At 45.0% G+C, this 116,848-nt stretch overlaps 2 protein-coding genes across 4 annotated transcripts; one reads left to right on the forward strand and one right to left on the reverse strand.

The window, feature by feature from the left end:
• Positions 1 to 31,083: 31,083 nt before the first annotated feature.
• Positions 31,084 to 49,801, forward strand: dtnbp1b (dystrobrevin binding protein 1b). 3 transcript variants are annotated; one of them, XM_028966194.1, is made up of 4 exons: positions 31,084 to 31,367; positions 46,926 to 47,081; positions 48,553 to 48,696; positions 49,307 to 49,801. In XM_028966194.1, the coding sequence occupies exons 1-4, from the start codon at positions 31,325 to 31,327 to the stop codon at positions 49,600 to 49,602; spliced, it is 639 nt and encodes a 212-aa protein (XP_028822027.1). In that variant the 5' UTR covers positions 31,084 to 31,324; the 3' UTR covers positions 49,603 to 49,801. The 3 variants fall into 3 exon arrangements, with proteins under 3 accessions (XP_028822027.1, XP_028822028.1, XP_028822029.1); XM_028966195.1 differs by having other exon boundaries at positions 48,562 to 48,696; XM_028966196.1 differs by lacking the exon at positions 31,084 to 31,367 and adding an exon at positions 45,627 to 46,827.
• A 1,660-nt stretch (positions 49,802 to 51,461) lies between these two features.
• On the reverse strand, positions 51,462 to 90,852 carry jarid2b (jumonji and AT-rich interaction domain containing 2b). The gene is given in 19 exon segments (XM_028966212.1): positions 51,462 to 52,146; positions 52,298 to 52,405; positions 52,789 to 52,972; positions 53,279 to 53,409; positions 53,646 to 53,828; positions 53,968 to 54,073; positions 54,363 to 54,477; positions 55,016 to 55,086; positions 55,192 to 55,310; positions 55,731 to 55,823; positions 57,650 to 58,173; positions 60,199 to 61,453; positions 65,442 to 65,626; positions 68,744 to 68,914; positions 74,474 to 74,643; positions 86,393 to 86,478; positions 86,480 to 86,517; positions 90,458 to 90,593; positions 90,832 to 90,852. Coding segments are annotated over 19 exon segments (3,891 nt in total). The 3' UTR covers positions 51,462 to 51,951.
• Between the last annotated feature and the right edge of the window lie 25,996 nt (positions 90,853 to 116,848).

Here is a 116,848-nt window from a genome sequence, read left to right on the forward strand (position 1 = left end):
TCCTGTACGATCTAGTACGATTGAGGTGAAATCTACAATAACATTGTAAATATATGCAGGGATTGTTCACTTCTCATTAGCGCTCAATTTCTAGTGTTTCAAATGATATTAAATAAACGCCTATGGCCCATTTGTCACTTTTTCACACATGGACGCAACCTCCTGTTTACATGGCTAAATACAGATTTAAGCAATCATTAAGTAGATTTCCTGCCTCACTGCTTCAGTGAGATGTTAAATGGAAAAGACTTTGTCTTGTCCACTTGGAAGGAGGTTAAAAATTTTCCATATTTTTTTTTGATCATCAGTAGCCTATTGAAAAAAGGCTACTGACTGCAGGAGCTTCTCAATTTACATGTTCTACCTAAAATCACAATGACAAGGATTAGAACATTTTTCTAATTATAGAAGCCAAAGCTGCTTGCTGCATTGTTGTCCTAAACGAGGCTGAGTGTGTCGCAGCGCGTGGGAATTGTGCCCAAGCACGCCTCGCCCTGCCCGGGAAACCGACGCGACCTGCCCCTGCGACCGGCCCAGAGTGTGCCGGGACTTGCCTGAAGCCGTTGCAACCTGCCTGATCCTGTTACCTGCAGCCCAAACCTGCCCTTTATCCGCGTAGGCTTGTCTGTGCACGTACACCGGATACGCAGGTGTCTTCTGCTACCTGCGGCGTTCCGTCCCTCCTGAGTCCAGCAGCATCCTCTGGGCTTCTGTTTTTACAACAACAGCCCGAAACGAATGACTGTGTGCCATATTTATGCCATAATTATGCATTACAAGCTTGCATTGAACTGGCAGTCAGCACTTGATTCAGCTCCATTTTCATAAGGCACAGGCGCCTGAATGGCTTCAGTTTTTAATGGGGAAGTTTGCAGTATTTAGTGGTGGAAGGACCAGGCAGGGATTATGGTGTAACAGCCACAAGGATAAAAATAGCACCGGGGTCAAAGGCATCTGCCCTCCAAGCATTACGTAAGACGTGACAAATGAGATCACTGGCAGCGTTGCAATTTGATGTGAACATTGTCCGAAATGCCAGGCATATTTCAGAACCTGTTATGCAACACTTGTTTGGAATTAAAATGGCAGATTAATAAAAAAAAAACGGATCAGAACTGATGAGGTTCGAGCGACATTAGCAGCCATCTCGCCGGCTGGCTGGTGAATGTAGCAGCGCTGTGCTTTTTTCCCCCCTCGAGGCCGACGCGCTCCGAAGTGTCACTCCACATGGATCAGAGTCAATAACGCCGCAATCTGTTGATGCAACGATGAGACCGTGGCTACAGCCAGAGTGACTCAGCCCACAGTGTCACAGTTTCATTAATCACGCCGTATATTTGTGACTCAGGAGTCAAAATGTATGGCAGGATGCAACATAAGATAGCATACTGTACATTGCCATACAAATGAAATTCACCAGTAAATCTCATTAAAACATTTATTAACTTTAAATATACTATATATTGATAATATTTTGCCAATGCTCACTTACTGCAATTCTACAATTTCTAAAAATCAAAGCTATTCAAAATCGGACTTTAAGATTCACTGATTAATTTCCTTGGGATCCAACAAATGTAAATAAATAGGATATCACCAGCTCTCAGTCCTTGAGATCTATTGGTATTTACTGTCATGTGGTTGAAGAAATCAATAATGAAATGCAATTCCATATGTTGCTTTTCATTGTAGCGTATTATAATGTAATACTGTACATGATCATTATTAAGTCACCAGGTTAGTTCAGTGCCTTTACACAAATGTTAGCTTATCTTAGCAAATCAAAATCCATCAGAGCGGTTATTACTGGCCTGTGGTAACAAGACGCCTGATTGCATTGTTGATGAAGCCATAATGATGATTCGCGGGCTGTTCTGGCTTCGGGCCCAGTGCTTCCTCAGCTTCGTTCAGCCACTCTGCCTTCCTCGGGCCCTGCAGAAATCATCTTCACCTCCTTCTGCAGCAAAATTCCCTCAGGCAATCTGATGAGCTCAGCTCTTTGTGTGTGTATTGTTTCAAAAGGAAATGGCTGGATAATTGGAACGGAACTTTTGAATGAACATGTTTTTGCTGTGTCTTTGATACAGCAAGTTCAGAACAACAAAATGAATGAGATTTAATGCAGGCATCAATATGGCATTATTACATTATTATTTATGGGTTTTGTTCAACAACACATTTCAGTCCAGGTGTTCATCTTCTATCAGGTAGCTTCCTCCCACAAAATGCTGACTGCTGTCTACTTAGCATGCTATATTTTCTATAAATAAAAAAATGCCCACTCAGGCAGGATTCTATTGCAGGAAGACATCAATCTGTGTCCCAATCAGAGTTTTCATAAGATGCTGCCTGCTGAGGCAATTCCATCTGGCCAGTTTTGGAAGGGAGAATAGATGTAACCTCAATTTCCCACGATGTCCCAATGCTTCAACTGCATGGCGCGCGACTGAATTCAAATGTCAAACTTGGTTCTTTTTAATTGTCATGCCTGAGGCCAGAGGGAGGGGAAAAACGAAGGACGCCAAGGATGCAGCAAAAAGGAACAGAGGTCATTTGTACAAAGGACAGGGGAATAAGCAAGTAGAACTCATCCACCACGAAAAAAGGGGAAGGGTTCCTTCTCTGTCCTCAGTCTGTGAAGGGTGAATGACCGCTGCCCGCGGCTCACTGTCCAACCCGTCCTGTGCCATGGGAGGCTGTCCTGACAGGCTCAGGGTTTCCATGGGCCTACAAATGCTCACACACAGAGGACGTTAGGATTTGTGTTGGAAATCTGCTCTGTAGACTCCGGATCACACGTGTCTTAAATAGCGGAGCAGATAATACAGAACAAGGAGCACCTGACGCTCGTTTCAGAGGGGAGGGTCACTATTCATGCCAATGGGACCTGGGGAGGGAATTTGCCCAAAGTGTGAACCTGGAAGTGTCAGAGAGGTAACACCCAGTGCACACAACAGGTTTGGGACGTACCAGGGAGCATGGCATGATGGTCATGACAGTGATGAAATGCATGATTGGCCAAGAAATTTAACTGGTTCATGGAAACATAGGAGCACATGACCCTGTACAAATTATATAGGATGCCTTTCCTGCTATTTACCACATCTGTGCTTTATTTATAGATAGTGACCAGATTTTTGTTTGTGAAAATGGAATGCTTTGGTTTGCACAAGTCGAACAGAAACCAATCCACTTGATTCTGGAGGTGAATAGGCATGTAGGATGATGTTTAATCCATGTTCCCTGATCGTGTTCACCTGGTGTCTATTTATATAATTGTATAAAACTATCCTGTTCGTGTCTGTTTGCCGTCGGGTCATTGTGCGTGTTCATGCTCCCTTGTCTCGTGCAGTTTGTATTAAACCCCTGTCGCGTGAAACCGTGCGAATGCGTCCTCCTTCATCGCCATGTCCCGCCCACCCGTGACAACATGTCAATTCATAATACTGATCAGAATGGCATACACTTGGGTAATGTGGATTCATCGTCCGTGTTTCGGTCGCAACTATCATTCTATCTTACCACCGAATAAAAAAAAATAGTAAAAAATTGATCTGAACATCGTTCTTGAACTGTTTTCGCCAAGTCGCTTCTCTTACTCTGTGTCAGTAACACAGTGTTCCATGGATCAAACACTTCTAAGCAATTCTCAGCGAGTAACGCATGCATCGGGCACCCTACATTGAAGTGTTTGAAGTGAAAATGAAGTGAAAAAGTTAAGTGATTGTTGTTGTGAAACACTGTAGCACAGCACACAGTGACACAATGAAATGTGTCCTCTGTATTTATCCATCACCCTTGGTGAGCAGTGGGCAGCCATGACAGGCATCCGGGGAGCAGTGTGTGGGGACGGTGCTTTGCTCAGTGGCACCTCAGTGGCACCATGGCGGTGACAGACACTCGTAGTGAAACACATGAATGCAGACAGCAAGAACAAATGTGTAAGAGTGTGGGTGATGAGAGAGGCCATTGTCCAGAACAGACAATGTATCAACGAGACAGGACAGCCAAAAAAGCTTTAAAATGGTAGGTTATAATTATTCATTTTACAGATACAGGCTTGTTTTCTCTCCTCATCATTTTTTCTTTTTTTTCAGTGTAGAGATAATCATTTTCTGACTTAATTCAGTTTAGTCCTCCCGAGAATGTTCACGCTTCATGCACGGCTTGCACTCAGACTGTTCTGTATGCATGGGGAGGCCTGTGCTAAATTAGTTCAATTAAGATTACAATTACAACGAGATTCACAAACAGCGGCCTAAAGACAACCCCATTTGCCGTATCTGAGCGGAACGGCACTATGAAATCTAGAAATGGCGGTGGAGTGAGAGGGTAATTGTTTGGAACTTCATCATACAGGAAATTACATGTGCTATTTCTGAATATGCTGTACACATCATTGTGGCTTTACAAAATTATATGCCACAATTTGTGTCACCAAATATTAATCGAAATAACTGAAGTAATTGCATGCATGCATTTTATCTTGCTGCAGCCAAATAATTAAACAGAAAACAGTTGCATATTTATAGTTAAATGACAATTTCAAATTAGTATCCAGTGAACTTATTTTTTTTCTGTCTTCTTTATATCATTATTTCTGCAATTCAATTTCAAAAATGCATCATACCATCAGATTCTTGCCAACACACAGCTCTAAAATCTCCTAAACTTGATACAGAACATGGTAGCACCCAAGGACAGTGGCTTCATTAAACTTGAATGAGAAAAAATCTTTTAATCTGCCAGAAGTATGATTCGTTAGGGGAGAATGGGACATAAATGTGTCCGCCTGTGTTTAATGTCATGTGATGAAACTGACTTAGGCCCATAACAAGTGATTGCATCAGCAGTGCGGGCCTATTCTGAAAAATTCCAGCTTGTGTCATTCTTTGTCAAAAAGTTCAGACAGAACTTCTTTTATCTTGTCCATAAACTAGCCTTCATATTATAAATATGTTATATCTAACATATTTAGAAACAGTAGTCCCTGTCACAAAATTGCATGTCATGGAGGAGTCAACTGGCCTTGGTCTACCAAGTTTAGTTTCATTTTTTCTGTGCATAAACAGGACATAAGTTCTGAAAAAAAAAAAAAAACATAAAAAAGCATAAACATATTTTTTATATGTTGTATCATTTGCATAGGAAATCTCAGTTTCCTATGCTCAGTTTTTTGTTAATTATTCTTCAAGCCATTTTTTGTTTTATTTCCCTCCCTAAACGTCTCAAATAAGCAAGTTATTGCAGAGCAAGGCTAGCGTGATATAGAGCCGTGTCCTCTACAATGTCTCATGTACTGGATCATTCCGGCACAGGTAATATGAACTAGAGGTTCAGCTCTTACGTAAGTCACTTTTTAGAGGGACTCGAATGCTGGCAACCACTCCGTGATTTGATAACACCCTGACTTCTCAGCTACAGCCACTTTCAGCTCCAACACAAAAATTATTCACTTTTCCTTAAACGGCCAGAGGCGTGAAAAAATATGAATCTTGGGGAAAACACAGGCACAGATTTAATCAGGCCATTCCACTACCCCTTCATCTATTTTTTGCCGATATTTTTAACTGCTTGGCATCGTGCTGCTCATTTTGAAAATGGGATTTCACAAGAAGGGGCCAGTATAAAAGGGCAGAAATTACTTTAACAACCCTTTCCTTCAATAAGAGCGGGACATTGACACCCGCACGCACTAATGCGTTTTCTGGCTCTTTGTGTTTCGCTCATATACGTCTCAGTTTTGTGAGTAGCTCAGTGAAAGACGAAGAGCTTAAAATGGCCTCCTGCATGTCTTATTGATAGCAAGGGAAAGTCAACGCTTTCCACTCATTTACTTTTAATGATCTGCGTTGATGCCGTCCCCGAGAACAGAGTAGGGCTGCGTTCTGTGCGTCCCGATTTAACAGAGCTCATTTCTATCATCGCTCCATGCCGCAAGTGGCCGGCACTGTCTCCACTGTTAAATTATTTTCCACACCTTCAGCACTCTTGGTTGAGCAAAATATTTGGAAAAAAATAGTGCATTTCTTAATGCACTCCATAACAATGCACAAGAAAATAGGGCTGTCAAAATAAATGCATTAATAACAGATAAGATAAGATTCATAAGATCCTGATTCATTCAGAAATATTTAACATGTAAAAAGAAATTAATGCAGCTGTGTTTACTTCTTGTGTTGGAATTCCAGCACTCCAACATTATACACATGAATTTGGGTTCTTCAGATTTTTAATGTGTCCTCTGCTTTTAACCATCACCTTTGGTGAGCAGTGGGCAGCCATGACAGGCGCCCGGGGAGCAGTGTGTGGTGACGGGGCTTTGCTCAGTGGCCCCTCAGAGACTCGAACTGGTAACCTTCCGATTACGGGTCCGTTTCCTTAACCACCAGGCCACCACTGCACCGTGGTGGGGAGATCATATCATAACTCATAACTCTACCATCTGTAATTCTGGAGATATTGTGGGTTGATTTTACCCTGGCTGACTTAGTAAACAGGTCACTGATGATCATTACTGAGTTTTATGTACATGTAGACATTGCTGAACACCGTGAACACCGCTAACGTGCATGGTGGGTAGAACACTACCAAGAGTCTCCCCGTTACTCACTACTGATAGATTATGGCTAGAAAGTATGAACATCAAAGCACTTCTGGAAATAAATCCTCAAGATGAGACACTGAAAGATGAGCCTCTGAAAGTGGTCGTATCCCCCATGCAGCACACATCTGTGATAATCCCCCTCTGAGCGCCTGAAGTGATTCATAAATTAATTTCCATGGATCTTAAGAGAGCACGATCAGAGAGCACGGACCCTTCTGGAACAGAAAAGGGTTCTGCAGCAGCTTCCTATCTGGCTGTGATACACAGATTCACTAAATGCATATAAATGAGGCAAAGGCTCTCATTAGAACCTCTAGAATGAGCATTATAAAAGTTATAGAACTGATTTACCGGCGTCCTTTAAAAGCTGCGTAAAGCAAATTCACATATTTGTTTCTAAACGTTATTATGTATAATAAATTTCTGATATTATTCCAGAGAACTTGCGTGAACTGAGAACTCTAAAGTACTGGAATCAAGCAGTGGTGTCACCTTTTATCATGACCCTGCCTCTAACACTTTATCTCAATAAAAGCAAGACCGCATTAGCATCAGACCCACTCCATCGTGATTTATTATACATGTGATTTATTTCCCTGTATGCCAGAACAGCTCAGTGTCCTGATTCAATCTTACATTTCAGTAAACTGCATGAATGGCAGAAAAGAATTACCATTCTGTACCAGACCAATGTGAGTTGGGGCTTTAACCTTCAACTAGCAGCTGGCAATATTTTCAGGTTGACCCGACTATACAGCGAACAAAGTGAAAACATGTTTTGTTATAGCCAGCTGCATTTTGCTAAGTTGCTGGAAAATGGGAGTAAGTAATGACCACTTCACCACCAACTGACAGGAAGGAGGTTGACTGTCAGGTAGATTTAAATGAATTGCATTGGTCAGACGCCCTTATCCAGAGCGACTTACAGGGACAGCTACGGGGACAGTCCCCCCCAGGAGACACTCAGGGTTGTCACGACGGCGAGCTGAGGGGGAAAGGAAGCGCAGAGGCGGGGCATGCTGGGAAATAAGGATGTATTTATAAAGAATAAAGGAAAACGGCGCGGTGGCCTAAAACAGTGAAACTTAAACGGGGAACAACTTAAACTAGCCTGCAGGCGTGTGGCGGTTGCCAGAACTCAAAAAGGTTGCCAGGTACAAAAGCAAACAGTTGCACGGTCCACAAGAGTTCATCAGAATGTCGCAGCTGTAGAAGGCAAGCAATGATAGTAAGTGGGGTTCGAACCTGTGACTTTGTAGTCTTCTGGTTGAGAGGCGAGCGTGTTATACACTAGATTTATACACTACCGCACTAGATAGATCATTGTCCTCTGGCCCAGGTCAGTCAAACCTGGCTTTACTGGTGAAATAATGTAGAAAACATTCATTTTTCACTTCTTAGTTTAAACTGTCATATAACGAAGGGGCGTGGCTTGCAGGTTTCAGCAGACACGCCCCCAGGATCTTAGAGCAAATGTTTCATGATTTAAAAAAACATATATGCATTTAACTAAATGGTTTTTGCTTTTTACTGCTCTATACAAAGTTGGAGTTGAGTCTTTTTAAACAGGATATTTGCTGGAGGGGCAAAGAATGTGTGTGTGAGAGAGAGAGAGAGAGGGAACCATTAAAACACCATTTGCTCTTCATGCACGGACGATTGTCAAGTGAAATTCTGTGTAGCTTTGTGCATTTTGAGTCCCTCAATGTATTTTTAAAAATCCCTCACTCGGCTCGGCTCGCTGTTACCCCCTATAATTACAGATGGTGCCACCGAATGTGCGAGGAGAGAGAGGATGGGTGGTGCGGCCATCATGCCTCGCCATAAACGGCAACTGTTATTAATTACAGAAGAAAAGATGCTTCTATAATGGCCCACGGTGTTCTTCCTGTACATCTGCAAACACTGATTATTCACAACACAGCGCACCTCCAGATAACTTCAAAAATAGATACTCATAAATATTCATATTACATCCACAATTAACTGATTTAGAAAGTCTAAATTGTGATTTGACTGTTGTAATAAATTGCAAATAAAATGCTGTAATTATTTTCTTATTTAAAGCATTTTATAATTATTACATTTATAATGCCAACATCTAGATTCATTCACTAATGCATCTAGACAAATCATATTATTTACATTAATTTATTTGAAATGACTTACAGACAAGACGGGACTTTCAAGCTTCAAGACGTGAAATTGTACTCATTTTAAAAATGAATTAATGCTATGATGGTTCCTTGAGCAATTACTTATTGATCTTATTGTAATCACAAATTTATTTTATTTGTGCAGCCATGCTATCCATCCATCATTAGATGGATTCGTGCATGCTTATCAGGGTTCGTTAGAAAGTTGGGGGTCAAACTGAAAAGATAGCCAGGATGCAAGATCATCACAGGATGAGAAAACCCACCATAACATGCTGAAGAGCAACAAGGAGAACATCACCTCCTTGCTGTACAGGACCCTGCAAAAAAACAATCAGCCAAAAAAAAAAAATTAAAGGTTTAATGGTTGTACTTTAATGTCTAATTCTGAACTCTCACCTAATTCTTATTTCAACGGCCATCTTGAGGTGACAGGATGTATTCGACCTGGCCGGCTGTCCATTCCGGCAGGAGAGGAGGGCCGCGTCTCGTGTGGTGACACTGTGACGGATGTGTTTCTCTTCACCTTGACTGGCACAGAGTGTCGCAGGCAATCACGGAGAGAGCCGTCGCCATGCCAAACCTGACACGGGACTTTGGACCGGGTTCAAGTGGCCACTGTCCCCAGCGCGACCCGTATTATCGCCTGTTATCTCCCTAATTCTACATTTTAATTAATGCTCAAAATTTATTTCCCTACATTTACTATATTTGTGTTTTTTTTTTTTTTTCAAACCTCCAAATAGTTCATTATTTCTATTCAATAAAAAATAAAAAGTGTTTGATATACATTCCAGCACATTCCGCTGTGGTTAATGGAAAACCGTGCCCTGAATAACACAACGTCATGCTGCTTAGGGACAGAGTCTTCGCTCATTAGCTTCAGCGGGGACTGGACGACTTGAGGCATGTCTTCAGCTCAGTGGAAGCCCACAAGCGGTGCGCCGCCACTGGGACACTAAGCTTCTGGATCTCGCTTTTCCCTTCCCTGCTGCTGCGCCAGATGTCCTCCAGACGCGAGGTAGACAGCTGTGACACGTCTTCTCGGGCAGGGATGCTATTCATAGCATCTTCTCTGGGAAACATTGTCTTATTTTGCCAACATCTCGTCTCTGGCCCCCATGGCGGGGAGTACAGTCACGTTCCAGATAAGAGTCCACGTGTCGTGAACATTCCATAAAGTAGATGTTTACACACCTGGCCCTGGACTCTGTTTGCCATTTGCCACCTAAACCTCACTGGAATTTCTGGACAAGTATTTATTTACGGGGAAACCGCAAGAGGATGGACAACGTTTCAACCTGCATGCTTCTGAGCGCTGTGAGCCCACCATCATGGCAGGTTGCTGAGATCTGCTTCAAACGCAGTTCTGCCTGATAAGAGATCTCCATTTTTTGGGGGGGGGACTCGACGACCCAACAGATGCATGTGTGTTTCCAGACGAATAAATTTGACCCCAAGTGTGTAATGTTTTAACACACCAAATATAAAAGCAGTCATGTGATTCTCTTTATTAAATAAAGGACAGTGGGGGCAGTGGGTGGCCTGGCGGGTAAGGAAGCAGACCAATAATCGAAAGGTTGCCGGACCAGTAAACCACCAAGGTGCCACACGAGGTGTTCCCCGGCCGCCTTTTAACCCATTTTGTGGTGTGCTGTTGTGTGTTTCACAATGACTGATCACTTCACTTCCACTTTGACACAGTGACATTACAAATTAGCAAAAATCTTCACTACTGAACACAACATTGAAGTCCTGATTTCTGCCCAGTATGACCTCTGCCTGTGCACATTTCTGGGAAATCAAAACGTGTCTTGCATTAATTGAGAAGCTTTAATCCCACTTACCACCATTATAACCAGTAAATACTGATTGTAAATCTGGTAGGATTGTAAATGTAACGCATCGTCTTTTCGTTTTTTTTATAAAACGTCTATACTGCCCCCTTCTGGCAGATTCGTTTCAATGCATGAAAGAAGACTTGCTGAAGACCAAACAGATTATTAGTTGAGATTTATCACTTTTTATAAGTCATTGACCGAATCATTTACTCATAAGACCCTTTCAGAAGTTCCCTTTCACAGATCTCCAAACAGATCTACATGTGTCAGACTCTAAAACCCAGACTAATAAAAAACATTAACATTGCAAATCTAAAGCATGAGCTAATAATACGACAGGGAGCTTAATTAAAGTCCTGCTTTTGTGAGGACCTGTAGGGTCTGTCCCCTCTCATCTCATTGGAGCGAAGATCCATTATGATAAGGCCCCAGTGAACAGTGTCTACTCAGCAGATATGAAACGTCCTGCAGTCTTTAAAGCAGACTTTTGTCTCCCCCCCCCCCCCCCCATAGAACTGTGTGTAGCGAATGTTCTCTGATTATTCTTGTAGTCCCTGTCAGAACGAGGGCTGCGGGCCAAAAAAACGCTCAGCTTTATTTTCTGGAGCAAAATAAGCTCCGAACGTTTCGTTTTCCCTCGGCGCATGTAGGCCCCGTGGTGGACAGAGGCATGTATGGCCACACGTGCCTGGATTCATTGCTCAAATTAATTTATCAGACGGCCTTATCCAGAGCGACTTACAATCAGTAGTTACAGGGACAGTTCCCCTGGAGACACTCAGGGTTAAGAGTCTTGCTCAGGGACACAATGGTAGTAAGCAGGATTTGAACCTTCTGGTTCATAGACGAGTGTGTTACCCACTAGGCTACTACCACCCTTAATTAGAACATTTAATTAACTTTTGACATTTAATTTAATCCAACCTCCACAAACGTGCTGCAGAAGTGTAAGTCTTTCCGACTAGTTCTCCCATCTAGAGACAACAACAAAAACAGCAACAACTGGGTAATAACCATAAATGCACCCGGCCAAGCCGTCCTTAATCACAAAAGGCAATTTTGGTGCCTGTGGCCTCATACATTTCATGCATACTGTCCGGATTATCTAACAAATGTAACAATTACAAATATTCCGTTTATAATTATGTAGCATGATAATATTTCTGTATGGCTATTGCTCACCTTGCAGAGAGGCAGTGTACGTGGAGGCTCCTCCCCATTTTGACAAAATAAAAAAAAAATCTCTGTTTTATTATATTTAACAGCATAAGTTCTTTCATTGTGCGTTTTTCTGGCTTCTTTAAATTTTTCCTGAACAACCACTTGGTGATTCCTGATTGTGCTTCTGATCTATGTTACAATAAATACTGTCCATGTGTCCAGTCTTCGTGCCACCATCGTTCCTGTTTCATGTATTGACATTAAGTCTCTGCATACTCACCGTCCTGCGCCACTGTTACAAAAAAACAGTCCCTTTTATTACATATACTGATTGTCCAAATTGTTTAGTCCATACGCATATCTGTTTAAATAAATAGAACCTAGAACTGCTTATGCACTCCAGAAATTACATTCAATAAAACAGCCAACTGCATCTCTAATTAATTTTTCAATCTACAGTAATTATCCGGCACGACTGCATTAAACTTTAATTTTCATTTGAACATTTAGTTTCCAACACGCTCCACTAGATGCCAGTAACAGCCCAGCAGCCACTACACCCTGCCCCACCCGCCATACCAGTAATCTACAGTCTGTGGGCCTTGACGTGTTTGCCAGAGTGGGTGAAGATTTGGTGTTTATTTAGCCTTGTCGAAGGCGCATCCTCATAAAGTTACCACAGCAGATGGATATATGACATACTGACCAATGCTGCTTGTCTGCTGTAACTCTCTGCTCTGACCTTGTCCTCTCCTGTGGTTCAAAGCAGTCAAAAGCATCTCAGATCCGAACCGTTTCACAATTTCACGACAGCAGAGCCGTTCTCCCATTTCCATGTGAGCTTTTAATGCAACCAGAAGCTCACAAAGTCACAGGTTCAAGCCCCACTTACTACCATTGTGTCCCTGAGAAAGACACTTAACCCTGAGTGTCTCCAGGGGGACTGTCCCTGTCACTATTGATCCAACCAACAACGGCTGTTCATTAACACTGACATTTTGAAATAACAGGTATGCTCTGTGGCCGAAACACAAAAGACGACTCAGAAGATGCATATAGGCAGTAACATTAATACATTAACAACCAAAATGCACACAGTGTGTCATATCTTCAACCTGAACTTTAACCTTCCCATGATCTTCAACCTTCCCAAATTCTCCCATACCACCCCTCTGCTACGCTCCCTCCACTGGCTCCCAGTAGCTGCACGCATCAGGTTCAAAATACTGATGCTAGCCTACAAAGCCAAACATGGAGTAGCACCATCCTACCTCACAGCCCTTATTACACCTCACACTGCACCTCGTATACTCCGAGCCTCCAGTACTGCTCGCCTGGTCCCTCCATCTCTGAAGGTAAAAGGAAGACGCTCATCTAGACTCTTCTCCGTCTTGGCCTCTCAGTGGTGGAATGAACTTCCCCACGAGGTCAGAACAGCTCAGTCACTGAGTATTTTCAAGACCTTCCTCTTTAAAGAATATTTAGATTAACTTGTAACCTTCATATTGTCGGACTTATTTATAGAAACTACAACATAGTGAATAAAAATATTGTATTCATAGTTGGGAACTGATCACTTCATCGATGGCAACTTGAAAGAACGTTGTAAGTCACTTTGGAAATGCCTTAAATGTAAATGTAAATATGAAGGGTTCTAATCACCCACACCAAATGAGTGGCAGATCTGGGTGACTAGAGCCCTTTCACACCTGTGATTTGGTGCCTAGGCATCACCTTAAAAATAGTTATGAACAGTCAAGCTGGCCTAAGATGGGACCCCTTCTCTTGCAAATCCTTGAGCTCCTCAGCATGGCACTTAATCCTATGCTGCTGCAGGGGGACCGGAGTAATTAGCCGGTGATTGTTCTGGATAAGGAGGTCTGATTTACTTAAATGAAAGTAAATGATGGCAGGTTCCAAAAACAGATCCCTACCATGACTTAATACATGCCCATAATGGGTAATATGCTCTCCACATCTGATCACGCTATTACAGTGTTTGCTTAAAGCAGGATCTGATGTGTTTTTGGCAGAAGAGCAGATATGGGTTAACTGAACATGACTGATGTTTTACTTGTTGGACTGGAATAAAGAGAAATAGTTGGGATGAATGCAATGTAAGATGTTCGTGGTTTTGCTTATAAAATCAAAGAGCGGGGAACCGACCAGTGGAATATTTACCACAGAGAATGCCATGTGCTGGGATCTTAGTCCACTTTACATGCTCAAAGCAACTTTTTTTTTTCAAAGACTAGGTAGCACGCCAAGCATAGAAAGGCCATTGTAATGTATGCCAGACTCTGCTGTGGTGGGAAGCCAGCTATAAAGACCCTAATCAACCCCAGGCGAATACCTACAATTTTACTTTATGCAGCATATATAGTCAATCCGATACACAGCAGAGCACAGCACAACCTCTACATTTAACCTCATGCTCTTTTTGTGAGTAGTTGGCCTCCATGAAAGCCATGGCCGTGTGTGGGGACAGTACCTTGCTCAAAAGGACCTCTGTGGCACCTTGATGATTTGGGATTCAAACCTGCAACTTTCCAGTTGTGAGTATGCTTTCTTAACCGCAAGAATGTTTTAACGCAAAATGTATTTATTTCTGGTCTTATGGCTGTGATCTGGTCTCTGGAATAACATGCTTACTTGTAACGGTATGTGTCCTGTGTATTAAAATAATACATATTTTAGCGGAGCAGTGTTTGTGCTAAATCTTAAGAATTCTAAAAAATCTTTGTGGAATGGGATTTGTTCAAACATTTCATATTTGGAAGGGCTTTTCTTTGCATTGATCTGTGTTGGGAATTGATCTGTTGTAATTTGTTACAAATACAAGTTAGCCTATTTAAAATGTACTATTACTGTAACTATTTCAATTACTATATGAAAGTAATGCAACTAATGACATTTGTTTACTTTTGTAAATTAATAATACATTTCTTAACTGTTAACATTCTGAGATGTTTCTAGCCACTGAGCGCTGATTGGCTGACAAATACCACTCTTACGATTCTCACTAGACCACGATTATTAAATATATCGGCAAAGTTTTGTACCCCAACAATGGTGATGAGCATCAGACTTTACGCTGATTCTGGAGGAGACAAAGACAAGTGACAGAATGTTGGCTCATTTATAATAGTTATCCTTCAAATCACCCTCAGAAACTTCAAGTCACTTCTAATCAAGTAATCCTAAAAAGAGGATTAATTTAAAACCTTTATTTAATTATATGCAGATAAAAACGTTTAGCCATTTTTGATGTGCTGAGCTTAAACCATCTCCATTCAAATCATGGGAAGTCACATTTAATGGAGCGAGTTTGTAAGATAAGGACCAAACGGTGGTACAGCAGAGCAGGGAAAAAGAAGTAAAGTGCGATGTTCCTGGACAGTGTGCTCTACGGCTGATAAAGTGCCTCGGTGGCGGCTGGCCTAATCTCCCCATAATCCCCAAAGAGAGAGTTCACACAGTTGCCTGTCGCCGGCCTCAAGTCGCCTGCACTGGAACATGTGACTGTGAAATCTCTTTCATTCTCTGACAAATCTTCAGCTGAGCAACGTTTAATTTGTTTCAGACTGGGAAAGTTTTCCAATGGAATTGATGGAATTCAATGGAATTATGATGGAATTTAAAGCAGTTAATATTAGACTGCAAATGGACAACATGTGTTGTAGTCTGCCATTAACCATTTGTTTTATCTGCTTTGTTTTAAGCAGTGTTGTATAGTAGCTGCACCATGAAATTGCAACTTAAATCTTTCATGACAAACCATAAATTGTGATTTCACCCTTTATTGAGAATGTGCTGAATTATTATATGCTTGCGATTCAGAGATGTTGTAAAGCAGAAAAGGGAAATAGGGTCTGTTTAAAAAGGGAGGAATATAAGATAAGATAAGCTCAACCTTTATTAGTCCCACAAGTGGAAAATTGAATTTGTCACAGCAGAAAGTGGATAGAAACAGAGGTAATAGCAGCAAAACAGAGGTAAGAGCAGCAAAAAATAAATATGTATATGTATATATCTACAAATGTACAATTGAAATCTACACATATACAATGGGTATAACTGGGTATAATTACCGTGATGTATTTGAAGTGTGTGTTTGTTTGTCTGTGTGTGTGGTCAACTGTGAGGTCTTTGTTATAGAATCTGACAGCGGTTGGAAGAAAAGACCTTCTGAACTTCTCCTTCCCACATGGTGGGTGCAGTAGCCCGCCACTGAAGGAGCTGCTGCATGGGGTGGGAGATGTTGTCCAACAGGGATGACAGCTAAGCCACCATTCTCCTGTCACTCACCACCTCCACTGGGTCCAGAGGGCATCCTAGAACAGAGCTGGCCCTCCGGATCAGCCTGTTCAGCCTCTTCCTGTCCCCAGAAGAGATGCTGTGGCCCCAGCAGACCATGAAATGAGAAAAGGTCATAAAAGCTTTTCTCTGTGTTTCTAATTCGGCTCCCACTGGCCTGTAGTTATTAAGGAGCTGCATCATTGATAGAGACAAGATAATTGGACAATTTTTGTCACTTGAAGGCATGACTGCGCTACAGTATTTTTCCTAATAGGTGTTTCAATTATTTTTGCCAGTTAAGCAAACAAAGATTATGATAACCAGCTATAGGCTTAAACTAAAACTGCATAAAGTATGACATAAGATGTTAAACAAAGACATCATAAAGTCTACACAGTGCACCCAGAGCACAAGGCTGTTCCCTAAAATATTCATTTGCTGCAAGAGCAATGAACAGTAATAAAAACAAACAAACATTGATTTGTTATACCCCAAGAAATTAAGACTGTGGACACAATTTTTGAGTTCCCCAGTGGAAAGGCAAACACAACACTGAATTATGTTTAAATATAAATTTAAAATATTGTGTTTCCTTTATCTATTTATTACGTAAATCCTGAAGACACTTTGACATTACCCCAGCGAACAAGTCCCATGTTTAGTGCGTAACCTTTAATGTCTGAACATTTTTAAGTATAATTCCACCCCATATACCCCGGTTTAACAATAAAATGCATATTTGCTATCTGCCTGACTGTTGACTGTAAAAATGGTCATTACTAATGTAACTCAACTTTTTTTGTAAGTGTACAGTTCAATTTGAATGTATATTTGAAGTTTTATACAAAGAGTGCTTGTATAAAATATCTGGGATTGAACTGAACTGATGGATTTAAGTGCAGAGGACTTTGATCTCGGTTGACTCTTGGGTATCAGTGCCTTTCAGAGCAGTCAAATATTCAGGCAGAAAATGGGGTGACAGGCTGCATCTATTAGTGACAATCTCATGAGTTTGAGCTCTATGAACAATGGACGGTGCCTACCCACACTCTGTAAAGATAAATGCATGAAACGTCAGGTCTTCCCACACAACTAAAAGAAATACAGGTAGTCATGAAGTCCACCCCTGCCTCCACAGTAAGGCCTGTTGCCATGGCCACTATACTGACAGTCATGACTTCAAAATTCATAGTGAAACAGGTCAGGCTTTCATGTCTGTGAACCATGTAGGACCCCAGGCTGTACGAGTCACAAAGTGCATGTCTGCTTTCATACATTAAGCCACAATGAAGACGTTTTGCTAAGGGACCTGGAAAAGGGCCTGGAAGAACAGATTTGCACAAGGCTAACTGAAGCGGGAAGCAAGTGGCCGCCACTGTAACAATGGTGGTTTCAATAGAGTTGAAAGCCATGAATGTGTTTAATATTTCAGTCGTACGGTAACGCTGGGCACAGTCAATCAGGCGTGTAATTCTGCATCTCTTCAGAGCGCTTTCAGATGCAGACTTGATGAGTTTTTTTATCCAGGCCGCGTGTCACTGTTTGATCAGTCTCATGTATGCCACCGGCCTAATGTGGAGCCTTTGCACGCTCTGAGAATGCAGATTAAAACCACAAACTTCACTGAGCCTGCATAATACTACCACGTTCAGGCCACATGGGAATTCTATGATGCAGCCCTGGGCTGGATGAAATAAGATTTGTAATAATGCAAAGTAATGAGGAGGTGTTTGTCACAACACACAGAGCGTAGTTGTCTGTAATGATTCAGAAGACAAATAAGCCACAATTGCCATAAAGGATAAATCAAACTTTTAGATACTTAAGCAAGTACATGATGGAGGGCAACATAATAAGCTTGTCTTATGCACTGTCAGATCTTCAGCTGATGAGTGAAAACCTCCTGGTTGCACAACAAATAAACAAAAATAAACTACACTATAAATTGTGACCTTCTATGTTAAATGCTTAAATACCTTGAGCGTCCATGCTTTTCTGATGCCCACTGCTTCTTGTTCAGATTTGAATGTGCATGCAGTTTGTTTGGGCAATCTGATTGGACCTTGTGCTCTCTTGCTACTAATAGGTTTTATCCCTTTTAACCTATTCACTCACAAGATAATTATTGACCCCAAAGGGGTCAGGTGTATAACTAATTGAATTTCACAAAACCATGGCTAATATGTGTATAATGTATACCACTTGTATAGTGGTGCTGGTAAAGATACTTGTCACAACTTACTGATTTGTCCTGTCAGACTGTAATGTATATATATATTCCCTGTCGCTCTTCTGTTGTGCATGCTACTACCTGTACACTTCTGTTCTGTTGGCATGAGGGATCTCCTCAGTTGTGTTTTTGGCCGCCATACCTGTTTTCAGTTCGTTAATGAATACACAATGTTGTGCGATTGTGTTGAGACCGGGCACATGGATTCCAGAGCCTGCATTCCTCCTGGTCATTGTGATATACATCTATCATGTCTGAGTGAAGGCATGAGGCACAATCGCACAACAGTGTGTATTCATTACTGGTGTATTCATTCATTATTCATTACATAAACTTAGCATAAATATAATCAGGGTAATCGAAAAGAAACACATGAGCTAATAATTGAGACAATCTTTCTATATATTATTTTGTTTGCTTTATTTTAATGTAACTAAATACATCATTGTAAAATATGTACTGAATATGGACTCCATCATTTTTATTTTCTGAATACACATTACAGTTACAAGTATTCTGTCACATCCCAAGGCTGTGTGTCCCTGCTGTTAATGTAACATACCGAAGTCAAATCTTTTAGCCAAATACAGAGCCTTCTAGCATAGGATGTCAAGGCCGATGATACTCAGCAGACCCCCTGACATATGGCTGCATCCAGCCTGAATTTAGATGACAGGGACAGTATAAAGCAAAACTGAGGGTGGGCGAGCAAAACACATTCGCTACTCACTAAAGGCTGCAGGTGAGACCCTGCTCGGTCCCCCCACCTACTCATTTAAAATTGAAATCCTGAGGTGCGGTGAGAAATGTGGGCGCCATGTCGCATTGTAATGAGCCTCTGTTAGTGTCACTTCAAGAGGGCTGATCTGAGAACAGATGGTGCGAGCAATACAGAGCGGTGGGTATCAAGTCAAGAGCACACCTGCCCATGTGCCAAATCTCCACCTGCTAGTGGTACGGTTCCTGTTACCAAACTCGGCACAGCCCGGCTTTGGCAGAATTTTTTTTGTTTGTTTAAGGCCGATGATTTCGGCAGAGGAGATAAGAGAGCCGTATCACCACCCGCCGAACATCTGCCACTTGTCATTTCTGTTTTCATCCATTTTTCCTTCTTTCTCCCCCTCCAGAAGACAACACACACACAAACCACTCCCAATGCCTCCTGATTCATTTTTTATTCACCCCCCACACCTTTTTCCTTCACTTTTCTCCTTCCCCAGTTCAGTGTCCCCAATCCCCTTTACAGCCACTGAGATCATTCCAAACCACTGCAGGTTTAATGTTCTTTACTGTTGTAGATCTGTGATTCTGTGCTTGTGTTGAAATGTGGACGAATAAAAATCACCATGCGCATTGCGTTGCTTAGCAACAGCCTCCCACCCTCTCCAACATTATTCTTTAGAGGGACTCTGGAGAAGTTAAGCATCAGATAGGAAGCTTGCTGAATCTGCTGGGAGGTTTTGTCTGTTGTGATCCTCTTGGCCTTCAGCTCCTGATCAGTATTGCAGTTGTGCTCTCTGCCTCCCTTTCCTTTCAGGGGGAAGTTAAAGGCAGACGGATAGGCTTTTTATTAAGCATGATATTAGACTTGGCCCCGCCGTGGCTCGTGTTTTGGCCTGGACCGCATTAATCACAGTCGGAACTGAGGAAATGAGTCATTACTGGATCCTTGTTAGAGAGGTCTGGAGTCTTGTTTTTGCATTCAGACTAATCCCCTCAATGTAAATACATGAATACCCATTCATATTTTTGACCAAAATGCTTTATCATCATCTAAGGATAACAGTGATAATTGGGTAAAAACAACTGTTAAAGGCTTGGGGATCAGACAGTTCTGATTTATGTGTTAGAAGCAGGAAAAATTGTTTAAAGATGAGGACAATTTAGCAGCGGAGTCTTGTGTGATGTTTGCTGTAGTTAGTGCCAACCAAAAGTTGTCCAAGGAAGAGCATTCAGTGAACCAGTGACCGGTTTCTTGGCTCATTAGTGCATCTGTTCCCATCCCACTGTTGGAATCTGTCAGAACACACATCGCATCACAGTTTGTTGTGTATGGGTGCCCACGCTGACCCATGTCCACCAGTAAACACACCTAAACTATGAGCATCAGAATCATAGCAGGGAGCAACGGAAGATTCTCCTGGTCTGATGATATAGTCCTAATTTTGGTGAATGCCTAACGTGATCTTGGGATGAGAGAAGCAAACTCAGTGTACTACTGTTAGGCTTGCAAGGCAGGGAAGATGTCACGCCCAAGAGGGGACAGAAGGGAAGGATGGACTTTGAGGGATGAAGGGAAAATGAACAGAGTTTATTTTGCACAACAGAAATAGAATCAGCAGAACAATCCACCACACCTTGCACTGTAAAGGGTTCTCTCTGAACGTGTGTCTCTTTGGGCTGCAATACACCGCTGCCCACTTAATCAAAAAGTTCTACACCTTGACAGAGTTTAGGAGGATGTCCTGGTTCACTGGTAACAATGGCCCAGGAGACTCACATGACTATGCACAATCCTGTATGGCACAGACAGAGACACACTATACAAACCAGCATGGGGGGACACGAGGTACACCTCAGGATTCGTGTTGGAGAACAGCTCTGTAGATCACACAGGGTTAAATAGCGGAGCGGATTAGATTTAACAGGCCACAGCTGACACTTGTTACATTGTGAGGATTATTGTCCATGCCGAAGGGCCCAAGGAAGGGAATGTGCTGGGAACACACAACCCAGAAGTGAGAGACATGTAACGCCAAGTGTACACTATGGGATTGGGATTTACCAGGAAGTGCAGGGAACACAAAACAAGGCAACAATGAAACACCGGAGTGCCAGGAAATGTCTGGATTGTGACATCTGTGCACACATTGGTTCATTGTAACGTTCTTTTTTAAGATTTTTTAAATTCTGTGTCAGCAACTGGTCAGACAATGATAATTACACATAATTATTGATTTCCTTTAATCTGCCCTCTTTGCACACAGCCAATTGCGCACAGGGCTAAGGTCCACCAAAGATCTCAAGTTAAGTTCTTCAATTAGGCTCATCAGCCACTCCTCTCAAATGCCTGTTGGTAATAACATATGTGTACATTTTATATATTCATGAATATTTGAAGAGATTATAGGAGGGGGTTTCAAGCATTGAAATAAACATTTACAGCATTGACTAGACCAGCGTTTCCCAACCATTGTCTGGAGGAACGTCTGCCAACATCACACAATTAGTCTCAGGTCTTATTTAATGGCCTAATACTGAGTGAGATTGTGAAGATATGTGGGTTGGAACAAAAACTTCCTGGCAGATGTTCCTTCAGGACCAGGGTGGGGAAACGCTGTATTAGATGCACCTCGCTCCAGTGCAAGTTGAGTGGTGGGGTGGTGGTAGCCTAGTGAATAACAACCTCACCCTACAAAATGGAAGACCCAGGTTCAAACCCCACTTAATACCATTGTGTCCCTGAGCAAGACACTTAACCCTGAGTGTCTCCTGGGTCTCTGGATGATAAATTAAGTAGTTAAAGTCAACAGAATTCAGATGTCATGCACTGCTGAATTTAATTGTGGGTATGTTGCCTTGTGTTTTGTTTGTGGCTGGAATTAAATAATTCTTAAAAAAATTAAGTGAGCAGTAACCTTTCAAATAAATTAAATGCAAATCCATTGCAAATGCAAATCCATTGGCCAGTAATTCAGGTTAATTGTGGTTTAAGTCATGTGTGATGAAAAACTACAATTGGCTGCCTCTTGTGTTGCATAAAGAGTAGATGGGATGCGTATGTGTGTGTGCAAACAGTAAACCAAACCAGACACTAAATATTTAAAACTCTTCACAACAATCAGTGCATTCATTCTGACAGCTGTAAAATAGAAATACATTTATTGCACTGATTGACGGTTACTGTGACATGAGAGGTGAGGGAGGAAAAATGATGGACACAACAGGGGTGCTGGAGAAATACGTTTATTGTGGATGTCACATAAATACTAGAATGACTTCAAATAATCCACCATGCCTTGCGATGACAAATGTCCCCTGTGGTTCCACAGGGCTGTGATCACAGCAGCCTGCTAGTCAACCGTCCCAGTTCACTGAAGGACACACAGTCCAGGACAACACAACAAGTTTGCTCCTGTATGGCATAAACACAGACTCTTTACACACAGAGCACAACCCTGAATGGGGAGACACAGGGAGCACTTCTGGAAACACGATGGAGAACAGCGCTGTAGACTCTGCATCACACGGACTTGAATAGAGGAGCAGATGAGACATAACAGGCCACAGCTAACACTCATTACATTGTGAGGATCGATATCCATGCCAAAGAGCCCTAGGAATGTGAAAAGGAACCCACAACCGGGAAGTGAAATAGAGGGAACGCCACGTGCACACCATGGGACTGGAACTTATCAGGAAGGTGGCAGCCACACATGACACGACACACAAACACAAACAGAAAGCCTAATACTCAGGGAAGTGGGATGTGTCGTGGAGGGGTGGAGCTGGCACGGTTGTGACCGGTAAAAGGTAACAAATGTATAATATACAGTCTTGCAGACTGTAAAAAGTTTACATATTCCTGTTAAATTGCCATTTAAATTGTGACTCATAACTTTTATTAAATGAAAATAACGAATCTGTTAGGGGAAAAACCACAAGGCATCAAAAAAGTTCATTGCTTAAACTAGATTTTGTTGAAGCACATTCTGATTACAGAGTTTGATTAGAGATTGTGCCTGTCAGATTGTGAGGGCATCACAGCCAGAAGAGAACCAGAAGATCTCTACTGGGCCCCTAAATACGGCTGCCGCATGTTTGACCCATACGTATGCCTAAACTGATGAGTTTCAGATCTTAATGGAGACTTGTCATCGCTGGAGTGAGATATGAATAATTCTGTTACATGTCCCTATGTCATCTACTGAGCACCCTCGGAATATAATTTATGCTGGATTTATTTATTTTTTTTACAGTAAAATGCAAACAACCGATTCAAGACGAAGCCCTGAGTGCTACAGGATATAGCCCCCCACCCCTTTCTCTGTTCTGTGTATTTTATTTAAAAGTAGATCAAACGGGAACCCCAGGACATGACGGTGTCTGAGGGCGTTACAGACTAAGAGCTTTTTGATGTAGATTTCAAAGGCTGGCAGAGAGCCTCTGATCGATTTTTTGGAACAGAGAAGGACAGGCACTCTCATTATATCTTGACTGTGTGTGTGTCTCTCTGTGTGTGTGTGTGTGTGTGTCAACTTTCATGACATCCTCTTGTGATTTTGTCAGTAGATTAAGAGCCTCTTAATTAGAGATTGTCCTTGGCAAATGCATGGGTTACTAACGCCTAACTCCAGTAATACAGTGTAATGAATGGAGGCAGCAGGAGGAAAATTACAGCAGGACAATGGGACACAAGACAGAAATACCAGCCTGTTATATGTAAGGCAATCATGTCCTTTTTCCTTCTTTGCCCTAACCTGAAAGGGGAGTGGTGGCCTAGAGGTTAAGGAAGCGGCCCAGTAATCAAAAGGTTGCCGGTTCGAAGCCTGAGGTGCCACTGAGCAAAAGCACCGTCCCCACACACTGCTCCCCGGGGGCCTGTCATGGCTGCCCACTGCTCACTCAGGGTGATGGGTTAAATGCAGAGGACAAATTTCACTGTGTGCACCGTGTTGTGCTGCTGTGTATCACAAGTGACAATCACTTCACTTTAATACATCTTAATACAAATACATCACCAAAGAAAGGATGTGTGGCGGTTCTTTTAGGCCAGTAGTTCTCACACTTTTCTCAGAAAGTATTTGGCTCTCCAAGTACCACCATCTTGACAGTAGTGCAGGTCGGTTTAACACGTTTACATAGGTTGGTAGTAGCCTAGTGGGTAACACACTCGCCTATGAACCAGAAGACCCAGATTCAAATCCCACTTACTACCATTGTGTCCCTGAACAAGACACTTAACCCTGAGTGTCTCCAGGGGGGACTGTCCCTGTAACTACTGATTGTAAGTTGCTCTGGATAAGGGCATCTGATAAATGCTGTAAATGTAAATATAGACAATGTAATTGTTCAGGTCTGTGTGTTGGGAGTGTGTGGATAAGGAGATAAGAGAATAGTTGTAAAAATAGATTTTTGGGCCAGCCAATTGAAAAGAGTACATACGTTAGTAACAGACCAAATCAGGAAAAGGGACATTGTGGATAAAAAAAAATCTTTAGAAAAGACAAAATGAACTCTGGAAACTGACTGTGCTGGTAAACTGACTTTACATGATCTACTGTCATGATCCGGACCGGCAGGGGTTACTCCGGATCCGGAGTTCGGACCGGAGTTTCATGTTCGTCTCATGTAATGTTCCCTGATCGTGTTCACCTGGTGTATATTTATATAATTGTATAAAACTATCCTGTTCGTGTCTGTTCGCCATCAGGTCATTGCGTGTTGATGTTCCCTTGTCGTGTGCAGTCTGTATTAAACCCCTGTCGTGTGAAGTTGTGCGTATGCGTCCTCCTTCCTCGCCATGTCCAGCCCAACGTGACATATACAAATACATAGTAAATATGTGGAAACACATTGGTCAGTGTCACATCCAACCAAATAAGGAGCTGACGACTGCCTGGGAAATAAATGCATGTCATAGTGTGACTTTCTGGGGTGCTGTGGTTTCCGCGTTCAGGGACAGAATTTGATGTTCATTGTGTGTGTTCCTGATGCCCTGATTGTGTGCACCTTTTGTCATCTGTATAAATGTATCTTGATTGTGTCTAGTCATCATCCGGTCATTTTATTTTACTGTGTACTGTGTTCTGACATGAGTGTCCATGAGCTTTTTTCTCCTGCCCTCCTGGCACTTGTGCTCAGTGAATGTTAGGACACACAGGTCAGTGTGCAGAGGGAGTCTATACTATTATACCACATCAATAATGCAGCACTGCAGTGCAGCCCCTGCTCCTCACCTCCCTCTGGTTTTATTGAATTGAGATTTCATTCAACTCTTTTAATCAAATCTGTTTAATCCTGTCATAACTTGCGACATTAAGCCTTCACCGATTGCTTATAAAAGTGTTAAAAGTGTTATGTAATCAAATGGACCTTTTGTGCAGATATTAGTACAAGGTCCTAAACATTGTGGGGAAGAAAAATTGTACTTGAAAACATATAAAAAAAAAAAGCCTGCATGTATGAAAATGTATACATGTATTTTTGTAAATAGAATAAGATGTAAAATGTCATTAAAATTCTAAGATAAAGAGGTTTCTTTTAGAGGTACTTAGAAATTTTGATATGCGCAGATATGAGCGGGCCAGATGGTGTGAACTCAGATGGTGTAAGTCTCTGTGATATATTTTCATCACTCAACTGGGTGATCTGGACTTGCCAATGAGAGGACAAAGGAAAAACATGAGAAATGTGGGATCCCCTGCTGGTTTGATCAATACTTGTGCTGCAGCATTTTGAATCATCTGTAAGCAGTGAAGAGAGCACGGCGGTTACCAAGCCTGCAAGTAATGAATGCATGAATCGGCTTCTCAGTAGCTGCATGGGAAAGGAACACACCTTAGTAAAAAAGCCTTTACAGATGCAAAACGATACACGTTTGAATCAGGGTCCATATAGCACACTCATAAAAATATCAAAGCATTCTGAAAACAGCCACCAAATACCACCAAACATAGAATATCCAATGGTAAGAAAAGGAAAAGAAAAGATTTAAAAGAGTGAAAGTTGTGGGGTCGGGAAAATTTAAATTCATACTGCATATGACACTGTAGTGTGGCTAAGGGAGTAGTCCTGCCTGAAGCAGGGCCTGCTTCGCTGTAGACTGAAGAGCGATGCACTTAAGTGGCCTTTCCAGCCCGTCGCGGGACGCAGGCAGCTTATTGGATGTTGTTAAACATTGTGTTTAATGGGGCCTGCAGGAAAACCGCTTCGGGCTGATTTAACACAGCGTGGCCAACATGGGACGTGACCCGCAACTTTGCTGAACCCTTGCCACTGCATTGTGTGTCAGCTTCTCAAGCTTCTAGTGGATTGCTGTTGTGTTTTTTTGCCCTGCAGACCTCATTAACTTGTAAGTCATGTGGAAAGCAGTTGGAATTTTTTTAGATACAGTCATTCCCGAGTCTGATTATGGTATAAAAAAAAAATCACAAAATGCTTTCAATTCTGTAACAGGGCTTTTTGCAGAAACCAAAAAACCACAAAATAAATAATGCATTGATTCTGCCGCATTCAAAGAGATTCAAGAAGTGGGCAAACGCTTTGGAATAATCATCAACGGGTTAAAGGTCAAAGCCTTAAAGAAGGCGATGAATAGACTCTGGAAAGCATCTGTAGTTCAAGAAAAGCCTGTATGTGGTCCATGAAAGAATCCATATTCCTACTTCAGCATTTTTGAAAAATCATTATGTACAGATTGGAGAGTTGAAAAGGTGCTTGGTGAGCCATTTACATTAATGGTCTTTGGCAATCTCACAATCAGTAGTTACAGGGACAATCCCCCTGGAGCAACTCAGGATTAAGTGTCTTGAAACAGTGGTAGTAATGTAGTAAGTGGGATTTGAACCTGTGTATGTGCCTAGTACAGGGTCACAGTGTACATTGTCGTCATGACACTTAGTGCCATGTGATTTAAGAAAGGTCAGTTTGTCGAAAGGCCTGTTTACATCTGTATTTCCCTGCATGACCATGGATTTGCCTGTCATCTCAAGTCCAGTGCAGCGTCACTGTCATCCATACATGTTGAACGAAAGGTGAAAAGTGAAAGTGAATCGATTGTCACTGCAGCACAGCACACGGTGACACTATGAAATGTGTCCTCTGTGACAAATTAGAATCACATTATTCACATTAGTATTGACATTTGAATAAATAATGTGAAGGTCCTAAAACTACTACTACTACTAAAAATAGAACTAAAAATTAAACTGAATTGATCACTGAATGTAGACAAATTGCAGTAAAAAGGTGATAGAGCAAATGTTGCAGATCTGTTGTGCTCAGACAATTATCCCTAGAGACTGGGCCACATAATTTTTGAAAGAGTGATTGTTATGGGTGATTTTTTAAGGTCATCCAGTCAGTGGTTGGCAGTGGTTGGCCTAGCTGGTAAGGAAGTGGACCCGTAATCGGAAGGTTGCCGGTTTGAGTTCCGAGTTGCCAAGGTGCCACTGACCGTCCCCAGACACTGCTTCCTGGGCGCCTGTCATGGCTGCCCACTGCTCACCAAGGTTGATGGTTAAAGGCAGAGGACACATTTTGTTGTGTGCACCGTATGTTGTGCTTGCTGTTCATCATAATGACAATCACTTCACTTACATTTTCACGTCACCAGAATGCATGAACCACATGACCAACAAAGATGGTGACCGAATGAGATTTTGCTAACTAGCTGTGGTTTTGCTACCAATGTGGATGTGCATAGTAGCATAGTATCTAGAAGCATTTAAATTTGTGATTATTACTGACATAATAATGTGATTATAAAACTTTTTTCAATAGTTTCTCTGACAGCGGCAAATATTTCAGAGTACATCTGTGTGGTGTCTGTCTTCCTGGTTTCACGTTGGTGGCAATGTTGCTCTAAAATATCAGGAAATGTGTGTTGCAATATGAGGCCGATATTCTGAGCTAAAAGCTTTGAAATGACTTCTGCATGCTGCAGATCTCCCCTGAGGCTTCATTTGATTGCTTGTGCGTGTATGTAACGGAATGCACCAGAGGACGGGACGCGTTTGTGAAATTTAAAATTGATGGTACCTGACATTCATGCAAATAGCAGAGGAAGAAGACAACAACTCACTGATTAAATACCACAACCCAAACACGGCAACAGGGGCTAGAATTGTCTGGGAAACAAAAAACCTAAAAAGTTACTGTTTACTTAAAAAATCTCCATCAAAGCCAATTATTTCAGCAGCAAAGTGGATAAACAGGGCACCTCAGTGCCAGGAGGGGTCTGGTTCAACAGACAACAAATCACAACGGGCAGCCTTCTTTTGAGCTGCACTGCTGTGCAGTTACGGGGCTGGCAAGCAAACAATGAAGGGGTCAATTATTAAACACGGGCCTTGTGTACTATGGATCATCACTATTCATTTGAGCCCTGCCGATGTGAGTGTCAGGGGCTTTAAGTGCAGTCCGAGGGCCGCCTGCAACCATCGTGACAAATGATGATGGAGAGTTGTTGGGCTTTGGCTGGTACAGCTGCAGACGCAGCAGGTTTCCTCTGTCGTTTTGCTCTGTGGTGCAAATTCCATCTTCTACATAGATACAGCTTAATGCTAAACTTTTATGCTCAATTTTTTTCCAATGCAATAATTCCTCAAAACAAATAATGCATTTTTTTTTTATTGATTTAGATCCTTGGTTTTCAAGCTGTGGTTTGTGTGCCACTGGAGGCTGCATCTAGAGTTACAGTAGGAAACTGTTCGTTTTTGTTAATATTCATTGTTAACACTGCATTTAAATGTGTATTTAAATGCAGTGTAGTTATTATATTTATATGTATATTATATGTATTTTAATGCATAGTGGTCATAATGGTTTTACTTTGTAGAGCCAAATATGTTCTGGCACCTATATGTGTTATGCTGAAATATGAAATTTAAAAAAAGGCCAAAAGATGGGAAATGACAGTTAACTTAATGATAGTAACTGTAATTTAGACAATAACTGCAATTTAGACTTAGAGGCACAGAATTTGATAGAATTTATTATAGAATCAAACATATGCTGGGCTGTGGCATCCCTACTTGTTGGAGTAGACCAGAATGGTCTATTCTGAATGATCAGCTAATTAGTGGTATTTTTAATTCACTGTGACTCACTATTCAGTCTATTCAGTCCTGTACCTTGTGTATTGGGTCGCTCCACCTCCCCTACGTCAACAAACCAAACTGTCAAGTCAGGTTGTTCTCCTGACCGACACAAAGATGAAACCAAAATGGACGCCTGGGTTTATGGAGCCATCTGGGGATATGGGGTGGGGTGGAATTAGCACGGCATCCAAAAGCAATCACGATCGCTCACTCTGGCAGCCCAGATACAAACGCTCATTAGGATTAATTAACTTAATGGCATTCGGGCATGCGTCGTTATGTTGAGAGTGGATTGACAATTAGCTAATTTGTGTTAATGTAAATAATGTAAACACTTTCTTGTCACTGGCTGAATGAACGCTGCTGATGGATTAAAGCTGTGATTAAAGCAATGGGAGGGGTAATAAATAATGCATGGGAAAACAGAAAGAGCTGTCTAGACATGTTTTTAAAATCATATTATTTTAAAATAACAACAATTTAACATTTTCGTAATAATCCGTGCAAAAATTTAGAGTAATGATTAAACATTAAGAGTAATGATAATATCGGAAATAATAATAAGGATTACAATAATGATAAGAGAGACACAGACCCACCAAGAAACACACCAGGGGATGGTAGGGGAGTCTGTATCATACATGCTCTGCATCATACTAATGAGAAGGTTTCCAACCATCTTACCCCAGGGGCTCAGCGGGGGAAACGTTTCGAGTCTTTCTGCCCCGGGGTCTGGAAGGGAGGGGTGCTGACACAGCACACATGTGTCCAACAGTGACTGTTTTACAGACAAAAAAGAACCGAGAGTTGTACAGTAACTCCAGCTTCATTCAGTTTAACTCAATGTTTTTTCATGAAACTAAGAAATAGAAAAATAAGAGGATGCTTTGGCTTGTTCTTGTGTGATATGGTTCAGTCACAAATAATTGACTACATTATCTTTTACAGGAATTTTTGGCTCAATGTGAAATTAATTTTTTTTTTTTAGATGTGCATGTACACCTAAATTATCTCAGAAGCAGCCACATCACCTGAGGGGCTTAACTTTTTAAAATATTTTAAAAGAAATATCCCTTTATGCATATATCAGCATATATACAACGATCAGCCACAACACACACACACACACACACACACACACACACACACACACACACACACACACACACATATATATATATATATATATATATATATTGGCCAATTACATTTCATATTTTACATATCACATTCAACATGACTAGAATTTATTTTTAACTGTCATCCAGAGACACAAACTTACTTGACATATTGACATGAAGCATTCATTTACGGACAGAGTTAGGACAAGACAAGGAGCAGGTGAACACAGTCTCGGGGTGTAAAGTTGGACTGGGCGTGGCCAGGCTCCCTGTTATTTAGCCGGAGTGCGTGACATCATCAGTGAGGCTCGTGCCCTGCAGATGGGGTCGTCGTCGTTTCTCCTCTCAGGTTTCCATGCTCGTGTAGAACAAACTGTAGTAACCATGAGGTGTCAGAACCTCAGAACATGTGAAAATGCACATGTTTCTTTAAAAAAAAAAAATCAGGTTCAGGTTCAGGTCATTTCATGAGCTGCTTATACTGTGACGCTGCAGAATAAATTGTACCGACGAGCAGCAACAAATGTCATTTAAGTGCATCCTGTTGGTAACACAATAGTGGGTCCGAGTGGGACGCTGTACACAGCAGAGAGGATGTGGAGGCCCACAACACCAGGGCTCCCTGGATGGAATTGGATTATTGTCCGGTGTGATGTGATTATGCCACGAATGAGCAGACACAGAAGAGAATGAGTCTTTCTTTCTTTCTTTCTTTCTTTCTTTCTTCCCTCCCTTTTTTCAAGATAGATTCTGAAGACAGCCTGTACACCCCCCCCCCCCCCCCGCTCCATCATTTGGCTCCCCCTCAGCCGTGGGCAGTGAGTGGTACGTTCCCGGCCACTACTCTCCTCCGCCTCGCTCGTCCTCCCCACAGTCCGCCTGAGACGCCGTCTTCGCCAGCGTGCGTGCGTGCGTGCGTGCGTGCGAGCGGTGGCTGGAAAGCGCGCGTTTCCACCCCACCCCACCCCACGAGGAGGATGAGTGGCGGGTGGGCTGCGCTGTGAAGCGGACCCTCCACCCCAGCACCGTCCAGGACCCCTCCTGCCCTCTCCAGCGACCGTCGCCCGCCCCGCGCCAGCCTGAGGGATGTCCGCTCCAGGGTCCTCCGACAGCAGCAAGAGGAACTCCTGTAGGTCCCGTCCCCGCTCTCGCTTCTCTGCTTTGTTCCACCGCGCTGCCGGGGTGTGGGGAGGTTTTCACGTGAAGGGAGTGGAGCAGCTGTTGCTTGCGGGGAGGGGTGCGAGTTGTACAGCGAGTTTCATCCCGCATGCTGCATGGCGGAACGGGATGATCTTCTTCTTCCTTTCAGCCACTGCTGGCGGGATGGACGTCATTGATATCGTCTGATTTCACTGTTTCTGCTGGTCATGTTGGTGGAGACGCTGCTTAAGATGTTTAATCCACAGTTTTGAGTGGAGATCTGGTGCCTGACGGTCTCATTATTGGGGTTATGATCATCTGTCATAGCGCAGCCATAAATCGCAGATGCATGTGGCACATCTTCAATAAAAAAGGTGTTTCTAGACCAAACCAAAATGCACTTACCAGCAAACCAATTTCACAGCCGTCCTTCAGCATTCGGAGGTGCGTGACACGAAGCATTTATTTACGGACAGAGTTAGGACAAGACAAGGAGCAGGTGGACACAGTCTCGGGGTGTAAAGTTGGACTGGGCGTGGCCAGGCTCCCTGTTATTTAGCCGGAGTGCGTGGCATCATCAGTGAGGCTCGTGCCCTGCAGATGGGGTCGTCGTCGTTTCTCCACTCAGGTATACCCGGGTTTCCTGGTCCCGGACGGTTGGCACGTTGGCCATAAACCGCTGTTCTAGTTGGGGTGGATGAGAGCTGATTGGCTGGACATGCTCTCGGTATGCAGGGCAGCGTGAGTCCACATCTCGTATTCAGGCGGCGCTCCCGGCTCTGTCACTGAGAGCTCAGCCAGCGAGGTTTCCCCTCGACACACACACACACACACACTCATATACACACACTCATGTACACACACTCAGAGACAAAATGATGCAATATCGTGACTCACTGTGATTGAAAAACACAGCCCTGGACTATCTATTGGCCAAATGAAGCAGTGGGAAGAATCTGAATTTATTTCTCTTCTTCCTCCTGTCTCCTTCCATCTCTCTTCTGCTGCAGGATGTCATTTATCTGACAGTCCTGCTTGGAAATATGTCCTGGAGGAGGAGTATGGTGCACCATGTTCATTTCAGCCTCCTGCACTCTAATCCCTCTTCTTCTTTCTCTCACTAACACACACACACACACACACACGCACACAGACGCTCAAGTATGCATCAGCCAATTACCTACTGAAACGAGTGTTTTGGCTGCTTCCTGAAAGCTGCTGGACCAGAACCACTTGACGTTAAAACCTCCCTGGACCAATTTCTACTCCAGATGTAATTTGAGGCAGATAGAAGATGGAAGAAACGTAAAAAAAAAAGTCAAATCAAAGATATGATGTTTCTTGTACACAGTTCAGTGTGATCCCAACACGAACCAGCGTACGCTGTTTAGTAAAGGATGCGAGGATTCCCATCTCTCCAGCCTCTTCATGCCTTCGTCTCTCGCAGGTCAGGCTGAAGTGTGTATTAAATATTAATGAGTATTTAAATCGGCGCACAACAGTTGAGATAAGTCTGATCTCTGCCGTATTCCTTACAGCCCCGTCCCGTTCACTGCTCTCAACATGGCCTTTTCACCAGTTTTATTTATGATGCCTGCAGCACTGGACACTTTGATGCAATGCGAGCACTGGAGGTGTGTAGGAGTGGGAAGGCAAAAGCTATCACAAGACCCGTTTGCTTATAAAAAATAAAGAAATGTGTTATTAGAATGATTATAAAATCAGGAAGTATACAAAATTGCATTTAAAATTTTCATGTAAAATTTTGCAGTATTCTTAACCTGAAATGCCCTGTCCACTGAGTGTCTATATCAAATGTAAGATGAAAAATGTATGCCTTGTCTAGAGGCTTTATTGGATCCAGAATTCCGTTCGGGACAAGAAGACAATGATCTACCTGATCATCAGAATGGTCATTATTTTCTCCCATTTTTGTGAGGTAGGATCTGTAAAATTGGGAAGGAAATGTTCACTGAAGAGGCAAGTGTTGGTGGTGATCACCATCGGTGTGACTGTGGACCACCGCTCCTTCTTGTCATCGTCCATGAGAACTTTTGTTCTGTAAATTCTGGCATCCAGGGAAGATGAACTGTCCAATGTTCTCGCAATGCTAAAATGATCTAGCTGTTATAGTCTTAGGGGCGGAGTCATGCCAATCTGCTCCAGTGCATCATCCATTTACATTTACATTTACAGCATTTATCAGACGCCCTTATCCAGAGCGACTTACAATCAGTATTAACAGGGACAGTCCCCCTGGAGCAATTTAGGGTTAAGTGTCTTGCTCAGGGACACATTGGTAGTAAGTGGGATTCGAACCCGGGTCTTCTGGTTCATAGGCTACTACCACCCAAGCATCCAGCCATGATTTATAACCCTTCCATGAAAAGTGATGGAGTAAGTTTTCAGCAACTTTTTTTTCATAATGTGTTCTTCTTCATATTTAATCATTGCGACACTTTGTTCGCTGCAGTGGGTTGACTTTCCACCCAACTGATTGTCTTTCGGAATTACAGCACAATTATAAAGTTCAATTATTTGTTTCCCTCAGCAATCTACCTAATGAGCAATTCTAATAAAACTGGGCCGGGCCGCAGCTCCTCTGCACGGCCGCCGTTATTCATCTGAAACGCTGAGACAGCGCAGGTGGGGGACGACTTTAATTGGCTGGAAAGTGGCCCTTTTGTTCTTCTCCTCTAATTAAAATGAAATAACGGGACGAAGGGACAGACAGACAGACAAGTTGTGGAGGGAGGACAGACCTGCTCAGAACGTGGCTGGGAGGCGCGTGTGGCACTTTTTTTTTGTCCGCGCTCTACCTGGTAGGAACAGCTGCTCTGGCAGACGGTGAGCGGGTTCGCGGCCCGCGACGCAACAAAACGGGAGTCGCAAGCACCACAAAATAGTCATAAACGGACAGAACTGATGCAAATGTACAGTGTGGAACGGCTGTACGCTACCACGACCCGTCTTTAACCTGAGATTTCCTCCATGAGCAGTGTGTGACCATTATTGTTTGTGACGGTGTATGTGTACAGCGCTGACGGTGTAATTGTTATCTAGGAGAGATTGGGAGGTAGGTGCTTGGCAGGATATTTGCAGACTGCACACAGCTATAATTCGGATAAGTTATTTTGAGTTTTCCACATGCTTTACATGCATGATGAGCGCAGACCAAGTCTCACAATTCTGGTAGGATTTTCGAAAGTGGACGGATTGAAGGAGCCTGTGCGCAGGACGAAGCAAGGACAGGAGAGGACATGGCAACGGCGTGGCTTTGAGAGGAAGAGAGGAGGGTGAAAACAGGCGAGGGAAGAAAGATAGCTGGGGAGAGCAGAGGGTTTATCTGGTGCTGCTAATTGGCAGTAGATGGGAGAACAAACACATTAGTGGCTGCCTGTGTGTGTGTGTGTGTGTGTGTGTGTGTGTGTGTGTTTCTGTCCAAAGACACAGCAGGAGACGAGATTAATTCGTATTTGTGCTGAAGTCACGTTGCTTTGCACTGGAGCCTTTGGAGGACCGGCATTCATTGCATTTGTCTCATGGACGCCGGGGTGGGCAGGCCGCCGCTGGATAAGATTGAATGCGTCTGCTCCGGATGCAGACATGGGCCCGTTCAGCCTCATCGCCGGTACCAAGCTCGGCTTTGAACTCCACTGTCCTATTGTGCCGTCTGGAGCCCCCCCGGCATTTCCATAATTCTCCCTTCTGTTTCATCAGAATTTGTTTTGCGCTCCTGCTCCATGGTTGTACTTTTTAAAGCGATTTGACGGCGACCTTTTGATGTTCTTGGTTTCTCTGGAAAGCGGGAGATGGCAGCCCAGCGTAAACACTTCACGCTCGGAGGAGACGACTCGTTTGATTTGGCTCTGCAGCAGACGAGCGCCGGATTGAAGACCAGCTCAGGGTAGAAGGACGATTATGTAACACCGTCTCACTGGCTGTAGCTGAGCGATCCCGTCTTTTCCAGGGGTGTCCAGTCTCGTCCATAAATAACAAGAATGTGCCGGTATGCAGGTTTACGTTACAACCCTGTAAAAACATGAATAATTATGGAGCATAATTAGGGTCCTCAAAGTATTTTCACAGGGAACCCTAGCATGCTGTTATATGACCAGCGATTAAAAATGGTTCAAAGAACAAGAACAGCAAACAAATTACATTTGGAATGAAATGGAATCATGAACCAGATCATAACATCTGTCTAAACGTGTATAAATGTTTCTCCAATTAAGATCCAGACCAGAACTGTCTTGAATAGGATGGTTGCGTGTACAGAATGAGCATGTTCTCCCTCTATTTGCGTGGGTTTCCTCCATGTCCTCCGGTTTCCTGCCGTAACCTGGGGGCATACACACTAGGTGAAGTGGCGACTCCAAAGTGTGTCCCCACCTCGCACCCAGTGGTCTCAGAATGGGCTTCAGCAGCCACGACCCTGATTAGGAATAAGAAGCAAAGTGCAAAACCAAACATATGGGCTTGAAAGGTCAAAAAAATATAACTATGTACAGTGTTTCATGTGTGATATATAACATGGACATTGAAAAAGTAGTTGTTTAGGTAATATTGCTGGCTTGTTATGAATATGACCTTTGAAAAATTTTTGAGCAGTCTGTTTTTGCAGCATTCGTGAAATACAGTAGCCTCGCGGAAACTTTAGATGCTGTGCATGCTGTTGTGTGGCAAAATGAAAAAGTTCCATGTGTCCCCCAACTGATACACCACAGCCCTAGTGGTCCAGGATGCACTAGAAGTTAAAAAAAAAAAACTCAATTTGTAATTTTTCTACTATACGGTAATATATGGTTATTAAGTATCAGAGGCTTTTTTGAAACACTGGAACGGAACAGAAGCTTTATGCATTGTTTTCACTGAAAGAAACGTTTCACTTTTTAAGGATTTTTTTTAAACCCACGGCCAACCACAACGTCATTCATCCAAAGTGCTGCCATGGGCCAAATCTGCAGTGAAAAAGACGCAGCAGTGGCAGTTTCGCTCCTGCGCTGAGAGAACGCAGCTGCGGGTGCATCGCTCCCCATTTATTCCAACCGAGCTCAGCTAGAAAAGATGGGATCCTCGGCCATGCAACATCCGCAAGTAAAGTTAAGAAAGTCTCTACTTTTGGCAAATGTGGAGTGAATGCTGTAAGTGCATTGTAATACACAGCGGGTCGTTTTATGACAATCCCGCCATGTATTTTTAACAAATAGAGTCAGTGAGGTGGCTGCTGTTTGACGAGTGCTGGGAATGAGTAAGCACGGAAGGACAGTTTTGTGGCCCCATGGGGAACATTCATCGTAGCCATTGCCAGCCGGGAGGATGACCCCCTTCTTCATATTCCGCCCACCCTCTCCACATACACCCTGATGGCTTTCGCGCTCAACAGTCGAGTCATGATGATTACTCATGGCTGCGATATTGGCAGCCCCGACATTGCAAATGAACCGGGACGCCCGGGCCCCCGCTGTGGTGCTGAGGTAGCTGAAGACGGAGACGTGAAAGGCGAGGCGTGGGGCTGATCATCTGCGACTCAGGACGCTCAAGATGATCCAAGGAGACAATGACGTTTCACCCAATAGTGCAGATCCCCATTTAGCCTCAGACCTCAATAAGTCCCAAGCTGAGCAGCACGGTGGGGAAACGAGACGGGTTACCACGATGATGGGAGAACAGAAACGATGGATAGGATGCAGATGGCGGGGGAAAGGTTTTCGAGCAGAGCTGTGCACCTCTTCACCATGTCAATTGCTTTTAATAATTCAGCCGTGGTTGGCTTCAGGACCGAGGCGTGGTGCTACTGCCTGAGAGGAGACGTAAATAAAGAGAACAGTAGGAAAGAATGAGCTAAAGTGTAAGGAATAAGGGCGGCTTCAAGGCCTCAATAACTGAACAGGAAAGTGGCTCGATGGCCATGACATGACAGGGTCCGGACAAAAGCTTGGTCTCAAATGTTCTTGCACAATCAAGATTGACATCATAAGGACATAATAAAGACACAATATCCTTTAAAAGGTTTACCTTGTCGGAATCAATTGTGGGTTTGTAATTGTAAAATATAAATCAATGTTCATTACTGGTTAGCCTGGTTGGCTCTAACTGGGGATTCCATTCTGGAATCGTTGCCATGTATCGAATTCAAAAAGACATGCAGGGATCCCAAACCCCAGAGAGTCTGCCTGAATTTGATTTAAACGTTCTTCATGCTATCACACATCCTTCCTGAAATGCATCACGTTAAAGGGACGAGGACCTCACAAAAAAAAAGGATCCATCCATTTGCGGTCAGAGCCATTACTCATTTTTTAATGGGCCAAATCCACTCTTATGCTGTAAATATTCAGCTCACAGCCTCATAAACTAGCCTCAGGTCTGCAGGAGTCATGAGAAAAGATTTATCTAATGTGCCAGCATCTCATTTGACAGATTATCTTAATGATTCATGACAAACGAGTCATTTCACAGTGAACATGAAAGCAGCTCAAAAAGTACAAGTTACGTATTTGTAGTATAAAGACTTTCCTTGCAGGACTGGAGCTATTTTAATTATTATATCATTTTAAAAACAAGGACCTGCTCTGTGTGCATCAATGTAGAACCAGCAAATACAGAACTGACAAAGTGATGTGGAATTAAAAGTCAATCAGTTTGTCCGAGACCACCATTGCGTGTGGAGAGCTCAGCCACTTGCAGTGACAGCCTGTTCTGCATTAGTGCTGTGTCATTAGCCCGGACCCTGATTTACACTGAGCTCCAGCTTCTGTGCACAACCATACGGCAATCACAGGAGCGTCATTTTAGATTTGGACAATGTGCCCGCCCACAGTAATAGGATAAAGTGGCTCCCGTCGGGCCGACAATTAACTGGGTGAATTATGCATGTCAGTCCCTCTCTTAGGCTGGTTGAGTTTGGTGGGGGTGGCTCACATGCATATGGGGCCAATGAGGCGCTTAATCAGCCACAGTATCCTCTCATTGGCTGGTTACATTAGATTTATCTCCAGGTGAGTTTTTTAGTAATTGGCATAAGACTACATGTAACTGCACACAAAGTAGCACACAACCATGAACATAAGAATCAGTGTAGGCTTCACATGCATCCCAATGGGATTATGAAGACCTTATTGGAGGTGCTTTCATCATCCTTAATATTAGAATTAAAAGACCTAGAAAATATACATTATAAATGAGTTGTGACTATACATTGCATATCCCTCATAATGTTGGTGTCCTATTGACTAGTTGAAATTGGATTGCGGCCAAGTGGCATTATTGATAAAGCCATAAATGGAGCATTAACTAAAAAGACGTTGTTGCTCCTGCACAAAGCAGTCTGATGTTGCAGTCATACCACGTCTGGCTGGCTGAAGCAGTCTGATGTGCCCGTGATTAAATAAAAACGCATATTGATAGAGTCAGACCTCTGGTCCATTTAGCTGCCTTGGGCTGTTACATTAGCCCGTGTTACGGCAGAGATATCATGTTTACAGTCATGCATCATCTGAGGTACCTTCTGGAAGGTTTTCTTCATCACTGTCAGACTATAAGAGCTTTTCTAGATGCTAGTCTTGGATTCTTGAATATATTAACATCACCTTGACCAGATGCTGCACGAGCTGTGGCAGTAAGGGTGCACTCATTAGGATTAGGAAAGTCACCACAATGTTTCTCTACTACTTGCAAGAACATCTTGAATGATTGATACTCCATTGAACGCCTGAATCAGGGCAACACCACCCTCCACCGCATCACTGTTAAGATTCGCTGTCCCATGCCCTGTGGATTCTTGGTCAGGAAATCTTGTGGTTCATCCAAAACGGTGAAAAGCTTCCTGGTGTGTTGTGATACAAAACCAAGAAAGTTCATTTTAATGTGGGACTGTGCTGCAACCATGGCTGACTTCAAATCATATGAGACTTCATTGTCAGAAAAGCCAAAGCCATGCACCATTAGTGTGCAAAGAATGTTTTTATTGCTGCTTTAGATTCGTTCACTTACTTGTACCTTTCTGATTCATCTCTTCATCTCGTCTCATCTTGATTCGACTCATCGTCCACTCTTCCTTATAAAGACTCAGTGTATGGACTTGCTTCGTTGACTGTTCTGGCAGGCCCGCCGGGTGTATCGTGCCTAGGAGGGGGGGGTACTATCAGGATCCGGTCCGGAAGGGGTTACTCGGACCGGAGTTTCATGTTTGTCATGTGAAATGTTCCCTAATCGTGTTCACCTGTGTATAATGTATAAAGCTGCCCTGTTCGTTTCTGTCCTCCGTCGGGTCATGTTATATGTTCACCTGTTGCCGGATGTCTCCCTCTCTGTCCTGTTCTTCACCCCAGTTTCGTGATGTCCTTCTTCCTCGTCATCTTGTCATCATATCCGTTCACCTGCCTCGTGATGCCACCATGGTTGTGACAGAACTACATTTTTTTCAATTTGTTGTTCTTCTGCAAAAAGAATCTTTATTTATATAGTGTAAATAAACGAATTAAAATTTGTAATACAATTGTATTAAAAATACAAAATTATATATATAAAAAAAAAAAATAAATAAATCAAATGTAATAAAACAAACAAAAAATGCATCAAAAAAGCTAGATGAAGACAGTAGACAGTTAAAAGCTTTTTAAAACAATGAAAGCCAATTTGCCTTCAGTTCACTCGACTGGTATGAGGCTATAAATTCCATTCATCTTGAAGCCTTGAGTATCCATGTAAGTGGGGGAATCCAGAAAAGTGACTGTTTGCCTGAAGGTGTATCAGGTGCCTCCATTACAAGGCCAAGCATCTAAGAACCCAACAGTCTAGTCAAATAGAAGCCGACAGTAAATACGATGTAAATCAGGAGGACTGCTGTGCAAAAATCCCCGGGCGAAAGAGCTATTTTTGATCCCACCTCTCTCCGCCTTGTCTTTTGAGATCGGATCATGCTTGTGGACAGTTGTGCGTCACGGTGCGCATGACACGTGGCCATTTTCATCAGTATGATACAAAGTGACACAAGAAACAACAACATGGAGTCATTAAGGGTGGAGTGAACCTCTCGTCCAATATGCATGAAAGATTTGCTGTGAGGTTGCAGTGAAAGAGGAAGGCATGACGCTGTACAGAGAATTAAAGACACTTACTGGGAACCGAACTGAATTTCGGCAAACTCACGATTATACACTCCACTATTAATGAGTGGGAGGAAGGGCAGGAGATGTTTTTTTATCGGTTATGAACACTGTCTGTGTTGCTTGGTTACCTTTTGAATTCTGTGCAGTATTCATATCATTTCTTTGCCTCTCAGTTTAATGCATGTTATAATGTCACACCCGAATTGGTTGCCTAGCCACGCCTTGTTGCTCCTGTCCCATTTCAATGTAAGCTTAATGTAAGTTGAAAGCACGCTATTAAGTGCTGCGTTTATAAATTGCTTCTTTATGCTTCTGTATTACTTCTAATGCTTAAGACTAGGGATGATCCTAATTAATTTTGGTGCCCACAGTGAGGTGCATAGAGCGGTTACTGAGTTACCCATCAGTTCTGTATGGATCAAGTTCTCCTTTCATCTCCTGTGGACACATTTGCACAAACGCAGCACAGATTACATGTCCTCTAATAACACCATGTAAACCAAGTTTTAATGGCTGAAAAGAAAGCAGGCGTGTTTAAATATTTACATGCATTCTTCCAAAATGTTCAGTTAGGGCCGGTTAGACGGTGTTTTACCCGAGCCATGAAGATTCAGGCATGTGAAACAGCTTGGCAGAGCCTTCGCCATTTCGTAGCCATCACTGATCTTTTTAAAGTACCAGTTTTGTTGGGGTGTAATTTTGTTTCAATTATTTTTATATAAAAAAAACATTTAAAATGGGAGGAGCCTGATGATTGACAGCTTTCATGCATGCTATTTCTTCATTCTGTATAATTTACCAGAGCTTTTGTTTGGTGTGTATTTTTTATTTATTTTAGCTGTTTGGGATTAGTAAACAAAACGAATTGTATTTTTCTCAAAAAATAATGTCGCTATATAAGGGCTTCTGGACTTTGTTTACAACAAAACACTATAAAATCATAGTTACAATAATGTTACTAAATGGTGTCAAATTCTTATACCTTTTAAAGCTACAGACACTTTAAAGTAAAAATGTAACAGTTTCAATCTCATAACTGAATGAGAATTAGAGGGCAAAGCAAAGGTCCCTGAATGAAAATGGTAAAGGCGGCCATGCACATGCCCATAAATGCACAAGCATCATTAACGATCATGTTTCTTTCCTGTTTATCAGTTTACATATCTGAGTTCTGAGGATGCTTTTGGTTTTATGCCTGCGAACAAACCCAGTCTTCAGCCTCACTGTGACTCTCCATGTTATCAGGCATCAGGCCCTGTGATTTTAGTATTCCTGTGTGCCACACACAGCAGTGGAATGGAATTAGTCAGTCACTGGCTGACTTATATATCATCTTCAGTCTGATCTTGCTGATCTTGAAGCGTGGACTCCATTCTGATGGCAGCACACCACAATGAGAGACCGAGGCACGGAAAATAGGTTTTTCAGAGAGTCCGAGGAGTTGGCACGGGCTTTTATTAGACTCACTCGAACCCTGCCGGACACTGAGCAGTTGGGACAGGAGTGGAGTGACTCAGCGGCCCGGCAGGCCTTCACTCCTACGCACTACACACGAGTGGCCAAGCATGCCGCTGAACATGTTAGTGTAATCAACAAGGCGAATAAGGCTAGAAGGCACTGGGCAGAAGCATCTTTTCTTCTATGAGTACGCAAAGAAGAACAAAGACACGAACATACCTTGCGTGTCCAAATGTGATTCATATGGTTCAAGAACTAATGTAATTTTAGGTTAAAAATAACATAAAATTGACTAGTAGACCTGAGTTCTGGACTCACATTTTCCAATTCTGTGGTGTAGGTTTGTTATATACATAAAAAAAAAAATCTAAATCAGCAGTCGTTGGACTTGAAAAGTCCCCCGATTGCTACAAGTCACTTCCACACGTCCGCATTGAGTATTGGACTTAGTAGTGGTATCGGGTTTTTATTGTCATTTCTATTATGTGGACAAGGTACAATATGAAACGTTTCTCCCTGGCCATGGTGCAACGCAAGAGCTGAACACAAGTGCAAACAGGAACAGTACAACCAACTGAGACAAGACGACGTAATATTTCGACCAGTACTATGCTTCCAGTAGCCGGATGCATCTGCAAAAACCACAATAAATATAAATGTGAAGTTTGTAGCAGCAACATGACAATTAGAAAGTTAATGCCAGTGTTTCCTTGGCAGTGTCATGCTTTAATCTTCCATTTTTTCATTTTAGATTTTCTTGCATGGGTGGCATGCTATAAATTAGCTCGCAACTTAGAAAAAAAAAGCTAATTTGACAAAGTCTGTTTTAACTCTCTTGGTTTCAGCTGCTCTGCTGAAAGTGTCCCTCGTGTGGGGTTGAGAAAGTTGGGAAGCCTCGGCGTGAGATCTGTTTCAGATTGCTGTGGTGATGCCGTTAAATGTGTTATTTTGAGAAAGAGGACGTACGGCAAGGAAGGAGGCAACGCTGGCGGACAAGGCGAGTGTCCCAAAACAGATCACATTAAATTAAAATGAAAATATCAACTTAAAAAACAAAAGAACTGTGATTTCACTCTAACCTGCGAAAGCCAGAAATGTCGTGGAGCCAAGACAGAAGCGGCATTCTTCTAAGGCCGCATTTGAAACCCGAATGCCTCACACCAGAGTGTCCCATTTTGGAAGCTCCTGCAAACATGGCCCAGAAATGACTCCCTCTGTTCCTGTTCCGTGAAGGGTCTATCCGTTCCAATATATCCCAAGATTCAGTGCATGCCAGTGACAGCCGGCGACATAAATAGGAGAGCTATCCGTAGGCTAGGCCATCTCGTCACACAATGCTCGGAGGCTGCATCCTTCCAACAGCACAGCCTACGGAAGCCAAGTCTCTGTAGACGGCGTCCTCCTCTGGGACGCCACAATATACGGCACCACAATATTTGCAAATATGTTTCCACTATAGATCCAGGGCCAGACCATCTCAACCCTCAGAAGACAATCCTCTTTTTTGACTATGACATTTGCATCTCGATTTTCATTTGTCTTAACTGCTTCTGATATTTATTTTCATTCATTCAAATCAGTAGGCAGGTTAAACTAGAATTTTTTTGCGCCGCAAAGTGTGATTTGTATTCACGACAGTGGTGTGACCATGAAATACAGTCATATACTGCAGTCAACCCTGCTTAGGACTGTGGGTATGAGAAGTGAGTGAGTGGTTTTCTATACGTTTACAGCATTTACCAGACGCCCTTATCCAGAGTGACTTCAATCAATCGGTAGTTACAGGGACAGTCCCCCCCTGGAGACACTCAGGGTTATGTATCTTACTCAGGGACACAATGGCAGTAAGTGGCATTTGAACCCGGGTCTTCTGGTTCATAGGCGAGTGTGTTACGCACTAGGCTGCTACTACCCTGGCTAAACATCCCACCCCATCCCATCCCACCCTTCTATACTATAGTACAATGTAATAATACAAATGAAGAAGAACATTTTAAAGAAATTTGTACATTCCGATGTGGAACCACCCTGTAACGTGGAGCATATTGCAAATTCATTTTCGACAAACCATTAAACTCAACAAGCCGGCATATCTGCAGCTGACAGAGTGTATAACAGTGTCTGTTCATTACCCCGTAATAGCTCCCATTAAAAAAAACCCTCCTGCCAGACTGGAATCACTTTGCCGCTCCTGGTTTTCACAGCGGAGAAGGTTTGACGCTCAGGCAGCAGGACCGACACACCGGCACCTGGGCTGCAGAGATGCTGGTGGAGTCGCAGCTTTTTGTACGTCTGGGGTGGAGGTTCAGGCCTAAAAAAATGAGATTGTGCTGCACATGACTTGAAAGCAGCTGTGAAGGGAACTGGGAATATTTCCAAGGTTCTTTATTGCATTCCGGATCAAACAATAAAATTTCATCCCACCACAGGTCTTATTTCTCCCTCTTTTAAGTAATTAGGATTTCCTCCGATTGCACTTGTGCCATGACAAGTGTGAAATATTCCCCACCCCCTTCCTTTTAAAGTCCTTTTTTAAATATTCATCACCCGAGGTAACAAGTTCATATCCTGAGCTAACATTCATCCCTGAAGCGCTCCAGGGAGAGCCGTTCATGTACCCAGTCAGAGTCAAAGAAAGCGTTACTACCATCTGAAGAAAGTACGCTATCGGAAGACGTCTGGAAATGTGGCTCCAGTTTTCACACAGAGAAGACACACAAAACGCACATTTTCCAACAATTTGAATACAGAAGGACAGAAGTAGAGAAACTGAACAAGTGACAATTTTTTATGTGCATATAATGGGGCAAAAGAATAAAGAGCAAAATGAGCATTTAGGAGAGGCTTGGAAGGAGAGGGCCTGGCCCGCCATTGTTCTGTGGATGATCTTATCTGTTGACAGATCTCACCAAACAGGAGACATTTCAGGACCGGAAAGTAAACTTCTGGTGACAGCAACTTAATCATTTCCATAAATGAAATTCTGCCACTGTCACAGGTCCTGAACAATCTGCTGGTTTAGACAGAAAGACCACAGTAAAGGACATGAGGTGTTTCTAGAGTGAAAGAAGACAGCGCACTCGGGCTGAAGGAAGTTCTTTCTGTTCTGCATTTAGCATTTCATACATTAAACAGAGCTCTGCAGCAGCCAAGACAGACAACGTCTTTGATATGATGGAGACGTCCCGATGGATCCAGATGTGACCGGGATGCCCTGGCTGTGTGCCCAGGCACTGGTTCCTTTCAAAGGACTCAGCAGCCAACTCATAAAGACATTGGTTCAGGTCCCACTTGCCACCACTGTGTCCCTGAGTGAGATTTCCTAAAAATCACCATAATATCCCTTTTGGAAGAATGGAAGAATGTCATTATTTCACCATAATATCCTTTTTTTAATTTTAGGTCGAGCTATGGCATATATATCTAAATTGACTGATGTGACATATTATCTCAGTGATCATTTCCAAAATTATGCCGTATCAGTTCAGTCTAGAAATGCAGACAAAACAGGTTATTTGTAATAGATGTTATTCAGGTATTTACCAGACGGCCTTATCCAGAGCGTATTACAATCAGTGGTTACAGGGACAGCCCCCCTCGGGAGACACTCAGGGTAAAGTGTCTTGCTCAGGGACACAATGGTAGTAAGTGGGGTTTGAACTTTGTGGTACGCTGGTTCCAACCCACTGGGCTACTACCACCCGTTCTAATGGTTTCATGGGTGAAATATTACATTATTGTTAATTAAACTGGTATTTTATTTATTTTTCTCTCTCCCATGTGTCATCAAGGCACACAGCCATAAAACTGATGCCATGTTCACACCTATATATATATATATAAAAACACACCAAGAATCCCCACATCCCTTTAACACGCGTGCCATCAGTCACTGATGATAACGCACGGTGAGAAACGCTCCTAACGGGATTTGGAACGGATTTTGCGGTGCTTTGAGGCACTTGTCTGGCCGAACCGTGCATTTATTCTTCAGTAAATGGAGGCTCAGGTATTCTGACTTGCTTTCATCTTCTTCTGGTAGAGGTAAACGCGGTAGTCATGGAGGCAGGGGGTGGAGCTGATGGAACAACACAGAGCGGCGGGGAACAGGACCTCCGAATAATTCCTGCCCAGGAGCCCGTCTACCGTCGTTTGATGTGTTGTCTAATAATAGTGTCTCCTCTCACAGAACAATGTGTGTAAGAGCCAGGGAGGTCTCCAGAGATGATGCATCTGAAGACCGAGCTCTAATGTAATGGTCAGTTACAGCCGAGACCCAGAAGAAGGTGGATATCCTGTACAGGAATGTGAAAGCTCTCAAAATGTCGTTTCAGCTTCATATTTAGCATGCTTAATAAGGAGGACATCATTATTCGTGTGAATATTTGAAAGTGGGTGGAGAAATTTGTCCTTGGGGAACCTCCTCAAGGGGCCTTCAGGCTTTAATGGATTCACAGAACATGAGTGTGATGATGCTGCCCACAGTCCCTGACCTTCTCATAGCCCCTGATCCCTCAGCAAAGAGGAAGGGTGGACGTTGTCAGGGAAATGAAAAGGACGGAGACTTTCAGGCTGTCCTGAGGACATCTGCTGGGGAGGACGGGGGTGACGGATTGCTCTGAAGTCAGTGCGAGGGTATTGTTGGTTTGCTCAGGATCTTTTCATGGCGTTATGTAACAGTTCCCATTAGACAGGAGAGAACAGTGAGGGACGATCACTCTGGACTGGAGTCAGAGGGTCTGGACTTCGTCTCTCAAAATGGATGTTAAACAAAAATCAAATGGTGACAGTTGTTTGTGGGCGTTTTGCTGTTTTCCTGACTGATTTGAGGACGCAGCAGATCTGGCGAGACTAGAGGAATAGAAAATATGGTCTCCTGTGGGTTTCCTACAATGTCTGACGATGTCCCCCGTCCAGCACATGCATTTTAAAGCCAACGTCCTTTTTTTTTGTGGTTCATTCTTGCCGAATTGCAGCGGAGCTGGACTCGGAGCACGCCCAGAGGGTGCCAGAGGCGGATCACCCCCAACCGGTGAAGCTGAAGGACAGGCAGAAGTTCTTCGAGGAGGCATTCCAACAGGACATGGAGCAGTACCTGTCTGCCGGCTACCTGCAAATTGGCGAGAGGAGAGGTGAGGAACGTCCGGGACGTCCGGGACAGCCAGCTCTATACTAATTATTACTATTCTCTTTGCTCACCCAATTGTACTACATAAGATTATCGTGTCTGACGGTTCGAGCTCAGGTCTGCATCTGATTGGAATCGGGGTTGCAGGGGGTCACACTGGGGTCAGGGCCGAGGAAGTAGCATATTGGCCCGATTATAAGACCATCTCTTTTGTTCAATCACTCTGCATCAACTAATCAGTTTTCATTTGTGACCAGACCTCCTCTGCTCAGCCCCAGGAGCCCCGGTTGATTGTGAAGGCTTAGAATAGCGTGAAATGCAGGAATTGCCAGGACAGTGTGGTATTTGTAGTCCGGTATTTCTGCAGAGATTAATTATGACAGTTTAACATCAGTGGCAGATGGTAATGATGTAACTTTAAATGTATGTTTTCACATATGAATGGATGAAAACATGTTCCTGATTTAAAATATGTGCCAATATGCGATCATTACTGGAACATGTCTCTCTTCCTGATTTAAAATAAAAAAAAATCACTAGTCCACATTACAGTAAATCTGATCTTGCCCATTTTTATTTATCTGTAGAGGGACATACAGATGCAGTCTTATAAAGGAAAAGTAATTTGTAAAGATTTGTTTAATCCAAGTTTTATCTTGTTGCTTTTTTCCAACATCCTCTTATCGAGGTACGGGGGTCACACCAATTGAAATTGCCTTCAATGTTTTTGCTCACGATCACTTAAATTTAATTAAATTTGAATCAGACTAAGTAATGACATTGGTCTTTTAATCTAAACGATTTGCTCAACCAAGAGTTCTAGGCAAGAATTAGCCTAGACCCTGAATGTAAGATGATGAATCTTACATAAAACCTTAACTCTGTGTAAGGTTTGGCAGGGTGATCTGTGCAGTAGGACATTAACCCGTTCCCTCTCTCTCTCCTGTCCTCCTCCCCTGCCGCCTTGACCTCGCACTAACTTGGAGGTATGCCATCCCTCCGCTTCGGCGATGCCACCCTGCCACTCTCACTCACTGTGTGTCTGTGCTGCATGCACTGCTGAGCTTGATCACAAAACGTGGCTGAATGAAATAGCTGCAAGGTGACGACTCCAGGATACACGACCTGCCCCCCAAAAAAGCAAATATGTGGGACTAGTGTGTAAATGAAGAGAGTCTGTGAAGGTGTGTGAGGGCCTCAGGCCTTCTGAGGGAAGGTCAGAGCCCAGGGCAGAAGAGGATTAAAATGGCACACAGCTCTGCCTGACAGCTGACATGTTCTGTTGCTGACAGGCCTGTCGAGTCAGTAACATCCCACAACAATGTGGGCCTAACAAATACGTCTAAAGACAGACAGTTGGATGTCCAAAAAACAACTTGCTTGAGAGCCTCCTGGATTCAGATCCTTGCAACATGAGATGATCTGTGTCAAGACAGGAACTAAAGTTTATTTTACATCATTTCTATTGCGAGCAGAACCAATAGGAAGCATGTCCTCCATGGAGGTGAATGTGGACATGCTGGAGCAGATGGACCTGATGGACATGTCTGACCATGAGGCCCTGGACGTCTTCCTGAACTCTGGGGGAGAGGACAACAGTGTTGCCTCCCCAATGCTAGGTAGGTTATACAACGTAAATCTGGGGCTCTAAATCTAAATACACAACCACAACATTAATCCAGTTTAAAGGTCAAGTGAAACGTCTTGTGTAGTTTTCAGGTCCAAGCAGTACAGACAATGTGGCAATAGTGTCCAATCTGCGTATTTATATTTTGTAATGAACAAAATGATATAATACTGAATAGATTACCTTTCTTATTTCTTCATAAAATTGAAATACCGCTTTTCTCACAGCTTATTAATGTCATATTAAAAATTCTGTGTCATGACATTATGTTATAGATCACATTCACAGTTCATATTTAATTTTATTTTCATTTGTAGTTTTTAAGTGTTGGAACATCATATTTCAATGGAACCTTTCAGACTGATAGTGTTGAGTCTTCTCACCATAAACAAAAGGGCAGGAAATAACCACGGACATTTGGTGTAACAGTTGGTTGCCTTCCTCTATTGTGTCCAGACACCAGGTCTGCTCTGTGGTAATGAAACATCCGGCAGGCAGCACAAGCAGCTTCCTCCTCTCTGTTCTGGTCCCACTTTAGTGAAAGATCAGGCTATGACTGCTGTGCCGTAATGACATGGTCTCTGCCTCTCTACCCACGTCAGGGCCGGACGTGGAAACTTTCACCACAGAGATCACGCTGCAGGTGCCCACACAGGCTGAGCTCAGACACAAGCTCTCCTCGCTGTCCTCCACCTGCACTGACTCGGCCAGCCAAGACACGGAGGCCGGGGAGGAGGAAGAAGAGGATGACGAAGATGAGGAGGAAGGGGATGGCAGATGCTCTACAACTCCAACAGCAAGGGAGGAGGCTCTCCGAAGGGGAATTATCCCATCTGGTGGAGGTCCTTCAAATGCTCAGCCAGCAAAGAACAAGGGCAAAAACTCAAAGGCCACATAATGGACACCTGTGGGACTCACCTGAAATGACCCAGTTACGCTTTAAAGATGGACATAAATGGACTTGGAATATGAGAGGTGGATCTTTTTTGCGGTTTACAGATGGCTTCTTTTGTACAGAAATCTTTGTTGCGTTTGTAGTGCAAGTTTCCGGTCACCTACACCAGTCGTCTACATAATAAAGATCTGCTTGTCCAGCCTCAGAATAGCACTCGGGTGATGCTGAGTCCATGCATTTTTTTTCTTTACTTAATTCATTTTGTGCTTGTCATTTTAACATTTTAACTTAAAAGGATCAATCCAAGCTCAACAAATCTCCTTTGCTAGACTACAGATACTTCTAAACCTCAACATATAAATATATGAAATGCAATTTAAGAGTCTGTTCCCAAAGGATAAAAAGATTGGAAAAACTGACAGTGAATTGTCTGTAAGTTTTTATTAAACCTTAAGTACAAACTGGAAAAGTAAAAAACTGGCAATATAACCAACATGAGATCTTTCCAACTGCAAGGAAAGGTTGAGACGCGGTGCTAATAAATTAACTTCGTCAGGCTGTGAGCAAAAGTTCAAACTGTAGAAAAAAATGAACAAATGGCAAAATTAAAAAGAATAAAATACATAGTAAGGCCATAACTTGACAACCTGTTGAAAACATCCAGCTTGGTTTTCATTAAATATTCCTACAGTTCAGTCTTCTTTAAAAGGACAATCAACAACAAACTGGATTATAGGTCTCTCTTGACAGTCACCACTGGCAAGCTCAGTGCAACATGAGTAGCTACTACATTGTAAAATTTTCAGTAATGAAAATGTAAAAACCTTTTTTTTTGTAATCATATTTTTCCCTTTTCTTTAAAAAAGTAAAGCTAAAAAAAAAAAGAAACAAAAACAAACCCAAAAAAATACAAAGCCCAAACAAATCTAAGTTTTTTTTTTTTTTTTTTGGAAGTGGGGGGGGGTCATTGCTACTCCATTTCTTCTCTCTCAAATTATGTAAGCAGCACTTTAAAACTTTATACAATTACACACACACACACACGTTCACCAGAGAAACCCTGTACGCATCAGACTCACACAGATGAAGAAACGGGGAAACATAAGGCTTTTCTTCATTCAGTGTTCACTCCCCCGCGCCCCCTCTCTTCCTTCAGTCAGCCCCTCACCCCCTCCAAAGAAAAAGGCTCAAGTATTTTCAAAAATGTACAGAATTATATACAAAAAGCTGATTCAGATATTTCTTAAAAAATACATCTGGGGAAGAGAGAGAATTCAAAGAGACAAAATGAGAACATGGTAGGAATAAAAAGTGGGGTCATGGGTGATTTTAGAAACTGGAAGAAAAGAACAAAATATTTCACATTTTGCACTCTTTGACTAGTGGTTCTACTTAAGGTAGCACATCAGAATAAAACACAAAATAAAAATAACAATAATATAATAATAATAATAATTAATGTTTTCTGGTAATTATGGAAGAATGGAATGTTCACACGATTGCACATCTAGAGCCAGATGCCCCCCCGGGCCTCCAGCAAGTGTGAGGAGGCCAGCGGCGGCTCTCCTATTTGTTTCATTTATTTTTGTATTGATATACAGTAAAAACTGACAGCACCAAAAGAATGAAAGTGATTGATTCTCTGTGCGAAGCTCCTGCTAAGGAAGGAGAGGCACCTCTCTGAATTGCCAGGCCATATGCTGCTATGGAAACCAGTGACTCCCCTATCTACCAAAGGAAAGAAACCCCACAAAAAAAAAAAAAAAAAAAAAAAAAAAAAAGGACAGTCCTCTTTTTGGATCTAAAACAAACAAAAACAAGACTTATCAAGTTTTACCTCGCCTTGTGTGTACCCCTGAAAGAAAAAGCAAAAAAAAAAACAACTCAAAATATTTTAAAACTGGGGGAAAAAGTGGAGGGGAACTCCTTAAACGGTCCTAAAATCAGATAAAACAGCTTCCCTCTCTCGCTCGCTCGTCACAGAGAGTCCATGCAGTCAGCGGCTCGGCTCGGCTGGGGGGAGAGGGGTCAATTCGCAATGAATAAAGTTTAGTCCTAATTTCTCCATCAATAAGCACACAGTCTAATATCAAGTTTTGGGTCAGGGGTCAAGCGTTGACCAGGTGAATTAATGCTAATATCCCAAAAAAAAAAAAAAAAACACAAGGAAAATACTTTCACACTAGTGCAAAAAAGGCAACTTGCTTTTTACAAAGCAAGACCACCATTCTATCAGGGAGGAGGTTTTTTTTGGGAGGGAAGGCATTGATAAAATAGCAATAGAGAAAAACAATATCTGATTTAAAAAAATAGTCAAATCTTACAAAAAAAGGGAGGACAAAAAATGGCTCTTTATGAGACAGCGGCTGCACTTTTGGACAGATGCGTGGTGGACGAGATGCGGGACAGGGACAGTTCCACGGTGGCTCTCTTACGGGGGCCGCGCTTGCCGACCAGCTTGACGGGGCTGGAGCCATTACAGTTCTCAATGTCATTCTTCAGAGTGGCTTTACCGCAAACCTGGTTCACCAAACTGTTGATTTGCTCCTGGTAAAGAAAAAAAGGCCAAGCAAAGGGGGATGGTGAGAGATGTTGTGTGTGTGTGTGTGTGTGTGTGTGTGTGTGTATGTATATATATATATATATTCGTAATGTACACTGCAATAAAATAAAAGCAAATGTAATGCTCAATACACACCTCATCGTAGCGATACATCATCTTGAGTCCACGGCAAGACTTGTGTTTCTCTACGTAGTGCAGCGCACACTCCAAACAGAAGACCACGTTCTCCGTCTCCTGTACTACCTGAGAAGAGGAAAACAGTCGCCCAACACACGAGTGGCATGTAATTTTGATGCGTAGTTGGCATTTTCACTGAATGACAGTCAGTAATATTATACAAACTGCTGTGCAAAATTGTAATTGACAGATTCTCCACCCAGACAAGGATTATTACAGTTCAGACATTTCACTCTCTTGGTTTCACCACCCAATGGGGACGGATTATGCTGAACATTTTCTTATCATTCACTTATGTGTATGAGAATCTATTTATGATTACAATAGTGAACAAAGCAGCAATGAAGGTAAAACGAGGCGACTCTAAACGGCCCCGTCTTATCTCCATGACAACCACAAAGAAGGCGAGTCCAAACTTTTGACGGGTGGTGTTGACAGGAGTAACTCACCATGGACAGGTAGCAGAGGTGTTGGCAGGTCTGGCAGCGCCGCTCCGATGACTCCAGCGCCAGCCACTTGCGGGGCTTCTTCCGGCCGTCTGCAGTCAGTTGGTTGTGGTCGTGGGCGCCATAGCGGGCCGAGGAAAGGAGTCCGGCCTCATAGAGCTCCTGTCGCTGCCGCATCTCTATGTTCCTGTGGAAGGTGGAGGGCGGGGAATCAGCACCAGCCTTCAAACTCTACAGAGTGACCTTTGCATGATACGTATGCACGGGGCCAAGCTGAAATGCATTCCTGCTCACTCGGCAGCCAGAGTGAATTCAGTCCCAAATGTCAACAAATTATTTAGCATTTTACAAGCGAACAAGTTTGTTGAGAATTAATGTGTTCTAATTCTATCCTGTGGCTCTTCACACACACACATCCAGCATTTCCAGGATGAAAATTAGAGGTGAGTGAGTGAGGAAAACATGCATCTCTGTGCCAAGGACAGATGCTGACCTGAGATCTTTGAGAAGAGAGGAGATGGTACTGAGGAGAAGGCCGTTCTCTCGCTTGGACTCGGCGGTGGCAATCTGGTAGAGCAGCTTCTCCATGGAGAAGGGCTTGGCTATGTGCCGGCATTTCAGATCCTGCCAATCAAAACAGGGAAGGGGTTTAAAATCCGAACACATTAAAATGGTAGAAGCCAAAGCAATTTGCATGCATGCGTTTAATTTCTAGAAATAAGAGATCAACAGCATTTATAAATGATGCTATGAAGTTTAATATTATGGTCAGTAAATAAACTATTACTACAGTTTATAGAAGGAGATGTGGTAAGTGCCGGATTGGCCTTAATGCCACCAGGGGTCAGCAGAGAGCGAACCTTAGCAGCCTCATATCCCAGATTCATCCACTGGGGGGTGGCAAAGTGCACAGTCTCAGACACGCTGTAGCCGCAGCACACTTTCGACACAAACGTGCCAGGGAAGCAAACAACAAACTGTCCACTCTGCTGCACCGTGCGGTGAACTTTGATTCCCTCTCGACACAGCACCTCTGGAGAGATCTGAACACACACACACACAAACACACACAAACACACTGAACATATAGAAGTGTGGAACTGACAGTATTCTAAATTTTCTGTATCTACTTATGAATGCGAGACAGAGTGTGCATGTGTCTTTGGGACCGTGGGATCTCACCATGATGTTCTTCTCCAGCATCTCCAGACCTGGAGTGCCGTTGGCCTGCAGCAGTGTGTGAACCACCTTATCAAGCTTCGTCTTCTCCTCAGCAGGAATAGTATACCTGCAGGGCCACAGAACACCAGCTCAAGGTCCATTCACTTGCAGTACATCTTTACACAGGAATGATTTGCACCATGTGTGTGTGTGTGTGTGTCTGTATTGGGGGGTGGGGTACTAACCCTGTCACCATGGCAACAGCACTTAGCAGTGTTTGTGATGAGTCACTTTCATGGCGGTGTAATCATGCTCTCTCGCTCACTCTCACGTGCATGTAAGCGCGCACGTGCGCACACACACACACACACACACACACACACACACTCAATCATAAAGGTGCTGTGGGAACTCACCAAATGCAGTCAGCACCAGTGTGTAGATAATCAATGTATGGAAGGCGATTTTGGTCCCGGGACCAGCATGAGGTAGAAAAGACCATGCCAATGTTTAGCCAGGGAATGGTCAGTCCTTCAGAGACAGATGGTGAAGAGAACATGTTAAAGATTTATAGACGCCTTCTCCAGTCATAGGTGGATTTAATCAAGTTCAGCTTCCGCTGGGCAACGAGGCAACTTTTCATGCATCAATTACAGGAAATTTTAGTTATTTACTTCACCACCACTTCCACTACTTACCACCTTGGAAATGCACCGTAAATTGTATACAAGTTAATATTGTGTTGTGTCAAGATATGCAATAGCTTAACTTTATACAATTTAATTCAACACTTAATCTGTGAAGTTTGATATGGGCAATAAAAAAAAAAAAAAAAAAAAAAAAAAAAAAACATCTGATTGATGTGCTTGAGATCTAAGACTTTATGGTGTTTGACATCTAGTGCCCAAATGCAGTATTGCAGTTATTTTTGGCAGAAGTTGGGGTACGAAATGGCCTCTAAAATAAACATGTTGCAATGGGGTCAGATGTTATAAAGCTGCAGCTGGTCAGTATAGGGGATTGGAGTCAATTTTGATGTAAATGGGGCTTTAATGGCTGTACAACTGACCTGGTACAGCACCAAGATGCCGCAGAATGGATCCAGAGTTATTGGTGAGGACAGTGAGGTTCCATCCATGCCTAAAGGAAGAAGACATAAATATTTATAAAAAAAACACACAAAAAGAAGCCAGACAAAAGGCCTGAGAGAGTGAGTGGAAAATGTGTCCTCTTTGTACTCCTTACTTAGAGAACGGCTCTGATTTTCCCACAGGGAAGCCACTTCCATGTGTGTTTGTGTCCACTTTCCCATAATGCACTGCCACGTGGCAATCCCTCTGCTCCACTAGTCTCCAGTATTCTTGCTGTGAGGTAAAAAAAACAGAATGAACAGAAAGAATAGAATATATATATTTGATAGCCCCATGATAACCCCATAAAAGTTTACTGCAACACCTGTCTGGCGAAAGTAACCTGAACCTGCGTGTACAAACTTGCCATTCAATAACCTCAGTTCACATATAATGAAGGAGAAGAAACAGTGTGAGTTACAGCAGGGTGTATGCAGCTCTCAGTTCAACAACATTCAACAGCAGGGCCGGACCCACAAGAGTAATAAAAACAAGAGAAACCTTATATGTATGACTTTATTACATTCAGAACATATAGAGTAACCACTCAAAAGCAGAAACTGTAATAAAATCTCTCAAGCTCAAGAGAACAACTGTATAAAGACAGACAAAAGAAATAAAATAAAACTGACTACAGTAAAGATTTGGACCCACCTCGACTTCAGCAGCACTGGGCTCCTTGTTAAAGCACATGTTCATGGTGTTTCTGGCTATTCTGTAGAAGGTGGTCAGGGATACAGACTTCCCCTGAAAAAGGAGGAGCAGAGACAAGAGATTGAAAACACCATGAAAAGTGTGCTGATTTGCATATGACAGCCAGTTACAATAATTACACACCTACAAACTAAGCAGTGTTGATCTGAACAGCTTTTAAGGGTTTTTGTAGAGTAGATGTTTTCACACTGAATGGGGGGGGAGTTGCACCCATAAATCTGAGCCAAGCCCTTGGCTGAAAGACTCCATTTTCAGGCACGTCTCCGCTGCACCCCTGCAGCATGAGGGTTTTAACATGACAGCAGGTGCTCTGAGACTGCTGGGTGCACACACGTACACAGGTCCCAGATCAGTTAAAATTGGGGAATGTCAATCAATTAAGTTGAATAACAAATTATTTTATAAGTAGATTATAATTAATATTAATTATGTATTTTGTAATTAATTATGATTACCTCTTAAAACAAGGCCCACACAATACAGGCAAGTGTGAGGGGGGAAATAGGGATGATAGCGAAATGATTGTCTCTGGCAAGGTTAAATCTTGAATTCACTGAACACGTTAAATGTTCATAAACTAATTGCAATGATTTACATATTAATTGAGACAACCCTAATTAAAACCCACAATGCACTGCAGTCTTTCATCAGTGGGTAAACGAACACTGAGCAAGCATATATAAAAGAGGGCATGACTGAAATGGGAGTGGGAAGGGTCTTAAACAGGAAGACTGCATGCAGCCTGCTCATGAGGATCCAGTCTTATGAGGCCATTTCACCAAGATGACCTAGATTCAGAAAAGGAACCCAGCAAAGAGGACTGAGGCGTGCAGCCACCACCCACCACCTCCACAGACCAGACGCTCACCACCCACTCAGAAAACATGTCTACACTTCTGCAATGGTGCACAATGTGTCTTATAAACACAACAGGGCAGAAGTTTGGGCAACATATTTTTTTTAAATTGTAATAAACAATACGCTATTTACATTTTAAAAAAAAATTTTACAAGGGAAAGATTACACAGGCCCAAAATACACCGGAAAAAGAAGTCATCTTACATTTAGACAAGAACCATATTACCAGGAGGTGGCGCTAAACAAAGCGTGTAACAGAACACGTTCTTATTAGTTTTGAAAAGGGTTTCATATCCAGGCCAATTAATGCAGTACTTACACGAATCAACATTTTATACTCTTCAGTAAATAAGTTATTTAGTCATAAAGACTTAAACCATTGGTTGTTGAACAAGTAGTACCAGGAGTGTCTTCAGTGAACTGAAGTTGTGAACTTATATAATGTCCAAATACTACTGGAAAGAATGTACATATTGAATTGTGTAAGACTATTACACTATTCACTATTATATACTATATAATAATACTATTATTATTATTATTTTTAATGTAACTTCTGCAGATATAAAGAGAGGGGAATCACAAACGTTCAAGTGCCACTGTAGGCGTCATGTTACAGAAGCTCCTCCCATCCAGGGGAAGGTTGTATAGCCGGAGCCTCGATAACGCACTCCGGGAGCGCTGCTCACAATCCAGTTTTCTAATCGCTGGAGTGAAGGAGATTAAATTTCCTGCTTGGCAGGCGCACCGCGGCGCACTTCTCCGAGCCGAGAAAACACTTATCGCCCGAGGGCTCGTTGAGGGCGGGCGCGGCCAAGTCGTTTACAGCCGCTCGCGCTCAATTCCGCTCCCGTGCGAGCGTCCGCACGCCTTACAGCAGCAGGAATTACCGAGGTACATCGGTTTAACTCGCAAAATTAAATCTGTCCCGGCTGCGCGTGGTTCGCTGAAGCCTGAGCCAATGGGACTTGAGCTTTCAAAAAACGCTCAGGTGGACTCACCTTATATATACATTTGTGCTGGTCACTGAGAACCCCCTTATCTTCCTCTTCATGCTCCTCCTCTCCGACCTCCCTTCCCTCCCTGTTTTCCTGAGCGAAAAGCCTCCGGCGGCCGGCCTTGTGTGGCGACTCGGCCTCCTTCGCGCCGCGGCTGCGGAAGCCGTTGCGGTGCGGCGGCTGCAGTCCCCCGGCCAGCCCGTTTTTGGGTTCGTAGCGGGGCAGGCCCAGGACGCGCTGGGCGTGGTCCGAGTGGCCCTCCAGGGGCCCTTTGCGACGCTCCAGGCTCTCCTTCTCGGCCAGCACCTCGCGCTCCAGCCGCCGGTGCTCGTCCGGGGTCAGCGTGTCGTAGGACAGCAGGTACTGCAGGTAGGCCTCCTGCAGCTTGGCCAGCCTGTCCTGCGCCGATTTGGGGATGCGCAGCAGGTCGGCCAGGCGGCTCCACTTCTTCAGGTCCAGCGCCTGCTGCATGCCCCCCATGTCGTTGATCAGCTGGTAGAAGCGGGCCAGGTCGACCTCACAGCCTCCTGAACCGCCATGGAGGAAACACAGACAATCAGTACACGATAGTTGGGCAGCATAGTGACGAAACAACAACGCAAATAGGAACAAACTAGCAGTTTATATACACACCGTGCATCAAAACAAACCAACAGGAACTGTGGGAAAATCCATCCCCGTATTCTATATACTTCAGATGTGAAAATGTCCCTTTGTTCACTACATGATGGGTGTTACTTTATAGTTTTATAGTCAAATCTATATAGACAATTATGATGACTACAGATGAGCATACAGTTGTGGAAATATTGAAAATTAAGCAACCATTCGAAGTGCATAATTCTTGAGAAACCAGAGTGAAATTTATGTATTTCCACTGAGTGACGCTATGTGATGTGGCCTCTCCTCTCACAACACAACTATTTCGCCAGTCTTCAAACCAGACAAAGCTGCTCTGCATGCACACTTGCAAGAAAATGTGCTCATTTGGGGTTGAGAAAGTTGGTAACTCCAAACTTGAGGGATAAGTGGTTGGCCTAGCAAAACAGACCCGTAATCTCTGCCGGATCGAGCTGCCATGGTGCCACTGGACACATTTCGTTGGGTCACCGTGTGCTGTGCTGCACTTCACTGACTAGGAATAAAATTTTTTTTTTAAAAAGTGTGGGCAAAACAGAAGCCCAACACGAGGCTCGACAAAGAGCAGCAGACAGAGTGATCGCGGACGTTCCTCACGTTCATTCCACAGCTCCATTAAACTTGGAGCGGACGCCCTCATGCTAACAAAAGGAACCAGGCTAACGGCTCCTGTATAATCTCATCAAAGCAGACCTCTTAGCCGTGTCACTTTAATCCTATTCACCCGCTCGCGCTCACACACAGACATCAGGGATAAAGTCTTAACACTTAAGGTTTCAAATAACAAATGCCTGTAGGCAGAGTCTGGCTCTGAACAAACCGCCCAACTCTGCAGAGATTCAAATGGTGACTTTTCCACGAAATATTGATAATAATTTTTTTGCAATGTGCAGAAATGAAAGATACACAAACAGATCAATCATAACTGGGTAACACAAATAATGTTAAGAAATGATGACTAAAATAAAAAATTACAACAAATACACACAAAATACTACAAGTATTTAGCAACGGTTGTGCACATGCAATTCAATATTATGATGAATCAACTGCTTATTTTTTTTTAAATGTCTGTATTACTGATTCAAATATATTTCAAATTATAACAAAACTGTGCAGCCTGACCTACTAACAGACATTAATATAACTTTGCCGGCGATAGCAAGGGTCACGAAGGGTCAGCGGCCACTCGTTTGACACCCTTGAGGACAGTCCCACAGACATTCTCTGGAGCGCAATAAACAGTTATTTCAGTCCTATAACCCGGCCTCATCTTCAGAGAGCAGGAGTGAGACGAGGAGCCTATAAAGTCGCCCATCCTCAAGCTGGAAATCTGGCATGACAGGCAATTTGTGTGAGATATCAGGCCGACAATCGAGTTGTATCTTAACTGGCGCAGCTGTGTGTGGGGTTTCTTATTGCTAAGTGTACGTGTGGAGTCGGTCCAAGTTTCGCACTTCTGATGTCAGCGGTCCTTCAGCTCCCTGTAACTGGAAACAAACCCCAAAAAACATCCTGCCCTGCCTTTATCGGGGGACAGGAGCACATGCATAACGCCACATCAACTACATTTTGCCGCCAGTGCCATTAAGCTGCAGTTTGACCTCCATTATGCTAGCTCATGCTACCTAGCATGCGGGACTTAAGAGGGCCTAGCGGCTAAGGAAGCAGACCCGAAATCAAGTCCACACAGCAAGCATTTAACCATCACCCTTGGTGAGCAGTGGGCAGCCATGACAGGCGCCCTGGGAGCAGTGTGTGGGGACGGTGCTTTGCTCAGCGGCATCTTGGTGGTTGGGGATTCCAATTGGCAACCTTCAACCTTCTTCTTTTATGGATGCCCATGGCTGCCCACCAAGGTGGCAAATTTTACTGTGTGCACCGCGTGACGGTCATCTGATGAAGTGCCTCACCTATTACTGGCGGTTCGTCCATGGCGATGCCCTGAGATTTGAGGTGCTTCTTTATGCAGGCCAGCCGCTGCACGTTGGGTCCCCAGCGCCGGCCCAGCATGTGAATGCGCTGCACTTGCGTGACGAAGCGCATCTCGTCGTTCAGCTTGCACTCGGGCCTCCAGTCCGGCGGCGGCACCACCCTGCACAGGCCGCACTGCTCGGCGCGGTCCCGTACCGAGTCCAGGTACACCAGCGGGTCCTGGAACTCGCGCGCGTTGGGCCTGAACGCCGGCACCTCGCCAAGAGCCGGCCAGCCGGCCCGGCTGCGCTCCCGCTCGGGGTCCAGCCGGGTCTGTGCCGGCTTGTGGGGCTCGCGCGCCGCTGAGGTAGCTGAGCGGGCGTGTGCGGTGGCGAGCGCCCGCTGCTGGGCTTGCCGTATCAACATCAGCTTGCCGGCCGAGGCCCGCTTGGGCCGCTGGCGCTCGGGCTCTGGGTTGGCAGCAGGGGTGGGGGAGGCGGGCGTGGCCGCAGGAGGGGGAGAGGGCGCGGGGCGAGGCGTGGCGGGCTTCTGCGGCTGCATCGTGGACGCCGCCGCCGCGGCTTGCGCGGCAGGGTGGCCGCTGTTCAGGGCGATGGCGGCCGCGGGCATTTTGTCCTGACAGGACGCCTTCTTGCTGCGTGTCTCCAGAGGACTGGGCAGCATTTTAGTCTTCTTGGCTTCCACAACCACAGCCTTGGGGCTCTGACAGTCGTCCTCCTCCTCCTCCTCCTCCTCTTCCTCCACCACGGTCGCGGCGGTCGTTCCCGCGACCGCCTCCAACCTCCGTTTGGAGTGTCGAAGCCCCCTGCGCCCCTGCTGCGCCTCGTCCTTGGCAGGGAGCCGGCCGTTCAGCCTGCCATTGAGCCGGATGATGCCGTTGGTCACTTTGTGCACCCCGTTGGATAATAGCACCTGTTTGCGGGTTCTTGCATTGCTACTTCGGGCTTTTCCTGAGCTGGGAAGGTGGAGCGGCTGGTGGCCGTTGCTGGCTGTGTGGAGGTGGGGGTGGTGGTGATTGTTGGTGTGCGGTCGTTGAGGAGCAGCAGTGGCGTGTTTGCTGTGGTTGAGTCTGGTTTTCTTGACCAGTTCTCGTTTTGCTTTGGTGTACGTGACGTGGCCCTTGGTCACGGTCGCTCTGTACTTCACAGTTTTGGACGGCAGTCGGAGGTCTTTAGTTTTTTTGGCACCGGTCGTGTGTGTGCCCACCCGCGCCACCCCATTTACTTTCGAAACCTGAGGGGAGAAAAGAGAAAGTGTGTCATAAATCCATGAAGCAGATCATTTCTCACATTTAATCATATATATAACTTCTTAATAATAATAAAAATTACAATGCATTTCCTTTTTGTACTGTAACTATAAAAATATATATATATAAATTATATATCCTAGATAGAAATTATAAATCCTTTGTAGACCCGAATAGAAGAATATAAAATAGAAAATATCCCCATTATGCAATTTTAGTATTATTATGCAATGTATATAGTATTTATATAAATTAATACTGACTATCACATCTAACCGGCTGTGTGTCAGTCATAATAATGGAAAAAATGTACAGCAACCCATCATGGTTTATTGCTCTGTAATCTACAATAATTTAATCTGTGTGAGTGAGTTGCTATGAACTACTGACGCTCGAAGGGAAATTAAAACGGCTCCTATAACAAAGATCGTATCAAATTAATAACAGGCAGCGCGGCACTCAACAGAACAAGAACTCTTCATCGCTGAATGGCACTGAAGCAGATTTCCAGCCACTAAAGTGAAGTCAGTCTCGTCCAGACGTCAGACACCCCCAGACCCCAGCGGCTGTCCAAAAACGTCACTTTTTCTGTCCCTCCCCTCCTCTCTGTGTGCCAAGTGTTCCCACAACACTAGAACAGAGTTGATCTTTACTTTCCTTAAGTTGTTCAATTCTGGACCTTATTGCCACCCACTGGACATCAGGGGACGGAAAAGCAAGCTTTGGTTGCAGCCGGGCCGTCGCTTGGTTAGGAGCGGCCGTGGGAATTGGCCTATCCGAGCTCACAATAAGAGGAAACCCGGGCTAACACACTCCGCTTTGTTTTCTTGGCGCCGTTTACCCCCCCCCCCCCTCCTCCCCTGCACTATTTTTATTCGTTTTTCCCCTCCTTACTGCGTGTTGAAAGTATTTCATTTCCCTGGTGCAGAGTGCCGGGTACGACTGGAGCTGTAAAACTTTATGGCGGAGACTTGTGCACGCTGTTAAAACGTAGTGTAAACGTCGACTGACCTCTGGGGATAGTGGTGTCCAGTTACACACACACACACACACACACACACACACACACACACAGCTTAACAGATGGGGTTACCCTGCCTTTCTCACAGTGCCAGTAGACTTGTCGAGTGTGTGTGATGTGAGATGCGTCGACGCGGTGGCACACTGCTGGAGGGGAGGGCGTGGCACGCCCTTTGAAGCAGGACCAGGGCCCTGTATTGTATTCCAATCAGGTGCAAAGCGAAACAAAAGGGAGGCCATTAAAAGATAAGTGGGGAGAAATGTGACCTCCATCAATCGTCAGAGTGAGAGAGGGAACGGGGGTTTAAAAAATGTAGATTTATTAAATTTATAATAATAATAATAATAATAATAATAAGCATGTGCAGACAGCCACCCGCCCCTTCTGCCAGCACCGCCCCACACTCCTGTACTGCCCCCAGGCTTTATAATCACTAAATGAATACAAATGCGGCGGTGGCGGCGGCGCGGTCCGTCACGTTCACTGCTTCTCCGCACCGGGGACGTCTGAGCTCACGGCTGCCGTAAGACGACTTCCTGTTTCCGTCACTAGAGGGCTCACCGCACCGCATCTCACCAATCCGGACGTGGGGTCAATTTGTCTCGTTTCACCGAGGAGGGAGGGAGAGAAAAATAGAAAAGGGGAGTAGCACAATCATCCCTCCGTGGGTGACAGAAAAAGACACTAAGAAAGGCGAGTGTGAGTGTGTGTGTTGGCAGAGGAGATGAGACCGGATGACATCATGTGTTGCTACAGCCCAGCTGCAGGAGAGCAGGAAGATTAACTCCGAACATCTGCAGCTCCACGGTGGAGACACTGAACTTAACCCTCTCAGCGCTCTCACACACACACACACACACACACACACGTACGTACTTTAACCTGCGTTCGCCAACTTGCGTATACACGCCATCATTTCTACAATAGGTTGAAGTAGAACATCAACACAACTGCGCACATAGGAAACTCCCACTTCGACACACACTTAATAAAGCATGTGCTTTTTTAAACAGGCTGGGGCAGATTTCACACAATTGCTACAGCATGCTGATTTAGAATATAATGGCATAACTACAAGCACGCACACACACACACACACACACACACACACACACACACACACACACACACACACACACACACACACATATATAGAGTAAAGCCCCCGGAGAGCAGCCTGATAAATGCTAACCTCATTTCCCGTGTTCTTAGTACAGGAGCAGGGTACATGAATCCCCTCAAGCAAACTGACTTTTCAAATGGGGGGGGAAAGGGTTCACGTCACGCAGAGGGGGCACTTCTTGAGTGCCCCCATAACCATACAAAATACGAGACCTGAACATCTTCTGCCTTTCTTGGTACTCCGTAATTATTTGCATTATTTGCCGCTAACCACCTCTACTCATCTGGCTCTGCCTACTTTATATTCAGCGATAAAAAGCTTCTGCCAGATAAACAAAATGCACACTCGCCTCCTTGAGACGCGGCAAACAATTTCAGCTCCTTTGTTTTCGGTACATAACAGTAGTATATCGGAACATCCCTGTGCAGTAATTTACACTATTCTGCATATCTTCCTGCTTCGCACATCTTGGTGCTGAACTTCTTGTGCCCACAAAATCATTGATGGCACTGATAAAATAACAACGCAAATAACACAGTAAATTTTTTTTATACACATGCGTGCGACTTGAGAAAAGCCACTGTGTAATTTGAACTATGAATAAAAAAAAAAGTCATAAACTTCGTTGTTAGATAATATATGTCTGTTTGCTTTCAATGTAATTTTCCATTCAATAACCTTGTATTAAAGTAACATTCAAATACAATTTTTAATGATCAAATGAACACAAGAACTCTGAACAGGACTATGAGACCTGTATTGATCACCAGTATTTAACAGCAGGTCAAATGGCCACCATCTCACGGCCAAGCAGCTCATCCTTCACAATGACTGGTGGCCTGGTGCCAAGGACAGGCGGACAAACTGAACATATACACGTCCAAAAGCACAAGATTATGAAGAGGGAGATTTAGTTGCATGACACTGAGGGAGTCGGGAGAGGCGATAAGTAGGAGGGTGCAGGAGGGGATGAATGGAGGAACCAGAGTTCGACACCCAGACTAAACAAAGGCCACCGACTCAAGTGAGTTTGTCTTGGCTCGTCCCCTCCGCTCTGCTGCTTTAATTAGGCCGCTTCGGCTCTTTAAGGCGGTGTAAGCGTGGAGGCCAGCGAGGCCGGGTCCGACTGGCGTGCCAGGGAGACAGACGGGTCGTCTGGGAGCTCCGGCTGCCTTCATGTGGCCTCACTGAGGGGGAACCGGGGCCCAGAGCTCTCAATGCTGATTAACTAATGTCATTGTCAGAGCACAATGCTGCATTTCAGGCCGAGTCAGTCCTCCTCCATCACCCTGACTGTCTGCACGCAGCCCAAGCCCGGGATCAGAGGGGCTCGTCCTCCCAGCGTTAAATATAATCCCCCCACACACATATTCCCACCATCAAAACAGGCTTACATAATTTCTGGACAACCACTGAAAGCACAAACCAGCTTTCCACCAGCTGACCCAGTCATCTGTCTAACATCTACCTCCAGTCTAAAATGACCAAATAAATAACATTTTATTACTGTGCAAACACAACAACTGCTTTAAAAAAAAAAAAAAAACATTAATATTAACCCTGATTAATGCTGATTCTAAAGATAAAAGCATCCTATAGTAGAGTAGGATACCTGGTGGGCAAACGTAATATAGCGGTTACTGGCAGAAGTGCAAAATGAAAGCAGCATAGGGCCCCAAAATAAATTAACCAAATTTAACCATGTAAAGATTTCAGCCTGAAGAATCAAATGCAAAGGGACCAGAAGGCTACATAGAAGTGTTGCATATATCAGGCCCAGATCAGGGGGAAGGGAAATGTCGCAGGAGGCAGGCTGGCGTTGAGTCACCTGCTTGCGAAGCTCGTCTCTGCAGAAGATCAGGCCGTTCGCGGTGTTCGTCCGAGCCAGGGCCGCCGTGTGGTGGACGGCCGCCTCCCGCCGCGTCTCCCGCCCCTCATTCAGCAGCATCTCCTTGCCTCGGAGCCTGGAAATGGAGTCCCTGTCCTTCTGCACCTTGGTGTGACCGTTGAACACTGTAAGAGGGATCAAGATAGATTTTTATGACTCATTTAAATATAAAAAGTTCTATATATTAATATTTTTTTCCCCACTTCCACTGGACCCATATTCATTCATCACCAAGAAAATGGCTTGAAGATGAAAAACTAAAAGGCACAAAATGTGCCTAGGATCTCTTAAAAGGTTAAATTTATTACATACACTTACGGTAGACGCACAATGGCCAGTTAACAAATAAAACTTAATACAAACGCCCCACCAGTGTAAACTTGAGAACCGTATTTCATATTTCACCGCTCTCGGGTAATAAAATCAAACAGTAAAAAAAATAAAATAAAATAAAATCTGTGTCGCCAGATGTAATTTAGCCATCTTTCAGTTCAACTTGGTTCAGCCGGCTCCGGTGAAATGCGAGGAGCATCTGAAACGAACTGACAGGATAACTGGCAGACGCGTTTGCTGGTTTTATTTCCAGAGATTGAGGCAAAATGCTTCTGTGTGAGAAGGTGTTTCATTTGGAAAGGAAAACAGAGGGTTGGCTGGCCGGCTGGACCTCTGCCCGTGCCGAGTATTAGAGTGCTATGTGGGAGGGGAGATCACTTCCAGCCCCCTACCCAACCTCAATCATGCCCATGGGGTTACGCTCTGGGACTGGTGACCCCTCCCGATCCTGAACCCCATCCAAAGCCCCGTCACTCAGCCTGAGACCACAATAGCGCTGCTGCACCTGCTCGCTGTAGCCTGGGTATGAGAAGCAGCAGCACCACCACCAGCACTGACGGCGATGTCTGCAGCCACCGTCTGACAGAGGGCCAATTCAGAAACTACATACAGCAGCATTACACCTTTCACTCAATCACAGATGTGATTTCACTCAATCACAGAACACTTTTATGCTGCTGATATACACACACACACACACACACACACACACATATATATATTACACACACACTAACATTAATTACAGATAACTACACAGCAGATAACACTAGATATTTTTATAGGATCATTAGGTTGACATGGACACATTTTAAAGGAACAAATAATCTGTGGAGCAGAGAAATCGTTACAGGAGGGTTGTTCCATTTCACTGATTGGCCAATGACAGAATCTGTGTAATTATGACTGAAAATAGAATTTAAACTTGTGGCACTACCGGAGACATCATGTGTGGAGTCTTCAGACTTTACAGAAGCACATTTAAAACCTTGACTTCCTACCACCCAGCCCTTTTAATTGATGATTGTTTCAAAATCAATATTTAAAACGGAAGGAGCCCGTAGTGACAACTGAGTTCGCATGCACCCTGCTTCCTAGTTATGCATGATATAAAAAAAACCCTTAAACACCCCCCTGTAAATAAGTCACATGCTCAGGTGCTTAAGATCAGTTTAGTCCATTCTCTTTACTCCTAATAGCACTTTGTAACAGCAATTTCTTTTGTGATGTTCGCTCAACAGTCATTAGTTTCATGCTTGAAACTGAGGAATTTTTATGGGTGAATCAGAGAGAATTGTGCACTTTATACGTAAAATACGTTGTTCTTCTCAAGAACATCCCCCCAAACTCAGAACATGAGATTGAGACCACTCAACTGGTCTGTCCCTGACTCTGCTCCGAACTTCAGATCGGGTGTCATCAGGGTAATTCCCTGCTGAGCAAGCCCAAGGACCTTTTGAGCGCCACAGTTTGGCTGGTGCAGGTATTGCGGCTGTCCTCCAGCCTTTTTTTTGGCAGCGAGGTAGGACGCAGTAGACGGCACATCTGCTAACCACTTACAGAATGACAACATGGAAATGAAGCTCTACAATTGTACTGATAGTGTGTGTGTGTGTGTGTGTGTGTGTGTGTGTGTGTGTGTGTGTGTGAGTGTGTGTAAGGAGGGGGGTGGGGGCACATTCATTGCCAATGAAAGCTGTGGAAGCTGCAGCATATGCTACTGATAACACAGCCGCTCACAATTACACCGCCTCAGCGCCTTGTAACTTTCATTACGACTGACAGATTATTTTGTTTTTAACGTGGCATGTTTCATTAACAGACTAACCCCCAAACCCACTCGCAGCCCCCCTTGTAAACACACACACACACACACACACACACACACACACACTCAGGAGTCTTCGTGAATGTTCTGTAAAAGCTGTCTATCTCGTGGTGCAGGGAGCGCATGAGTGGCAGGGCTCAGGGGTGCACACGTGTGTGTGTGAGAGAGCATAAGTGTGTGTGTGTGCGCGCATTGTCTCCCGGCCGCAGCTGTGCGCTGAATTCATAAGCGCCTTGTTACCGCCTCTCCCACTAAGTGATAATTGGAGTAGAAGGATGGAAGCGATCCCACGTGAGCAGCGGCGTCTCCCCCACACACCCCCAACATACGGCTGCGTCACTACACACCCATCCATCACCGGTCCCACAGTGCGCACGTCACCTCCAGTGTTGTACTAATGAACGCTCGCATAAAACACACACACTTAAACAAAATTACCAGAAAATTATTGCTAAAAATAAAGTGTTTGTCTCAGTCATGGTCAATTATTCATAAAAAATAAGCCAGAAATTCTTGAAAATATCTTTTTTTTTTTCCTCCATTATAAGAACAATTGAAGCAACATTGGCAGATTTGACTATTCCAGTACCTCGTTCTTTACATTGTATTTCTTTTCCTTATTTATTGTATGGTTTATTGGAAAAAAAATGTCAAACGCCACAAAACCGCAACAAATGCCGATAATGCGAGCATTTGTGTGTGTGCGTCAAGTAAAGCAGCCTTGATTCCTAGAAGTTTAAGGGGGGGGGGGGGGGGGGGCAGCATTCCGCTCCATTCCACACTTTAAACTTAATGACCTGCTAATTACATCAAATTGGCGGAAAAATGAAAGTTTTGAGAACCACTGTTGTTTGACTGGACCCTCCTATTTTATTAAAAATCCAGTCATATGGTTATGGTCAATAACCTATAAATATATAGGTTCTACATTAGCAAAGCGTTTTAAGAAATGCAACTTAAAAATCAAGTAGCGGGACATTTTGATTGCAAATATGTAAAGCAAGGTCATGAAAGACAGGGTGTAACGGCCACTCGACAAACACGTGCAGCTGTGTAACTCTTATCTGCGGGCGTCCCTCACCGTGACCATTCAGTCTGGTGGACAGTTTGCCTTTTCTGGGCGTGGACTGGCACGATGTGGACGCCACACTGGGGGGCAGCTTCTCTTCCTCGTACTCCTCCTCACTCTCCAGGTCCTCGTCGTCTTGCGAGCTGCCGAAGTATGCGATGTTACTAGGCAACGCTGGCGAGCCTGAGAAAGGAAAGAGGGGAGATAAAGAGGGAACGTTGCTCAATTAATCAGCTCAGAGGACGTCCTCAGATAAAGCACAGGCCAAAAACACTTGAGGAATCTCTCGCCGCTCTAACAGGGACTCAGTAAGCAGTTTCCTCAGAAGGCCCAATCCCCCGCTGAGATCGGACTCTTTGGAACGTCAAAATGGGATTAAAGCCTCAAAAACATTATTAAAAATATATATATATGCCGCACAGTAGGACAGAAGGAGAGTCATCTGATTCTATTCAGCAAACCTGAACCGATCAGCAGCCTGGGTGGAATTTGGCACTATGACAAATGGAGTCACTTCAGTAAAAATACATCGAGTGATAATGCCGGGCCAAGACAGAGCACCGTGAGTGCACGGCTGCCATAAAATCAATCCATAAGAAAAAAAAAAAAAAAAAAAGGAATTTTCACTTCATGGCCTCCATTAAATCCCACTGGTATAAATCACAGGGCCGAAGAAATGACCAACAAGCAAATAGACAAGTGTGGACAAATAACAGACAAGTAAATTAAATAAATACAGTGGGGTAATTGTCATGAGGTCAGAGGTCAACAGAGGTAAATGCAGGCTGGATTGTGACTAATGGAAATCCTTAACATTATTTTTTTTAAATAGGGCTTTCCAAACTATTTAAACACAACTGATTGAGACTGAAGCTAGTTATTGTGCTTATTTAAAACTACGACAGACTTGACAGAAATGTGACCGACATTTACACAAACACTAAACAAAATGGAAAAGAAATTGCACAGTTTAGAACAGCACTTTGCTTGTCCCAAAAGTTCAGTCAAGGAACGTTTTATTTATATAATTTCTGTTGATTCAGACGTGTGTAAGGTCACATTAATATTATTTACATGCATAAAAACGTAAAACTATTGTAATTGCTGTGGTCTATGTTAACACATGACGTCGGACCACAAAATGTCATGGACTAACGGTGGAAAACCAGCTGTTGAGATGAATAGAGGTCAAGGCAACTGCCTTGGTTGATCCTGGGATCAGAGCACATCACTGATTGGAATAAAATAAAGAATGTGACGGGAATCAATGCATTAAGTTTTGCAAATAAACTGGCAATTAATCAGGAAACAATAATGATTAAAGCATTGGCTGCCATTTTTGGTGGGAAAAAAAACAAACCAAAAAAATATTACTTACAATATTACTAAACATCATAAAAGGTATATAGCATATCATTACCTTAAAACACATACTTTGTATACTGCAGGTAGAAATATTTACCAATAAAACGAAAAAACAATAAATCCTGAGAATTTATTATATTAAGAGCTTCAAAACTGTGCCCAGAAATCATTTCCTCCAACCTTCCTCATCAATCACTAACCCGTCCATCACCAAACTCTACATAAAATCCCAGTATCCTAAGCCCCTCCCACCCCCCACTGCTTATTGCTAGAAATCACAATCCCCCCAGTGTCAGCATGGGACCTGGTGTGGTGACCCAGGGTCCCAACCTTCAGCAGGTCATTGGGACCAGGGGGGCAGGTAACAGAGGGCCGATTGTGATGCAGGCTGCCGACGCCCGATATGGGCTGGGGAGTCTGACCCGGAGGCCATGCTGGCCACTGGGAGAGAGTAGGCAGGCGCTGCCAGAGGCACCATAATTATGCCTCTGATTGGCAGAGTCAAGCCCCTTAAATTAATTTAATTACTTTGGCTCAAGTTACAGCTCTGCACTCAAAATCAAAAAGGTCTGGTTAAACAATTTTTTATTTGATTATATGATTACACAAATGATTATTGGGGCATAAAAACACTCTTTTAAAAAAAAAAAAAAAAAAAAAAAAAAAAAAAAAAAAAGTATAAATTTAACAAACCTTCAATTTGCCATGAAGAGTTACCTGAAATTAAAATTAGAAGTAGTTTAACATTGGGCACAAACGCAAACTCTAGTAATGGAGTCAAATGAAAAGAAAGTCTGAAGAAATAAAAGAAAGAAAAAATCCAAAATAGCATGCTGATTTGAGATGTATGGTTAGCGTTTTGAGATGAATGGAGTTATAAAGAGGAACAATGCTATGATGTGTCTGGCGAAATCAGTAATGTCAAGATGAGGATATAAACACACATTAAAAGACGTTGCATGAGAAATTTAAACAAATATGGGCAAACATAACAGAACAAAAACGGCTGCACACAACCTGTTCTAAAACTGCACTTAATTAGGAAAATGGTTACCATTACGTCTCTCTCTGTGTGTGTGTGTGTGTGTGTGTGTGTGTGTGTGTGTGAGAGAGAGAAGCTAACAGGTACTGCGTTATGGGTGGCGTGGGACAAGCAAATGCTGATTCAGTCCAAATAAACACATTTGACAGGAGGATTGGTCACAGGGAGTCTCTCTCTGTGTGTTTGTTTATATAGATCTTAGTAAGAAAACCAGTCCTAAGAATAGGGGAACTTAACTCTGGACCTTAAAAAAAATATATATATATTTATAAGTTTAAATTTTTAATGTTTTGTTAAAATTTATAATGCACACAACCAGTCAAAGGTTGACACACATGCTATTAAAACCAAAATATTTCTAAAAACCATGAAATGGTACACAATAGTTTTTACAAAACAGTGATGATGGCATTTCACCTTCTTGGTGTGTACAAAATTTTGACTGGTAGGGTATATCCTGAGAAGTGTGTGTGCGTCTGTTCCAATTTCAACAATGACTGGGATAAAAGCAGCTTTTTTTTTGCTTCATTACTTGATATCCTTCCTCTTTCTCCTCTCTGTGTTGTGGCTGTGGGTTTGGGTCTGGCAGCTCCCAGATGGGAGGAAAAAAGGCCTTCATACATACACGCGCCTTCATATTCTTCACCAGAAACACAAATCATGACTGAGGGTGAAAGTATCCATTAGACCGGTGGTTCACCAGGGTAATTACAGCCCGGCGCAAAGACGTCCTGAAGTGAACCGCGCTCGCTGAAGATTAAGTGTGCGCGGTGGGGCGGCCTGGGTGTGAACACCGGTTTAAAGGGACACAGAAACATTTCAACTGCGAAGCAGCCAAATCGCTCTGGTCTACTTTACCATATGGGCTGAGAGACCGATGGGCTGGGGGTGCTGGGTGGTGTCAGGCCTTCCTCGATAATGGTCTTGGGGGGCTGACGCGGTGGTGGCAGTGTGCTGAACAGCGACGGCAGGATTACGGATAATATATCTCGACAAATTTACATTCAAAAACGTCTGGAAATCCATTAACCCCGCCCGCCCTGGGCTCAAGGATTCGATGGGTAAATTTAATCAGGACAACGACGGCGTCCCCTCACACCCCCATGTCCTTAGCTACATACTCAGAACAAGCGAGGTCAGCTCCGCGCATAATTGAATTGAGAGGGGCCAGCTTTGCCGCGGGAGCTCTTCTGTATCGTACGGGAGCGAGTGAGTTACTGAGTTTGTGCATGTGTGTGAGCATAAGTCTATTCCAGTGGTTCTCAAACTGTTCCACCTTCAAAACTACAGGGATCTTCAAGTATTACCTTTACGATCCCGCTTACACGAGCGTTAATCTTTTCCTAATATGACTGATTTATTATTATTATTATTATTATATTATTCACCCACTTTTAACACTGCAGCCAAACATGCAGCAAGTGAGGAAATGAACTGAACTAGACACAGGATATTAAGAATATTAACTCCACTGCTCTTAAACACACAGCAGCTGTCAAAATTAAAAAATATTTCAGAAGTTCCTGGCCACTACAACTAGAGGGAGCCTGCGTACCACAGCCTGAGAACCAAGCCTGCATTCAGGTGAATATTCTGCAGTTCAGGGGTTCTGGGACTTTCTCCACGGTCTCATTATTTACTGCAGCTAATTATTCATGTTTAAATAAAAATCATTCCCTTTTCTAACACACACACACACACACACACACACACACACACACACACAGACCTTTCTTATGTAATACATGGTTTATGGTACAGCTATTATCGGTGGGCTGTGCGTACACAGCAGGAACACCTCTGCAAAGCGATAAGGCCGAATGGAGGATAGCGTGTCACAGTCCCTGCACCAGCCGTGACCTCTTGTACAGAAACCCAGGCCCCGCCTCCAGCAGACTGCACCACCCTCAGCACCGCAGACCAGGGATCATCCCGGCATGTTTATCCATGGATATAAACACGCGGCACAAAGCGGATTTGCCTCTTGCGCGGCGTAAACGCCGGAGAGGAGCATTAGAACGCAGTCTCCCCTCTTTGTGTCCGGCACTCGTTACTCCAGGTTGCATCAGAGCTGAATCGTTCCCAAGAGGGATTAAAAGCAGATCTTTTACTACGTGGGCATCATTTAAAAATAAATAAAATAGCTGCTTTTGAAATCCCATTTGAACAAAGAAGGAATGAGGAAAAGGGCGCATATAATTACTGCGTGCCACAATCCTTGCTATATTTCCTCAGATTTTTTTTTTTACTCTTTTGTATCTATCTTTATCTTATCTGAAAAATGCTCAGCTGGAAGCTGTCCATGGCGGCGCTACTGTATGAATGACCGCTTGGCCTTGTTTACGCTCCACTCAGAACCACATCGACCCTTTTCAGAAAAAGAGAATATTTACTCGCTTCTTAGCCTCTCGCTGTCCAGAAAAGACAGACAGACTTGTACTAAGCCTGGTTCTATACTGCTTCCAATACGATGGAAAAAAAATGATGGGGACACAGGGTCATTACTGCCTCAAAAAAAAAAAAAAAAAACGCATGAATATTTAGCACATATGACAACAAAATCTCTTTGTGGAAAGAATTTCAAGCTATATAACATTACTACTTGAATTGGTAACAAAATACAAACCATAAAATGAATATTCAGAATTCTGTGAATGATATATACAGACAAGGTATTAAGCAGGTAGGTGCGGTAAACAGGTTCATATGGTATCATTCCCAAAACCTGAATGGAATTTGCATTATGCATATCTGCCTGACTGGCCTCAAATAAAAGACAAATATAAATCATAATAAAACGCAGCATGCTAGTCACCCTTCCATTAACAAACAACTCTTTCGCAATCATTTATCTAACTAAGCGCCTCAGAGACGACTACGTGCTGTTAACAGAGTCCTACAATCTGCACTGTTACCCAACCAAATCCAGCACTCGCGGTTATCTACTGCCCTTTTACCCAGAATCCAGTGCGCTGTCATGGGCAGGAGGGGACGTTGAGGAGGAGGATGAGCGTCCAACTTCTGTGTTTGCACTGGCAGCTGGGTGTGAAGTGAAGTCTGTGCTGTGCTGGCTACCCTGAAGGGAGTGGCCTTATCTGAATGTGTGTGTGTGTGTGTGTGTGTGTGTGTCCATGCTGGTAACAACCCTGGCTTTACATAACCTACGCTTGTAATGAAACACACGGTTGTTTTTTTACAGATACCACAGCGTGCTGCGATACAGGTGATTAGTACAGGGGTGAGAGGTGAGTGGATGGTCGCCCGGTACCACAGGGTGGTCGTGGCTGGTGATGGGTGGAGTCTGGGATGACGAGGGATCAGGCACGGTACCGTACCTCTCAGGCACAGGAAGGTCAGGAAGTCCTTGGTCTTGGGCTTGCGTCGGGTGAGCTCAGTGACATGAGAGGCGGGTGTGGGCAGCGAGGCATCTGGCACCTTGACAGGCGTGGTGCTGGGGGAGTTGGGCTGTGATTGGGCAAACTTCCTTTGTGCATGTAGTCTAGGCCTGTTCAGAGAAAGAAAAAGATTACATCAGACTCGTATCACATCACATATCGCTCTTTAACATGGCCACTACCAAGACCTCAAAATTAACCTTGGAAAAGAACATTCTATTTCTTAACTCCCTTAACTTTATCTCGTTTTTACCCCTTTTCTGATCTCTATAGGCACTGTTTGTTGCTTTTATTACCCCTTTGCAATATCACAGAGAATGTCTAGATATTTTTCACTTCATCCCTCATGCCTGCTTCAACTAAACATTGGAAATCCCACAAAATCCTGAGAAAATATCAACACAATGTCCACAAATTCATAAGTCATTTCAGTGATTTGCACTAATTAAAAGACATTTCTCAATAATACGATATTGCAAGCATAAATAATAAAATAAAAATTTCAAAGCATAAGATCAAAATTGATCAGCTTGATCTGTTTAATTTCACTGCTGTGGGAAAACTGAAATCAGTTCATTGTGAATGCATTGTGTTCCACTTAAACATTGGTAAATCGATACTGGATACCAAAGTTTGGATAGAACATCTCCTAAGGAAGTATCATGATACATTGCCATATTGATTTTTTTTTTTTTTGTCCTACCCCTAGTTTCAATTGCTTTAAATTTAAACACACAATCCTCAGAAAATAAAATGACCTGAAATACAGGCAGGATGGATAATGGAGGGCAGCATAATCCTTGTCTGTACAGTAGTCTCCTCTCGCTCAGCTAACGCTCGACCACGGCGAGAAGCTCACATGGTGTGCCTGACTGCTGTGGACAAAAAGTTCCTGCTAACAGCCAGTCAAACTTCGGTTTGCTTCAAATTATCATGTTTAGGCCTTCGTTAGTTATAATGCAGCAAATACAGACAGTAAAATTGAATGAAAAAAAAAAAAAAAAAAAGCTTAATTTGAATAAGTGGACATTTACAGTTCCCCTCAGCTGCCCCCAAATACCCCAAAACAACTGATCAACAAACAGTCGGTGCAACAACTGACAGACTGGTGTAAAGGTCAACCATCTGTTTCTGAACATGGACTAAATGAAGGAGATGATTGTTGACTTCAGAGGACCACTCCCCACTGAACATCAACGGCTCTTGTGTGCAGATAGTCAAGAACACAAAAGTTCCACTGTGTTTATTTAGAGGAGAACCTCTCCTGGAATGCTAACACCAGCTCAACCCCAGCAGCATCTCTACTTCCTGCGGAGGCTGAGGAAGGCCCATCTCCCACCACCGATCCTCACCACCTTCTAAAGAGGGACCGTTGAGAGCATTTTACCAGCCGTCTGGTTTGGGAACTGCACCCTACAGTAGATAGTGAGGACCGCTGAGAAGATCATCGGAGTCTTTCTTCACTCCATAATGGGCATTTACCACACACACTGAATCAGGAAAACCATCAGCATAGTGAAGTACTCCACACATCCTTCACATGCACACTTCACCCTCCTACCATGCAGAAAAAAGGCACCGGAGCATCCGGGCCAAAACTGCTTGTGGGATGAAGCTGTTCCAGAGTCTGGCAATCAGACACCTGAACACCCAGGGACTTTCCACTCTGGACTGACACACACTACCTCTGTTATATTGTAATATTATCTATCTGTAATATTACCTATTAATGCAAGGTTCCATTTTGCACAGCAATATTTGCACTATTTTACTTCGCACATTTATTATTCATTTCACCTGCTTAGCGCCGTCTGTCTACATGATTCTCTTGTTAAATGTTCTTCTTGCACCGCCTGTGTCCCCTGTCTGCACCTTATGTAGCCCAGTTTGCCTGTGGTGCACGTGCACTTTATGTCAGTATGTAGCTGTCTAATCGTTCAACGTAACATGTAGCACCAGGTTCCGGAGAAACGTTATTTCATTTCACTATGTACGGTCTTATATGTATATAACTGAATATAACTGAAATAACAAAATTTCAACTTCAACCTCAGACTGGACCTCAAATCACTTACCTATAGGGTATCAGCTTTTTGACTGACTGGAAGTGAAAGTGAAGTGATTGTCATTGTGAAATGACAGCACATGGTGACACAATGAAATGTGTCCTCTGCTTTTAACCATCACCCTTGGTGAGCAGTGGGCAGCCATGACAGGCGCCCGGGGAGCAGTGTGTGGGGACGGTGCTTTGCTCAGTGGCACCTCGGTGAATCGGGATTCGATCACGGGGCGGCTTACTTAACCGCTAGGCCACCACTGCCCCCGGAAAGTAAAAAAGAAAAGAAGCTAAATGCACATGGGATGTACTGCAGAGTAAGAGGTTGCTGAAAAGTTGATGGCGGTTCAGTAAGTCAGCAGTGAAAGGTGTGAGTGACATTTCTAAATGCGTGGGTATCCGTTTCACAGCTTCGTTGTACAGGCATGTGCAGAAACATTGCTACTGCTGCAGAAATGGACGTATACAGGCGTGCTAATTGGTACTGAGCGTGTGTGTGTGTGTATATACACAAACCAAAAGAAAGCAGCTTTTAAACATTCAACCCGGTCAGATTCACTCTGTCTCAGGGGCACAATCTACCACCAATCTTTACTTCTCCAAGGGCTCAGTCCTATTTTATTCATACTAACAAAAGTGCTGAAAAGGTCACAAAACAACAGAGAAGGCAAAAGAGATAAATTGTAAAATGGCCCAAGGACAGAGCAAGAGAGCGATACAATCCACAAATCACTTTTAAAAACTAACATGACTAGGATTGGCCTGCTCCCTACGCCTGTGCATTTTTAAATAGTCCAGTCCCACCAAAACATGGCGGTAAAATAAGTACCAAAAGCTTCCCATCTAGACACTATCTGTAATTAAAAGGTTTTTAAAGCCAAATTAGAAAATGTAAAATAATGCCCTGGCAAAACAGAACAATAGTGGGCAAGACACTTGCCTATGAAATAGAAGACCATAAAGTGCCAGGTTCAAACCCCACTTACTACCATTGTGTCCCTGAGCAGGACACTTAACCCTGAGTGTCTCCAGGGGGGGACTGTCCCTGTAACTACTGATTGCAAGTCACTCTAGATAAGGGCGTCTGGTAAATGCCGTGAAGGTAAATACGATGTTCGGCCCACATAAAATAGAAACGCAGGTCTGGGGTTAAACAATCATACCACAGACTGAAAGTATAATAATGATAGTTTACTTCACAAGCACTTTGTGTTCTTTGTGTGTTTACCTGCTGTTTATATTATATTGGTACAATATACGCGTCAAACACGTTTATAAAAAGCATGGACATAGTGCAGTCACGCAGCTAACAGAAAAACAAATACAATGATAAATCTGTATTATTGCCATAGGTATTAAACTACTGCCACTATAAATATATATTAAGAACAGATGAGGAAAAAAAAAAAAAAAAAAACTCCAAAAGCAACGTTCCCAAATCGAAACCATTTTTTTCTGCCCCAGAGGGACGCGCCACAGTCTCATTTCAGCATTGTGACAAATGAACATGTGGACAATTTGCGATGACAGGTTATTTGTTAAAAAAAAAAATATATATATTTTTTAAACACACTCACTCATCAGCGAAGGTGAAAGGTGAGGCCCCGCGTGTTGATGTGCAGCTTATTTACCCACAGGCCCCTGCTGTGGCTCCAGCCACACGCCGCATACCTCGAAGCCACACTTGAAAGCCAAACTCCGCTAAACCTCCGTCCTTTTCAGTCGCTGAGGACACTGGTATCAATATGGGGCACAATTACAGCACTTTACAGATCATGCTCTCCTCTTTCTTCCGGTCCACCCGCTTTCAAAATAAACCGCAGCGGGTGGGGAGCAGACGCAGGATTGGTCGATGGCACCTCGGAGAAGTCGCTTGCTCATCTATACCGTACGGATGGGGCCGTGCAACACAATAGCCCCATGAAGCTTCCTGGCCCAGTGGGTCTCTTAATGGGCCTGATACGGGCCCCACTCACAATGAAGACCTTTCAGGGGGAAGGAAGAGCCATGCATTATTCAGCCCAGATAAAAACCACAATGGGCTGAGATCATTTCGGGAGGCAGCAGATGAGATGGCGATACGGCGTCGGGGGCGAGCGAAACGAAAAAGAGACCTGAAGTGAAAGACGAGAGAGAGAGAGAGAGAGAGAGAGAGAGAAAGAAAACCAACAGAAACTGAGCAGGCCGCAGTGGTGCGCGATGCCGGAAGAAGTCTGAACGTGAGTGGATGGGCTCTCACTCTCACGTTCGCACCACAGCGACCTACACTACAATATTAAAAACCAACCAGCGTCTTTGTGTCGGTGCTGTCGGTGGGGAGTTCAGGGATCAACAAAGGCCCAGCGGATCTCATGCGGCCTGGAGGATCCAGGGAAACGAGCACCGGTGGAGGAGTAAGGTGGGGTGGAGAAGGATTACCGCAGGATGTCCACATTCATCCCAGCCTAATCCACCCCACCACCCCAGTCTCAGCCTTCAAAGCAGCCCCCTCGTCTGAAGCTGCCGTACGGCGCTGCTAGGCGTCATTGATCATCTTTCAAGCTTCTGCTGGGGAGAACGAGGGGGTTCATCCTGACTAAATGTTCTCGAGGCTAAATGGAAGAAACAGCTGCTGTGCGTTTCCATTACAGTCTTTTTTTTTTTTTTAAATAATATATACGTTTTAAAGGGACACTGTACACAGCGGCTTAGTGCTGGAAACCCCGGATTACGCAGATAAACACATTTTACACACTCGCCCGTGCCAGGAAGTGGCCTGTTCAGTCAACACTCGGAATGCTGAAATAATCTAGGATCAGAACTACGAGCAATTCAGCGAAATGGTACAAAAACGGTAACCTCTATTCCTTTTTACTTTGAATTTAGATGACGCCCTGTGACAAAAAGCATTTCGCAGCATGTCGCATGTTTTTATGACTGAAATCTGACCCCATGAGTACAGCGATACAGAGAAATGATATAATCGAAACACTGATGTTCATTGTGTAACTAAACTGAAAGTGGCCAGGATAACCACCTAGTCAAGACACAATAAAACTCATTACAAAACGTTCTATTGGGCACGACAGACCTGTATAGCATTTTACAGTCTAGATGCATTAATAGCAGTAAACCTAAATTTAATTGAATAATGCATCCCTGCCAAACGTTTATAGTTTATGTATTTTGTATAGTTACTTTTTTGTCTGTATTTGTGATTGTCTTTGGAAAGCTTTTAGCAGAGACCGTGAATAAGACTGGGACAGAAGTCAAAAAGTGAGAGTTTGGAGGGTGGGAACTTCAGACTGCCCTCTACTGGATGCTTCGCTTAACATAAAAAAAAAAGAAGAACAGGGACGCATTGGTTAAAACGTCAGAAACGGACCTCCTTGTTTTTGAATGTAGGGGGAGCGTAAATGAGGCTTTACATGCATCACAGCGAAGTGAAGTGGGACTTGCCAAGAGACGACCATTTAAACGATTCCGCAGAGAAACCCGAAATCCTCATCAACCAGCAATCACGCCATCGGGAGGCTAATCTGTAACAGCGGCCAGCGGCCCTTGCACGGCTCCAGCTGCCAGACTCTGTGGTCGGCACAGGGGTCTGGTGTGAAATCCAGAAACCCGAGCCGACTCCAGAGGCCGTGATTTCACAGCACACGTGCAGGGCAGGTTACGGATGAAGAGGACGTCCCAGCGGCACGGCGGGCCACGAGCGAGCGCGAGCGTGGGCCTGGCCAAGCCATCAAACCCCAGGGGCTCTTGCACGGCTCCAGAAAGGGCAGAGATGGACGAATGAGAATAGGAGGAGGAGGAGGGGGGGTGGGCGTCGGAAAACAAAAAAGCCAAAAACTGGCACCGGGGGCAAACACCGCCATTCCCCCCACCCCCACATGGTGTCAACTCCTCTAGTGCACAATCAAAGCATTCCTCAGCGAATGGAGTCTCTTGTAAGCGGATGAGGAAGAGGGAACCGGCCAGGATCCCGCAGATCCCACGTTTGCACGTTTACTCCGGCACGGCCCGTCTCTCCTTAACAAGCTAAACTGCAGCAGAAATGACAATAACCCTCTGCAGCCCACGTGGCCACGGGTGTAGTCAAACCTAACAGGCGCCTGTGACTAAGTAAAATGAAACCATGCACTTTGGCCACAGTGACTGACGACCCCAGAACCACAACAGCCCAGACAAAACATCTCCACCCAGGACCCAAATCCTACAGCATGCATTATTAGGACCTACTTTAAGGCATTTGTAACATTGAAATTAAGAGGTGATGTTAAATATATAAAGCTCATAAACTTAATCTTTTAAAAAGGCAGTAGATGAGATAAAGATAAAAAAAAAAAACAGAGCTGTAAATACTATAGCATATTACGGATTTAAACCGGGCCCACTTTCTATCCCTTTTATCCCTATATTGATTACCGATGTTTAAAGATATATACAAATTTCCATTTATTTATTCACTGAGACTGCAAAAAAATAAAAATCTAATGCATGACAACTTTCTGAGGTCTGCAGAGCGTTATCACCTTTAAGCCCCCCCCATATCAGTTTGGCCATTGTGGCAGGGTGGACGCGGTCAGTCTGCAGCCCCTCAGAGTCGCTCAGAACTGAATGCCGTATCTGTGCACTGTTCCCCCCGTCTGTCGAACATGACCCGGTGCAGATAAGGCAAGAATCAGACCCCAGTTCCATTATCTGGACTTTCAATGGCTGCTTACAGGTCCGATTCATCCACACAGACCAGGAGCTGACAAAAGGCCCTCCTTGTGTGCACCTACTCCGGGGACGTTTTCCAGAACCGACGAAGGTCTTCCCGGGGGTTAAACTTGTGGTGAAAGTATGTGCTCTTTGTGGCTAAAGGAGACTGCGATTGTGTAAAACCCCGGCGCTGTCCTTGGCATCTGAGGTGAGGGAACCGGTCAGGGAAGAACGGACCGCTCCATCCATGGCAAATTGCGGCCGCTTTTCTCCAGCGCTGGAGCTAAAGCACTCCAGATGGGCCACATGTTCCTGATAAAATATCCCAGCAGTCATTGCCAGCGGCGAGCAGCTGGCTCCGAGCGCGGGAGAGAGGCCAAATGAAGAGAAGGATGGAGGGGGGGTGGAAGGAGGATGACCCTGATGTTGTGGTGGATCGTCTCTGTTACTACACGGACACGACATGAAACTGGGCATAAAAGCTGGGGAAACCCACAATTCATATGAATGGAGTTAATAATAATTATGGAGCAAATGGGGGTGGTAGTAGCTTAGTGGGTAACACACTCGCCTGTGAACCAGAAGACCCGGGTTTGAATTCCCACTTACTCCCATTGTGTCCCTGAGTTAGACACTTAACCCTGAGTGTCTCCAGGGGGGGACTGTCCCTGTAACTACTGACTAAGTCGCTCTGGATAAGGGCGTCTGGTAAATGCTGTAAATGACCGGTATAATAATTATAATCGCAACAGTGTGGCGCAGTTAATATATTTATATATTCAACCCGACCTAGTAAATACTGTAAATATATAAAGCATCACAACACTCTTATCCACAGCAACCTTCAAAACTGCAGCCCTGCTTAAATGTCCTGCTTGGGGACACGATAGCTAATGGGGGATTGAACCTGTGACTTTGTAATCCAATGCGGTACTGTTACAAATGGCCACCGCTAAATAGCTTGTTAAGTAGTGACGTCACAGTCAATGACCATAACGGTTCCGGTTTCATTTAGAGACGGGAAAGGGAGGGAAACAGACGGGAAAGGGAGGGAAAACATGGGCCATGGCAACAAAACACCAGACCACACCTCCCGGACATTCTGAACTCCTCCTCAGCAGAGCGCGGGCATGTTCTGATACGACCAACGCCGACCCGTCTGACAGCTTCATTATTATTATTTACTATTTTTAAATTAAGAGGAACGGGGGTCCCCCCCCTAAAAAGCACTAGCCTAGTCGTAACCGTAGCGGTGTCACCAGGGAGGGCCGTATATATCCATGCGACTCCGGTGCCGTTCGGGGACAGAACCTGATCTGTGGCGCGCCGGGAACGGGTTTGCTCTGCAGGCGTTAACAGCAGCAACTCGCAACACTGGCGGGGCTGGGGTTGGAAGGGGCCAGCATTAATTCATTTTCTCCCGCTCGACCGCGGTAACCCGACGCCGCGGACGCGGGCTGAGCAGTGGTGTCATTACACAGGCTACCTGGCGGCGGCGTTGTACGCAAGCTTAAATGACGCCTACATGACGGCGCTCCGGCCGAATCCAATTTGCGCATGATTTCATTAACGGCAATCTGAGCCGGTCCGTTGCATAATGCAGAGCGAGAGGAGAGGAGAGGAGAGGGGAGCCCGGCACACATCCGCAGTCAATCCGATTCCAGTCTTCCCCGCCGGTTCAGAAACGGATCGGAGCTCCGCCCCCTGCCTCCCGGTGACACACTGACCTACACATTGATCACTCGACCCAGGGGTTCCTGACCGGGCGACATCCTGCTCCTCACCGCAAAAAGAAAACAGACAAAAGGCTGGAACTTGGCCCAGACAGCTGCTTAATATGAACACTTCAAAGTGAACGCGTGATTACGATGAAAAGGAAGAGTCACACCCAAGCGCTGATTAACACACCGAACTTCACACCCGAGCGGTGGTGTCTGCGGCATCATGGATTCATGTTCACCACACACAATTGGGCTTCTCAGCCCTCAACCAATCAGGTCGCTTCTTAAATGCAAACAAAAGGAAGATGAAACGCTGGCTGGTAATTGCATGGTAATAGACAGGGCCTGATTGTTCACGGGCACGGTAAGAGTTTTAATTTCCATGCACAGTTTAGGACTATAGTCACAACTAACAAAAATAAATAACAAACAAACAAATACATACATATCTGGCTCCGCCCCTTTCCAGGTCAAAGCCCACAGTGAGAGAGAGAGAATTGTGGAGCATGTGCAGAGAGTCTAGTCCATGAAGGATTAGCTTGCTGAAGCTCCAACTCATACGATTTCACTCAGACTTCAATGTTTCCATGGATTTAAAAAGTCCCGTTTCGTTCATACGGATTCAGGGCACAAATTCCTACGACAGCAGTAATATAGTTGTTGTAAGTGAAAATTAAAAGCCATACTTTTCTCAGGACTACTACGGACTTGTTGTAGTCATGACTGATCTCATTGTCATATATTAAATTACTGGAATGACAAGACAAGAAAGCCAACGTTCCTACAACATTCCTCTCAAAAGATATCCTACAATGTCCGACTTGGCAGGGACGGAAGGAGCAGCAGACAGGATGAGCGCCATCAAAACTATTTACTGCTCCCCTCCACCGCGTGGCCTGCCGCCAACGTAAGCAGGCATTCCTGTCGGTGTAGTCAGGTGAGTGTTGGCGCTGCCCGCGTCCCTCTTCACACGCTACGCCTGGCCGTCCCAGCGCGCACCAGGCAGGAGGGTTTGGCCCGAGGACGCTTGGTGTGGAGGGGAAACGTGGTGCCAGGACCGAACAAGGGAGCCTGGCACAGCGTGAGCAAACACCGCGGTGGCGGCCGGGTTTAGTAACTTTAGGCGCGGGCTGGGATGGGGTGTGCCTCCAACCGAGGTCACCTTGGGCGACCCGGCGCGTCTCCCTCCTCTCCTGGAAGTTCTCCACTTGGCAGCGTCTGCCTCTCCGCTCACGCGCTCAGCCTCGCCGGGCCTGGGAACGCAAACACCACCGCCCGGCTCTCAGACTCTTTCCCCGCCCCGGCCAGATCTCCCTGACCCCGCCCACAAAGCACCTGGGCCGCTTCAAACGCAGCGGGCGGCCCGGGAACGTCTTCTCCTCTCCTGTTCTGGCAGCAGCAGGTGTAAAGTGCGTCCCGGCGCGCCCTCGGCCGCCCTCCGTGCTGCCTGCTCCGTGCGGGCAGCCAACGCTGTCCCGCCCCCCTACATTCCCCCCCGCCTTGGTCCAAACGCTGCTTTGAAAGCCCAAGCGCACCACCAGGAACAGGCTTTTTTTTTTAATGATGGCGTCTGCAGACAGCCACTCTGATTAGAGGTTACAGTTCAGGGTATTAAATGGCAGGTAGGCTGATGGCAGGTGTTGCATGCTGTTCCTCCTCGCCCACTCAGTCCTGACACACACACACACACACACACACACACACACACGAACAGCAGCTTACTTTCTGGAGAGAATTGAGACAGACAGACAGCTGCTGGAAAGCTGGGCGGCGGTCGAGCGGTGGGCTTCAGATGGGACCCTTTGATATGCAGGTTTCTGGATTTTGTTCCCAGGCAGCCAGCGAGGTACTGATTTAAAACACGGCACCATTTGGCCCAAACACAATACAGAGTATGTGTGCATAACCTTGCCTGGCTCAGTATAGATTACAAAGCTTATGTTGGAAAAATATGCGTAAAACCTGCTTAATGCAGGATTGTCTTACAGGAGCAAAAAAGCAAATATGAGTCTAGAACCCAGATATGGAAAGACATTTCACAGCTGAAATCAAACGCATGTCACAGAGCAACTTCATACCTTCAGGAGCGTCAGTCGACTAGGAGCCGGCCCTAATGACAATCGACAGCAGCATTTCCAAGTCTATCGTATCCCATTTCATGGGATGGAATACAGAGAAAAAGCCTCGGGCAAAGCAAATTGTTTCTAGCGGACTCTAGCAGACTCTCTGCAAGAGGGGGAAAAAAATAAAAATAAAATTTAAGGATAATGTTCACTCATGCTTCATCTCAAGAGTTCAGTTCCACTCCAGGTCCAGTGTGTTCAATCGGCAGCCCCCACATTGGGGGGGGGGGAAACCACATGAAAACCACACACACAAAAAAATGCACATCTCATTTAAGTTTGAGTGAACAATGTACTACATGTGGCCGCAAAAAGTCTTTTTCCACTTTATCTTTGTGCCCCAAAGATAAAGTAAAAAACAAATTGAAATGCCCATTTTCTGCTTCCCGCTGTGCACCAAATAGTGAAAACAGGGCCCAGAGATTCCGCTGCTCCGAACGAAAAGCCCTGCGGACGTTCCGTTTACACTTTACGATCCCACTCTGCCAGAGGGTCACGCAGGACCCCCAACATCCATCTCCTTTGTCACTTTAATGCTACATTATTACAAAGACGTACAATACAGCCTAGTTTGTGCTGGACAATAAAAAGGGGTTTCACGACCTAACAGCAACAGCACAGCAAGCAAAAAAAAAAAAAAAAAAAAAAAAAAAAAAAATGATAAATGAGAACATTTATTACTCTGCCCATCTCTACTGTTTTCGTCTCCCCGTATTTTATTTTCCACGTGGCTTCGCCTCGGGGTCTGGTGATGAGGAGTTTCATCATAAGGCTTCGTAATTCATCAATTACAACTCTATAAATTGCCCCACAAACGACTAATTGCACAGCATACTTGAATTCATTAACGGTTTTCCCCCTTCTAAATTATTAATTGGAAATATTACGTCTTTCAAAAGTCGCTAATTAAAGACGACGAACACGGCAATTCCATTTGAAGCAGTAATGCTTGTTAAACACTTCCTCTTCCTTTTGAAGGAAACTGCTATTTACTCTTCATTGTTGATCCTGTCGCGTCTCATTATGCGGATAATAGGCCTGTACACCAATTCAAAAGATGCTCAGCACGCACAAACAGGCACGTCCCCGAGAAACCAAATTAATTACCGAGGCAGATTTCACCCGGCGGAGAGAACTCCTACTCATGGTACCAAAACTTGAAAATGAGAAATTGGGAGGGGAGAGTGTACATCAGTACATGATGAATACATGACTAACACGCATGCGGCGGTGAGACATGACGCCACCTCTGGAATGGACCCAAAGGACTCACCTCTTCTTGGCCGGCCCGTCCTCAGAGTACTCGCTGCCGCCATCGGCGTTCTGCAAGCGAGAGCTGTCGTCTTTGTGGCCGGCCTTTTAACCCCGACCCGCTGAACTTGCCATTGGCCAGAGAACCTGCAATGGGAAAAATGGAGATTATGGTAAGAAAATTGCACGTAGCAAAGTGTGCCTAACTATGGAAATCCACCAGAGCTAAATAAAAATAATTAACTGGTTAATTTATTCATAACAAAACTGAATAAATAAACAGCACACAGGACCGACCACATTGACAATAGATCAAAGCAGCGTACTTTACAAACGTTGTTCAAACAATATACATAAAAGGGGGTTCAAAGTTTTATTCGAATAGAACATTAAAAACAAATTGTCCAATAAAAAAAAAAAAAAAAAAAAAGGAAATAAATAAAATCATTTAAAACAGACTTTAAAATAAAAATGCAACTGGCAGATGTCCTGGTATTACAGGTCCTGAGATCCGGTCTCTCCTTGCCATGCCTGTGGGCATCACATCGGAACGCCTGGCACACAAGGGTCTGAATCACCGTATTAAAAGGCGCACAGCATTCCTGACGGGCGATATCCAATCACCACCCAGGCAACCAGGGAGCGCAAGTAACAGTAGCGCGGCGGATCTGGTGAAAGATTAAGTGGCGGATCTCGAACAGAGACCTGCTGATGAGGGAAGAAAGAAAAACAAGCCCAGACGAGGAAGTGCTGTGAGAGAGCAGGTTAGAAGAGCCGCAGAGTGTCGAGCATGATCCTCTCGCTCACACACACACCACACACACACCACACACACACACAACACACACTGCGGTAGGTACTGGCACTCAGACAGAGCTCGTCATGTCGCTGCACGGTTCTACAGGAATCAGCTGCTTTTAACTTATTCCCTTTCTGAAACGTTTTAAAAAAAAAGAAACCAGCCTCTGGTACAACGTATGGCAACACAAACTGATCCAGCTCAATCACAAGAAACATTAGAACGCTCTGATGCCTCCTGCCTATCATGAAATGTTAAATGAGATCCAAAAACAGGCAAATAAATAAATCGAAGTGCTAACAATTGTCATAATATTCAGTTTGCAATGAAATAGCTACACATAGATGTCTTAAATATAAAGTCAAACAGCTGTTTCTTTAGAAAAAAAATGTTTCAAACCCTTTTCCAAAGATATTGAACTGTCTTGTGAGTATATTTTTTGGTTTTTATTTATATAATAAAATAGTGTCCAACAATTTGGTCCGGATCTTGCCAGGACAGCAGCAAGTCAGACACACAAGAAGAGAGTCGACCCTGGGCCGGCCCACAATGCAACCGCACCCTGGCAGGATGAGCCATGCTACTGCGTAGTACCAGCCCTGCCTTTACTGTATTTAGAGAATACGAACAGTAAAAAACAGGGCAGAGAGCTGGCCTCCGGAAGGATGAAGAGGGGCAGGTTGCCGCAATTGCACTTCAACGTGAAAGTATGAACCAAGCACGGAAAAAAAGAAAGAAAACAGCAAAGAAGGGGGATAAGAAATTAAATATGAGAGCCAGAGTCGGATATGGAGCAGCCCACCAGCATGCCGAACAGATTTTAATCGCAATGAAACGTCCCAAAGTCATAGCCACGAGACCAATAATATGCAGATCTAACAAACAGACGGGTCCCTCCCCCCCGCTTGGTGTACTCGTCCCCCCGCTCCTGTTTAACATATGTTGGTCTCACATGAGCACTCTGGTGAGAGGCAGGCCTGGCCTCAGCCAAACTACATCTTCTGCATCCCACTGTGGGTTTACCGCCAGGGTAGGAGAGGTAGGAGAAGAAAATCTGCTGCCGGTTTCCCCCACTGGCTGCCCTTTCAGGCCCCTAATCAGATTTATGCGTGTTTAAACTAAGCCCATCGCCACTTCGTGCTCCTCTCCTGCTCTCCATGGAGACCTGGAGGCCGGTGGAGGAGGGGAACGGGGCTGAGTGGTACACTATGCGGCGTAACCCATTAGTTAAGGGCCAGTAATGACCGCGTGCGAGAGGCCACACTGCGGTAATGCATGGCGGCGATATGAACCCCGCTCAAAAAAAAAAAAAAAAAAAACACATTATTTGGGCTCCAATTACCCTGCAACACGCATGAACACGGAAATTACCACAGACGTGTGAATTGCTACTTAGCACCCCTCAACATAAAAAAAAAAAAAAAAAAATCAGAAACACCAGTTGATGACGGCAGCGTCTGGTGGATGACAACTTAAAATCAATTGTAACACCGGCCACTCAACACAGAAGCCAGTCAGAGGTGTAGGCCCTCAGAGAACGCAGAAGAACCCCAGCGGCTAGCAGAAAACTGAGAAGCTTCTTCCAGAAAGACATAATACAATAGTATTATACTGCAGAATATCCCAAAAAGGGATGTGTGTATCTGTGGTTCTTTCTCCCACACACACACACACATTCACAGCAAGGGACCCAACTGAGGAACAGAGCCATGTTTCATAAGTGTGTGGGGGTTGGAGGACTCCCTCAATGGGCTGGATAAGGAAGTCAGGCTATCAGCATACTGTACAACTTCAAAGTGTGTGTGTGTGTGTGTGTGTGTGTGTGTGTGTGTGTGTGTGTGTGTGTGTGTGTGTGTGTGTGTGTGTGTGTGTGTGAGACAGAGAGAAGACTGGTAGTGGGGAAGTGTCTGAGGAACCGGAAGATGGCACTTCCTGTCTGGGCTGGGACCAGGAGACTGGAGGAGGACTGAGGGAGAGCAAACACATGGAAGATGGTGGGGACCATCTTGAAGGACATTGAGGATCTATGGTGGGTGAGAAAGATGTAGATGAGAGGAAGATATGGAAAGAGAGAGGAGCAAAGGCCTCAAGAGAGCAAACCAGGTTTCATTGAGAACATTGACACCAGTCATTAAAACGCACACACACACACACACACACACACACACACACACACACACACACACGTGTGTAACCTGAACCAAATTATGAACATCTCTTCAGCTCTACACTGTAACCCTAAAGCACTGTAACCCTAAATCCCACATCCTGATTTGATGGTCCGATAGCTATAAAACACAAGAGGTTTTTTATTATTATTTTTTAAATAATTAGTCCAGTTCCAGTCCAGCAGTGGCCCTTTCCGCTTCTGAACTTCCCCATTTCCAGAACATACAAATAAACATATTGGGATCAATGACATTATAAAAAGAAACGTTTTAGCAGAATATTGTATCAAATGTAGCATATATATATTTTTTTTTATTCTAATCAAATTTACTTACACAATAACTTACATTAATCTCTAAAGCAAGTATATTTTCCATTATTTCTCTTCTAGCCGTGAGGTCAGAATTTCTCACTGAGACTTCAAAACTTCCCTCAAAGAACATAAGCAGCTCCCACACAGCCCGGGAAGGGGAGGTCTCCACCTGCCTTTGTCTACCCATCTATTAAAAAAAAAAAAGTTCCGGCAGAGACTCCTCTTCTCGCTTCATCCTCCTCCTCCCCAGCGCCTGCTCGTTCTTCAGTGGCGACAGCCAAGGACGTTTGTTCTGGGAGCCGTGTGATGTTCCCTCTCTCGGCTGGCTGCGGTGTGGCGCTCCGCTGTCAGACACTGCAGCATCAGAGGCTGAGGCGGTGTCCCAAAGTGCCACTCGGCTTTCGTGGAACCGTCTGCTGTAAAGTTCTGAACGCGCGCCCACAAACAGACATCTTCACAGCGTATAAATTCCCGTTCATCACCGCAGTAAACATGTTTTCATATGAAGACACGGGGACCTCGTTACATAACGGAGGCCATAAATCAGCATGATGACTACAGAACAATTGACTTAACGTTAAATTGCACAATATAGACCCGGGGCAGTGGTGGCCTAGCGGGTAAGGAATCGGAAAGTTGCGGGTTCAAAACCCCAAACCAACAAGGTGCCACTGAGGTCCCCACACACTGCTCCCCAGGCACCTTTCATGGCTGCCCACCGCTCACCAAGGGTGATGGTTAAAAAGCAGAGGACGTGTGTCAACGGTGTGGACTGCTGTGTATGACAATGACAATCAAAAACTCACCTTTCGAGGTTTTGGTTCGATCCCCAAGGTCGTCGCCGAGCTGCCGTTTCTGTGCACTCTTAAACTCCTTTAAGGAAAGGTACAGCACCTTCCGCACCACCCGCTCTTCCGACCAGGGGATCCCATCACTGTCATCCTGCAGGCACAGCAAATGCCGGTTAGGGTCCGTGGAGAGTTGTACAATAAAACGCAACAACGCATTCAATAAAGCATTGTGGGAGAAGGAGGGGCTAAACAAACAAACAAACAAACAAAACAAGCTCCATTCTAAGGTCACCGTTCAAAAATGCAGGCCTTATTTTCACTTCACCTTGGTATAACCGTAGCACCTGAACATTTATGGCTACGAGTTGAGCTCGTGGCTCTACGCTTACAGACAGTGCAGCACTGGTCATTATCCGGGAGAGTCGCCCCCTGCAGCCTGGTTTTCTAGTCGAAGTTTGGGCAACTTCGTAAAAAGCAATAAAACTTTTTTTTTTTTTTTTTTTTTTTGCATGAAAGTCTTTTGCTCATCGCCTAACCACATCTCAGCAATAGCGAGAGAAATGTGCTCTGAAACCTATAACGCAACCTGGCCAATCAGAAGCAAGAACTTCGCATCTTTACAGCCCAGATCCACGGGCCAAAATAAAGTCGCTCGTAAGGCCCAGGGTCAGGTGACCTGAAATGTAGCAGACATGCCCTACACAGCACAGGGTGACAACACGTTCGTCACAGGAAAACATTTGTCAGGTCGGCCGGAGAGCCCCCCCAACACGTATCCCAGACTTCCCACCCCCCTCCCATCCCTCCGCGGCGAGCAGGATGTTATTGTTGGCCGGGGTCGAGCCAGGCCTCCCTGCACCGCATCCGACTTCCTACCGTTTTCAGGTCCCGGCAATTATTTCATTACAGGCGGCTTTAAACAACTCGTCTGCGGCAAAAGGTGGAAAAGGGAACGAAAAGGCCCCGAACATGAATAAACCTGTTCCACTCTGCTTCCTGCGCGAGCACCGTGGTTCCGTTCCAGCCAGCACCATAACCAGCAAAAGATGATTTTTATAATAAAACAGCACAAGGCCAACAAACGCATATTTAAAAAAAAAAAAAAAAAAAACGTGAAGAAATGGGTGTTATAAAGACTGAGAGGCAGATGGCGTTCCCGAATGAGTGTTAAATGTCATCAGGGATTTCCCTCTGCTTCACCCCGCATGGCACTAACAGCAGCACATGACCCCCGGATTGATTTTAGCATTAAGGCGGTGGGGAGACAACGGCATTAAGGTTGCAAATGGATCAGAAGGGGATTTATCGGCTTCATAAACGGGATTTTTTTCCCCCCCGCATGAAGAAATTACTAGAAGACGTTTTTTTTTTTTCCCCCTCCGTCTGACGCAACCAGTTCTGAGACGCGGTGCAGGGAGGAGGAGGAAGAAGAAAAAAGAAAAAGACGCGGCGGCGTTGAAATTACATTAACCTCTGCGTTTTAAAGGTTGTCACCTGGCGCTGTGAAATAATTACCTCAAGACCACCCGTCACCCCAGTAATACCAGATAACAAGCAGCACCATTTATTAAGTAGACTGGACCTCGTAAAAAAAGTGCACTTGGCACAGGGCGAGGGAGTAAATGCCGTGGAATAAATCCAAAGATGAGCTACACACACAGATGGTTCCGCATGTTCTCTACTCATAGCTAGACATTAGCGGTGTGTATGGACTAGGATCCACGATTAGATCCCGATATATTGTGATATTGTACGTAATTCAGCCTAAACATAACTCTGAACTGAATTTTAACTGTATTGTGTATGCGTTTTAACACCTAAAACGTTGCCCAGTCAGTCATCTAAGGCTGGTGTGGTGCTGTGGAGGACTGAGCAAACACCATATTTTTTAAAAACAAAAATATCGATATTTGATGCCCCCGTATCGATACAATCTCACCACCACCATATTGTTGTGTCGATATTTTCCAACACCACTACTAGACGTAATAATAAGGCATGAGTTGCTTACCTAAAACCTATTGATGTTGCTGCAGGATGAACTTGAAAATAGATATAGGGATCATATTATGACATATACACTACAGGGCAGTTTGGGGGCACAAAAGAGGGGAAAATAATACTATGAAAAATATATTTGGTCCAAACCCTCCCCGCACTTTTTAAAGCATGAAAGTTTAACAAAACAGTTTGAGCCTTTCTGGCTAAATCATGCTGATGATGTAGAAAGACACAAACTGACAGTCAGTCAACACTCAGTGAGTAACAGATTCCGTGAGTAACACAGAAATGTATTCATGTTTTGTTGGAATAATAATAAAAAAATGAATCTCAATTGATTTGTTATAAAAATCTGAGGGTGGGCCACTTCCGAAATGCAGCCAAGGAAAAACAAAAACCAGCTTTTGCAGTTTTCCTGCATTCTGAATTCTCTTTCTTCTGTGCTGGGTCACAGCCGCCATCGTTTGGAGTTCTCGTATAAACGTGCCGCTTGGGAAGCTGCAGCGGCACAATTCCAACTGGTCAGTATCTTCATTCAGTCTCGAACCTGTGGATTCGTTACACACTCGATACCCGCAATTTCCTAAAAAAAAAAAATTTTCGGCAGAACACACACGACGGCAGCGTGAACGGGCCAATTAAAACGCAGAGCCGAGGCAGCACTGTTGTTTGTGAGACGGGCTCTCGGAGGAGCTGGAAGTGTGAGTGTGTGTGAGTGTTGGGGTGTTTCGGAGGGTAGCGCAAGAAAACAAAAGACTGTGATCCTCTGAGTGGCGCTGACACTGACAGGTGAACGTCACATCTGCATAGAAACACACACACACACACACACACACACACACACACACACCACACCACACCACACACACACACACGCACGCACGCACGCACGCACGCACGCACGCACGCACGCACGCACGCACGCACGCACGCACGGTGGGTACAGTATGCTCCGATGCTCATCAGCACCTGATGGCAGCTGGCTGGTTCTGCTCTTTGTTAAGAGGGAGACACACAAAAGACAAGATGAGTGCACATAAGTATAAACTGGGAGAAAAAAACGAGGCGATACGTGCCGGGTTATGTGTGAAGTCTGTTTGGACTGTTCATTTCCGTTGTCTAGTTGTTATTTATGACTTGTTTCAGTTTCCCCTCCATAACTTATCATTTAAATTAAAGCAAAAACCTAATAAATAAATTCATAAAAACCACTACATGGCCAGACTTTATACTGCTTGAGGTTTGAAGAAAAAGAAAAACGCAAAAAGGACAAGAAAAAGGGAAACGTGCTCTTGACCTCCGACATTTCGGATTCGGAATTGACAGGGAAAATGTTTGGAATTGAGCGGCCCGGGGGAGCAGATTAGGAATTTGCCTGATGGTTTGGTGTGAACTCCGCTCCCGCGCGTAACTGGCGGGGCTGCCACGGTTATTTCCTTCTCTTCGCGCGGGAGGAGCTGCATCTCGAACTAAACACACAGCGGCTGCGGACCCTCCGCTCAAACGTCCCGCAAGGCCCCTGACTGGACGTCCCCGCAGCCCTCCTCCCACACTTTAATTCCGCTAAATTGCCGAGTGGCCCGGGCGGGACATATGGCGAACATGCCGCGACATACGGTTCACCTTTCTCCTGAGCGAGCTTCCGCACTCGTAAATCAGGACGAGTTCGTCCCCCGAGCAATCAGATAAGGGTTCAGCGGGACACTCACGAGGACAGTCCGCTTCACGCGCGGCAGATGCTTTATCAAATGACATCGAGGCCCCTGAAACCGGCATCAGTGACGCTGCCAACATCTCCGGAGCCACCGGGAAAAAGAGGCCTCAGATGTGGTGGTGTGCGCGCACACACACACACACACACACACACACACACACACACACACACACACACACACACACACACACACACACACACACAACACACACACCACACACACACACACCACACACACACACACACACACACACACACACACACACACACACCCTCCGGGGGCCCGCAATCAAACTAATGAGCACTGGGGCCTTTTTTGAGTGTGTGGCAGAGCAGAATGAGCCCAGTCATGCTCAACACACAGAGACACAAACAGCTCAGTGTGTTCAGTGTGCGCGCAGAACGAGCTTCAGAACGTCTACATGAACCTCAGAAAACGGCGTTGGGAAAAGCGCGCCTGAGGGTAACACGGTTTGGGTGACATTCCAGGATTTTATTTATTTTTTTTTAAAAATGTGTATTTTGTACAAATGGAAAGTTTCATGACTTAAAACATCTGGTGAAGGAGGAATTCATTAGTTGCACTGACACCCTCCAAGCACGAGGCTTCTTCTCCAGTCCGAGTCCCAGTGAAGTACCCCATAACCACGAGGCTGATTTCGTAGGGCTGCTGTTCCATTCGCACGACGCGCTCCCATCACGGGAGCACCGAGCCAGCCGTAAATGGGGGATTAGAAGAGCGACTCAACGCAGGGTCCTCTCCACAATACGTTTACTTCAGAGCGCTCGCCGAGACTCGGAGCGTAAACCAATAACAAGAGGATGAGGACGAGCAGACTCAAATCCGGTCCCAACAAAGCCTTCTATAATAAAGTGAATTCTGCTTTAGGTAGAGAGCGAACGCACGATGACAGCGAGCTGTTTTGTGTCACTGTACACCCCTTCAGTAATCTATCACAGTTAAGGAACATTATAAAAAAAAAAAAAAAAAAAAAATTCACTGGATGTGTCTTTGGCTCATGCCAGGATCAGGGATAATTTAATAAAACTTAAATTAATATTGCAGTGATCACCAAAACAAACATGGTGACTCTCATAAAGAACAAAAACAAGTTAAACGGTCAGACTCTGGCCTTAAGAATAGTATGATTAACACGAGTATTACATCTTTGGTATAATGGATTTAATTAATGTACTTAGACTACATACAAATTCAATGTGTGATAAAAACAATTAATGTGTGGAGATTCTTGCAGAATTGAAGAACACACACACACACACACACCCTGGCGCAGATCTGCTCCACTTAAAGAAAAAAGGAGCGCATTTCACGTGACGCAGGGTCTAAAAATAGCAGCTGTAGTGAAGGTCTGTATTCAATCAGCAAAAAAAAGGGCCAAGGGCCAAACGATGGCGTATTAGAACATGGGCAGATTTATAACGTGCGCATGAGAGCAAACACCGCCTAATGACGACCTGTCTGTCACCCCCCTCTCTCGATACACACGTGCACACGCGTTCCAGATGTAGAAGTTCCAGGGGTTTCACTCGGAGGGATACACAGCGATGTCATGTGACCAGCAGGGTACTCCACACAGCCGCTACTCCTCTCGACAGCAGCATACAAACCACCGGAGGTTACCCAGCCCGGGGTCACGGGTGATGTTGGAAGTGGGTTGTAACGCACATTTGAACATTTACGGAATAAAAAAAAAAAAAAGTCTTTCAAAAATAAATCGAAACATGCGGCTGTTTTCGGCAGGTTAACCTAACCTGGTCCTCCACCAATACGGAGACCTCGTTCGAGACACCGGCAGCTCCGTCTCCCTCCGGCCTCAGCTGGCCTGGTTGAATGATGCCCCCAGGTCTAATACCTGGCTCGCACCAAACAAACATTAAACAAAAAATGTTTGAAATATGCGATCACCCAAGCAAATATTTACAAAGCATACGCTACGTACAAAGATCGTAAAAACCCCTACACCAAAAACCCTATCGCAATAAATGGTAAGTCCCATCAACCATTCAATTAGTGGATAGATGCATCAGGCGGTTGGTACGAGGGCGCCTGCTTCGGCATGAGGCAGAATCCATGATGCATAAAGAGCTGGAAATCGTTGTCAAAAGGGACAATTGAAATAAAATGTTTGGTCCAGATCTAGACTGCAGATTATCTTGGGTTCAATATATAATAAAGGAAACCATAGTGATTCATTTTTGCCATTTCCCCCCCCCCGACTATAAAAGAAAAGTTTTTTTTTGGCTAATAAGCAAATAACCATGCAAATAACGACCGAATAAACAAATCCAATTGCAGCTAATGAGTAAGAAGAATGAATGTGATTGAGCTCAGTCACGTTCACGATGGTAAAAACCGCAGCTGACAGAGCAATTAAAAACCCAGACACGAAAACCCCAGCGAGGGTAAAAACCCTTCAGACTCATCTGTGTATTGGCAGGGGTGGGTTCCTAGCACTGGGGGGCTGCCGGACACTCGCCGTGCTGCATCTAGTCCCAACGGGTAGGTGGCCTTCCCTGATCAATCAAATAAGGAAGGAAAGAAAAGACGGCCAATCTGAAGAGCAGCGTGTGGATGGTTGTGTTAGTAGTGGGCCATATTGAGGTTACAGCTCAGCGGTATTGTACCAGTCTTCACGTATTTCCCCCCTTTGACCTCAGTTTAATTCCAGTTTAACATTGCACTGGGACCAAGCTAAGGGGAGCAGGCAGCTTACGGGAGGTATAAAATCCACAGAGAATGCTTGGCTTGATTTACAGAACATGAATGAGCTAATGGGCAGAGACAGGTTTTTTTTTTTTTTTTTTTTTTTTGTACTGTACAGTGGCCCTGAAAACTAAACCAGCCTTCCACTGGCACAGGATCACTGATCATTTCTGAGGCTGCTATGAGACCAGGAATACTTTGGCTTAATTTTTTAAAAAGTAAAATGAAAAATTTTTCACAGCTGACAAAAATTCACAAGAATTTCAATAATTTCACACATAGCCACATATTTCATTGCATAGTTATTTATGTTTTATGTGTCAACAGTCTATTTCCACCACTGTGATGGGGACAAATTATATATAGTTCTTAGCATTATGAAATATTGAGGATGACAAAAAAAAAAAAAAAAAAAAAAAAATCTAAATAATGGCTACAACTAGGCTTATAATAATTAGCTAAACCCTGGTAGCATGCAGCTATTTATAAACCAATTTTTACATTCCTTAAAAATTAATGCCTCTCCAATGCATCTAACAAACATGGACCAACAGCAAGTGAAGGTGAGCAGGTTGCTGCGCTCGAACCACCATCCAATGGCCCCGATTTGTGGGACAGACCTTGTCTTAACACTGGGCCCTCCACCTCGAAGTAGCAGGGCTATTTTCTGTGGGCCGCAGGGGAGACTCAATTCTCTGCCCCATGTACTGAACACAGACCGCATGTCAGCGCCCCTGGATAGCCATGGAAATTGGAGTGACAAAGCTTTTCGGCGAATCCGAATGACGCGCACGTACAGCCATTCATCATTTTTTCACGGGCATATATACGGGCGTCCGTCCCTCCCTTGGGAACAAGGACCCAGAGTCGCGTGGTTACGCTGATACACTTGATCCGAATGAATAGCTTATATTCATTAAAGCCACTCAATTAAATCCTCTTTGAAGTACAAAGGAGAGGGAGGTGGGGCGGAGGATGGAAGGGGGTGGTAGAGGGGAGAAACAGGTACATTTGGATGGAAGGGGGGTGGTAGAGGGGTGAAACGGGTACATTTGGATGGAAGGGGGTGGTAGAGGGGTGAAACGGGTACATTTGGATGGAAGGGGGTGTAGGGAGGGTGGGTGGTATGAGGGGGTAGAGTGTGAAACGGGTACATTTGGATGGAAGGGGTGGTAGAGGGGTGAAACGGGTACATTTGATTTTCTGAGCAGACGAGTTCGGGCTTCGTTACACCTGCACACCAGCGGACACCACTACAGCCTTACAAAAAGGCGCGTTAAGAACAGAAAGACTACTGGGGAATCATTTCATTAAAACTCAAAGAGCCACGCCGAATCCCACGTCAATAAACACGGAATCAGCTGCGGTGGGATCAACGCGTCTCGCGCCGTTGACTTGTTTTACGCCGGATCGGCTTCCTGACGCAACCCTGCCCATTTTACCGGCGGCATCAGGACTGGCAAAAAGAAATCACACCCGAGACCTACATACTGATACTGTTAATTATTTTAAAATTATAGGGCAGGGTAACAAATAATACAAAAAAAAAAAACTACTTGACCAAGGTCATCCTACGTACTGAGCAATCACAGGTGCTGGGCTGCAAAAACCGAAAAGCGCCCGGCGGGAGAGTTCCTCTGTTTATAATCACCTTCACGTGGAGAGACTGTGGAGGGGGGCGCCAGGCGGCCGAAGGAAGTGACTTGGGTCGCGGAGGCAGGAAGCTCGTGGCATTTCCTCCATTATTACAGGATGTCCATGGAGGGGAAATTGGCAAGAGTGTCAGCCACCGCCCGTCTTGATAAAGGCGCGGTGGGTACAGTGGTACGGATACGGGAATCATACTGCAAATGTCACACTATTTTGAGAGAATCTTTGGAGGTAAAATTCTGCTTTATTATTGAAACATTAGGTACTTGTCACTTGACCGACAGCTAGGTCATAGATGGATACAAGGAGTGAAAGGAAGGAGTGAAGTGATTGTCATTGAGAAACACTGCAGCACAGCGCACGGTGACACAATGAAATGTGTCCTCTGCATTTAACATCACCCTTGGTGAGCAGTGGGTGGCCATGGGGGCAATGGTGGCCTAGCGGTTAAGGAAGCGGCCTCGTAATCAGAAGGTTGCCGGTTCAAATCCCGATCCGCCAAGGTGCCACTGAGGTGCCACTGAGCAAAGCACCGTCCCCACACACTGCTCCCCGGGCGCTGGTCATGGCTGCCCACTGCTCACTCAGGGTGATGGGTTAAATGCAGAGGACAAATTTCACTGTGTGCACCGTGTGCTGTGCTGCTGTGTATCACATGTGACAATCACTTCACTTTATTATTTATTTATTATTATTATTATTTATGACAGGCGCCCGGGGGAGAGGTGGGTGGGAACTGTGCTTTGCTCAGTGGGACCTCCATGGCCCGGAAACCTTCTGATTATGGGGCCGCTTCCTTAACCGCTAGGCCACCACTGCCCCATATACGTCACTGTCCCTTATACGTCAGAAAGGTCACACACACCAGCCTTAAATGGCAAATAAACTGGTGCAAAATGACAACAATTAGGCAGTCATGCCATAACTTGCTAATCATAACTTTAATATAGTGTATAGAAGTAATACGTTATGCAATAGAGTTGGTTTATTCTGAATTTTTCTGGCTTTTTTTCTGGCTATTGTGGTGTTTTGTGATCATGCTTAGCAACAACAAAAATGAGAAATCCAGAGATAAAACCAACCCGATATGTCCAGCGTAGTGAATACATTGCAGCGCGTTTAACAGACAGCGCAGAAAGGGTTAAACCCGGGGCCATGCATCGAGCTTCTCCACACATACACAGAAAGAAGCTGAGGGGTTAGCACAGTGCACTATGTCTAACATGATTACCCAGACTTCCTCCTGGGGTCAGAGAAGGCTTGTCTCTTTGTGTGTGTGTGTGTGTGTGTGTGTGTGTGTGTGTGTGTGTGTGTGTGTGAAGCCTCAGAGAAACAGCAGCAGCAGAACAGAATACTCAAGGTGCACGCAGGAAAAGGACGATTTCGCTTTGATTCCAGAACTTCACAGCTCCAGCAACCCTGAGTCTCCACCTATGCAACAACTAGTCATCCCACAACGTCTGAAAGAGTCCCTCCAAAAGCCAGCACGAGTTCAAATAAATCAGACATTTTCAAAGCCACAGTGCACAGAAGAGTGAAACAAGGTAAAAACCTAAATGGACCAAAGGCTCAAGAACTTCACCGGCTTGACTCAACATAAAGTGTTGACATGCTTCAAACAATAAAAGAAAATCTTGTATTAAAAACCATTAGACCAAGTCCTGGCTCAAACCACCACAACTCACTCACAAGAGAGATTAAAAAAAAAAAGAAAACCGGTCTCGTCCAAACCCATACACAGACTATAGAAATGCTGATATGCTAAATCCTACACAGTCCTACCATATGTTAATAAACCGTTTATTATCTCTGGTGTCTTCGGTTTCAGTATGGCGATAGAAGGGGAAAAAAAATGTGATAAAAATCGACTGAAAAATCTAATCATTATGGGAAAGTAGATCAGTGATATTTATCCTATGGCTGTACCATATGGCAAAAATGTATGTATATAAAATAACTTAAGACTTATGTTCTTGTGAGTCTTTACTTGGATATTTAGACTTCACCACATTCAGAAAATTACCTTAATTGTACAATGGAATAAACACCCAATTACTTGCTTCAAGGTGGGAAAAGAAAATCTGTAAGAATCAAGTTCAAGTGTAACAAATCCCAGCACTTTTATCGAGGAATCAGTCAGGTGCTTTTTTTATTATATACAATTTTGTTTTTCATATACAATATATCTGAAAAGCATTCTGGGTTATTTAAATACCCAGTAACGTACATACTATTCCTTCATACATAACAAAGCCCAACCATTGGGAAGCCAATACTGGTATTTCAATCACTGCTAGACTAAATGTGAACTTTACTCTGTTCTCGACTGAAGGAATTCCATTTCCTGACTGAGCTCAAATGATTAAAATTTATTATTAATTAATCTAATGAAAATAAGGATTTTTTTTCATACGACAAAACGCTAAAACTGGGTTCCAAATGGATATTTTACAGAACGTCTGGCACATGCTGCACATTACGGTGTAACCAAATGAAATGCTGAAGAACAGCTTACTGGTGTGACGTCATATCAGCTTTCTGACTGTTGGGGTCTCTAGTTGGACACCAGAGTAATAATGCAGCCATGGCTTTGCGGGTAATGGGGAGCAGGCTCAGGGCTGGCGACTGTGGAGGCGGCTCCTCTGGGCACGGCCCCGGACGCAGCTGCCGTCTGGCGCAGAGCCCCAACTGGCTGTAAACCGGCGGCCCGTCGGCGTCTGGAGTGCTCGACTGTGGAGCTGAGTCATGAGCTCGAGAACAAACCACACAGGAGAGCGGCGGAGAGTTCTCTCCGCTGCGCTGGTTTGTTCGTGATGGGGCGGCTCTTTAAATAGCTCCCCGATACCGCGAGCAGGAAATAACCACGGCCGTGTCAGACAGACGCGACCCCCGTAATATCAGCTGCGCGCAGGAAGGGGGGCGCATCGTGCTGCCTGCAGCGCGTACACTTCCTCACATCCTCGCCGCGACCTCTTCCTCTCCACCCCCGTTTTCTCCTTCGCCGTGCCACGCCCCCCCGTAGCGCACCAGCTGGAAGGCAGCCAGGAGGAGGGGGAGGAGCTTCGGACCGAGCCCTGGCGGGTGAACCGGAGGTGAGATCAGCACCTGCCTTACAAGGGCTGGGCAAAATATAAATAATGCTAATAAATCATACGGCGGGAAGAAACCGGAGAGCCGGAGGAATCCCGCACCAACACGGGGAGAGCATGCAACTCCACACACATAATAAGTCCGAGCAGGGATTCAAACTCACAACATCGGTGGTGTAAGGCCACGTCACGAACCGCCGGGCTACATCTGCTACAGTAATTATTATTTAAATGAAAAGACCTATTTGAAATGCTCTTTTTTTTGTTTAATTGCGCCATGTCAGTATAAATGAAAAGTCACTTGTGTTGGGTTAATATTGGACAAGGACAGAGTTTAGGGCCATTGAGTTACACCACTTCAGGGACCTATAGTACAGTTGAGGGCAGTGGCACCCCGGCGGGTAAGGAAGCGGCCCCGTAAATCAGAAGGTTGCCGGTTCAAATCCTGAGCCGCCAACGTGCCACTGAGCAATGGCCGCCCGCTGCTCACTTCACTTTCACGTCCAGGTGCAATACACATACGTATATGGCGTGTGGGTTGTACAGTGGCGGTCGTTAGGAGTCTGCGTTCGGTACCAGCAGCTGCCGGCGGTGCAGGCAGGCAAACAGTCAATGACCTGGGGTGACAGCCCCCCCGAACTCTCCTCTTCACCGCCATCCCGCCCCCTCTGCTGACTAAACCGGCTGCTGTTACTTGCCGCAGGTGGAGAAGAAAGAGAGCGCAGACTGGAATTAAAAGTGACACGCACACCACCCAATAAAGGATTTTAAATCATAATTAAGGCTGGACATCAGCGTGCTTCTGTAAAAGATCACATCGTGGTAAAAAAAAAAAAAAAAAAAAAAAAAAAAAAAAAAAAAAAAAGATCCATCCATCGTTTCTCTGCTGTCCAGTCAATAGAGGCGGCGCCCCCCCCCCAAGTCATCTCTCTCTCTCTCTATGTACGGCCGGGAGGTAAATCAATCCTCCACTGCTCTTCATTGAAATGAATTGGCTCTGAAAGGCCTGATCCTTCGCTCGTTCCCCCGCCTGCCGCTGCTTATTATTCATCTGCTGCTCAGAGGGCGACGTGCAGGACACACTGGGCTGCATGGTGCCGACACACACACACACGCACACACATGCACAAATGCTGACTGATGCACTGTGCACAAACTGCTCACGTAACGTCGTACCCGAGATAGTTACCGCAACATTTAAAAAAAAACGCCACATGAATTATGATGTCAGTCCACAAAGTAAGTGACAGCATGATCCTTTTTCCCCCCTACAGCGTTACACGGCACTTTTGCAAAAAAAAAACCGGACTGCCGTGCTGACAGGATAATGACTTCGCAGACAGAACTCAAGACAAGCGCTTCAGAGCTCGTCCTCCGACGGGAGACACGCGGATTAAAAATAACTACATAAATAAACTGGTCCATCCGACTCTGAAATCGCAGCATTTTAAACAATGGACTCCAGGGCAGGATGTAGGGTTTCGGGAGGCTGGGGGGGCGGAAAGGAGCTTTCAGGCTACAGAGGTTTTCAGAAGAACACACACACACATACACACCACATGCACACACACACACACAGCTGTCCGTGTGTCGGGCTCGGTCCTCGCGGCTCCCCCTTCTCACAGCTGCTGTAGATTTTGTCCCTCACCCACTGGCAGGCAAGCGCCGCGGGGTTACCGCGGCGACGGCGCGGCAGGGTCACAGGGCCTGCTGTCCTGAGATGCCCCCTCACCTGACAAAAGGCTGGAGGGTAAAGAACGGAGCTGCGTGGCCATGTTGGAAGTGCTGCCTGAGATGAGTGACAGCGCGGAACAGACCGGTAAGGAAGCGGAGGCTTCACCGCGCGGGGACGAGACGAGACGCTGTCGCACCGCCCCCCGCCGCCTCTAACAAGCTTTATCAATATACATCAGCCTCTCTCGGCGCCCGGACACCTCGCCCACTCTGTCCAGCAGTAACAGAGCCCAGTCCTCAGCAGCGTCATCATTACTGAGGGGCTCTTGCCGGCGGAGTCGATCGGCGCTCCGGCTCACGTCGCTCTCTTTGTTTCGGTTTCCTACCTTCTCGCAGGTGAGAGGCAGTGAGGAACCAGCTTCCAGGGACAATCGCACGAACTCTACAATAACTACGGAAAGCTGCAGGGGAACACACTGAATGGCATTACTTGTTGGACCTTGGGCTGGGTGATATGGGAAAAAAATATATATATCACACACACAGAAACACACACACACACACACACTTTACCAGTGGTAGGCGAGTGGATAGCACACTCGCCTATGAACCAGAAGACCCGGTTCAAATCCCCACTTACTAGCATTGTGTCCCTGAGCAAGACACTTAACCCTGAGTGTCTCCGGGGGGGGGACTGTCCCTTGTAACTACTGATTGTAAGTCGCTCTGGATAAGAGCGTCTGGTAATGCTGTAAATGTAAAAAAAAAAAAAAAAGTTTCCGTTTTAAAAAATCAAATTTTCCTTAAAAAGTGTATTCATTTACTCAATGTTGCTTTGGCCAACCAAACCATGTCGTGTAACCTTTACCGGTCAATGTCACGTAACACACACAAAAGATGCTTGTTTCTGCCATTTTGTGATTTTTTGTGATCGAAAAGCTGATCACGAGATCGAGATTAATTGATAAATGCATACTAAGTATTTTCATCCTATTATGAACAGTAGTTTACGTTAATTAACATTGATGTAAATTACTGTAATTTTACATTTTTGAGAAATTTTCAATGATCATTGGAATTCTCGATCAAATGTGAACGTGTGCGTTCAAATTGCTGCTGCCGTATTCAGAACACTATTTGCACACCTTCTGGGTGTTTTCTGGGGTGGTCCTTATGCTCCGACGAGGCCACCACCAACATCAACGCACTGCTGCCCGTAATTACTCTATTAAGCACGCAAATAATTACACACAGAGAGTCACACCGGCCACGTCTGATGAATGAGTTTTACACAATAATAATTAAAATTTTTATTTTCTAGAAGAGTGAAAGGTGAATAGAGGAAGGAGAGAGTGTGTTTATGCAACTTGTAAGCTAATAGGAACTCAATGACCTACAGCAATCAACCTTCTCTCTCACACACACGCACACACACTAATTAAATCCACTCTAGCTCTCACCAACACGTCTCAGGTCCACAGTGGCACCATGAAGCAGTCGAACCCCATAGAGTTGCTTCGTACAGAAAGAGCACAGATGTGCAGAACCTCTGCAACACACACACACAGTTTTTCCACCTAGGATGCATATGGACCAGCATTAATTGGAGCAGCAGGGGTGGAGGTGAACATATGTCGGCCATGACACTTCCCACGCGCACACACACACACACACACACACACACACCACACACCACACCCACACACACCACACACACGCGCGCAAAATAAAATAAATAAATAAATAAAGCCGCACACACTCACTCACACATCTCTAAATATCTGGCAGCACACACTATTCCAGCACCAGCTTCACATCTGAAACCCTCAGATGGGGTTTAATACAGACCCGGTGTTGCACTGAGGATGCCACTCTGGATCAGTAAATCAGATAAGCGAATAAAATATTTACACCATAACATGGGCTCCGAAAGTAACACAATATCGGGCCGTTACAAATGCATAAGAACACACACACACCACACACACACACACACACACACACTCTTTAAATCTCCCCTCTACTTTAGCAAATTGCATGGGTCCAAGCTGCCAGTTGTATGACACAGTTTCACGCGTACGAATAAATCACCCGGCAAACTTGGACGGCCGAAGCGGCCATAAAAAAACGCAGCTTTTACATAAAGGGGGTGAAAGACTGCGTTCATAATCATTTGCAGTTTATTCGGCACGGCGGCCCGCCCCCATTTACAGAGGAGGTGGAGATTAAATGCACCTTGTGAATTGTTTGCCTTTTCCATTTTTTTTTACGAGCATCTATTAATTGTCACAGTGAGTGGCCGGTGACAGGAGGAGACAAATTCGCTCCAACCTACGAAGATGAAGTCCAGCAAAAAGAAAGGCCGCAGAGCAACCGAAACCGATATTGAAGGTCATGGGCCGGAATTGTGGTATCCAGGGGTCAGGCAGGTGGCCACTGCGAGGGCAGGAGGGTCAAAGGTCAGTCCTGGCAGACACCTCCGAAGAGATTGCTAAACCGTGGTTTTCAAAGAGGCTGTCAATCAAGTCTGATTATCTGGAGTTGCCGTATTTCAGCGTTCCCCTGGGCCGTGCTTTTTCTGTGGCCTTCCATTCTTCCCCTCTTTTTTTTCCAGCCCCTTTTCTCTCTCCATCGCTCTTCAGCACACAAAAAAATAAAGGGCTCTTTACATGACAAAGTGGTATGGAACCCTTATTCAAAGAAAAGGAGAAGGGGGTTTAAAAAAAAAAAAAAAAAAAAAAAAAATTATAAAAATAAGAATAGCAAAATCCCCAGGGTCCAACTCAACCCCCATCCTACCTACCCCTCCTGGCCAGAAATATCAAAAACAAAAGGTCTCAGGCCACGCCCCCAGTCCCCATGCAGAGCACTTCCCTCATGGAATACGCTGATCTCACCACAACAGGGGGTGTGCAGCATTCAGAAGAAGCAGATGAAGAATCTGTGGTGAAGTTCACCTGAACGTCCTCACGAAAGGAAATAAGAATACGTGCACACCACTGTCCAAAGGGATATTTTGCTAATTAAATTAAAATGACAAATAACAAACAAACATTGATTTATTCGGACAAATAAAATAAATAAATAATAAATAATATTAATAAGAGAAAAAAAAAAAAAAAAGTCACTTCACAATGGGGTCAATCATGACAATGACCAATGACTAGACCCTTTAGATTAACCCTGCATAAGTGGACCTTTTCATTCTGCTCTAAAAACAAAAAAGCAGTAGAGACTGATTTATATAATTGCTGAGATTCGCCTCCTTTCCACCTCCAGAAGCAAGAAAGTCTCCATCAATCAGCAGCAACGCAGCAAATAACAATCACTGCCTGTTTAATGCAACACGAGGCTGCCATTTACAGATTCCTCACAGGCCACACGCCCACCTCAAATCTTATATCTCACATCGGAGGGGGAGCTTCTGAGACATATACAGATGTTAATATAGGAATTATTTGGGTATAGCATGTTGTATAGGACTCAAATGTGATCCACAGTATGTAAATATAAGATACATGGGGATGCGGGAACGTCCCAGAATCCAGATGGTGGAGGCGAGCGGCAGGCTCAGTGTCTGGAATTCACGGGGGGTCTGCAGCAACACTTCAAAGTCAAGTCACTTCAGGACCCCACTGACATGGTGCTGAGTGTTTAAAGCAGCTGCGGTTTCCAAGGCCTCCTCCAGTTAAATAAAGCAAAGACAGGGAGCCACCTCAGCAGTGCGCGTGCACACACGCCTAAAAAACAAGCCACTTATTTCCATATAGACCACATCCATCACTGCACAAACCGACGGAGCCATAACCCAGAAATCAGTGGGGGAGTTTCGGCTCAGCCTGTGGATCCAGTCTGTGGATCAGACCTGTGGCTGAGCAGTCATGTCCCAGCAGGCCTTACACACACACACACACAACCACACACACACGCACGCACGCACGCACGCACGCACGCACGCACGCACGCACGCACGCACGCACGCACGCACGCACGCACGCACGCACGCACGCACGCACGCACACAACCTCAGATGATACAGCAGAGATGAGAACAACCAGGGCAATGAGTGGCTCATTCCCACAAACCTTCATCCGAAAGGTCCTGACGGGCGGCGAGATAACAACCTGCTGAACTTGAACTTGAATAGAAACAGGTGGCCAGGAAGGAGGCCTTTTAAAACAGGTTTCCATGTGCTCACGTCCACTGCTGTGTGTGTGTGTGTGTGTGTATGTAAACCCAGTGCCAGATGTTGACGTTATCGCTTAAACCCCAGCACGGCCTGCATTCCTGAACTGATTACTGCCCTCATAGCCACCAGGAACTACACAGCCTCCCCACACCGCAGATTTACCCACCAAGGCGGCACGAAACCCAGCCCACCTGTCACCGTGCATCATGGGAAGAGCAGTGCGGGTCACTCGCCTTGGTCCCAAGCACACCTCAAGTCGTGAAAGCACACAGTTCCAGATCCAGCACCCCACGTGCCCCCGGCCACCACAAATAAACAGGGCAGCACGTTCAGCCGAGGGACGCCTATTTATCTACATAAATAAAAATAAATTAATCAATAAAAAAAGAGAGCATCTTACATAATTAAAGTTTTATCCACGTATTCATGTAAATCACAAAGGGCGGCATTGACCAGATGCCCGCATAATATAAATATATATTAAGAACGGAACATCCTGTGGGAGCGCTGCGGAGACCAGGGACCCGCAGAGTTGAGCGGCTGATACCGCTACGGGCCGGGGTGGCTGAACGGCTGGCCAGACCGCTTGCCTGCAGAGTCCATTTTGGACTTTTTAAAACTGTGCACCATAAAGCGTTTTAAACCCACCCTAGCATTTTAACACACATTTGTGATTCGTTATAAAGCGATTACGTGATTTACAGACACAATAAAAAGTGTCATAATATTTCACCTGCCCCCCCCCCCCCCAAGACCAAAGCGCAAGTATTCCCCGGTATGAGCTCACGCGAGAGCAATTTTTACTGCGCTCTGCAAGTGGAAACAAATATAAGGTTTAAATACATATAATAACATGAATAAATAAAATAAACAAAGAAACTACTGGGGATGAATCTGGAAAAACCATTTACTAAAGAGAGCTTGTGAAACATGGAGGAGCATTTAAAATTGTGCCATTCAACTCGCCTGTGAGCACACGGCTCCCCGCAGATAAACAGTCAGGCTCCATTAATAAGCTATTCAGCGATCGAGAAAAGGCCTTACTTGTTGGTTTTTGGGGAGGTGCGGGAGAAACGTGGAATTATTCATAGCGATGCTGCGGCTTAACGCCATTCAATTCAAGAAGGAAAAAAAAAAAAGCAACACTGGTAATGACACACATTACAAGGAATCTGAGGATGTGGGAAAAGAGGAGTTTTCAACACCATTCTGGTCGTTCTTGTGCTTTGGCATAATGAAGGCGAGCCGTGCGCCGTGTACCTCTGTTGACTGAATGGAATATATTAATTACATAATAATTACACACAATTATGATGTGGAGGAGCATCCACGATGTGGCTCGTTCACAGGGGACGTTAAACGAAGGGCTGTATTGGAGTGCCCAAACTTCGCATGGTCTTCCTTCATTCAAAAACCGGCATGAAACCACCAAACTAAAATACCCCCCAAAAGAACGACAAATTAACAACTCCAACTGGCTAAAAAAAGGGATGAATATCTGTCTCTGTTGAGCTCTCATGACTGCAGGAGAAGAGAAAGAAGGGATCACATGGCCTGTCTGCATACTGATGTAGTGTGGATCAGCTCAGCACGACACAGTGGACTTTTCTGGACTAGATTCCTCGACAGGTGAACTCAATTACTCACAGGCCCCGCCCACTTCCGGCGAAGACCCTAACACCCCCCCCCGCCCGGGTCACTCAGGAATCTCCACTCGATTCCCAGATTTCCTGTCCGCAATCAAGGACCGGCTGGTAATGTGCCCGTGGCGCCGGAGTCGAAGGCGATCCCTCCTCGAGAAGCGGCGTGGGGGGACGGAACAGAAGCGATCCGTTCAGCGGGACTGAAGGAGGCGCGGTCAAACGAGTCTACGGAGAAGAGCACGCAGCCCAGAATTCGCCCGAAATAAACACCTCCTGCAGCCCTGCGAATCCCAGACGAGGGGACGCGTCCACCGAAGACAGAGCGAGGCTGGCGGGACGCGCCGCACTCGCCGAGATCGTCTGTAGAGCGCCGGGATATAAATATACAGCCGGCGGAAGAGCCCGGCCTAAAGGGTTCACATAAACAAATGGGATGAGAAAGAGAAAGAGCAGAACACACACCACACACGCGCACACACACACACACACACAGGCGCCAACTGAGCGTGCTCTCAGACAGTGTTAGGAGAGCTCAGCTACCGCACTCACTGAGGTCATCTTTTCAGCCCGGGTGCCGGCCGGCCCACATCAGAGCCATTACACATCTGTTTACAGGCCCGCCGGCCCGAGATAATACAGCCTAAATATACCGAGTCAGCCCGATAAGATCCTCTCAAAATCAAACCCGGTTATCCGCCTCACTCGGCACACACTACATTTGCAGCCACGGTCTACGAATAAGGTTCCTGCTCACACAAGGAAATCAGATCCCGTTTGGCTATTCTGTACACGGAATTCTTGGAATTTGGATTTTGTGCAGGTAAAACAAAACCAAGGTGCATCTCAAGGTCATTTGAAGGAATCTCCAATTCCACTTCCATCCATGATGGGTCTTCCATGATGATTATGATGGTGCCCTTCAAGATGAAAGAATGACGCGAGAAAGCAGAAACTGGGTCTGCAACGATCGGGCCTGCGGTGGACTAGCGGGTAAGAAAGCAGACCCATAATTGGAAGGTCGTGGGTTCGAATCCCAAACCACCAAGTTGATGGCTGCCCGCTGCTCACTAAGGGTGATGGGTAAAAAGCAGAGGACACATTTCTCTGTCACCGTGTGCTGCGCTTTTTTTATCTGTACATCAGCCAATAAACTGCAGCAGCATTGACACGACTAATCACTCTTCACTGAATAGATCAAACCCGATCACTCTAATTTGATCCCCGCCCACACCCCACAAACCTCCTCCTCCTCCTCCTGTCGCTTTGTTTAGCCATCATCTTCGGCGGATGAAAACGGAGAGTGAAAGCGGGGCGGCGGGGGGATGATGACACAGCACGGGCGACCCGGTCCTGGAACGGAGTCGCGGGGAGAGGCAGCAGGTAAAGTGGCGGCGAGGCTTCATTAGGCCTGAGCCGGGGCTCTCAGCCCCCGCCGCGCTCACCCAATTTGGGCAGGAGATGACAGCACGTCAGCCAGGCCGTGGCAGTCGAAAGCAAACCGAATTACCCCCAAACACACACACACACACACACACTTCCTCTGTATGGATGGGAAGACAGGCCGACAGGAAGCAGGAGGAGGGAGGAGAAGAAGAGTAGGCATAATTCAATTAGGAAGGTGAACTGGGATGGGGATTGGGGGGGTCTGGTAGACAAATGCCACATTGGAAATCCGGGCTCGTTCTGTACGAGAGGAATGAGTGGGGAGTGGTGAGATGATGGCTGTGCGCGTCCACGAACCAACCCAGGGCCACCGGAGAGAAGGATGGCGGCAGCGCGACCGCGACAGGTCGATAGTGCATTAAGCTGAGAACAGGGCGGAGCGGGAAGAGAGGGGTGAAAACCGATGAACGGATGAGACTGACAAGGAATCAGGAGAGGGAAAGTGCTAAAAAAATAAATAAATAAAATTTTAAAAAAGGGTCCCTGTGTGTGTGTGTGTGTGTGTGTGTGTGTGTGTGTGTGTGTGTGTGTGTGTGTGTGTGTGTGTGTGGACGCGTTGCTAATCAAAGGGTCTTTAAAATTGTGGCCACGTGCTCCACTGCAACACCCAGGTCCCGTATAGCACAGCTAAACCCACAAAACACATACATCAAACGTGAGCAGAGTGGAGCAGGCCCTTATCAGTCCAGGCGCCACCTTCCCGCCTCGGATCAATGGCAACAGGAGGTGAGACAGGATTAGATGGATGCTCAAAGGCTGCGGATGCGAGGTTAGATAATCCCCTATTGATTATTCGAGATAACCGTGCTGATCCGAGGAACAACACGGCCACTGAGAAGGTTACGGCTGGCCACTTGGGGTGCAGGGACACGTTCCGTCCACGTCTGATCAAGTCTTGGTAAAAACAAAAGATGAAGGTGACTGGCTGGAGAGGCTGGATTCTTCTTAATAGCCTGTCTCCAATAGTAGATATAACAAAGTGAACATTCATTTAGTTTCAATGCTCGTGCTTCCAGGGGAAAAAAAAAAATCTGTTGCAGCAGATTGCCCCACTTGGGATAAGATCTTCAGGGTTGACCAAGAGAGGAGTGCTGAGCACTAAATTGCACGTCTGCCATAACTGTTGTGGAAGGGTTCGCTCTTTACGTTTCAATGTCATGCTTGAAAGGGCAGCTCGTGAGACAGAGTCTTCAGTTTCAGACGTGGTAACACACCCCGTGTAAATCTCATAGTCTGACAATTAACAATTAACGAGATCCCAAAACACATAAAAGCGTGGAGCCATATGCAAAATGATTTAATGCATTAAACTAAAAACGAACCAAAAAAAACGGGGCGGCGGCACGTCCTCGTGATCACATGACTGGAAAGGGGCAGGCAGATGGGGGCTGTTTTGGTAGAGGGCCACGCACGTGCAAACAGCGGGGCGTGGAACCGAACAGCTGTTTGCTGACTACAGTGAGCCTTGTCTGGTCGCCGTGGCAACGCAACAGGATCCATTTAAAGAGCCCCGTCTTAGCGAACAGCCACGTCAGCGAGCGCCCGGGGAGCCGGCGAGGAACTGAGCCAAGCGTACGCCACAGCCACGTCTGATGAGACGGCAAACAAACCGCCAGTCCACGTAGCAAGACCGCACCGCGGATGCACAAACGCAGCCAGAGTCTCCGTAATCAACGTTTTCCCAGCACGGACACGGGGAGGAATACCAACCGTCCCATTAACATGAATGGGGGGGGCAGAGTAATGAAGTCCCACTCCGCAGCGGCGGACTCGGTCGTGCCGTTTAGAAAAGGCGTCTCCTCGGCTGCACTCAGACATTTACATTACATGTCCCCCCCCCCCCTGGAGACACTCAGGGTTAAGTGTCTTGCTCAGGGACACGATGGTAGCACACAGACATGCACACACGAACTGGGAAAGCACAAGAGAGGACGAGCAACGCCATGCGTCATGGCACGCAACAGGGCGACAAGGAAAGTTGTCAATTTACCCAGAAACCCCCTGTCCCACTCGCTTGGGAGAAGTCGGGCCACAAAAGCACTTGGAAAAGCCACGTTCCACAGATATTCATAAATGAACGAACAGAAACTGTTCAGGCAAACGTGCTGCGACTTGACTCCACATGGAAACTGCAGCCATCTTTGGACGTAAACCACAGGTCCAAAATGGCCGTGGGACATCTTCCATCAAACATGCAGTCATTTTCGCAACGCAGCGCCGAGGCATCAATCACGGGATGAAATCCACGGAATTCCAGCGAACCAAAATGGCCCCGTCTCCTCAGGACTGATGAGCCTACGGCCGGCAGGGAGAAGACCAGAAGAAGGAAGGAGCGGTGCAAGCTCCTCCTTCCTCATCCCCTGCCTCCTGTCCATCCTCCTCCTCCCCTCCTCCTCCTCCCCCATCTGTCTTCCCCTCAGCAGATGGTCCGGCTTCCATGGGGGGGCTATTTTGTTCTCTTCACCATCAATTACAGCTCAAAAAAAAAAAAAAAAAAAAAACCTTGTACCATTTTGACTCAGAAACAGTGACTGACATGTCCTGGCAAGCGCAGCACCCCGGCACGCCCTTCTACTGGCACCAGCCGGGGCACGCCGCTCGGTTCACAGTCTGCGGCACCCTCAGAAAGTGGGCGACATGAAAGGAGTCGGGGTGCACAAAGAGACCACGGTGGCAGACGACGGGAGTGTAAACCGCGGTGCTTCAAAAACTCACTGGGGCCAGAGGTCATACAGCATGGGGCGGCCGGGGGGTGGGGGGCAGCTGACAGTAAATGATATCTGAATCGGGCGGTTTCAGTAAAAAGACGCCCTGGTCGGCTGGACACTCGGAGTGTCGAGGCCGGTCATCTTTGAAGAGAGATTGAAGGTTAATAGTTCAGCTGAATGTGAAGTAACGTGACATAAGAGCTGATTTCCTCGCTCAACCAAGGTTGGCCCTTTTCTAAACATGGTCTCAAGCAGGACACCGTACTGTCTGAGGTGCGTCGGTGGGACGTTGAGGACCAATCTCATCCAGAAAGGGCCCCACACAAGAGAGGATTTCGCATGAAACCACACTCCCAGTTCAATAATCACGCCCCTGTGAACCCTGAAATCACAGAAACAATCTATAGTCCTTAGCTGTGGGGGGGAAAAAAAAAAAAACAAAAAAAAAACTAGTGAAACTGTGGTAAGATTACTCATAAATAAAAAGTAAAAAAAAAAAAAAACACCAAAAACAGTGACGTGTTGGTTATGGTGCATCATACAGAGACAAGTTTACGACTCTTGAAGAAAACACCCACCCTAGCACTAAATCAGACAGGTGGTTTACATTTCCATTCCAGAATATTCTGGATTTGAGCGCCAAACGCCCAGTAGCAGTCCTCAGAGCAGGTCTGTTTAACCAAGATGCGCTCTAAAACCAGAGCCGTGCATCAGGAACGCTTTGCACGCGGTCAGATTAGACCGCACCTTTTAAAAATAAGCATGATCCCAAGAAGAGTTGGGTTCGTGAGCATGTTCTGGTCGCGACGGCCAGGCCTCCCCCTCAAAATACCACAGCGCTGACTCTTTACTCAAAAGGGAGCAAAATCAAACAAGCCGGCGAGTTCACGAACGGAGTGCCGGAACGTCATTCCAGTCCCCGTGCCTCATTCCAGTCATTCCCAAGACAAACATTAAGATTTTGAACAAAGGATTGATGCTTTCATTCCCAAGCCACCGAAGTCTATAAATGTTCTACGGTCCTTCGTTCTTCACCCTTTACACGCTCACGCCGCCTGTACGGTGAGAGCTACTGATTCCGTACATTTCCTGAGCAGCGCGCTCTCCCCATAAAGGAATTTAAAGCCCATTTCGTGCAGGATAATGGGAGCGGTGAGGCCGACTCTCCACAGGCCCAGTGGGAGAGACGGAGCTGACAGGCAGCGTGGTCCTCAATCACCCAAAGCCACGCTGCTCCCTGCTGCCAGAACGCGGCTAATGGCCACGGCAGGGCAGGGGAAGGGGGGGGGGGCCGGGGAGTCGCATCGTCTGGGAGTCTGGAAAGGTGGAGAATGGCGGGTGGGAAGCTGGAGACAGGTTTACTGCAATGAGCAGGAGCACGGCTGCGGAAGGTCTGCGTTTAACCCTTCACGACCGAAAGAACATTGACGCATCGAAAGTTAAAAATGGCGCCTTGAGTGCCACTGTAATGCATAAAAGAAAATAAACATAAAATGGCATATACGGTATTCGAAAACACAAAACCTCACATACACACAGACACAATTAACTTTGGCAACAGGCCCGCTTCCCGTACCTGGAATTAGAGCATCACCACCCTTTATGCCATGAAATAAGAACCAGTGTTCCGGATCAATGCGACGGCCAGACCCTCTCGCCGCTGCACACTGGCCCATTCAACGGCAGAGCGGATGAGAAACGAGACACCGAGCCACTGTCCCGTCCAAGAAAATCTGTCCCCTCCGCAGGGAAGAGTACGCGGTCCCTCTGGGAACGTTGGCTACAGCGTTCCCATTGTTGGCCCAGCCTCCCACACGTGACAATGGAGGCATGAAAATGCTCCTGTTCTGAAAGGCCAGGAACGAAGAGTCCCGAGGAGGAAGGTCTAGCCCTGAGGTATAACGGGAAAATACAGTTAAAACTGTTCAAAACTAAAATGTAATTTACACGACTTTTTAAAGGAGACATGGGACTGTGGAGGTGCTGGAATACGGAAGCATTTTTCACCACGTAAAGCAAGCAAAGACACTGTGGACCTTCGCTAGTTTTTAACATTGTAGTTGCAAACGTAGAACTGCATACTTGTGTCAGAATTCCATGACTTTTCTAGAACTTTATATGTTCATTTTCGTATTCCTTGAACCTTTGAAGCCTGGAAAATTCTCTTTTCAAATTCAGTCACTTCTCCGGGTTTTTAATGACCGTAGGAGCCCGGACTCAAACACAGTCAGGCTTAAATTGGAATGGTGAGGTCGGGGCAGAAAAAGGGCAGAAAAGGGCAGATCTGCTGATTGGATTCTGTGCTTCTGGTGCTGACGCTTTGATCAAAGTTTCTACCTAAATGTGCCACTTGTAATCAAGCCATCATTCCCCCAGTACGCTTCACACACACACACACACACACCACACACACACCACACGCGCGCGCAAATCTAGAGAATTAGTGGAAATGAGCTGATTTCAGAACCTACGTCTCTCTCAGCCCAACCCCACGCTCTTACAATTTCTTATAACACACACACACACACACACCTTGCCCACAGATGACAGGACTGTACACATCCAGACTATAAAACCCCCACCTCCTGGTCAAAATTCCTGATCTGTCAGCTTCACTCCCCCCCCCCCCCCCCCCCCACCAGCAGCAGCAGGGTTCAGGCACTTCAAAGTTCACCGGAGCAGAGCGTTGCCCGCACAATTACACCTGGAAGTGCAAGTGCATTCCTGGAAGTCATGATACAAAGAAAGAATTTGACAAACACACACACACACACACACACACCCTAAACCAGACCTTGTGGCACACTATGCATAAGCAGTCTCAAAATGAAACTGCCGCTATCGGATCTTTCTTCTAAATGTCACAAAAACCGGCAAAGTAATTGGTAACCGTGGGTAAATTCCCGCTCCTGAGCTAAAAACCTGCGACACCATGAGAGAAAACTTGTCCCCGTGGAAGACGGTTCACTCGTCTAAGAAAACCACCACGGCTTCGTGGCCTTCGTTTGAAGACGCCTGCGTGTGGTTTGCTCCACACCCCCATATCGCTTGAAACTTATTTCATTTAACATGTGTGCTTTGGCAATAACCAAGTTGCTCCACACATGGTTCAGTAAAATGTAGTCTTTTTTTTTTTTTTTTTTGGTCATGATTTCTTACGATGATTCGACCCTAATTCTGCTTACCAAGGTTGGGGTCAGCGGGGAGCTGGAGCTCGGCACCACGGCCGTGTCTGTGCTTGTTGGTAGATCCCCTCTGGTCACATGGTATTACTGGTATTACTCCCCAATGACACGCAAACACCAGCCCAGGACCACGGTGTCGGCGAAACGCTCTGACACGCACTTTCGCCCAGGAGAGGAAGAAGTGACGGGAAAACCAGAAACGTAAAAAGCAAAAAAAAAAAACAAGTGCCTGCTTGCGCACCAGGCCGGCTGCTTTCTGCCTCCTTGCATGATGTCAGCGTGGTGACATGAGCAACGCGGGGGGACTTTACCCAACGTGCCGGCCACCAAACTCTAGAATCGCCTCCTTTCATTCGGCCCTAGCAGCGACGGCAACAGGAAACGC

Source organism: Denticeps clupeoides, unplaced genomic scaffold (assembly GCF_900700375.1).
Source record: "Denticeps clupeoides unplaced genomic scaffold, fDenClu1.1, whole genome shotgun sequence".
NCBI classification, from domain to species: Eukaryota; Metazoa; Chordata; class Actinopteri; order Clupeiformes; family Denticipitidae; genus Denticeps; species Denticeps clupeoides.

Coding starts and splice junctions, on each gene's coding strand:
- dtnbp1b (XM_028966194.1), top strand. CDS start 31,325: ATGTCCGCTCCAGGGTCCTCCGACAGCAGCAAGAGGAACTCCT. Junction 47,082..48,552: donor GCAAATTGGCGAGAGGAGAG/GTGAGGAACGTC, acceptor TATTGCGAGCAG/AACCAATAGGAAGCATGTCC. Junction 48,697..49,306: donor TGTTGCCTCCCCAATGCTAG/GTAGGTTATACA, acceptor TACCCACGTCAG/GGCCGGACGTGGAAACTTTC.